The sequence below is a fragment of the Panthera uncia genome, chromosome D2 (genome assembly GCF_023721935.1).
Source record: "Panthera uncia isolate 11264 chromosome D2, Puncia_PCG_1.0, whole genome shotgun sequence".
Lineage (NCBI taxonomy): Eukaryota > Metazoa > Chordata > Mammalia > Carnivora > Felidae > Panthera > Panthera uncia.
In genome coordinates, this window is record NC_064818.1 from 28,421,615 (window position 1) to 28,551,777 (window position 130,163).

General features: G+C 38.1%; 1 protein-coding gene and 1 pseudogene across 1 annotated transcript; both read left to right on the forward strand.

Moving 5' to 3' along the window:
• Nucleotides 1–24,093: 24,093 nt before the first annotated feature.
• LOC125932682 (methylcytosine dioxygenase TET1-like) lies at nt 24,094–113,410 on the forward strand. Its single transcript, XM_049645154.1, has 11 exons — nt 24,094–24,142; nt 60,200–62,519; nt 66,558–66,648; nt 67,202–67,295; nt 88,306–88,517; nt 93,468–93,618; nt 93,955–94,041; nt 97,709–97,798; nt 100,057–100,194; nt 102,799–103,147; nt 108,640–113,410. The coding sequence occupies exons 2-11, from the start codon at nt 60,245–60,247 to the stop codon at nt 109,653–109,655; spliced, it is 4,503 nt and encodes a 1,500-aa protein (XP_049501111.1). The 5' UTR covers nt 24,094–24,142; nt 60,200–60,244; the 3' UTR covers nt 109,656–113,410.
• Nucleotides 76,078–76,226, forward strand: LOC125933591 (uncharacterized; annotated as a pseudogene).
• Nucleotides 113,411–130,163: the final 16,753 nt, after the last annotated feature.

Here is a 130,163-nt window from a genome sequence, read left to right on the forward strand (position 1 = left end):
GAAACAGGCTCCAGGCTCCGAGCCATCAGCCCAGAGCCTGACGCGTATTTGCTCCACATCCTTGTCAACATTTGCTATTTTCTGTCTTTAATCACTTTGTTGGGAGTGCAGTGGTATCACTACATAGTATTTTCTTGATAACTAATGAAATTGAGCTACTTTTTAGTTGCTTCTTAGCCATTTAGATAGTCTTTGTCCATCTTTAAATTGGTTTTTCTGGGGCGCCTGGGTGGCTTGGTCGGTTAAGCGTCCGACTTCGGCTCAGGTCATGATCTCACGGTCTGTGAGTTCAAGCCCCGCGTCGGGCTCTGTGCTGACAGCTCAGAGCCTGGAGCCTGTTTCAGATTCTGTGTCTCCCTCTCTCTCTGCCCCTCCCCTGTTCATGCTCTGTCTCTCTCTGTCTCAAAAATAAATAAAAGTTTAAAAAAAAAATTAAAAAAAAATAAATTGGTTTTTCTGCCTTTTCATTATTGGTTTATAAGAGTTTATTATGCCTTTTTAAAGTTTATTTAAGAGTTTATTATGTTGAAAAAAATTTTTTTAAATTTATTCATTTATTTTGAAAGAGAGAGTGTGCACAAAAGTGGGGGAGGGGCAGAGAGAAGGAGAGACAGAGTCCCAAGCAGGCTCTGCACCATGAGTCAGAGCCCCTTGGGGGGCTCAAATTCATGAACGATGAGATCATGACCTGAGCAGAGATCAAGAGTTGGAGGATTTAACCTACTGCGCCACCCAGGCAGCCCCATTATGTTTTATTGATAAAAAAATTTTTTTGGGGGGCGCCTGGGTGGCGCAGTCGGTTAAGCGTCGGACTTCAGCCAGGTCACGATCTCGCGGTCCGTGAGTTCGAGCCCCGCGTCAGGCTCTAGGCTGATGGCTCGGAGCCTGGAGCCTGTTTCCGATTCTGTGTCTCCCTCTCTCTCTGCCCCTCCCCCGTTCATGCTCTGTCTCTCTCTGTCCCAAAAATAAATAAAAAACGTTGAAAAAAAATAAAAAAAAAATTTTTTTTTAATTTTTGAAATATTTTTATTTTTAGGAGAGTGCAATCAGGGGAGGTGCAGAGAGAGGAGAACAGAGGCTCTGAAGCAGGCTCTGCACTGACAGACTGACAGCAGTCAGCCCGATGTGGGGCTCGAATTCACAAACAAACCGAGTTTGTATCAGACGCTCAACCCACTGAGCCACCCGGGCACCCCTATCATGCTTTTTAGTGAATGGAAAATTTTAACTTCAATGTTCAACTTACCAATGCTTTCTTTCCTTTATGTCCTGTTTAAGAAAATTTTGTCTATTTGGGGCTCCTGGGTGGCTCAGTCGGTTAAGCACCTGTCTCTTGATTTTGGCTCAGGAAACGAACTCATAGTTTGTGCATTCGAGCCCCACCTCAGTCTCAGTGCTAACAGCGCGGAGCCTGCTTGGGATTCTCTCTCCCTTTCTGCCCCTCCCCTCCTCAAAAATAAATAAATAAATTTTAAAAAGTCACTTTTTTAAACTTTTCACATTTAGATGTAAAGTATATCGGGAATTGACTTCTGCGTATGGTATAAGGAGTCAAGATGGATAATTATTTTTTTTAAGTTATTCTTTAAAAAATTTTTTTAAATGTTTGTTTATTTTTGAGAGAGAGAGAGAGAGAGAGAGAGAGAGAGAGTGAGTGTGCCTGAGCACTGGTAGGAGGGGCAGAGAGAGAGGGAGACAAAGAATCCTAAGCAGGCTCCAGGCTCTGAGCTGTCAGCACAGAGCCTGATACAGGGTTTGAACTCTTGAACTTGGAGATCATGACCTGAGCTGAAGTCAGATGCTTAATCGACTGAGCCACCCAGGCACCCCGATAATTTTTTTTAATGTTTATTTATTGTGATGAAGAGAGAGGGAGAGAGAGAATCTCAAGCAGTCTCCACACTAGCAGTGTAGAACCTGATGTTGAGGTCTATCTCATGAACCCATGAGATCATTACCTGAGCCAAAATCAAGAGTCTACGTTTAACCAACTGAGGCACCCACGTGCCCTAAACAAATGTACATTTTAAAAACAGAATTGTTAAAAAAATTTTTTTGTCTAAAATATACTTAGCATGTGCCATTTCCCAAAAAGCTAGCTACTATTGCTTTTTTTTGGTCATAGATCACATTTTTGTCTCCCACAAAGAATTGTTTTTATTTGTCAACAAGGTGGTTAGATAGTCTCCGCAGAGATATCTTTTGGCTGAAATATAAAATGTTATTTTTCTGCCAAATTTAGTTCAGGTTACTGTCTGAACAGTCCAAAATGCAAATAATTTAAACCACTAACTTTATAATTCATAGGCATCTAGGATTTTACTCTTGGCTGGTGATACCTCTGTGTATTTGTAATTTAGCATTTTATGACCTACGCATTACCCTGTTTGTTTGATAATGTTACAAGTAAGGAAAAAAAAAAAGAAAGGGGGTACTTTTTAGAGGCAGAGAGTAGGTGTTTGGCCAGACTACACTTTTGCAAATAATTTTTAGTGTGTACAAAAACAAAAGTAAACAAAACACAGCTGTTTGTTGATATGTTTCTGAGCGTGGGGTATTGAATTATATATCTGTATCCTAATGGTCGGGGTATAGTACATCACACATTTAATTAACATTAATTAAATCAACAAGCAGTTGTTGATTTATTTGGCTGCCAAATTGAAATAATCTCTTGTATTTACTCTAGTTAATGATTTTTTCCCAAAGTATTGAAGGGTTATTATATGTTTGGTCAGATTAAATAGCAGTATACTAGAAAACACTGTAAAATGTGCTGTTACCATGCTATCTTCTTAGCTAATGCATATTCTCTCTGGACGAATAACAATACCCCCATAAGTTATACTTGCAAAGCTAAAAGTCCAGTAGTATTGTATGATACAAATTGAGCCACTGACTGTCCGCTATTTTGTGAATAGTGTGGTAACAGTCTGGTTCCAGAGCTATCATTTCAGAATTGGCTGACATATTTGTTTTATTTTATTTTTTTCATTCTAGTGGGAGTGAGGTGGGACAAGCCTCTCCTGGCTACTGCTTTTTTAGTATTTATAAACAGTCGGAACTCATTTTCGTTTATGTTGTATACGGCATATGGAACAAATTTTTGCTACTAACTCCTTCAATTGAGGGCAGATGTTGTATGTCCTTAAATATGCCTTTAAGGAATCTCTTTGGATCACTACTGAGGCTTTGGTAGCATATCCAGGACAGAGCTGACTGTAGGGAAAAAACCCTTTGGTGTCTAGGATCCTTGCATGTGTAAACCCCAACTATGTCAACAAAACCATGGTGACCCTGACTGATTCTGACCTCAGGTGTTAGTTTCTAGAATCTTGTCAATATGGTTCAAATCTTACCTGCCATTTTGTGTATATCATCTTAACCAAGAAGGAAAGTGTGTGGAACTGGAGAACACCTTCATTTAGTGTCGGCATTATCCACATTATACTATTATATGATAGTGAGCACCATAGTATGGTACATGTTCACTTTACTACAGAACTTAACTCCATAGTTCCTTTTGTTGGTCAGACTCTTGGTTTTCATGTTCCAAAATGGTATTTCAAGAGTTCATGATTTCAAAGCTGCAACAGTCATTCTCTTTATAAAGTAGCCAGTCATTGTTACACTTTGATGCATGTGGTACTTGTGTTACCAGGAGAGAGGCGAGCTCTTCTCTTTTTGCATTATTATCATATTAAAATAATACAACTAGCAAGTGAATCAAACTAATCAAAGTAATTCAGATTATTAATCTGATAATGAGATTCAGTACTCAAGTCATGAGTATCCAGAAAGCTTGGCTAATTATCATTAGCTCTTCAGTTGACTATGAAGGAAACAAAAGAGAACTCTTGCTTTTCTTCCACTTTAATTATGTTCCATTAATACTCAGTCACAGGGGCACCTGGCTGGCTCAGTCAGAAGAGCATGTGACTCTTGATCTCCGGTTGTGAGTTTGAGCCCCATGTTGGGTGTGGAGATTATTTAAAAAATAATAAATAAACTAAAAAAAATTATTGAGTCACAGTTCTTAAAAGAAAGTCATAGAGGTGCCTGGGTAGCTCAGTCGGTTAAGTGTCTGGCTCTTGGTTTCAGCTCAGGTCATGATCCCACAGTTCCTGAGTTAAAGCTCCATATCTGGCTCTACACTGTCAGTGTGGAGCCTGCTTGGAATTCTCTCTCTCTCTCTCTCTCTCTCTCTCTCTCTCCCCCTCCCCCACTCAGATTCTTCTCTCTCTCTCTTTCTCACATAAACTTAAAAAAAAGTCAGTGTTCCCCTACAGAGAGAAAAGTGATTAGAAGTGAGATGTTTAAATTACTTTAAAGCCCAAGCCTGGGATTTAGCAGGTACTGGCACATAATAATTGCTCAATAAATGTTTGGTGAACAAATGATTCAGTTAATAAATGAAAGAATGAAATCTTATAAAAAATGTAAGACTTTGAAACAAACGGGAGACACCTGGGCGGCTCACTTGGTTGCGGGTCCATCTCTTGATTTCAGCTAGGGTCATGATTACAGGGTCATGGGATCCAGCCCCATGTGAGACTCCATGCTGAGCATGGAACCTTTTGGGGATTCTCTCTGTCTCTCTCTCTCTCCCCACCCCCCACCTCTCTCCCTCTCTCTCCTTCCCTCCCTCTCTCCCTCTCTGTCTCCCCCTCTGCTCATGCACACCCTCTCTCTAAAATTAAAAAAATAAAAATGTTAAGACTTCAGTGTATCTCTGACATAGCAATGTATCTTTTTATTTTTTTAATTTATTTTATTTTTAAAAAGATTTTTTTTATTAACTAATCTCTACACCCAACGTGGGGCTGGATCTTACAACCCCAAGATCAAGAGTTGCTTGACACATATAGATAGGTACATATAGGGTATAATGATGATTTGTAATGTGCTTTTTAAACATTTTATTTTTTAAAGTTTATTTGTTTTTGGTAGAGACCGAGCATAAGTGGAGGAGGGGGGAGAGAGAGAGAGAGAGAGAGAGAGGGAGAGAGAATCTGAAGCAGGCTCCAGTATCTGAGCTCTCAGCACAGAGCCCGATGGGGGGCTCCAACTCATGAACCATGAAATCATGACCTGAGCTCAAGTTAGATGCTTAACCAACTGAGCCATCTAGTCACCCCTGCAGTGTGCTTTTGAAAAAGATACATTGGGGGCGCCTGGCTGTCTCAATCCGTTGAGTGTCTGACTTTTGATTTTGGCACAGGGCAAGCATGCTCTCATGGTTCCTGAGTTCGAGCCCCAAGTGTTGGCTCTGTGCTGACAGCAGGGAATCTGCTTGGGATTCTCTCTCAAACTCTCTGCCTCCCCCTCCCCACTCTCTCTCTCTTTCAAAATAAATAAACATGTTTAAAAAAAGCGGGGGGGGGTCGCCTGGGTGGTTCAGTTGGTTAAGCCTCCAACTTTGGCTCAGGTCATGATCTCTAAGTTCACGAGTTCGACCCTGCATCAGGTTTTTTGCTCTCAGTGCAGAGACCACTTTGGATCCTCTGTCCCCATCTCTCTCTGCCTCTCCCTCACTTGTATGCTGTCTCTTTGTCTCAAAAATAAATATTGGGGCACCTGGGTGGCTCAGTTGGTTAAGCTTCCGACATAAGATCAGGTCATGATCTCAAGTTTTGTGGCTTCGAGCCCTGCATTGGGCTCTGTGCTAACAGCTCAGAGCCTGGAGCCTGCTTCAGATTCTGTGTCTCCCTCTCTCTGCCCCTCCCCTGCTCACACTGTCTCTCTCTCTCTCTCTTTATAAAAATAAAACATTTAAAAAAATTAAAAATAAATACATAAATAAATATTACCAAAGAAACCCTGTTAACTAAAAAAACCCAAAAAACTTTTTAATTAAAAAAAAAGGAAGTTTAGGAGCAAGAAAAAAAGAACTATAATTCTACCAGAGGTAACCCCCATACGTATATTGGTTTATGGCATATATATAAAAAATTGAGTATTTTTTCTGCATTAAAAACACATAGTTGAAGTCAAATCAGGTAAATGTGTTTCTTCTCCTTTTTTCACATTTTCCCTTGTAATTAAAATTTTGTAAAGACTTAGAAACTGTGAAAAATAAACTTAACCCTACTAAATTATTTTCCATTGGCGGATGCTTCAATTTCTTACAGTTTTTTGTATGGTAGTGAACTTTTTTCAGGATAAATCTTGTTTTCTATTTCAGATTTTTCCTTGATACTGGAATCATTAGTCCTTTATTTCAAGCTAAAAGTATTAGCGTAACGAAAATACTTAGTATTTTTCTAATGTTAATGCTTAATGGTTTCCAAATCTTTACCGTTTTTAGAAACCTGAGGTTTGTATTTACAGTAAAGGTATTTTTTGGAAAGTCAGGTTTATTTCCTTCTCCCAAAAATGAGAGACTGAAGTTTCTGTTACATTGTTTTTTGGTTAACACATCTTATTTGCTTTCTCAAAGATGGTGATTGAGGTAGCATTTCAGCATTTCTAACTAATGACTGGATACTATCCAGATCAGATTAGATACTTGGTAAATTTTTAGCATTTACAGAAACACCAAAAATTTTAAATTGCTATCATTATGTTAGTTCTTTAGTCCTACTAAAATTTACACATGTATTTTGGTTGCTAGACAAGAATTCCTAAGACCAATTTGATCCCAGTTTATTTTTTAATTTTTTAACGTTTATTTATTTTTGAGAAAGAGCGTGCTAGCTGGGGAGGGGCAGAGAGAGAGGGAGACACAGAACCTGAAGCAGTCTCTAGGCTCTGAGCTGTCAGCATAGAGCCTGACTCAGGACTCAAACCCACAAACTTTGAGATCATGAACCTGAGTTGAAGTTGGAAGCTTAACCGACTGAGGCACCCAGGCACCGCTGATCCCGGTTTAAATGATCCCAACACTCATACAATATTTCAGTAATCATAAAAATAGAATTTCTGCATTAGAGGCTTTTTAATCAGGATGGGCTTCAGTGTTCTGTGATCCCATTCCCTCAAAATTATATGCTGTAATCAAAAAGAATGAAATCTTGCCATTCACAACTACATGGATGGAACTAGAGGGTATTATGCTAAGTGAAATTAGTCAGAGACACATATCATAGGACTTCACTCAGATGAGGTCTTTAGGATACAAAACAGATGAACATAAGGGAAGGGAAGCAAAAACAATATAAAAACAGGGAGGGGGACAAAAACATAAGAGACTCTTAAATATGGAGAACAAACAGGGTTACTGGAGGGGTTGTGGGGGGGGTATGGTCTAAATGGGTAAGAGGCATTAAGGAATCTACTGAAATTGTTGAGCACTATATTGCTAACTAACTTGGATGTAAATTAAAAAAATAAATTAAGTAAAACTTAAATTTTTATGCCATATATATATATATTTCAGTATAGTTAACATACAGTGTTATATTAGTTTACAGTATATTATTTTTATATGCATTTTTCTGGAGAGATTGTCCGTGACTTTTATTAGATTTCATAGAACTGTGCAATTATGTCTCTCACTTCCCAAAAGTAAAACAGGTAAGAGAATCATACCACTCTTTTACAAATTTGAAGGAATGAAATTGACAACTATTCCTACAGATAAGGAAAAACCAGTTATACTGAGTTTTGATTATTCCCCACATGGTCATCAGTATGAGAATGGATTTATTCATAACATTGTGACAGACCTGTGACTTGAGGAGCAGAAGTGATGTCTATAAAAGGCCTGGCAGTGTGCCTGCTAAACACTAGGTGCCTAAACGTGGTGGTCACTACATCCTTGAAGAGATTTGTGTATTCATTTCATTACTTTCAGCCATTTCCCTCTCGCCACTTGATTCATGTTATTTAGAGCAAAGCAACTGAAGTACTCAGAAGTAGTCAGTACACACTGTTTTGCAGTATCTGCAAAAGCATTTTCTTTGGAGGATTAAGGTGCCTTATGAATGAATTGGTTTCACTGTTCCCATGTGATATAGAATTATAGTTGTGGTTTCCAGTGAGATGATGACGGTACAGTTTTTTTCTTTGTATAATGAGAGGGTTTTGGTGTTTGCTGTATTCTAGACACTTACACTACAGTTTATTTTCATATCAGATTATTTATTTATTTATTTATTTATCTATCTATTTACTTATTTATTTATGGGAGAATGCAAGCAGGGGAGGGGCAGAGAGAGGGGGATAAAGGATCCAAAGCAGGCTCTGAGCTGACAGCATCGAGCCCCATGTGGTGCTTTGTGGTGCTTGAACCATGACCCGTGAGATCATGACCTGAGCAGAAGTTGGACGTTCAACCAAATGAGCCACCCAGGTGCCCTTTTCATATAGATTTCATATGCAATATCATTTTGTGGTGAATTTTACGTTAAAGAGCAAACATAGGATCAAGACAGGAAGAAGTGGGAAGATAAGGCAATGGAAGTCCACAGTTTATGCAAGGAATGAAATTTGGGCAGAGTTGATACTGTTTAGATTTAGAAAGCCATGTGTGTGTGTGTGTGTGTGTGTGTAAGTAAATTGTTTAGAAGTTAATACAAAACTGCAGGGAGATTGTCCTAGGTAATATAGAAATTCAAATGCCTTTATTCACCTAATTCCATTTTCTTTCTTTCTTTTTTTCTTTTACTTTTTTTTTTTGAGAGTGAGCGAATGAGAGAGAGAGAGAGAGACAGAGAGAGAGAGAAAATGTGAGTGGGGGAGGGGCAGAGAGAGAGGGAGACAGAATCTGAAGTAGCCTCCAGGCTCTGAGCTGTCAGCACAGAGCCAGATGCAGGGCTCAAAACTACAAGCCGTGAGATCATGACCTGAACTGAAGCCAATAGCTCAACCAACAGGCGCCCCCACCTAATTATATTTTCAAGTGCATTATGAGATGTTAAAACAAACAAAAATTTAAAAGCCAGGAAAACAAAACAATAGTGTTTAACTTTTATCTTTTTTAAAGAACTAACAACTAGGGAACTCTATCTTCATTGCTAATTGGGTACATAAGATTTTAACAAAATTTAAACTTCTTTGACTTGAAACAGGAAACTGGCAAAGGAAAGGAAGAAGATAGAAATTAACGTTTATTGAGGGTCTACTATGGGCCAGACACTGCTAAACATCTTAATGTTACCATAATTGATCCTGACAGTGATCGGTGAAGTTTAAGTGTTTGGACTCTGATTTTGCAGACTGGTAAATAGAAACCCACTTTAAAAATTGTGTTTAATTCCCCATGGCTAGCAAGTAGTAGAGGCACTTTTTTCACTGTGATAAAGGAGAATTAAAGAATTAATCTCTTCTTTTTAAAAAAATTGAGATAGAGTTCACATAATCAAATTTACTCTTTTAAAAGTGCACAAGTTAGTGTTCTATAATGTATTTGCAAGGTTGTGCAGCCATCACCACAATCTAATTCTAGAACATTTTCATTATTCTGAAAGAAACCCTGTGCCACTCAGCAGTCATCCATTCTCCCCTCCCCCAGCTCCTGGCAACCACTAATCTGCTTTTTGTCACTGGATTTGCCTGTTCTGGACATTTCATGTAAATGGAATCATACAGTATTTGGTCTTTTGTGTCTGGCTTCTTTCACTTAGCATAATGCTTTCACAGTTTATCCATGTTGTACCATATACCAGTACTCTGTTCCCTTTTATAGCTAAATAATATTTCACTGTATGAATAAACCACATTCTGTATGCACATTCATCAGTTGTTGGACTTTTAGGTTGTTTCCACTTTTTGCCTATTATAAGTAATACTGCTCTGAACATTTGTGTACAGGTTTTTCTGTAGACATGTGTTTTCAGTTACTTTGTGCATATTCCTAGAAGTGGAATTGCTGAGTCAAATGGTAACTGTTTAAGGAATTACCAAACTGATTTCCAAAATAGACCATTTTGGATTCCAAGCAGCAATGTATGAGGATTCTAATTTTTCCACATCTTCACCAACACTTGTTATTATCTTTTTGATTATTCCAATTTTTAATGTTTACTTATTTATTATTTATTTTTGAGAGACGAAAGAGAGAGCACGAATGGGGGAGGGGCAGAGAGAGAGAGAGAGAGAGAGAAAGAGAAAGAGGATCCAAAGCAGGCTCCACCCTGAGAGTAGAGAGATTGATATGGGGCTTGAACTCACAAACTGTGAGATCATGACCCGAGATGAAGTTGGGTGCTTTAACCAACTCAGCCACCTGTGAATTTTTGATTATTGCTATCTTAGTGAATGTGAAGTGATTATCTCATGATGGTTTTGATTTGCATTTCTCCAATGATTAATGATGTCAAGCATCTTTTCATGTGTTTATTGACCATTTGTATATCTTCCATGAATACTTTGCAATTCTGTCTTAGTCCTTAGACCTTTTGGATTGCTATAACAAAATACTACAGACTGGGTCATTTATGAATAACACAAATTTATTGCTTAAAGTTCTGGAGGTTGGGAAATCCAAGATCAAGGTGACAGAATGATAAAATTCTGGTGAAGGCCCTCTTCATAGTTCATAGCTGGTGCATTTTCACTGTGTTCTTATATGGTAGAGTAAGCTAGGAGATCTCTCTGGAGCTTCTTTTATAAGGCACTAGTCCCTTCTTTAAGGTTCCACTCTTATGACTGAAGCATTTCCCAAAGGCCCATCTTTTTTTTTTTTTCCTTAATGTTTATTTATTTTTGAGAGAGACAGAAAGAGCATAGGAGGTGCAGAGAGAAAGAGACACAGAATCCAAGGCAGACTCCAGGCTCTGAGCTGTCAGCACAGAGCCTGCGATGGGGCTGGAACTCAGGGACCACCAAATCATGACCTGAGCGTTAATCTTTTTTTTTTTGAAACATCACTGAGTTGATTGAAGAGGCCAGGATTTTTTTTCCTGCCCTTCATGTCCCTCCCTATGCTGTGTTTGGCATTGGGTAGCCACCAAACAAATGTCGGTTGAGTTGAATGATAGTGAACATAGATGTGGAACTGGTATGCAGTAAGCATTTATCTGAAGGGGTTAATAACAGCTATCATGTTTTGAGTACTTACTTAGTGCCCAATACTGTATTAACTACTGACATACTCATTGTCTCATTTAATCCTTACAACAATTCTATCAAGTATACGTTCTTCCCCCAGTGTATAAGGTAAGACACTGAAGGGGTGCCTGGGTGGCTCAGTTGGTTAGAAGTCTGACTCTTGATTTTGGCTCAGGTCATGATCTCCCAGTTCGTGGGTTCCAGCCCCACTTTGGGCTCTGCTCTGACAGGACAGAGCCTGCTTGGGATTCTCTCTCCATCTCTCTCCCCCTCCACCACACAGTCTCTCTCTCTCTCTCTAAAAATAAATAAGTAAGCTTTAAAAGTTTTTGAAAAATAAAGACACTGATGCTTAGACAGGCCAAGCAACTTGTCTAAGACCACACAGTTGATCTGGGATTTGAAAGAACCCTTGGCTTGGATGGTATGTGCTCATTTTAACCACCATGTTCTCAAGTGAAGGCAACAAGCAGGAGGTGAAGAAGCCAGAGGATGTGGAGGAGGGGAACCTAGAGGCAGACTGGTTGTGAATAGTCATGCTAAGGGCATTGATGCTATCTTTCAGACTTGTGAAACTTTGAAATAGATGTTGTTTAAGAGTCTTATAGGTTCATTTTGCAAAATTATAATACTTTCTTTGTTTTTAAGTTTATTTGTTTTGAGAGACAGAGTGTGAGTAGGGGAGAGAGAATCCCAAGCAGGCTCTGTGCTGTCAGCATGGGACTTGAAATCACTGTGAGAGCATGACCTGAGATGAAACCAAGAGTCGGACGCTCAACCAACTGAGCCACCCAGGCGCCCCCAAAACTATAATTCTTTTTTGACATGAATCAAATATTGAAACTCTTTGAGTTTGCCAATTCCACTGATTCTATATTTTACTTCCAAGGTTACATTTCTCTTTAGCCAGCTTTTTACCTCTTTCTCTCAAATTTTATATTTTTACTTAAAATATTTTTACCCTTCCTGGACTCATTCCCCTCTGAATCTTGGTATGGTAATTCTACACTCTCCTATGCCTTCTATCAGATGTTTTTATATTTTGTGCACCTTTTCTAATTGTCTTTAGCGGGACGGTTTTTCCAAACTATCAATTCTATTATCAATGACAGTGAAAGTTTTATATTCTTTTTATTTTTATTTATTTATTTTTAATGTTTATTTATTTTTGAGACAGAGCATGAACAGGGGAGGGGCAGAGAGAGAGGGAGACACAGAATCTGAAACAGGCTCCAGGCTCTGAGCTGTCAGCACAGAGCCCAACGCGGGGCTTGAACTCACGGACCATAAGATCATGACCTGAGCCAAAGTCGGACGCTTAACCGACTGAGCCACCTAGGCGCCCCTTTATATTCTTTTTAAATTAATAAATGTAAGATTATGTTATGATGGAATGGTGGAATTAGAATGCCCCAAGTCTAGCAGAAATCTTATTGATACTAGATTTATCTGGGAGAGGTTCTGATGTCCCCAAACAGTGTGTTCTTAAATATCTTCAGTTTTTATATTAAATTAACGTTAATTGCTCATTACTGTTTTTTGAATGCCAATATAGGTAACATACGGTGTTATAAATTAGTTTCAAGTGTACAATATGGTGATTCAACAATTCTATACATTACTCAGGGCTCATCATATATATATATATATATATATATATATAAATATATGTATATATATATATATGTATATATACATATACATATACATATATGTACATATATATATTTTTTAATGTTTATTTATCGTTGAGGAAGAGAGACAGAGCATGAACAGGGGAGGGGCAGAGAGAGAGAGAGAGAGAGGGAGCACAGAATCTGAAGCAGGCTCAGGCTCTGAGCTATCAGCACAGAGCCCAACACGGGGCTCGAATCCACAAACTGTGAGATCATGACCCGAGATGAAGTTGGAGGCTTAACCGACTGAGCCACCCAGGCGCCCCAGGGCTCATCATATTAAGTGTACTCTTAATCCCCTTTACTTATTTCACCCATCCCCCTACCCACCTCCTCTCTCATCATCTGTTTGTTCCTAAGAGTTAAGAGTCTTTTTTTGTTTAGTCTTTTTTTTTTTTTTTTACTTCGTTCATTTGTTTCATTTCTTAAATCCCACATATGAGTGAAATCGTATGGTCAGATAAGTCTGACTGACTTATCTCATTTAGCATTACACTCTCTAGATCCATCCTTGTTGCAAATGGCAAGATTCCGTTAATTTTTATGGCTGAATAATATTCCACTGTGTATATATAGCACATCTTCTTTTATCTGTTCATCTCCCAATGGGCACTTGGGTTGCTTCCATAATTTGGGTATTACGAACAATGCTGCAATAAAAATTGGGATGCATGTATCCTTTCACATTAGTGTTTTCATATTCTTTGGGTAAATAGCCAGTAGTGGAATTACTGGATCACATAGTAGTTCTAGTTTTAATTTTATTTATTTATTTATTTATTTATTTATTTATTTATTTTAACGTTTATTTATTTTTGAGACAGAGAGAGACTGAGCATGAATGGGGGAGGGTCAGAGAGAGGGAGACACAGAATCCGAAACAGGCTCCAGGCTCCGAGCTGTCAGCACAGAGCCCGACGCGGGGCTTGAACTCACGGACCGAGAGATCATGACCTGAGCCGAAGTCGGCCGTTCAACCGACTGAGCCACCCAGGCGCCCCTAGTTTTAATTTTTTGAGGAACTTCCATACCTTGGCTACACCAGTTTGCATTCCCACCAACACTGCCCGAGGGTTCCTTTTTTTCCACATCCTTGCCAACACTTGTTTCTTTACTTTTTTTTATTACATTGTTTTTCATATGCAGTTTTCTTAACTAATGACAGTCATGGTTCTTGGCTGCTGTAATGGAACCGCCTGAAAGCCAAGCACCATATCACATGCTTTTCATAGTCATTTCAACATTTAAACCTAATGTCAGCATTGTCCTTCACTGAGTCTATGGGAGGTTGACTTGCTTAAGGTCCCATATTTAAAAAAATTTTTTTTTCCTTTTTGGAAAAGATAGAGCATGAGTGGGGGAGGGGGCAGAGGGAGAGAGAGTGAGACTCTTAAGGAGGCTCCCAACTTGGGGCTCCATCCCATGTCCCTGGGATCATGACCTGAACCGAAATGAAGAGTCAGATGCTCAATCAACTGAGTCACCCAGGTACCCCAAGGTTCCATATTTAATAGTATAGTTGGGACTTGGACCCACCAGGGACATACTGATCTTATTTAAGATAATATTTTGATATTGTATAATATCATATTTTAAGGTTGGGGCTCCTGGGTGGCTCAGGTTATGATCTTGCAGTCAGTGAGTTTGAGCCCCTCAAATATTTTGATATTTATATATCTCTCTCTCTCTCCCCTGCTCACATTCTGTCTCTCAAAAATAAACATTAAAAAAAAATTAAAAATATATTTAAGATGTATAGGCCAGGAGGAAATAAAACTTCTCTCTCTCTCTCTCTCTCTTTCTTTTTTTAAGATTTTATTTTTAAGTAATCTCTATAGCCAACATGGGGCTCAAACTCACAATCCTGAGATTAAGAGTCATACATTCCACTGACTGAGCCAGCCAGGTGCCCCAAAACTTTCTTTTCAAGACATCTACAGTAATTTTCTTTTATTACATGCATAGTTAGTGATTAAGAGAATTGGTGGGTATAGCAATCCTTAATCCCCCCAAACCCACTAACACTTCATTTATTATGATGAAGCAAAAAGTAACCCTATAAAATATGGCTTTATGTTCATAAAGTTAAAATTTTAATTACAGCATCAGTGAATGCAGTTTGACTCATTCTCAAATGATGCAGTTTAAAGAGTTAATGATGGGCATTCACAATTTATAAATAATAGTAAAACATTAAGAACCATTTATTTTTTTTTAAACAAGAGGCAATTGAATAAGTATTCGGGAGTCAGGTAAATCAAACACATTTTGGGGGAAATTGCATTTTTTAAAGTAGTCACTAAGAGTGAGTATCTATGGGAGCCCCTGGCTGGCTTAGTTGGTAAAGCATGCAACTTGATCTCTGGGTTGTGAATTTGAGCCCCATATTGGGCATAGAGATTATTTAAAAATAAATCTTTAAAAAAAAAGAAAAAAGTATCTATGGAAACACTATTATAATCATTTATGCAAAAACATTCCTAACAAAGATATGCAAGTTTTTTTTATTTAAATCTGCACATTTAGCACAGCTACAAGCTTGAGCTCTATACCTGTTGATTTCTAAGGTGAACTGTGATGAAAATAACCTTTTTGTTCTTTTGTTACGGCAAGTATATCTTCTCTGGACTTCACAAAGTATTTCTAAAGGGCTTTATATTGCAAAAGTTCAAAAGGATCACCTTCAAACACAGAAGTGGTGCCAAGTTAGAAGAACTGAGGACCTAGTAAGAAGTAGGAAGAACCTTGAGGACATTTTATTTTATTTTATTTGTCTTATTTATTTATTTATTTATTTATTTATTTTTGAGAGAGAGAGAGAGATTTAGAGAGAGAAGTGGGGTTCTCCTGAAGCAGGGTTCTTGTTGACCCAAAGTGGGGCTTGAGCTCACCTGACGTGCAATTCGAACTCAGGTACCGCGAGATTATGACCTGAGCCGAAATCAGATGTTTAACCAACTGAGCCACCCAGGTGCCCTATTTATTATGTTACATAAGAACTAATGTGTCCATTGAATAAGTATTTGGCTGTCAGGAAAACCAGACTTTGGGAAAAATTAATTTTAGGCATTCTACTATTATAAAAATATTACAGGCTCAATGGCAAGTTTTTTGGTTTTATTTATTTTTTGGTTCTCCTTGAAAAAAGTGGTAATTCCTGTCTTCTCTCAACCTGAGCTAAGTTCCATGAAAAAGAATTATTCATTAAATCAGAAACACCAAAGGTATGAAGTGGCTCCAATATAGTTGCTATTCTCTGTTCCATTACCGGGATGAACAAAGGACACCCTTTACTCCAAACATCAAAAACATCTGTCCAGTAGTTGCCCTGCTGAAAGAATATAACTTATTTCTAGGCAGACAAATACATTTCTCCATAGATTGTGTGAAACTCTAGGAAATGAGTTCAAGGACTAAAGGAGTTACCCTTTCTTGAATAACTGATCTTGTCTCAACAAAAAATTTTGCATACGTTCATTTTCAAAATATACTTTTCTCTGATTAGGAGACTTAGTTATACAAGGGTGATTTCTAGTTGAAAAGTAAGGGTTTTCAAATCTAAGACAAACCAATCGCCCCTCCTTAGTTCTTCCTTTGAAAAAGTAGCTGTTATTTGTGATGATGAATTTATTTATTTTTTATTTTTTCCAATATATGAAATTTATTGTCAAATTGGTTTCCATACAACACCCAGTGCTCATCCCAAAAGGTGCACTCCTCAATACCCATCCCCCACCCCCCCCTCCCCCCCACCCCCCATCAACCCTCAGTTTGTTCTCAGTTTTTAACAGTCTCTTATGCTTTGGCTCTCTCCCACTCCAACCTCTTTTTTTTTTTTTTTCCTTCCCCTCCCCCATGGGTTTCTGTTAAGTTTCTCAGGATCCACATAAGAGTGAAACCATATGGTATCTGTCTTTCTCTGTATGGCTTATTTCACTTAGCATCACACTCTCTGTGATGATGAATTTAATAGGAGCATCATTGTTGGCTTTTGAAAGGACTAATTATGGAAAACGGTACAAAAAAAGTAACATTTCAAACTGGAAAAGTAGAGATTTAAAGGCTGATTACATCTATCCATGTGCCTCTTATATTCATTGTCCCCTTAGCTCCTTCACAGCCACGCTCCAGTGTGACTTTCCATAGCCATAGTGCTGCCAGTGTCCTTGCACATGCTGTGAACCTTCATCGGGGGCACATACATTTCTTCTCTCCCTTTAAATGTCACCAACTCCTGTTTATCCTCCTTAGGTTTCAGTGGAAATGTCACTTCCTCTGGGAAGACTTCTCTTTCATAGCTTTTCTGGGCTCATCCCCATTCTATACTGCATCATGATTGTCTGTTTGTGTCTCTCCTGAGATGTTAGGTTCTTTTTAAATTCTTTTTAACAATTATTTATTTTTGAGAGAAAGAGAGCATGCGTGGGAGAGGGGCAGAGAGAGAGGGAGACACAGATTTAGAAGCAGGCTCCAGGCTGTGAGCTGTCAGCACAGAACCTGACATGAGCCTCGAACTCATGAGAGGTGAGATCATGACCTGAGCTGAAGTTGGATGGTTAACTGACCCACTCAAGCGCCCCTTGAGATGTTAGGTTCTGAGGGCCAGGCCCAGCACCATTTCTGCATATTAGAAGTCCCCAACATTTATGAAGTCATCGTATGGGTTTTGATTATTTATTTTTTGTTATTATTATTAAGTTGTTTAAAGATTTAAATGGAAAGGTTCATTATAAAAAATGAATTAACAAGTTTCAAAGAAAATGTTTTTGGATGTGGAGTTTTTTAAGGTTGTTCAACAATTTTAAGTTAGATTTTGTTAAACTTAGGAGATAATTAGATCTAAACCTCAGGAAAGAAGTTGTGTGTACATAAAATGATTAGAGCTTCTCAGAGAAACTGAATTTTTATGATTTTGCTATTAGACTTGATGAGACAATAGGATTATCTAAAAACTGAGGGTTCAGTGCTATCTAGTGTCAGCTCTCTAGCACGTGGAGAAGGAGCCCAAAGATAGAGACCTTCCTTTTTTTTTCTTTTTTAAAGATATTATTGATATAAAATACACAGGACAGACTAGCAATAATAAGAAGCAAATTTCAATATATCATTCACAAAAAGGGACATTTTCTAACTATCAGCATCCTTTGTGATTTGTTTTTGACAAGCACCTATACATACTCTTTTTGGATTTCTGTGTCCAAATTATGGCTTTAGACTGTAATGGAGTAAGCTTGTCAATTTGAAGTTAGTACTAAGAATTGTTGAGAAACTAGGGAGAGGTGATATTTCAGCCCCATTAATCTCTGGCATTATCTCTGCTTCCCTCACTGACAACAGTTCTCCCTTGGCAATTATTGAAGACCATCCTTCACTTGTTCCTTAATTCTTATTTTTGAAGATCAGTTATTTATTTTTTATTTAAAAATTTTAAAAATGTTTATTTATTTTGAGAGAGAGTGATAGAGGGAGCAAGCAGGGGAGGGGCAGAGAGAGAGAGAGACAGAATCCCAAGCAGACTCCGCACCATCAGCAGAGAGCCCAATGTGGGACTCCAACACACTAACCGTGAGATCATGACCTGAGCTGAAATCAAGAGTCAGACGCTTAACTGACTGAGCCACCCAAGGGCCCCCAAAAGCAGTTACTTTTACCAGCACTAAGCAGGACTGTTAGAGGGAATGGGATAGACCCTATGTAGACCTGGCCCCTTAGAAGGAAAAAAGGGTCACTGCAGATAAGCCTCAGGGAAGGAAGTGGGGGACGGAAAGAAGCCAGGGAAGGCTGTGTGAGGAGATCAGCCACCTATACCCAGACTATTATTGTTTACCCAATCACCCAGGAAGATCTCCCATTAACCTAAGGTTTCTGTGTCTCACAAGAAATAAAACCAAGCTAACTTCAAGATCTCTGTAAGAATTGTGAACAATATGAGCCATCCTTTTCTTAATTCTTAATGATTGGAAATTTATAAAGTACGGTACTTAAAATATCTTTACCCAGGTATCACTACAAAAGCTATGACCCCCTCTCCCCCAACAATGTGTAAGAAAAGAAATATAGAAGGATTTTATGGGAGAGGGGAGTGGGGTAATACTGGAAGGATTTTGTGCTACAGAGGTGTCCAATTTGAGAAAGCATGATCACTCCTGAGATTAACCTAGAAGAAAATTCCTCCTAGGTGGTGTTTGTATGTCTAGTTTCTTGTGGATGCAGAATGGCTTATGCTTAGAAAGAGAAGTAGAATTTTAAAATTATTCATAAATTTATCTCTGAGGGCACAAGATTTGCTTTTTTAAAAGCACATTTAATGTAATATTCATTTAAATACCAGTCTTCTAGGAATATGAGCCACTACGAAGTATGTAGGATTTTGCATTTAAAAATTTTTTTAGGGGTGCCTGGGTGGCTCAGTTGGTTAAACATCTGACTTTGGCTCAGGTCATGATCTCACAGTCCGTGAGTTTGAGCCCCACATGAGGCACTGTGCTGACAGCTCAGAGCCTGGAGCCTGCTTTGTCTCTCCCTCTCTCTCTGCCCCTCTCCTGGCTTGTGCTCTCTCTCTCTCTCTCTCTCTCTCTCAAAAATAAACATTAAAAAAATTTAAAAATTTTTTAAATTAAATTAAATTCATTTATTTATTTTGAGAGAGAGGGGGAGAGAGAAAGTGCAAGCAGGGGAGAAGGGTAGAGGGAGAGAGAGAATCCCCAGCAGGTTCCACACTCAGAGTGCCTGATGTGGGGCTCCATTCCATGACCCTGGCATCATGACCTGAGTGGAAGGCAAGAGTCAGTCACTCAACCAAGAGAGTCCCCCAGGCCCCCTGCTCCCAGAGTGTGTAGTTTTGAAGATGTTTCAACCTTAAAGGTTATTTGGGGGATATTTACCAATGTCTATTGTTGGGTATTGAAAACGAAGAGGAGTTATAGACAAAGCAGTGTAGACAGTTAAACTTCAGCTCAAGTCAAGTTCTAACTTCCTGTGTAGTGTGAATTAAGCAATTTTATCTCTTTGAGCCTTAGTTTATCTATGAAATAATGTAGTCAGACTCAATTTTTTTCTCTGATGTTCTCTTTTAGTTCTACAATCATTCGATTTCAAAAAAAATTTTCAAGTTTATTTATTTATTTGGAGAGAGAGTGCACATGTGAGCCTTAGCAGGGGAGAGGGGTGCAGAGACAGAGAGGGAGAGAGGGAGAATTCCAGACAGGCTCCACACTGTCAGCGTGGAGCCTGATGCGGAGCCATGACTTGAGCTGAAATCAAGTGTCTGACACTTAACTGAGGTGCCCCTACAATCATGGGATTAAGAGAAAAGAGATTCTATTTTGTAATATTTGAAAGAACCTAGAAGTTACTACAAAATTAAGTACAACTCATGCAACTTAATAATCATGATTTCTTGTGAGAAAAACAAATAGACTTAAGTGACATAAGCAAGTTCTAAGTAAGTAAGACTGCAACACAGGGTTTCTTAGTTTCTGATCTGCCATTTTCCATCACAATCTAGTGGTGTGTACTTTGCCCTGAGTGATAAGAGAGTGGGAATGGCTTTCCTGACCTCCAATTTCTCAGCTAGCAATGTCTGATTATTTTCTCCATCAAAGCTCGCCATCACCTAAGCCTTGAGTCGAGAGACTGACAAATCACTAAGTATAGGATTTAGAGCAGATGGTCACAACCAATGCAGGTTACCAATATATTCTGTGTTCAAACAAGTGCAGATCTTCATGGTATAGTATCAGTTGGCTATTTTGAGTCAATGTGAGCTCTGGTCACTTTAATTAACCCTCATATTTAGCTGAGATGAGCTTTGGCTTTATTTATTAATTCATTTTGCAGAACACGGCACACAGACTTCCAATGTTTGCCTAGGTTGCCAAGTGCAGTGTTGTATGACTTCATGAGTATCCCATGCAGTGAAAATTCTGTCAGTGGGGCTTTAAAAAGGGGTCTGACTTCTCACTGATGTGGATTTTCGGTACACCTAACACTTGGAGCCTGATTTTGTTTTATTGAGATGAACATGGATCACATAGGTAATAGGTTGATTTTCAGCATATGATTTATTATATATCATGGCCAACTTCACTAAATATTGAGCAATCAAGCTGGGAAAATGTTGATACTTTTTAAAAATTATATTCAAGTATTCAAGGGGGAGAGGCTTTATTTGTAATTGAAATGCAAGGAACTTTACCCTTGCATGCACTGACAAGAATGTAAAATGGTATAGACACCATAGAAAGTTTGGTGACTCCTTGAATAATTAAAATTATCATATGATCCAAAATTATCACATGATCCAGCAATTCTACTCCTAGGTATATATTAAAAGAATAAAAAGCAGGGACTCAAATAGATACTCGTACCCATGTTCATAGCTGTATTTTTCACAATAGACAAAAAGTGGGAACAACCCAAATGTACATCAACAGAAGAACAGATAAACAAATTTGGTGTATATACACATAGTGAAATACTATTGAGCCTTAAAAAGGAATGAAATTCTGGGGTGCCTGGTTGGCTCAGTCACTTAAGCTCAGGTCATGATCTCACGGTTCATGGGTTGGAGCCCCACATCTGCTATCAGCACAGAACCCAATTCAGATCCTCTGTCCTTCCTCTGCTCATTCTCTCCCTTTCAAAAATAAATAAATGTTAAAAAAATATCTTTTTAAAAAGTGTTTATTTATTTTTGAGAGAGAGACAGAGTGTGAGGGGGGGAGGGTCAGAGAGAGACACTGAATCTGAAGCAGACTCCAGACTCTGAGCTGTCAGCACAGAGCCCGATGCAGGGCTCCAGCTCACAAACCCTGAGATCCTGACGTGAGCCAAAGTCGGGTGCTTAACCAACTGAGCCACCCAGGCGCCCCAAACTTAAAAAAATATCTTATTAAAAAAAAAAAAGGAATGAAATTGTGACAATCTTAGAACATGGATGAACCTTGAAAACATTACATGAAGTGAAGGCCAACTATTGTGTGATACCAGTTATATGATATACTAGAATAGGCAAATTTATAGAGACAGAAGGCAAAATAAAAGGTAGTAAGGGCTGAGAGAAGGTGAATGAGGACTTATTGTGGAATGGATATAGAGTTTCTGTTTGGGATAATCAAACAGAGCTGGAAATGGGGGGGGGGAATAGTTTCAGAACATTGTGAATGAATGTAATGCTACTAAATTTGTACACTTATCAATGGTAAAAATGGCAAATTTTATGTTATGTATATTTTATCATGCACACACACACAAACTTCAAAGAAAAAGAAATGTAGGGCCATTTTCAAATCTTGTTGTATTATGTCCTGTTTTCCTACCTGCTTCGTGGATGCCTCATTCACCACAGAGAGCTTCTTGGTGTGGGCACAGTGTGCTTGAAGTTGCCCCGAAAGATGTAGATAGGTCAGAATCCACTGGTTTTGCTACCAGGAGGCTTGCTTTTTACATTTGTTAAAAATTTGAGGGTGGGTAGGTGAGAGAGAGGTAGTTTAAAGTTGGAAAAGAGTGCATGTTGGACTTACCATCCTAACAAGAAAAGCGTGCTTTTGTGGCAAACCGAAAGGCTAGGAATCCAGGGTGATGAAATACAGGCCTTCCGGCCCTCGCTCTGTTCCTGATTTCTGGTTGTGGGAATCTGTTCTGAATCCAACTGCAAGTGGAAAACCCATCTTTGGCTGAGCAGCAAGGGAGGCCCTCCTGCCAATCCCCTAAATGTGTTGCTGAAACTTTGGCCCTGGGAGGATGGAGCTGAGGCTGTCTTCCCAAGATCTGTGCAGCTGTCAAGGTGGCTATGATGGGACTGTGACTGGCCTCTTCACTACATTTTGGCAGTGACCTTGAGACCTGCCAGCTCACAGCAGCTGTCTTGGTTCTTTCTCTCCTGCCACTGTTGCCTGGCCAGGGGGCTTAAGGGGAGGGAGCTGAACTCCTCTGGCTCTGCCACTCTCAGGGTCTGGCAAGTTCTGGCTCTGGTGCCCAGCTCTCCCAGTGCCTACCACCCACTGGGCACAGTGGCGGTCCAGGTGCGTGAGTGTGGGTGGCTGCCTGTGCCACCTCTGGCTTCGCTCCCAATTCCTGGGAAGTGGGTGGCCCCGACTGACCATCAGCCTGCTGCGCAGACAGGCTGCACGTGGGGACCCACTTGGCAGCTCCACCGGGAGATGCTCGGTGACAGCTGATGATCTTGGGAGACAGAGGAGCCAAAGGTGCCCCTTCTATCCCAAAGGTCTGAGCCCACCTTGGGACAGTAGGAATTTTTTCTGGGAAATGAAGGTCACCAGAAATGTGCAGAGCAAGAGAGAAGTCTTTTTTTTCTCCAGCCACTCAGAGTGGCAAGTATATTTTGTAAACTCCTCCCCTTCTCCTTGTCCTCATCCTGTCCTTTTCCTTTTAAGTGGCTTCATTAGTATTTTCTAATCCGCCTTTGTCATTGGACATTTATTGACAGAAATCAAATTGCTGTGTTTCTGGGCAAAGCGCCTGCTGCAAAGAGGTGTGGTTCCCGGGGAATGAGACACGCAGCCCAACAGCTGAGCCTACACTGTCCTCACATAACCTCCCTGCCTTAAATATCGCCAATATTTAGCCTTGCCTTATAAAGTAAAAATGCACAATACCTTCCAGAGTTTCAGCAAGCCCAAATGCCCCCCTCGGCTCAGTTATATCTCCTGTACGTTGGAGGCAGAACCGCGCACCCCTCCCCCCGCGCAGACCTGCCCTCGGAGCCGCCAAGAGGTTACTAATCAGGGAGCCTCCGCCATCGATCCGATGGCGGAGACCTGGGGGATTTGTGTGCATTGTTTTTGCTGAAGCCTCCTGTGATTTCGGCGCGACCAGATCCTCTGCAGCGCACTCCATGTCGCAGCTTGTGGCTGCCTGTGTCCTGTGGTGAGAGCGGAGCCGCACAGGAGATCCTTTGTCTAGGAAGGCTAGCAGAGAAGATCACTTTGGAGTTGCTAAGCTCTGCATTGCCATTGGCTGCACTCTTTGTGGGGCTGTTTTTGCAAAAGGCATGCCCAGCACGTCTACAGTGCTGGCAGGCCAGGGCTGCCTTTAAACACCATGATAATAATACCAAAAAGCAGTTTGCAGAACTGTTCCACTGTAGAGGCTTCCTCTGCAGAAGCAAGCAAGATGGCTACCTCGTGGGCTTCGCTGTGAAGAATGCAGAGGCTAATTAAGACAGACTTTAAGGGGAAAAAAGGGTATTTCCCTACTTCATCTTTATGCAAGGCTTTTTTTCAGTGACTTTTAAAGTATACATTTTACATAAGCTCTTTAGGTTCTGCCTAGCAAACATGTTGATGATTTTAAATGGTATAAGTAGTTTTCTAGAGAAATAGCCAAAAAATTTGGGGGGGTGGGAGCTAATTTTTTTTCTTAAACGGAGGCTCATTTTGCAATTTGATTTTTTTTAGGTTATAAAAGAAAACAAGAGGCCCCAGAGGGAAAAGAAGCCCAAAGTTTTAAAGGTAATCAGCTATTGATTAAATCATATTTAATTTTTTTTTCCATTTCATATAGTATTTTTCTGTCACTTAGGAGTAAATTTGCAGTACAGTGGATGTGAATTCTCCCGGATTTTCAGTAGATAAATGAATTTTCACTCAACTAAAGTGTTTTCTCTTTTCTTGATGTGCTGCATAATGTGCATATTAGCATCCTTTATTTTCAACCACACACAAGTCTCCAGAAGGAAAAGTTTATATGCAAAGTGTTGTGAATAAAATTTGTTTTTCCTCTGTAGATCCCTTTGTAGCATCTGCATTTGTGGTGTTGCACCAGTGTGTAAACTTAAGCTCTTAAGGAGAGAGACACTATTTGAAGTTGACAGCTATGATCCATTGTGATTTTAATAGACCTTCCATTAGATACTATTTTAAAATGTGTGGTTTTTCTTTCCAAAGGAAAAGGTCCTTAGAGGTTTTAGTTCAACTTAAAATGTGTAAGCCATTGAGATCAGCCAAATTGCTTAATCCCAAATTCTCACTGTATCATTTTTAATTTCGGGCTTCATAGAGCTGTAGGAATATGCATGGTTTCATTATTTTCAATAGTTTGCCTAATGAGTATTTAGTAGTAACCTAATTCAGCTATAAGCTAACAGTCTGTGTTATGAGCTTTGTACAGTATTTAGAAGGGTTAATTTAAAAGCATATGGCTTACTAAAAGTTCAAGGCTAGCTTTAGTTCAGTAAATGGGTGCTTATGGGTTAAAGGTTTCAAGTGGTATATTGCTATTTAAAATGTAACCAACCTGAGCAAGTAACCTTTTTAAATCATAAAGACATATTAAGCAATAAAACTTAACTGGTCTTTAAAATTATATTATGTATATATAATTAAAAATATTCTAAACCTAATCTTAGCTTTTCTTTTGCAAATAAAGTTTTAGCACTCAAAGAGGAACAACATGTTGAGCTATGGATGTGGCAAATTTTTATCTCATTTGCTTCCCCAGTTGTGTGCCTTGAAAATGTTATTACCATGGAGAACCAAACCTTGCATTGCTTTCAAATTTGTCTGACCACCTTGAGTTTCTGTTTCCTGTGTGTATATGGCATTGCCATGTACATTTTCATCAACCAACAAGTATTTGTTTAATATTTACCACACAGTCATCAGTGTTCTAGGCACCGTGAAATGAATGAAATTGCTTGGCACAAATTCTCATTGGGCCTGGACAAATAGAATACTGGTTATTTTCAGGGTAAATTAACCCCTCCTGTTTTTCTTCTGCATGTTGATTCGCTCACCCCCTCTCACTTCCTTCCCTTCCTCTAACTATAGAATTAATATCATCAAAAGCCCTGATTATATTTCTTCATCTCTTCTTACACTTTCTGGGTTGGGTGTATCCATCTTAGGTGTTTTGTCTTCAAATCTTCAAGTGAGAAATTGTTTTAGTGCTGTTGTTAAAATGGCTCTCAAATTTGCAGGGGGTGGAATGAGGGTATAGGAGAAAGAGGTCAATTACATGGACACACTAATATAGACTAAGCTTGGTAGCTAAAGCATCATCTGCCTTTGCTAAGAAGTAGAATCGGGCTTTGGAAATACTATTTAATTCTATGTTTATTTTGTTAGTCTGTGGGTGTCTTGTCACCTGAAATAAATTTCAGAAGTAAATATACTGTGTGTTGCTTTTTTGAATCATGGCAATGGACTCTGACTTATTTTAAAATAAATGCCTGTGGGTGGCTGAATTTCATGGGCCACGGAAAGCAGAACTGAATTGTTGCTCACTTTCCTCTATCTATCAATTGTTGTACAAGAGTAGGGAAATGCCCTTAAAGGAAAACATAATAATTTCCCCCTGATGTTGGCATTTTAAAATGTTTTCTTCAGTTTTCTGTTGGCTGTAATGTATTTTGTTCTCCAAAGAAAGCTTTGTTTCTTCGCTCCACAGTAGAAATGCTAAAATGCTGTCAGATTTTCGTTTGATATGGGTAAAATAAGTAGGATATGGTACAACCCTGAAGGAGATGTTAGGAAAACTGAATCCATACTTGGGGAGGGAGGGAGGGGGAAGAGCACAACCTTCAGTTTAAAGTTTTGTAGGTGAGGACTTAGGGTTCCAGCAGGCTGCTACCTGGGAGAGTGGTGACGGGAGTCTACAGGTTACAACTTGGTCTCCTTTTGTAATTGGCTCTTTGCATTTGGCATTGTGCCAGAGATCCAGTCTGCTTGCTTTGACTCTGGCCTCTTAGATCTTCAGATCTCCTGGGTCCCCTGCTCTTTGTCAGGGTAGATGCTGCAGGCATCCCCGCTGATCTTCACTTTCATTATCTGTGGAGAAGCAGTTGGATAGGTGAAGAGTCTGATTAAGGAAATTGGGTGCAGACTTGAAGCTTGTCCATCCTACTCTGAACTTGCCAACTAAATATTGAATCCAGTTGTGGGGCTGAAATTGCCTGGTATGTCTCATACCTCTAATTTTTAAGCAATCTACTATCTATGTCGATAACATATTTATTCTATTGTAGTTCATAATTTAAAACTGTAGATGTGACCTCCAATCCCTGCCGAGAGAGATAATTTCCTCTAACTGAAATAAATGACAGTTTCTGTCCAAAGCACTCATGGCCGGAATGGGTATCAGATGATGGGGGGGGGGGGGGGGGGGGCTTGGCACAGATGCTTGCCCCCACTGGTTCTGGAGGACAGGTTCCAACTGAAACCCTATTGATTATCACTAGAGTTGCTGTGATATATACATGGCAGCTTATTGGCTGTGCTGTAATTGTCTCCTTGACTCTTGAGCAAGCTAAACGTATGAAGTAATTTCAGTGATTGATTCATAATATTGCACTTGTGAATGGCATGACTTGGAGCTCTGTTTGGTAGAAACATTTACATGAATAATCTCAACTTGGTGTGTCAGAGTAAAAGGATATATTCCCTTAAATTTTCTTAAGAGAAAATCAATTTTAAAGTAATATCACTTTGGTTAGGTTACCAATCATTGTCCCTGGGAAAAAAATCAGATCGCACAGTTATTTGGGGGTAGTGAGGGGGAATTTAAAAAGGGAATTGTTTAAGAACTATAAGTAAGATTAAAGAAAAAACTAGGGATGTCAAAGCATCCCAGGGTTAGTGACAGCAGAGAGTTCTCACCACCCATAGGCCTGGAGAGACCAGCGTGTGGGAGCAGGTATCCAGGCATAAAGCATGACTGGAGTGGAAGAGATGGCGCAGGGCTTTGTTGTGGATTTGGTAAAGGGATGTTTCTGCAGAAATAAAATTCTTTGGGTTGGGAGGTAGGGGGGTTGGAAATAAATACCCTGCCCTCCAGTTTCTTGCTGCTTTCATTGGCGGATCCAATCAGAAGCCAAAAGGGAAGGGAGCATACGGATAAAATATGTCCCAGTGAACCTCCTGTGGCATGTGAGAGGGTGTATAAGATGGAGTATGGGCCTAGAGGGGCAAACAGAACATATTCAGCATCAATAGTGACCATAGGGACAGTATAGTAGGGTCAAAAATAGTACTAGAGCCATTATTACATAAGAGAGTAACATTAGGCAAAGCTGGGTGAAGTGTATATAAGCAACCCCATACAGTGTTTGCAACTTACTGTAAATCTAAAATCATTCAGAATAAAAAGTATGGGCATCCCTGAGCATGGGCCACATTTATACCTTCTGTAATTAGACACACTCTTTCTAGGCCAATAAGGGATATTTTCTAGCTATTTGATTACAAAATATCATCAAAGTAGTATTTGGAAGAACTGAGTGAACAAATTTAAAGAAATGTCAGTGGATATTAAACCAGGAAACTGTCTACAGATTATTTAGAAAAGAAAAAATGAAAGCTAAGTGATCTTCCTGCTAGCTTCTACACTGGCAGGCCCTACTCTTCACTGTTTCCTTCCTTCCTTGATGATGCTGATAAAGGAAAAGAACAAGTGGGGGGGGGGCGGGTGGGGGGGACATAAGACATGTATCTCACTAGGAGAGAAGAAGATACTCACATATAGCTACTCTTAGGTCTTTAGGAATTATGTTTTAAAAGGAGAATAAATAATAAATCATATTCATACATGGTCTTGATTTGCAAGACATAGTGACATTCAAAATATCTAGTACCGTCATTGTCTGGCACATAGTAAATGCTCAGTAAGTTCAGTTTCCTGAACAACATCATTTATATCCAATAAATATTTTCTTAGCATTTACTAAATGCTGGGACTACAATGGTGCACAAGACCAAAATTATTTCTGCCCTCATAGAGGTTAACTATTACTTAGGGAAGGCAGGCAAAAAAACAAAACAAAACAAAATTAAAGACAAATGAAAAAATTACAAATTGTACATGCTTTGAATGAAACAAACAAACAAAATGCCAAGCTAGGGAAATTTACTTCATTTGTAAATTGTTACCTATACTAGTGCTGAAAAAAGTACCAAATTTGATATCATTGAGTTACCTTGTTTATTTTTAAAACCCATTAAGCTAGGAGACAAGGAAGATAACAACGTTACTAAAACATTTTCTCTGCACACTTATCTACAACTTTGTTTCAGTTAGTAAAAAAAAAATCTTAGTAAACTTTTCTTAACTGTGGTTATAATGTAACATTCTATGATTTATAGTAACATGTTGCAAATTTAAGTGATAGATCACATGCGGAGCTTGACCATTGTTCAGGAAAAAAAGCATGCCATTTTGATAGTCTTTCATAGTCTTGTGCAATGAATCCCGGTCTTCTGAATATAATAGAGCAGTGCGGAAAAAATTCAGAGTGGGTGATGACAGTATCCGCAAAGCAATACTAGCTTTAAAAAATCCGTATAAATTATAAGAAGATAATCTCAGATACAGGACAGTCATATAAATTTAATTATTTAGTTTAATGATTCAACACATGGTCCTTATTTTCCTCATTATGTCATAAACTGGCAAAAATTGTCAAAGATGTGTGCTCATCCAACAGTGTTTATTCACATGATCAAAGGCACACATGGGGCTTCTGGTTTGCATACCCAGAAATTGTAATATAGCATTTTGCCCAGAGATGATCAGACTGATTTCAGGGCTGGGTTCTCACTAAGCCAAGCTCACACACAGTCAAATCATTCATTTATTATTGGAGCACGTACATTTCCAGTGACTCAAGGCCCATGTTCATTCTGCAATTTCTAGGAATGATCCCAAAGAATCAGTGAATAAAAGCCAAGTGGGGTGAATGGGCTTGAAGAAAATTTCATTCAAGCTACCAGGAAAAAAAAAAAATCTGTTGAATTCTTCCTAGCTAAGAAAAGAATATATACCTTGTTTCTTGAATGTTTATGCTCATTTGATACTGTGTTTGTGTTTTGATAGTGCTGGACTAGAATGTATTCTGAAGAGTCAGATAAAAAGAGCTAAATAAAAAATATTAAATTTTTGTTGAAACGTTACTAGTATTGTAATTAATTTTCAAGTGTAATTAATTTAATGCCCAAAATATGTTCTAAAAATGTTTATTTAAAGATTTGATGATAAGATTTACCTGCCACAGTGGCCTAAGCAAGAGAATAAAGATTATAGAATCTTTTTTTGACTTGTTCTGATGATTTATTGTGGTTATTTTTTTAGTTTTTAAATTTTTTAAGCTTTATTTTTATTTATTTTGAAAGGGAGATAGAGAACAAGTGGGGGGGACGGGGCGGGGGACAAAAATCCCAAGTCGGCTCCCCACTGCCAACACAGCTCAATGGGGGGCTCCTACTCAGGAACCGCGAGATCATGACCTGAGCCAAAGTCAAGAGTTGGACACTTACCTGACTGAGCCACCCAGGCACCCCTGATTTATTGTTTTAAAGGCTGACTCTGAATCCTTTTTGAACTAAAAGCAGGACTTTCTGCATGTGACAGATTTTAAGAGAAGAGATGCTGTAGTTTTATCATCTATTTTTAAAAATTACTGATGTCATATGAATTTGATTAAAACACATGTTCTTTTCATGGTTCTAAGGAACCAGATGTTAAACAATAAACTTATTATAGGGACCAGGTTATTTTAAATAACTAAATTGTTTAAGTATTATATATTGTGTTTATTTAATTTTAAATATAGTACACACCTAAACATACCCACATAAGATCATAGGATTGTTGTAGAGTTAAATTAATTATTTAATACATGTAAAGTGGTGGGGCGCCTGGGTGACTCAGTCAGTTAAATGTCTGACTTTGGCTCAGGTCATGATCTCGTGGTTCCTGGGTTTGAGCCCCGTATTGGGCTCCGTGCTGACAGCTCAGAGCCTGGAGCCTGCTTTGGATTCTGTGTCTCCCTCTCTCTCTGCCCCTCCCCTGCTCATTCTCTGTCACTCTCTGTCTCTCAAAAATAAATAAACGTTAAAAAAATTTTTTTAATACATGTAAAGTGGTTAAGACAGCATGGCATATAGTAATTTATCAGTATATTATTAGATCTGAAGGTGTAATGTATGTTACTAAAATTACTGAGTCTTTCAGAAAATGTGTACTTTCTTAGCAGCATATTCACTTCATTCTTTTATTAAACCTGGGCACCTGGGTACTTGGGTGACTCAGTTGGTTAAGGTCCAACTTCAGCTCGGGTCATGATCTCATGGTTTGTGAGTTCGAGCCCTGCATCAGATTTGTTGGTGTTGGGCATAGATCCTGCTTTGGATCATCTGTCTCCCTCTCTCTCTGCCCCTACCTTCCCCCTCAAAAATAAATAAATATTTACAAAATTATAAAAAGAAATATATAAACTTATATCCCAGAAAGCCTTTTCTTTCCTTGTAAAAATGTAATTTCTGCTTTTTATCATGAGGAATATCAGAAATAAGACTTTATTTGTTTATTTATTTATTTTTAAATGTTTATTTATTTTTGAGAGAGAGTGCAAGTGGGAGAGGGGCAGAGAGAGGGGGGGAACAGAGGATCTGCAGAGTGCTCATGCTGACAGCAGACAGCCGGATGTGGGGATGGAACCCACAAACCACAAGATCATAAACTGGGCTGAAGTCCGATGCTTAATCCACTGAGCCACCCAGGTGCTCCAGAAATAAGAGTTTAAACCTTGAAAGCACTAAATTTCTCTTTCCCCCTTTATTTATAAATATATTATAGAATCAAGTATTCTATTAATAAAGCTAGAATATCATCAGTATGAAAAATAATCTCACACTTGATGATTAGTTTGAATTATAGAACTCAGGTACAGGGGCACCTGGGTGGCTCAGTTTGTTGAGCATCTGAGACTTGGTTTTGGCTCAGGTCATGATCTCCCTGCTTAGTGGGTTCCAGCCCTGCAACGGGCTCTGTACTGGCAGCAGGGAGCCTGCTTGGGATTCTTTCTCTCTGCCTCTCACTCTCTGCCCCTTCCCCACTTGTGCTGTCTCTGTCTCTTTCAAAATAAATAAACAAACTTAAAAAAACACAACTCGGGTACAAAGACAAAGGTAGATGGATATGAAGACATCTGAAGCAGAACATAAGTGTTAGTGATGTTTCCAGGTTATGTATCTTTTAAGCCTGTTTTCTTACAGATAAGAGTCACATAATAAAGTTCTCACTAAATTATCAAAAAAAATATCTTAACTATCTGAAAGTATTTTTTCTTAGAAAGCAATGTTTTCACTTAATATCCTATGTATTCATTCTACTTTAGAAAAAGACAAAGTTATCTAATTTTCAATTTTTGAAATAAGCTTAAAATTACTTTAGACAAAATAGGAAAAAACATATCGAAATTTTCTGAGTATTTAAATGTTGATATCATAAACATTTAGTGCTTTTGATTACTTTTCATTTTTGAACATACAGTTACAGTTCATGTTTGAACTGTGTATCTCCTGAATCAGCGGCACCCAAAGGAAGGTACGTGACCTTTAATGTCACATAGCCCTGAGTTAAGCTCTGCATCTTCTTCTTCTATTTACTATATGACCTAAGAAAAAATTTTTTCTTAGTGTTTTTATTTATTTTTGAGAGACAGAGCAAAAGCTGGGATGAGCTAGAGAGAGAAATTTTAAGTGAACTCTCTGAGACACATTTTCATTATTTGTAGAAGGGGAGCAGTAACTAATCTACAGGATTATTTGGCAGCTTGCATAATTTTTAATTTTCTTAATTTATCCCATATGTAGTTGATCTTCCATAAATGATAGCTTTCACCATCATTATTGTTTTTGTTATGAGAACAATCATAACTTTTAGGCTTAGAGCAGCAGTTAACTTTGTGGTCTCCAGAATATCTTAGTGTAATACCTTGTGCCTATAATTCAATAAATGTTAGTTTCATGAATGATCAAATTAATACATATCATGGCCTAAGTTTAGTCAGTTAAGTTGGAACTGTTAGATGTTACTATAGTGACATCTCAGTGTATAAGAGAAACTGTGTTGTCTCAAATCATCCGTCCAGGTCTGAATAGTCTGTGTTAATGAATTGCTATGGAAATCAGAATACATATCTAATACATTTAGTTTAATTTGATTAATTTTTGTCTAATTTTTATTTGAAAAAAAGACTAAGCCTACAAAAAAGTTGAAAGAAAAATACATTGAACATCTGTATTATTTTATATACTTAAAATATATATATATATATATATATATATTTTTTTTTTTTTTTGCTGGAGCATGTGACATTTTACTTGTAAATACTTCAGCATACCTCTCCTAAGAAAAGAATATTCTTCAATGTAACCACAATACAATGATCACACTAAATAAATTTAATATTGATTCAGTCTAATCTAAGATACTGTCCATCTAAAAATCTTTTCAATTATCCTCCCTCCTCCCCCCCAACAATCCTTTCTAGCTGTATTCCTCCTGATTTAACAATCAGTCCTCGATCACGTCTTGCATTTGATTATGTCTCTCTGGTCTTCCTACCATTGTGTGTATGTGTATTCTTTCTTGACTGATGACTTTTAACACTACTTGTCTTTTCTTACATTCTTATAAAATGTTTCGGTTTGACTGTCAAGAAATCTGGGTAACAGGGGCGCCTGGGTGGCTCAGTCGGTTAAGCGTCCGACTTCGGCTCAGGTCATGATCTCACAGTCCGTGAGTTCAAGCCCCGCGTCGGGCTCTGTGCCGACAGCTCAGAGCCTGGAGCCTGCTTCGGATTCTGTGTCTCCCTCTCTCTCTGACCCTCCCCCGTTCATGCTCTGTCTCAAAAATAAATAAATATTAAAAAAAAAAAAAAGAAATCTGGGTAACAGGCAGTAAATTTCAGGTTTTCAGTAGATTGTCCAATCCAGATGTAGCTGTTGGAGAGCGTCCAGTGATTCCTGGATTGGATCTTAAATTTCTGATAAGAGGTTAGCACATTGAAAAAAAAAATAAGTGTAAATTCAGAGATTAACTTTATCTTCTCCATCTACACTGGAGGCAAGGAATGGACAAGAAAGGGATACCTGGAATATTGGTGCACTGAAATAAAGAAATGAAAAAAAAATGAAGTAAAAGTAGTTATAGAGCCATGGGGAAGCACTTACAAAAGTATTATTGACTTGAAGTAAGGGTTTTGATGAATCTTATAAAAATCTGAAGTTTATTTGATTAAGATAAATAAAAACTATTTCAAAATGTTAATTTTATCACTCTACCCATGAAGTCTAGTTTATCCCCTCACTTAATGGATGGTGTAAGATAACTGCACTGCAGGTTAGAACATTTCATCAGAAATTTAACCCAGCTGTCCAGGGTTTATTTAAAGCCTGATATTTGATCACTTCACTAAAATAAGTTAGGACCATCAGAAAGCTGAGTTACTTGGTGCACATTTCCTAAGGTCCTATGCATTATGATACATAATACAGTTGTATAGGGCCTGACAGGCTAATGTCTGCTCAATATAATCCATGAAGAAGAAGTTACATGCTGCCCACGGTCACAGAAAGACAATGTAAGCAATGTTTTCCAATTTGACTTTTCAGTCAGAAACTCAATCAAATTCATAGGTCAAGCAGTATCATGTGCTCCACTTTGAAATGAGAAAGCCTCTGGTCTTCCCACTTCTTTCTTGTGGACTTTATTAAAATTTTAAAAATTTTAGAGGGCACCTGGGTGCCTCAGTTGGTTAAGCAGCTGACTTCGGCTCAAGTAATGATCTCTCAGTTTGTGGGTTTGAGCCCTGAGTCAGACTCTGTCTTCCTCTCACCCTGCCCTTCCCCCACTCACTCCCTGTCTCTCTTTCAAAAATAAATAAAACATTTAAAAAAAAATTTTTTTTATTTCAAGCAACAGAAAAGCTATGGGTAGTTCAAAGTATTCCCATACACCCCTCACCAAGTTTCCCCAAATGTTAATGTTTTATCTTGTTTGCTTTCTCTCTCCACATACATGGATTTCCCCCTGAATTCTTTGAGAGTACATTTCAGACATACTAAAATGTGAACTTCTTACAAACAAGGACCTCTTCTTATATAATGGTAGTACAAAGATCAAAATCAGTAAACTAACATGGATATGATACTCTCCTTATCTAATCTACTGATCAAATTTCACCAATTGTCTTTAACGTAGTGTATATCAAAAGATAATCTCAGATCATGCATTGCATTCAGTTGTTTTTTCTTTAGTCTTGCAAATCCGATGTTTCCAAGGAATATGGGTCAGTTATTCTTGTAGATGTCACTTAATTTGGATTTATTCAATGTTTGCTCATGATTAGATTCAGGTTCTGCATTTTTAACGAGAAAGCCACAGAAGCGAGTTTGTGTTCTTCTCTGTGGATCATATCTTGAGGCACGTGATGCCAATCTGTTCCATTACTATGATCCTAACATTGATCACTTAGTTAAGGTGATATCTGCCAGGTAATACTATACTCTTAGCTTTTGTAATTATCTTTTGTGGAGATACTTTAGTACTACTTTTCATTGATTTTTAGCATCCGTTAATGCTTTCTGTCTGGATGAAATATTATGCACTCCATTTTTAACCTAAACATTCGATTTTATATTTTGTTACTTTTAAGGCACTTTGACTTTGGGGGGGGGCATAAAACAGTTGAATTTAAAAGATTTTAAGTTTTAAAGATTAAATGAATAAAACTTTTAGTTAAGAACGAAAAATGCCCCTGGCTCCAGTTAATGTCCTATTGCACTGTGTAGGCAAATGGTTTATTTTGGTTGAGAATGTAGTTGGACTCAGGCCACGTAGTGGTAAAATGTGGGCATAGTCTCTGGGATGTTGAGAAAAAGCAGATATCTGGATGATGAGGCTAAGTAGGCATAGAATTCGAAGGGAATGTGACTTAGACTTCATTCCTTCTTTATCTTGCCCTTTCCGCCACTTATCTTCCCCACAACCCTATCTTACCAAGAACTTAATACAAAGGAAAGGCGTCTAGCTCAAATGGAGACAAAGTAAAATAGAAGATAACCAATCAGTGATAACCTACTCCCTCAATCTAGGACCAAGGAGCTTTGAAGAAAAGAAAAAGAATATTTATTTATTTATGAACCAGATAAGAAACAAATTACATTAAACATCCTTCAGGATATATATAAGAAACAAAACTCAGAAAATTACCTCTGAGTGAAGTTAATAGGTTATGATAATAGCAAAATTACACTTCAGTCCTGTGTACAGCTAATGATCTGGTGGAAACATCAAAGTATAGTCAAAATTATGTTAAATAAGAAAATGCAAAGATCAGTATGATTTAAAAGAAAATCCAGTGAACTCATTTTAAAATAGTTTTAAACTATAAAAGAAGAACAAACTTGAAAGAAATTAAAACAGATATCTGGAAAGCCCAAAGTTGTCCTATATACTCATCGTCCTTCCCTTCTTTTAACCCCCTTACCCTCACATCTGAGAGGTACATACACTTAACAGTTTTGTGAGTATTTTCCACATGTAGTCTGTAGACATACAAGTGTATCCATAGTCACATATATGTCATGTATATACAGATGTATCAGCTTGTTCATTTTTATATTGGTATTTTTGAAATACACCTTTATGTGCGTTGAAATACTCAGGTCTTACATATATTTTTCAGGCAGCTTTTTTTTTTTTAATTTTAATGTTTATTTTTGAGAGAGAGAGAGAGAGACAGAGACAGAGAGAGAGAGAGGCAGTGAGAGGGGGAGACACAGAATCTGAAATGGGTTCCAGACTCTGAGCTGTCAGCACAGAGCCCGACATGGACCTCAAACTCACGAGCCATGAGATCATGACCTGATCCAAAGTCAGCCACTTAATGGACTGAACCACCCACGCGCCCCCTTTTCAAGCAGTTTTGATGAGTGCATAGAAAGATACCAATCATTTCTATTTCCTTGTGCAAGCTCCCTTGTGCCTCTTCCTAGTCAATATTACACCACCCGCCCCAGCCCCACCAAGCCACTACTGATCTGTTTTCTGTTATCATAGTTTAGTTTTTTTTTTTTGTATATGGAATTATATAGAATAAGTTGGCTTCTTTCACTCAGGACTGGGTAGGTAGGTAAATTTGAACATCCTTAGTTGTTGTTTTTTTTTTCAACAGCTTTATTAAGATATAATTCAAGGGTTTTATTGGTGGACATGTATTTTCAATTCTTTAATAGGAGTTGAATTGCTGAGTCATGGGAGGTATATGTTTAGTATTTTAAGAATCTGCCACGGGCACCTGGGTGGCTCAGTCAGTTAAGCATCCAACTCTTGATTTTGGCTCAGGTCATGATCCTCATGGTTCATGCAGTCAAGCCCTGTAAACTTTAAAAAATGCGGCAATTTTCTAAAGTGAATGTATCATTTTATACTTCCACTGTAATTATGAGAATTCCAGTTGCTCCACATCTTAACCAACATTTGGTTTAGGAATTTTTTCACTTAATCCTACTAATGATAGCTATTCTTGTTAACCCATCATATGGCTCTATGATAATTATCTTTATTTATTTTTGAAAAATAACTCTATATTACTTTCAAATAACATTATTAATTACGTTAATAATTTTGGAAGAAAACCTTATCATCCAGGAGAATTAATTGACTTCTAGTTTTCCATCATTATAGTTAGTATTAAAATATACATACTTAACTAAGCACAGATATTTAAAGGTATATAATCCATGCATCTGTCTTATAATATTGAATATGTAATAACAGTATGAAGAGTAGAGTCAAGGGACCCCTGAGTTGCACAGACATTTTAGCATCTGACTCTTGATTTTGGTTCAGGTCATGGTCTCATGGTTTGGGAGCTCGAGCCATGCATCTGGCTCTATGCTGAGCCCAGAGCCTACTTGAGATTCTGTGACCCTCTCTGCCCCTTCCCCACTCACTCTCTGTCTAAAAATAAAAAAATAGGGTGCCTGGGTGACTCAGTCGGTTAAGTGTCCAACTTTGTCTCAGGTCATGATCTCATGGTTTGTGGATTTGAGGCCCATGTCGGTCTCTGTGCTGACAGCTCAGAGCCTGAAGCCTGCTTCAGATTCTGTGTCTCCCTCTCTCTCTGCCCCTCCCCCACTCATGTTCTGTCTCTGTCTCTCAAAAATGAATAAACGTTAAAAAATTTTTTCATAAAAAGAAATGAAGAACATACAGAAGAGGAAATGAAGTTCAGGATATTTGGTGATAGTGTACAAAATTTTGCTCACAGTTGGTCTAAACATTTCAAATTTCTAGTTAAGATAGATGGTATCCCATAATAATGACAGTACTTGGAAATAAGAGCACCTAAATAATATCAATGATGTTTATGATGTCATGGAAAATGAAAGAATTGTAGGGGCGCCTGGGTGGCTCAGTTGGTTAAGGGTCCAACTTTGGCTCAAGCCATGATCTCACGGTCTGTGAGTTCGAGCCCCACATCGGGCTCTGTGCTGACAGCTCAGAGCCCGGAGCCTGCTTCGGATTCTGTGTCTCCCCCTCTCTCTGACGTTCCCCCGCTCATGCTCTATCTCTCTGTGTCTCTCAAAAATAAATAAACGTTTAAAAAAAAAAAAGAAGGGGCGCCTGGGTGGCTCAGTCGGTTGAGTGTCCGACTTCGGCTCAGGTCACGATCTTGCGGTATGTGAGTTCGAGCCCCGCGTCGGGCTCTGTGCTGACAGCTCAGAGCCTGGAGCCCGTTTCAGATTCTGTGTCTCCCTCTCTCTGACCCTCCCCTGTTCATGCTCTGTCTCTACCTGTCTCAAAAATAAAACGTTAAAAAAAATTAAAAAAAAGAAAAAGAAAATGAAAGAATTGTCTGGAAGTTTAAAATAAATGAAAGAACTTACTAAAGAGTCAACATCACAAAAGAAGAACTATAAATATTTTCAAGAAATAGTTTTCAAATGGTCAACCTCTACAATAATTTGAACATGTGAATCAAGATTCTGTTTTCATTTTTGTTTTATATGAATTTGGAAAGGTAAAACAACAAGATTAGGAAATATGGGAAGTTGGAGTTAAAATGGGACACATGGCACTTTGAAAATAAATTGATACTATCTTCCTGGAGAGCAGTTTGGCTAGAGTCTTAAAAGTATGCTTTAGTCTTTAAGAGAGATATAACTATATTTTTTAAGTGAAAAAAATAGGTTACAAAATGACATATGGTATAGATCTCGTTTTTGTTTTAAAAATACAGTGCATCAAATATAATATATTTATATACATAAAAAAGGATCTGGCAGACTACAATTTAGTTTTGCCTGAGTAAATGATTGGGAGTCTTTCTTCTGGTTTTCTTTAATGTGCCAGTTTTTTTTCTTCCTGTAATAAGAATGTAATAAAATCAAAGAAATTTTGATTAAAATAAAAAATGTAAGCCCTACCATTGTGATTAAAGAGAAGCAACTAGTACGCTGAATATTGTAAAAACTACTCCTTCTGTGTAAAATTCCAATAGAGGCCTTGAGGGTGGAGAAGTCTTGGGTAGAGGAGAATGGGCTGGCTCTTGGTTATGACAAGTAAATATTTTTGAGTTTTTATTTGGATATCATTTCTAATTTATAACACTATTGCAAAAATAGTGGCACCTGGGTGGCTCAAGGTGTCCGACTCTTGATTTCAGCTCAGGTCATGCTATCACGGTTCATGAGTTCAAGCCCCAAGTCGAGCTCTGCGCTGACAGCACGGAGCCTGCTGGGGATTCTCTGTCTCCCTCTCTCTGCCTCTCCCTCTCCCTTAAAAATAAATAAGTAAACATTAAAAATAAAGAATACTGTAAAAATAGCACAAAGAACTTACCCAACATCCCCAAATGATCTTTAAAATTTTTATTTTAATTCCAGTATAGTTAACATATGGTGTTATATTACAGTCAGTTGTACAGTATTGTGATTCAGCAGTTCTATACATCACCCAGTGCTCATCATGTTATGTGTACTCTTTAATCCCCATCACTTATTTAATTCATCCCCCCCCAACCTCTCCACTGATAACCATCAGTTTGTTCTTTTTAAGAGTCTGTTTCTTGGTTTCTCTCTTTTCACCTGTGCTCATTTGTTTTATTTCTTAAATTCCAAGTGTGTGGAAATCATGTGGTATTTGTCTTTCTCTGACGGCCTTATTTCACATAGTATTATACACACTAGCTCTATCCATGTTGTTGCAAATGATGAGATTTCATTCTTCTATATGGCTGAATACTATTCCATTGTATGTATTTGTGTGTGTGTAATATCTTCTTTATCCATTCATAAATCGATGGACACTTATGCAGCTTCCGTAATTTGGCTATTGAAAATAATGGTGCTATAAATATAGGGGTAAATGTATATCTTTCATTTAGTGTTTTTGTATTTTTTTGGTAAATATCCAATAATACAATTGCTGGAATAGAGTAGTTCTCTTTTTAACTTATGTTTTCCACATTGGGTGCACCAGTTTACATTCCCACCAACAGTGCATGAGGTTTCCTTTTTCTCCACATCCTCACCAACACCTATTGTTTCTTGTGTTGTTGATTTTTGCCATTCTGACAGATGTGAGGTGATATGATTTGAAATTCCCTGATGATGAGTGATGTTGAGCAACATCCCCAAATGTTAATGTCTCACATCTCATGGATCAAAACTAGGACATTAACATTGACACAATACTATTTACTGTTCTAAAGACCTAATTCAAATTTTGCCAGTTTCCCTACTACTGTCCTTTTGTTGGGGGTGCAGGGTTCAATTAAGAACTCTCATCATCAGTGGTGCCTGGGTGGCTCAATCAGTTGAGCATCCAATGCTTGATTTCTACTGAGGTCATGATCCCAGGGTTGTGGGATTGAGCACTGCCTTGGGCTCTGCACTGGCATGGAACGTGCTTAAGATTCTTTCTCTCTCGAGGTGCCTGGGTGGCTCAGTTGGTTAAGTGTCCGACTTCGGCTCAGGTCATGATCTTGCCATTCGTGGGTTCAAGGCCTGCGTTGTGCTCTGTGCTGACAGCACCAAGCCTGGAGCCTGCTTGGGATTCTGTGTCCCCTTCTCTGCCTCTCCCCCACTTATGCTCTGTCTCTCTCAAAAATAAGTAATAAACATTAAAAAAAAAAAAAACCCAACCTCATCACATTTAGTTGGCACATCTCTTTAGTCTTCAGACTGCTATAGTTCTCAGTGTTTTAAAGTCTTTCGTGGCATTGGCACTTTTAAAGAATCCTGGCCAGTTATTTATTTTTTTAAGTTTAGTTATTTATTTTGAGAGAGAGACAGATTCAGCAGGGGGAGGAACAGAGAGAGAGGAGAGAAAGAGAGTGAGATAACCCCACACAGACTCCTCACCTTCAGTATGGAGCCTGATGCAGTCATGAACTGTGAGATCATGAGCTGAGCTGAAACCAAATCACTCAACTGACTTAGCCACCCAGGTGCCCTCTTCGTAAGTTATTTTGTAGAATGTCCCTCAAGTTGGGTTGTTTAATGCTCTTTCATGATTAAATTTAGGATATGCATTTTTGGCAAGAATCAACAGAAGCAGCGGGCCTTTCTCAGTGTATGATATCAGGTCTCATGTCTGAGTTAACTTTGATTTCTTGGCTTAGGTGTCTGCCAGGATTCTTCTCTATGAAATTACTGTTTCCCTTTGTAATTAAAAAGTATCTTGGAGACCCTGGGTGGTTAAGCATCGGATTTCAGCTCAGGTTATGATCCCCGTATCAGGCTCTGTGTTGAGAGCGCAGAGCCTGCTTGAGAATCTCTCTCCCTCTCCCTGTGTCTTTCCCCTGTTCACACTCTCTCAAAACATAAATAAATAGGGGCGGGAGTTCGAGCCCTACATCAGGCTGTCTTCAGTCATCTCAAGAGTGTGCTTTGGATCCTCTGTCCCCATCTCTATCTGCCCTTCCCCCACTGGTTCTCTAAACAAACAAATAAACTTTTAAAAATAAATAAATAAATAAATAAATAAACTTAAAAATATTTAAAAATTATTTTGTGTGTGTGTTGGCAGGGTCGGGGGGGGGGCGGGTGGCGCTGCATGTCTCATTCAGTTAAGGGTCCAAGTCTTGATCTCAATGTCATGAGTTCTACCCCTGGTTTGGGCTCCATAGTGGGAGTGGACCTTAAAAGTATCCTGTGTGATGGGGCGCCTGGGTGGCTCAGTCGGTTAAGCGTCCGACTTCGGCTCAGGTCACGATCTCGCGGTCCGTGAGTTCGAGCCCCGCGTCGGGCTCTGTGCTGACAGCTCAGAGCCTGGAGCCTGTTTCGGATTCTGTGTCTCCCTCTCTCTCTGACCCTCCCCCGTTCATGCTCTGTCTCTCTCTGTCTCAAAAATAAATAAATGTTAAAAAAAAAAAAAGAAAAAAAAAAGTATCCTATGTGGAGGTACTTGGACACTCTGAAAATATCCTGCTTTCCTTCATAATTTTACCCACTGATTTTATTTAGTACTCATACATGATTCTTGCTCCCAAGAATTATTAACGTGGTGCTTACCAAATGGTCATTTTCTGTTTCTACCATTCCTCTCCATCTGTTAATGGAAATTTTACTGTAAGAAAGCACTGTCCCTCTTCTCCCACTTATTTATTCGATTATTTATCTCAGTATGGACTCAGAGCTACTTATTTTATTCTGTGGGCTGTACTCCATCACAAATCGGTAATTAAAGGGTTAAGGAAGACTTGCTCTGTCAGGTTCCAAGCATAAAAATAAGATTGATAAGTATGGAGTAGGAAGAAACCGCATACTATACTGTTGAGAGGTAGTTCTTGTTACTTTTGGTACTTAAGCAAATACTGATGAATCACTTAATAGAGGTATTGTGCCTACCATAAGGAGGTGGATTCCATGCCCTTGAAGGTCTCTTCTAACCTTGAGATCCTCTCATCTGCTTAAGCAGAAAACACAGATGGTCACTTCATAACTTACTTAACTACTAAGCTTGTGTGGTAAGGGTTTTATATCAGCGCATGTTTAGCCTCTGGTGTATCTGTCGCATAATTGGTAAAACCCAGCGGGCACCCCAGGCAAAGGGTAAGGGGTATGGAACTGCAGTGTATGTGATGTAAACGCCAGACCTGATAGTTTCCATCACTTTCGTGTAGCTGGCTTCTTATTTCTTAGAACTAAACATAATAATGAGTAAGTTTATAGCTCAAGGTGACTTTTTCTTGGGTTGTGTAAAGGGGATTATTGCATTTGCTGGTGTAGTTGTGTTGTTTTCTAGAGCCAACTGCTTTGCTTTTAATTTTCTGCCTGATCTTTTCCACACTTCCTCCTTAGAATTTCAGCCTTGGTTTATACTTCCCCAGACATTTTCCATCTTTTGAAATGAATTCTCTACCTGTCTTTATTTCCACAGTTTCTGAAATATTATACAAAAAAAAAATATATATTGAACTTTATTTGAATTTTTTCAAATTTATTTTTTCCCCAGCTTTACTGGGACATACTCTACATATAACACCATGTGAGTCTAAGGTGTACAACATGCTTATTTGGTATATATATCTATTGTGAAATGATTGCCATACTTTTGTGTTCATTTAGAATGTTATTGAAATTTTCTCCCTTGCATTGGTTTGTAGCATTGGCTGTAAATTTATTACTGGCCCCAACTTGACTCTTTTCTGTGTTTTTCAATTCGTTGTTAGAGTTAGTAGGTCTTAGGATGTTATTTGTGTCTCTCCTAGCCAAGTTCTGCTCACCCCTGGCAAGGCTCCTTTGTTTACCATATTTAATCCAGCTTTTAGCTCCACTGATTGCTCTTTCCCGAGCTGATTTGTTTGAATCAGTTTTGCAAGTATAATACCAAGAGGCCTTGTAGGAATTGCTTCATTATTAATGTCCAAATGTATAACAACATCTGCTAAGGCTCCGTCATGCCTGGAGCCTCATGTTCTCAACAGTTCTGTTAGTTTCTATGGCTGTCATATCATTTGTTAGCAAGCATCTGAATGGCTTAAGAACAGGCCACAAAAGTTCTCCTGGCAGCTTTCCAGTGAGGAACAGAATAGAGGTATTTTAGGGTCAGGTTGTAGCTTTGAAATTCATAAAAGGTGAGAAAAATTCAGTGGCAACAGAAAGTCAATGTTCACAGACTAGGAGACATTTTTTTTCTGGTGTTCTTTTTGTTTATTTTCATTAAAAGCCTTATGCTCAGCTATGTCAGTCTCTACAACTGTCCTCAGTGGTATGGTTTTAAGGTGTGCGATTTTCTGTTTTATTGTATCACACCAGTCTTTTGGGAACTGTGGGATTCTGAATTGTGCCCCTTTCTGATTCTTGTTTCCCTTTTTCTTCATTGGATTTATATTCCAGGATGTTTAAGGTGTTTATGAAGATTTAAAAAGCAATATAGTCCCAGATTTGAATTTGTCTGTTTATAACTGTCAAAGAAATACATAAGATGATGAGGGAAAATACAGTGGCCTCTGCATAGGTAGTAATTACATAACTTCAGTGAAGTTTTTTGTAATGGCTTCATTTTTATCAGTGGCTTTTTTTGGTGGTGGGGGGGGGGAAGTGACTGAGAGGCAGAGAGGTGGGGGAGGGAGAGAAAGAGAGAAACGGGGCTCCCGTTCACCTGGTTCGGGACTTGAACTCGAACTGTGAGATCATCACCTGAGCTGAAGTCAGATGCTTAAACCACTGAGCCCCACAGGTGCCCTCTGTGGCAGTTTGTTTGCACTATGAAATACATGAAACGATGATATGTGCTGGTGTTTTATTCCAAATGATGTGAATCCAAGCAGGTTACATTCTAGACACTTATTAAAAGTATCTTTGGGGCACCTGGTTGGCTCAGGCAGTTAAGCGTCTGACTTCGGCTCAAGTCGTGATCTCATGGTTTGTGGTTTCAAGCCCCGTGTCGGGTTCTGTTGTGACAGCTTGGAGCCTGGAGCCTGCTTTGGCTTCTGTGTCTCCCTCTCCCTCAGCCCCTCACTCGCTCTTGTCTGTCAGTCTCTATCTCTCTCAAAAATAAATAAACATTTTTTAAAAATTAAAAAAAGAAAGTATCTTTTTCATGGGGCACCTGGCTGGCTCAGTTAGAGGAGCATGCAACTCTTGATCGTGAGTTCAAGCCTCCCTCCCCCATGGTAGAAAGTGTCTTTTTCTTTATTGTATTTTATTTTTTAATGTTTATTTATTTTTGGGAGAGAGAAATGGAGCGTGAGTTTGTTTCTCCTGAGCCACCCAGGAGCCTTTCGTTTTCTTTAATTGTAAATTTATTTCTTGTGGAAAATTTACTTCTCCCATCTTACCCAGATGTACCTAGTGTTAACAATTGTCTTATATGATAAATGTCCTATGACCATACTAACATTTATTGTTTTATAAAAATTAGACTGTGCCATGTTGCTTCTTTGCACCTTGGTTCTTTTCATATCAATTTACTGTGTGCTCCTTTTTGGATCAGTTTAAGTAGATATCCATTATCATTTTAATAAATTGAGAAATATGGAGTTAATAATATTTAAAGACATGACAGGAATCAGTAGTAAATGTAAAAGAGAGTCTGTCTTTTAAATTTATAGAGGAAAAGAGAATAAAAAGAAAAATAACCCATTTAGCAAAAAACCTACCAGCACCCAACACTTATTATTACAGTGTGTCTATAAAATATAACCACCATCTAAAAGACATGCTTCAGATTAGGTAAATAAAATGAAGTCTAAATTAAGTGATATACTACGCACAAGGGACACTTCAAAAGAAAAGAGAGTTCAAACTCATAGGAGGGGCAAAAATATTTCAGAGAAATATAAACAAAAGTAGAATATGCTTTGATGCATACATTTAAATTTTTGGTAACCACTGCCATTTCTTTATTTATTTATTGCACCCATTTGTGCAAGCAGGGGAGGGGCAGAGAAAAAGGGAGAGGGAATCCCAAGCAGGCTCCACCCCGTCAGCAGAGAGCCAGTGGCAGGGCTCCCATCTCAGGAAACTAGTTCAAGAGTCAGATGCTTAATGGAGCTACCAGGCTCCCTGCCATCTATAAATTTGAAACTGAACCAAGAGTAACAAGTTTCTCATGTCTAGATATTATGAATTATTATTGTTTGTCAGTCTGACATTTTTAAATTGATTACATTGTTTTACATTTAAAATTATTACTAAGGGTTTTCCAGCTTTATTGAAGTATAACTGGTAAATTTGGATATTTAAAGTGTGTAATGTGGTGATTTGATTTATGTATAGCACCATGGAAGAATTCCCCCATCAAAGTAACACATATGTTACTTCACAGATTTAACTTTAATTTTTCTTTTTAGTGAGAACATTTGAATTCTACTCCTTTAGCAAATTTAATTATATAGTACAGTGTTATTAACTATAGTCCCCATGTTATACATTGGATCCACAGCCTTTATTCATCTTATAACTGAAAACTTGTACCCTTTTTACCAACCTCTCCCTATTTGCTCCACTCCCGGCCGCCACCCCCCCACCCCCCCCCCCGCCGTCTCTGGCAATCACTTTTTTTTTTTTTTACTGTTTCTTTGAGTTTGTCTTTTTAAAATTTTAGATTTCATGTGTAAGTGTTTCCATGCAATATTTGTCTTTCTCTGACATATTTCGTTTACCATAATGCCTCTGAGGGTCATCCATATTGTTTCAAATGACAGGATTTCCTCCTCCATTTTAAAGACTGAATAAGGGACACCTGGGTAGCTCAGTTGGTTGATCGTCTAACTCTTGATCGCAGCTCTGGTCATGATCTCATGGTTCTTGGGACTGATCCCTGTGTTAGGCTCTACAACTGACAGTGTGGAGGCTGCTTGGATTCTCTCTCTCTCTCTCTCTCTCTCTCTCTCAAAATAAATTTTTAAAAAGAAAGCAAACAAAGGCTGAATAATCTATTCCAATATGTGTGCATGCGCACACACACACACACACACACACACACACATATACACATGTTTTCTTTACCCATTTATCTGTCCCCATTCATTTGTCTGGAGACACTTCAGTTAACCCAATTCCTTACCTTGACAATTGTGAATAATGCTGCTACCTCATTAAGGTAATATCACATTTTGCTTTTGATTTACATTTCTGTGATAATTAATCATGATTAGCACCTTTTCAAGTACCTGTCGGCCATATGCATTTTAGTCTTTGGAAAAATACCTATTTAGATCCTTAACATTTATTTATTATTAATGGAATGAAACCTCTGTTTATAGAAAATTAATTAATACTGGAATTTGGCAGATGTACTTTTCTGGTTTTTCAGTTTTGTATGCATTTATAATTTAAAAAATATAAAAGGAACAGATACTAGTTGAAAAAAATTTTAAATAGCAAAGTGCTAAGTGTTACAATTCCCATTTTCTTTCTCCTGTCCTTTCCATCTCTTTTATTTCACATCAATAACCTCAGGACTAGTTTTTTGTGTATCTCTTCAGATGTTTTATTTTATTATTTATTTTTTTAAATACTTATGTGTTTAAGAGAGAGAGAGAGAGAGCAGGGGAGGGGCAGAGATAGGGAATCCCAAGCAGGCTCCAGGCTGTAACCCAGGAACCTACGAACAGAGAGATCACGTCCTGAGCCGAAATCATGAGTTGATGCATAACCAACTGAGCCACCCAGGTGCCCCCTATTAATTTGTTTTTTATTTTTTTTTAAGATTTTATTATGATTAATCTATACACCTAATGTGGTGCTTGAATTCACATCCCTAAAATCAAGAGTTGAGTGTTCTCCCCACTTAGCCAGCTTGGTGCCCCCTCTTCGGTTGTTTTTAAATTTTTTTAATGTTTATTTATTTTTGACAGAGAGAGAGAGAGAGAGAGAGAGAGAGAGAGCATGAGCGGGGGAGGGACAGAGAGAGGGAGACACAGGATCAGAAGCAGGCTCCAGGCTCTGAGCTGTCAGCACAGAGCCTGACGCATGGTTCGAACTCACAGAACACGAGATCATGACCTGAGCCGAAGTCGGACGCTCAACCGACTGAGCCATCCAGGCGCCCCAAATTATTACTTCTAATAAAAAGAGAAAGATAGGGCAAAAATTTCCATCATTGTACTTATTTTATGGAAATAAAAGAAGGAAAAAAGGAGTAAACCCATGATGGTAACTTGTATTGGTTTGTAGTAGCTCCTAGCTTCATGACTTTGCCTGTAAGTGCTTACCTGGGTTTCTCTTCTTGCCAAGATTGAGTCATGCATTAAAAGGGGAATTAGGGGCGCCTGGGTGGCTCAGTCGGTTGAGTGGCCGACTTCGACTCAGGTCATGATCTCGCGGTTTGTGAGTTCGAGCCCCGTGTCGGGCTCTGTGCCGACAGCTCAGAGCCTGGCTCCTGTTTCAGATTCTGTGTCTCCCTCTCTCTGACCCTCCCCCGTTCATGCTTTGTCTCTCTCTGTCTCAAAAATAAATAAACGTTAAAAAAATTTTAGAAAAAAAAAGGGGGGAATTAGATAGAAGAAAACTGGAGCTCTGGTTGTGGGGAAAGGTGTTATATACAGACTGGTGGTGGATGAGAAAGGAGTCAGTCTAGTGATGCTATGTCCTGGGGACTGTTTTGTGGGAGACAAGAAAAGACTAGAACAAGTTTATATAAAATAACTTCCTAACCAATCCTGCTACTTAAGGTGTCTGGTTTCAGAAGCAGCACTTTCTGAAAACAAGTATTTGAAAAATTGACATTTAGAAAAGAAGAACTATCCCTTTATTCTAAAATAATATTTACAAATGAATACAAGCTAAATTGGAAAGTCTCCCCAGATTAAAGCATCCTGTGTTTTTCTTCTAAGTTCATTCGTGTACTTATTCATTATGTATTTATGTTTTATAAGTTTATTTAGTTTTGAGACAGAGAGTAAGCAGGGGAGGGGCAGAGAGAGAGGGACACAGAAGATCTGGAGCAGGCTTCGCACTGGCCACACAGAGCCCAATGTGGGCCACAAACTCGAGAACCATGAGATCCTGACCAGAGCTGGAAGTGGACAGTCAACCAACTGAGCCACCCACGTACCTCTCATTCATATTTTATTCAGATAATCATCCAGCTTTTTAAATAAAAAATTTACACAGAAAACAAGTTAAGAGAATATGGCCGTGAACACCACCAATAACTGAGTTTTTGTATGTGTACAAACCATCGGAAAGTTGTAGGTAATCATCTTTAAAGTTAAGTCATACCATACAATCATACATTATTACAATACCCTAATACTATCTAATACCAAGTGTATACTTAGATCTTCCCATTTGTCCCCTAAATAAAACACAGTAAATAAATTATTTATTTGTTTTTGATATGTATTTCTTTTTGGGAGCGTGCAAGTGGGGGAGGGGCAGAGAGAGGGAGACAGAAGATCCAAAGTGGGCTCCGTGCTGAGAGGCTGACAACATTGAGCCCAATGTGGGGCTTGAACCCCGAACCGTAAGATGATGACCTGAGCCCAAGTCGAACGCTCAGTAGACTAAGCCACCCAGGTGCCCCAAAATAAAACACATTTTTGAGCCTAGAAGACAAATCACCAAGATCTGTACTCTGGGGACTAAAGTCCAGGATGAAGAGACAGCATTGCAAACAAATAAGTAGGTACAATCAATTGATAATGATAAATGGCCATGCAGAGATAGTAAAGGAAGGAGTGTTCGGTTTATCTGAGTGGGGGCAGGTGGGGAGGGGGATGGTTAAGAAATGCTTGATTTTTTACCAGATGGGGGATTGTCAAAAATAGTTGATTTCTACAGATACCTTTCTTCTAATTCTAGGTGGGGTTTTTTGGGGGGCAAAATGGATGGGGGAGGGTTGAATGATTAAGGGGCATTCTACTATAAAACTGCTACTTGAGAAAAGACTGGGCTGCCTAAAATAGCCAAGGGGAAGCAAACTTGGGGGTGGGGCTGGTCTGAGGATACTGCCAGTGCAAGATACATTGTGTAAAATTTGGCCAAGGCTAGGATCTTGGAGGCCTTTCTTGTACTGAAAAATGTGAATTTTGCTCTGGTGGTTAGTGGTTCCCAGGTTCCCTTACCATGCTCTGTTTGAATCTTTCTAGAGTTTCCACCTTCAGAATAAAGGAACTGTGCAGGGGCTAGTTTAGAATCTCGTTTTCTAAAAACCCCAGGGTGATGTTGTTGTTTAGCCAGGTGCTTGTGGAATGTGGCCTAAAGCCATGAGATTTGCATGTAAACCGATTTCCTTAAATAACTGCATATCTAATACTTGAAATATGGGTGGTACAACTAAGAAACTGACTTCATAATTTTAATTAAGTTTAATTGATTTAAAAGCTAAAAGTGAATTAAAGTGAAATATTTTTATTACCATACAAGTTTGTTTTGGGGTTACATTTTACTTTAACCATTGAAAATTTGGCAATGAATTAATTTGCGTCATGTGTAACATGCACTGAATTTCTTAGACTTAATATACAAACACTAAAATATCTCCACTAATTTTTATATTCATACATGTTGTAATAATAGTTTTTATATGATGACTTCAATCGAAATATATTAAAATTTGTTTCACCTGTTCCTTTTACTTTTAAGAAATATACCTCCTTGGGCGCCTGGGTGACTCAGTCAGTTAAGCATCTATCTACTGATTTCCTCTCAGGTCATAATCTCACGGTTCGTGGGATCAAATCCCGGGTTGGGCTCCACAATGGCAGCTTGGAGCCTGCTTAGGATCCACTTCCTCCCTTTCTTTCTTCACTCAATAAATAAATAAACTTAAAAAAAGAAAGGAAGAAAGAAAGAAAGAAAGAAAGAAAGAAAGAAAGAAAGACACCTCCTAAAAATTTTAAGATGATTTCGGAGCCCATATTGTATTTTCATTGGAAAGTGCTTCCTTAGAACTACAGTATATAAAAGTATCAACCTGCTACATACTGGAAACTAATCCCATTGCTGAGGTTAATCCACTAAGGGTAGTGGTGAAAGACTAGATTCTGAAAGTGTTTGTTACCTAACCTTCATTTGAGTGTAATATCCGCAAGATCTGGTACCTCTTGGGTTAACTCTCCCATTAACCATGCCTCCAGCATATTGCAGGTACTCTTGTAAACATTTGTAGAATGAATGCACTGAGCCAAAAGCAGTAGGAATGAAGAACACAGGATGAAAGGAAGAGGTTTTAACAAGACTGTGAATTCATTGTCTGAATTTGGGTTTTGAATGCAGGAGGCTTCTGACAAGACTCATGGGTTATTATGCTAGGTGGGTTTTGGAGTTAAAGCAGGGTGAGAATAGAGATAACTCATTAACTTTTAGATGTGGTTGGGTTTCAGTTGCCTGGTGAGGATGCCCAGTTGGCATCTGAGTTTGTAGTTTAGAGGAAAGATCTTGTTTTGCCATAAGCAAAACATCAGCAAGCAGGTGTAAACTGAAGGCCTATATGTAGATAAATGGGGAGACGTGAGAGAAGGCAAAAGGGAACAACATCACTTATAAGTGGGCAGGAAAGGGGCACCTGGTTGGCTCAGTCAGTTGAGTGTCTGACTTCGGCTCAGGTTATGATCTCACGGTTTGCAGAGATCACTTCAAATCCTCTGCGCCACCCCCCCGCCCTCCGCCCCTCCCCGACTCACGCAAGCATGGTCTCTCTAAAAACGAAACATTAAAAAAATGAAAACTTATAAGTAGGCAGAAAAGCCAGCAAAGGAGACTGAAATGACGTGTGGAGAATTGAAGGGAGAATCTTAAAGAATTGAGCAACAGTATCAAAAGATATTCTGGCACTGAAATGAATTTGGTAATTGGGACTGCACTGGTGAGTCTTGGGCAGTTTTAGTGAGGTGGTGGCTGCAGAAGCCTAATTATATTGTAGGCTGAAGAGTGCGCTATAGTCCAGAATCGCAGATAGTTATTTGAAGGCCATTTTTTTTTTTTTTGTAAAAATGGTGCAGTGAGATAGGGTGAGAGCTCAATCCTTCTCTAGGTTTTTTGGTTTTTTTTTTTTTTTTAAGTTAGAAAAGACTTGAGTTTGTTATGGCCTGTGGGGAAGGAGCTAGAAGGGAAAGATATACAGATCTTGATACTTTGGCTCCAGAATGGTCTCTGATTTTTCTGTTAGGAATGTGTAAATACCTGTGCATATCATCACCAGCTAAGTGCTGAATAAATACTCAGTATTCTTGGAGCTTATATTCTTAGAAAGCCTAGACAGAAGTAGACACTTTTTCTTTTCTTCAAGGGGAAACATTGAGGGAGGGCCCAATGTCACAAGGAAGATCCAAGGCCACATGAGCCATATTGGAAAGAACTGAAAGTTGAAGAAACCTTTGTCGTTACTTTGTGGGATCTTGAATTAAACTAGTTATCTGATGGCCTCCTGGATGGGGTTAGGTGAGGCAAAGTCCTTGGATTTATCTTTGATCATTCCAGGGAGGAGCATTCCAAGCAAAATGACTTGATAGGGGATAAACCCTAGTGAAAAACAGGATTTGTCATGGGACATGTCTCCCGAAATCTTGAGGAGCATTTAAATGCCCTGAAAAGAAAAGAGAAAAACAAGGTATTTGGAACCTACTTTGTATGCCGAGCTTTGACAGTATGAGTGCATATAAACTGCATTGTGATAGGGGCGCCTGGGTGGCTCAGTTGGCTGAGCGTCAGACTTTGGCTCAGGTCATGATCTCACAGCTCGTGAGTTCGAGCCCCGCATCGGGCTCTGTGCTGACAGCTCAGAGCCTGGAGCCTGCCTCTGCTTCTGCTTCTGTGTCTCCCTCTTTCTCTGCCCCTAAACCACTTGCATTCTGTCGCCGTCTCTCTCAAAAATAAATAAACATTAAAAAAATTTTAAACTGCATTGTGATTGACTCCTGTCTGATTGAATTAAGTAAGCTACCATTTTTTTGTGTGTTCTTTTAATTGTTTTTTAAAAATTAATGTGGCACTACATATTGGGGTATTACTTAATACCAGTACATTTTCACCGAACCTTGTAATTAGATGAAACTGATAATTTTGAGCAAAAAGTTAGGAAAAGGTAAAGCAAATCAGGGTTATTCAGAAGTAAGGAGGGATATAGTCCAAGGAACATTTGGAGAGAAAAGAGACAATGGCCTCTGACCATATCCTCAAGAGTTGGATTGTAAATTGGATTCTAATTTCACCCAAGTTTACTTCATCACTCGATATAGAGTGCATATATAGAATTTGCACAAAAGGTGATAATATTTTGAATAGCAATGCTGTATATGCTGTTACAACTCAAAACAGGTGAATGAAAGTAGGCTAGTGGGTCCAGAAAAACAAGAATTCACACAATCTGGGAAAAGAAAGTATCACAGGAATTGTGTTGTTCTTTTAAGTGTTAAGCATCTATCATAATCTTAGTTCAGTAAACATTACTAAATATTAGTAACTAATCGAATTCATCATAAATGTTAATTATTACTTAAAGAGCAGTGCCTTGAGTTTAAACACTAAGGTCTTGTGAGAGACAGGCACCTTGATTGATTCTGGCTCTGAGAGTATTCATTTGAGTTTGGATTGTTACTTAAGCTTTTTAAACTTCTATGAGAAAAATGGAGATATTAATACACTTAGTAGGAGAAGCTCATAAATGAGATAGTTCCAATACAGTGTTAATTTTGATGACTAGCCAGCAGTCAATGCTCAACGCATAATAACCACTAATAAATATTCTTTTTTCTTAATTGTGGACTTGACACTGGAATTAGTAGGTTTTGCTATATATTGAAGGACATATATGTAGCAAAGAAAGAACTACCTAATAGATATCCTTCCCCTAAATAGTTCGTTTCCGCACGTAATAAGGTCTAACAATGTATGTAAATACATAGTTTCATTTAATCCTCAAAATAAACTTGTTCAGTGAATGCTGTTACTCATCCTGATTTTTCTTAAGAAAACTGAGGCTTGAGCACCTGGGTGGCTCAGTTGGTTAAGCATCCGACTCCATCTCAGCTCAGGTCTTGATCTCGCAATTATGAATTCAAGCCCCACAATGGGTTCCACGCTGGGTGTGAAGCCTACTTAAAAAATTAAAAAATAATCATGTAAAAATTCTTTTAAGGAAAAAAAAAAAGGAAACTGAGGCTCAAAGAGGCTCCATAGAGCAAGGCTTACTCTAGGCCACATGTTTTATAAGGATGGAACCAGGGAAAGTAGCCAAAGTCTGTCTGATTCCAATAAAGCCCATATTCCGACAAGTACTTGAAAGAAGGTACACAAAATATAAAGAATAAAATACACTGGATAAGAGTTGGTTTTTAACTTTAAGCATGGGTAAGATTGTTCATGAAAAGTCTGAAGAACAAAAGGACAACGGGTTTCTCTTTGGAATCCTCCAAGTTGTAGGCTCGGGGGGACACACCTACAGCCTGGGGACAGAGGCACATAAGTGTGGAGCTCCAAGGAGACCTAGATTTTAGAATTTCAGTTGAGACTCTCCTTGGAGGTCTAAAAAGAGTAGGTTAAGGAATGATAGAATTTGGCGATCGAGGACTCACGTCTAATCTTGGGGTAGCCATTTAAGATATTTGAATGTCCAGGGAATTTGATAGGATGATAGCTTCAGAAGATTTGGGGTCTGAATGGTTTTAGTCTTTTTGACTTGGAGTAAATTGTACTGGCTCACAGCTTCAGAGGAGGAGGTCAGGAACAAGGGCACCTGGGACCAGAGAGGTTGAGTTCTTACCTCAGTTTTGTATACATTTGGAGCCAATCTACAATTTACATGTTTCTGTATTAAACAGTAGTTGTCCCTCCCTCTAATGACATGATTCCCCTCCTCTGCCCCACCCCCACGTAAAGGATTTACTTTGGATTCTGAGACCCTGTGGCCAAATAAGGGTGGGGTTTTTGTTGGGGATTGGAGTAAAAACTTTAGAATAGAAAAGAAGTCTGTATCTGGTGGATTGAATTGGAAAAGGAACTTTCCAAGTCTCTGCAATGGCTTCTATTTGGCCCAGGTGTGGAAGAACCATAATTCATTCTGGCACCAAGGTAGGACCAATGGGGACCAGTGGGGACCAGTGGGGGCATGTGCAAACTCAGTCCCTTAGACCCCACCCTCTCCTGCCTTTCTCTGAATTTTGGACATCTCACAGGGTGGCTGTAGGCAAACTGGAGAAACAGGATAGAGGCAATGCTCAAATATTAGGGCTACGACACTTGGTGGCTAGGTGTCCTTTTTTTATGCCTAAAAAAGGAAAAGAGCTAGACAATTTTTACTGTCATAGCAAAATAAGGTAACTATTTTGCAGGTCTACTTTGAAGGAGGATTTTTTTGTGTATGTGTGTTAAATGTTTATTTTCACTTTGGTGAATGACTGGTTAATCTTTCCTTTTGATTTAAATTTGGGTTTGTTCACAAGCAGTTGTGCAGAGCAGGGGCTGACCTCCATGCTTCTGTGGGAATGTAGGAGGTAAAATACAGTATCCAGCATGATTGCATCATCTGAAAGTCAACATTAATGGAACCACCAGTGGGCCTCCTGAATTTTTTCTCCAAACACTTAATTTTTAGGTTGAGAACATAAGTCCTGAGGGTGTTGCTTCTGATTAGGTATAAGCACTTTGTGGGATGCTCCTTTTCTTCTGCGTGTTATTTTTTTTTAATTTTTATTTTTTCCTCAAAGGGGATAAAGGTTATCTTGGTTGGGGGGAAAAGGTGGAAAAAATCGTAGAAATTACAATGGGGCTACATTCCATAAACAAACACACTATATTTGTGAAATTTAAATTTCATTTCCCTAAGTTTATTAGGGGAAAAAAAAGCTTTAAAAGACTCCTGGGATGGGGGGGAGGGCGGGCGGTAAAACGAAACAAAACAAAAACAAAAGGCACGTTGAAGCACTGATCTGCCTATAGTAAAGGTCAGAGTCTTGTGGACCATGTCTCTGTACATGCTTTGAAAGATGTTTTCATGTCATCTGCGCACCTGTTTCTTGATACAGCATGTATGGAATGTGAGTGTTGGGAGAGGCTACAGTCAGATTCTGTTCAAAGGGCATAGTCACTTCAGAATCAAATACCACTTTGCTCAATGCCATTTGAGCTCATTCAAGAATGGGTGTAAGAGTATCACTATGATAGGAATGTGGAGAAATAAGAGAACAGAGGGGGCTCAGCAACTCTTGGGCTCAGATCTGATCTAAGGTGTTCAACATTCCTGTTGGTTTGGGATGGGTGAGAGGGGCCCAGAGCAACTTCTATTCTTGTGACTAGCGCGCAAAGGAGAAAGCTGTGAGACTTTGAATTACTCACTATCCCTTAAATGGTAGCCTTGGGTGGTAGAGGAGGAAGAGACAAAACACAAGTGGGCAGGTGGCATGAGTTTGGGTCCCCAGAGTGCATATAGTAAGTTAGGGAATAAAACAGCCATCATTTCAGTATTCACTCCCTTTGGAGAGTTGGCTTCTCATTAGAGAAGGTAGATGTTAACAAATGTTTTGAGGCACAAAATGGATATTTGGAAATTCACTGTGCCTAAGTAGATTAAATGTCAAGGAAGTCTTCATTAAAAAAGAAAAATTCAGGTGCGCCTGGGTGACTCAGTTAAGCGTGCGACTCTTGTTTCTGCTCAAGTCACTATCTCGTAGTTCCTGGATTAGAGCCATGCAACGGGCTCCGCACTGGAGCCTCCTTGGGATTTTCTCTCTCTCTCTCTCTCTCTCTCTCTCTCTCTCTGTCTCTCTCCCTCTCCCTCTCCCTCTCCCTCTCCCTCTCCCTCTCCCTCTCTCTGCCCCTCTCCTGCTCGCTCTCTCTCAAAATAAAAATAAATAAACTTAAAAGAAAAATTCATAATGTAGTTACTGGAGCTTGTTGCACCAGCAGTTTCTGTTGGTGCACTCAGTGGTATGATGAAATCAGTTCCTTCCAGCTCTGGGATTGTGCGCCTTTCTTCCTAACACCCTCTCGGGTGTCATGCTGATCATTTACAGTCCACCATGGTGGAGGTGTGCACACCATGAAAATTGGCCCACACTGCAAAAGTGTTTCCTCCCTCTCATTTCCCAATCTGATTGTCAAACATTTACCAGTATTCTACTGAGTACAGTTTCTATACGACACAAGTAGACAATTGTGCATAGCCTTCCTGAAATATTTTTTTTATATTTTATTTTTTTTCATCAATCTCTCCACGGAACGTGGGGCTCGAACTCAGAACCCTGAGACTGAGTCGCACACTCTAATCACTGAGCCAGCTAGGTATTCCTGAAATATTTTAATATATAAACTTACTATATGTTTATGTATATATAATATAAAATACATATATACTCCACACCCTTTATGCTTTAATTTGTAATTTGATACTACATAAACTTTGAGCTTTTTTCACTTACTGTATGCTAGAAATCTTTTCATAGGAAGCTTAATCAATTTTGGTTTACATTTAGTTATTTATTTTTTAATGTTTATTTTTTAGAGAGAGAGACACACATACACACAGTGGGAGTGGGGGAGGGGCAGAGAGAGAGGGAGACACAAAATCCGAAGCAGGCTCCAGGCTTCAAGCTGAGAGCATAGAACCTGATGCAGGTCTCAAACCCACGAAACATGAGATCATGACCTGAGCTGAAGTTCAACCACTTAACCAACTGGGGCACCCAAGTGCCCCAATTTTGGTTTAAATTTAAGGGAAATATATTTTAATGTTTATTTATTTTTGAGAGAGAGAGATCACCTGCGCTTGCACATGAGTAGGGGAGGGGCACACAGAGGGTGACAGAGGATCCAAAGCTGGCCCTGAGCTGACAGCAGACAGCCCGATGTTGGTTTTGATCCCAGGAACTGTCAGATCATGACCTGAGCCAGTCAGATGCTTAAGTGACTGAGCAACTCAGGTGCCCCTAAAGGAAATAAATTTTACAAATCAAAACTCTATTTAATTAGGACTTTTTTTAAATGTTTATTTTTGAGAGAGAAAGGCAGTGTGAGTGGGGAAGGGGTAGAGAGAGAGAAAGAAAGAGACAGAATGCAAGCAGGGGAGGGGCAGAGAGAGAGGTAGATACAGAATCCGAAACAGGCTCCAGGCTCTAAGCTGTCAGCACAGAGCCTGATGCGGGGCTCTAACCCATGAACCATGAGATCATGACCTGAGCTGAAGTATGACATTCAACTGAGCCACCCAGGTGCCCCAGCCACTTTTTTTTATTTAAAAAAATAAAAGCATTATGTGTACAGGTTCTATATCCTCTTTTTTGTTTGGTTGGGTTTTTTCTTTTTTTAAAAAAAATTTTTTTAACATTTATTTATTTTTGAGACAGATAGAGACAGAGCATGAGCAGGGGAGGGCCAGAGAGAGAGGGAGACACAGAATCCGAAACAGGCTCCAGGCTCTGAGCCATCAGCCCAGAGCCCGATGCGGGGCTCAAACTCACGGACCGCGAGATCATGACCTGAGCCGAAGTTGGACGCCCAACCGACTGAGCCACCCAGGCGCCCCTGGTTGGGTTTTTTCAACTGTCCAGTATATCCTGGACGTTTTTGCCTATTAACAATGGAATTTTTTTTTGAAGATTCTTTTTTTATTTTTTTATTTTTTTCATTGTTCATTTTTGAAAGAGTGAGAGCGAAAGAATGAGTGAAGGAGAGGCAGAGAGAGGGAAACATAGAATCCAAAGCAGGCTCCAGGCTGTCAGTTCAGAGCCCAACTCAGGCTTGAACCCATCAATCATGAGATTCACTTGAGTTGAAGTCAGACGCTTAACCGACTGAGCCACCCAGTCGCTCCTTAACTAAAGACCATTGCTGTCTTAAAAAAAAAAGTCCACTATCTCAGATTAATTTTTAATTAATCTTATTGAAATGTAATAAGGATACAGAAAATGTATGTATATATATGTGTGTATCATATATTTTGACAAACTGAACATAACCTGTGTAACTTGTGTACCCCGATCAAGAAATTAGAAGGGCGCCTGGGTGGCTCAGTCGGTTAAGCGGCCGACTTCGGCTCAGGTCATGATCTCGCGGTCTGTGAGTTTGAGCCCCGAGTCGGACTATGTGCTGACAGCTCAGAGCCTGGAGCCTGTTTCAGATTCTGTGTCTCCCTCTCTCTGACCCTCCCCTGTTCATGCTGTCTCAAAAATAAATAAAATGTTAAAAAAAAATTTTTTTAAAGAAATTAGATAGAATTTATTTCTACTAAGATTGTTTAGTGTTTAATTACACAATTGGATAATGCTTCAATATTTTATATTCTGAATGTAACTATAGCTATCCTGAACATTGATTCCATTTTTCAGCCAATACTCCTTGTTCGTCTATGGAGTCAGGTATATCATCTTCATTAAAGAGGAAGTCTCCTAAGTTTTGATACTTAACATTTTTTTCTCCCTGAGGCATTGAGTAGAATGTGCAGAGCCATATTAAAGATTAGGAGGTGGAGCTTGTCTTTGCATTTGCCCCTGACGACAGGAGGAAATGCCCTTAGTGTCTGAATTCCTGTGCTATAATTTTGGCTGAGCTGTTTCATGGTTTTAAATAACTGAGATTGGGGTGCCTGGGTGGCTCAGTCAGTTAAGCGTTTGGTTATTGATTTCAGCTCAGGTCTTGATGTCACAGGTTCATGAGTTCAAGCCCCATGTCGGGCTCTCCTGGTGGTGCAGAGCCTGCTTGGGATTCTCTGTCCCTCTGTTCTTCCCCTGCTCTCGCTGTCTCTCTAAATAAATAAATAAATAAGTAAACAAACAAACAAACAAGCTTAACAAATTTAAATGTTTATTCATTTATTTTGAGAGAGAGAGCATGAGCACGAACCCCGCTTTGGGTAAGCCCTGCTTCTCTCTCTCTCTCTCTCTCTCTCCCTCCCTTTCTGCTGCTCGCTCACTTGAACCCTCTTATGTCTCTGAAAAGAAAATTAAATTAGATAAAAAATTAAAAATTTTAAGAAGATAAAATATTTTTTAAAATAAATTATGGAACTTAGGGTAAACAGTGATTGCTTAGTGGGAAAAAGTTTCTCTTAGTGGTGATGAAAATGTTCTGGAATTAGACACGATTGTTGCATAACATTGTAAATATGCTAAAAAAACCACTGAATTGTAAGATTTTAAGTGGTAAAATAATTAATTTTGTAAGAGTAATATGTTACGGCAATATAATTACAATAACTGAAAACCAAAAATAATTCAAATGTCCATGTATAGTAGAATCAATACATTGTAGTCATCGTTTGACTGTCCAACAATAAGAATTAATGGACTTCAAGTATACTTAACAACATGGATGAATCACAAATACGATTTTGAGTGAAAGGAAGTCAGTTATTTAAAGTTTGGAAGTAAGCAAAAGAAATCTATGATAGATGTCAAAGCAATGGTTACCCTCAGGCAGTGAAATGATGACCAGATGGGAGTCTCTTGGCCTGGAATCTGGGCACATAGGTGTTCGTTTTGTGAAAATTCAATTAGTTATGTACTTATGATTTGCACATTTTTCTGCGTGTATTTTGTATTTCAAATAATAGATATTGCCCATTGAATGGTACCAACATAAAAATATTTAAAAATTAATTTGGAAAAATAATTAAGTATACCAAAATATTAATACACGTGGGTTATGATAGTTTGTACTTCGGTCTTTTTCTTTTTTCCTACTCACCCATTATTGCTATTTTATTGAACACATAAAAAAAGCAAAAATATTTTTTCAGGGCTTTACATTTAGTTTCTATTAAACTGTAAATTTCCCATGGCTCTTACTCATATGTTTGCATAGATAATATGAGATATCTCTGTGTTCATTTTGTAGGCAAATTTTGACAACAAACCAGTAAATGGCCCCAAGTCAGAATCCATGGAATACAGTAAATGCCATGGGGACCAACAGAGATTGGAATTAAACCCACCTCCCCTTGAAAATGTAACTAAAAATGAAGAAAGTATGACAGGTATTGAAGTGGAGAAGTGGACGCAAAATAAGAAATCACATTTAACCGATCATGTCAAAGGAGAATTTAAGGCAATTGTGACTGAAGCTGAAAAATTGAAAAACTCTGAAGATGACAAGAAGAAAGTCCTACTCACCGAGTTACCAGAACCTCAGAAATTGTTTGCACAAACTGTAAGAAATGGCATTAAAAATGTACACTATTTACCAACCGAGACCAACGTGTGTTTTAAAAAATTCAGTATTGAAGAATTTGGCAAGGCATTTGAAAACAACTCCTATAAATTCCTGAAAGACACTGCCAACCATAATGCCATGAGCTCCATTGCCACTAATGCGAGCTGTGATCATCTCAAGGGGAGAAGTAATGTTTCAGTCTTCCAGAAGCCCAGCTTTAACTGCAAGTCTATCCCAGATCCAGCAAATTTCAACCTAAATAGTCATACTAGTACACACAATGAAAGTGATCAACCCAAATCTCTAGAAAATATACCAAGTAAAGAATCAAAAGATGGATCTCCAGTTCAACCAAGTCTTCTATCCCTGATGAAAGATAGGAGATTAACATTGGAGCAAGTGGTGGCCATAGAAGCTCTGACCCAACTATCAGAAGCTCCATCCGAAAATTCTTCACCATCAAAGTCTGAGAAGGATGAAGATACAGAGCACAGAACAGCGAGTTTGCTTAATAGCTGTAAAGCTATCCTTTATTCGGTAAAAAAAGACCTTCAAGACCCAACCTTACAAGGGGAGCCAGAAAGCCTTCATCACTATCCATCTTTGGAAAAGCAAAGTTCATGCAGCACGGTGGTATTTAATGGCCAAAATATTTCCAAATCACACAACAACTCAGCTGCTAACCAAGCATCTACAAAGTCACAGGAATATTCAAAAGTCACAAATTCAGGATCTCTTTTCATACCAAATCCAAATTCGTCTAAAATTGACACCAATAAAAATGTTGCTCAAGCTAGAATTACCCTTGAGGGTTCTAAGAATTTGCATCAGTTGCCACCAACAAGTGATAAATTGGGGTATTGTAACCAGTCACTGGCCAGCAGTAAACAGATAGATTCAAAAGATGATCCATCGTGTCAAGATACAGTTCATAGTAAAATAGAGGAAGATGTTGCAACACAGTTAACACAACTTGCATCAATAATTAAATTCAATTATATAAAACAAGAGGACAAAAAGGTTGAAAGTACATCAACAAATCTTGTTGCATATAATGTGCAGCAAAAATGCAGTCAGGAGAAAATCACAGTACAACAGAAACCACCTTCCAGTGTACAAAACAATCATAGCTCATCATTAACAAAGCACAAGAACACGACACAGAAAAAGACAAAATCTACCCCATCAAGAGATCGGCGGAAAAAGAAGCCTGTAGTCCTAACTGGTCAAGATAATGACCAGAAAAAGAGGGAACAGCTGTCATATGAGTACAGTAAGTTACATGACATTTGGATAGCATCTAAATTTCAAAGATTTGGTCAATTCGGTCCACATGATTTTCCCATTCTGTTAGGAAAAATTCCTCCCCTAACCAAAGTATGGAAACCACTGACTCAAACGACTTCAGCATTAGAACACAAAAAATTATTTCCTCCACTCACTCAGATAAAATTTGAGCGATATTATCCCGAATTAGCACAGGAAAAAACCATGAAGGTTGAACCTTTGGATTCTCTCCCATTATTCCAGTTAAAAACAGAATCCAGTGGGCAGGCGTTTACAGAAAAAGTTTATAATTCTCAGGTACAGCCATCCGTGAATGTCAATCAGAAAGCTCATCCTTTACTCCAGGCCTCCTCTCCAACTAACCAGTGTGCTAATGTAATGGCTGGCGAAGACCAAACACCATTCCAGCAGGATGTTAAAGACCAAGTCATGCATCAGAGACTGCCGACATTGCCTGGTATCTCTCATGAGACCCCCCTACCAGACCCAGCACAAATTCTCAGGAATGTAAACGTAGTGTGTTCAGGTGGAATTACAGTGGTTTCTACCAAAAGTGAAGAGGATGTCTGTTCATCCAGTGTTGGAGCATCAGAATTTTCCCCAGTAGACAGTGCACAGAAAAGTTTTAATGATTATGCCATGAACTTCTTTACCAATCCTACAAAAAACCTGGTGTCCACAACGAAAGATTCTGATTTGCCAACCTGCAACTGTCTTGGTAAGTGTGGGGCCGAGTGTGTTATGTGTTTCTTCTTTGTTTACTTCCGTTAATTGCCTCCTCATGACCAAATCAAATTTTGGGTTGTCTTTCATATGTGGCATTTTTGCCCCATTCGTGTTCTAGCTGAAATGGACTAAATCTATGCCGATTTTTCTGTGGGACCTTTACTGATTATGCTCAAATAATTGGGAAGTTTAACGCATAATTTGGAAACTTTCTTAAGTGGAAAATTTGCTGATTTCTCTTGGCCAAATTTTATTGTGAATATGATAGGAATGAATTCCTTTAATACTTTATTATAGTTTATTCTTACTATATGGAAAAGAATTTCAACCTGTAAGCATTTGTTTCAAAACTATTTTTTATTGTGAAATATAAAACCTACACACAGAGAACATAAAATATATGTGCAACTTAACAAATAACTATAAAAAGTATGTGTGATTGCCACCCCATTAAAGAACTGGACCTGGTTTATTTCTTTTTCAATGCTTAGAGCTCTTCTGCTCTGCAATACAAAGGATGTCCTTACATATGAAACAAATCCATAATCTTAGCTGCTGAAGCATTTGAAAACCTTTTGAAATTCTAAAGTATTAAGTTGTTGTATAATATTGTTTTCCTGTTTAAAAAACAAATAGGTATGTGTAAATAGCTGAGCTGGAAAGTGATTTCTAACTAATACATATTTTGTGTCTTAGGAGTCATTGAAAGAGATCATTCAGGAACTAATAATTAGAATTTTTATCAGCCCTGAGAAAATCTTGCAGGACTAAAGATTCTTAGGCAGGCCTTATGAGAAATTTGCTCAGTATTTAAAACACACGAAAGCTTAATTTGAACCCTGTACTGATTAGTCATTGTTTATGGCCAGATTTCATGTAAGAGCTTATGTAAAAGAAGAATTAATTTACTCTAATGTAGCTGTTATAGAGAGATTAAATAGATTGGGTCATTCAAGTTTGTTACACTACTTGATGCCCTCATTATTTCAGCTTTTATACAGCTTATGAGGACAAAATTTGTGAAATAACCTGTTCTGAACTCAAATAGGTTTGATTATTAAAAGTCTTTAAAAAAAAAAAAAAGTCTTAAAATATAGCCCCAAATCACGAAGATTTAAGATTTGCCTTGAACAAGGGAAGTTTTTTTTGTCAGAAGTAGGTGGTTGGTTAGTACATTCCAGAATGGGTAAAGGATTGTTTGGAAGGATAAACTATATCATTCTGATTTTTTTTCAAAACCACAGTAGAAAAATTAGTGAAGTATATAGCCATGACTATTTGCTCTTGATTTTCTAAAGTACATTTGACATTTTGAAGTCAATCCTCTATTTCTCCGCTCATCATTCAACACCACTTAGACAGCCTGCCATGTGCCAGGTACCAGGGATAAGCTCTTCTTGGAAGGATCTCATAATCTGAAAAGGGGTGACAATGCTGAGTGGGGTCGAAACAGGAGAATGAATGAGAGGTTCTTGGACCAAGGACAGAAGAGTGTAATAATGATGATTCCTATTCCAGATCTTTTACTGCCAAGTCTGATACAGTACAATGGCCCTGACTTGTTATATTCACAACATCCCTACAAAGGGAAGGCTTATTAACTCCAGTTTACAAATGAGGAAACTAAGTCACAGGGAAGTTCACAGGTAGTGAATGACTAAACTGGATTTCAAAGACAGTCACAACTTGAGAGCCTACCTTCCTATTGTTTCAAAAATCTGAAGTAAAAAAGGGACGGTAATTTTTTTAATATCATTAGAAATGGAAAAAAAATCTGTAATTTAAAATGCCATTAAAATTTATATTTTAGTCTAATTTTACTGAGCTAGTATAATTTTACTGTGTGCATAATTTCAGTAGGATGATTGTCTAGTTTCAAAACTCTTTCCGTAGAGATAGTAACTAGTCACAGGGTAGGAGTTGAGACACAACTAAGCATTTAAAGTTTATTGAACATCGGCAGTACACCCGTAATTGTTTTATACATTGTCGCTTACATGTTTTCCTATAATCATTACATGCAAGATAATTGTGCTCATTGTGTAGAAATGGGAAGTGATGAAAAAACAAAAAGCAGACTCACTCAGAAATCATCCCAAGTGGGATGGTCGTATCTAAGAGTAAAAGATTTCCATGCAGGTGTTGTGTTCTAGCAAAGTATGAGTAATTAACCTCTTAATCACGCCTCCTCAAATTGAACACTATTGGCATTTTAGATAGGATAATTCTTTTTTTTTTTTTTTTTAATTTTTAAATTTACATCCAAGTTAGTTAGCATATAGTGCAACAATGACTTCAGGAGTAGATTCCTTAATGCCCCTTACCCATTTAGCCCATCCCCCACCCACAACCCCTCCAGCAACCCTCTGTTTGTTCTCCATATTTAAGAGTCTCTTATGTTTTGTCCCCCTCCCTGTTTTTATATATTCTTTTTGCTTCCTTTACCTTATGTTCATCTGTTTTGCATCTTGAAGTCCTCATAGGAGTGAAGTCATATATTTGTCTTTCTCTGCCTGACTCATTTCACTTAGCATAATACCCTCTAGTTCCATCCACATAGTTGCAAATGGCAAGATTTCATTCTTTTTGATTGCCGGGTAATACTCCATCGTATATATATACCACATCTTCTTTATCCACTCACCTATCAATGGACATTTGGGCTCTTTCCATACTTTGGCTATTGTTGATAGTGCTGCTATAAACATTGGGGTGCATGTGTCCCTTCGAAACAGCACACCTGTGTCCCTTGGATAAATGCCTAGTAGTGCAATGGCTGGGTTGTAGAGTAGTTCTATGTTTAAGTTTTTGAGGAAAGGATAATTCTTTATTGTAGGGGAACTGTCCTCTGCAACCTAGCCTGTTTAGTGGCATCCATGGCCTGTAACACACACACAAACACACACACACACACACACACACACACACACACACACACCCCTGCCCAGTTGTCACAACCAAGAAGGTTGGACAAATTTTCTACTCAAGAAAAATCGCCCCTGGTTAAGAACCACTGCTTTAGATCATCAGTAATAACTTACAATCTGTTCAATGTATCTTAGGAAGCCACAAAAGTAATCTTATGTTGTATCCGATGTCCAATCGTAATGACCTTTCAGTCAGTATAGATGCACCACAGCCAGAAATGCATTCCTGAGCGATTCCAGTTAGACATGATTCTGAGAGGCCAAGTTAAACATACTGTTTTTATGAAATATATAATTCACACCCATAAAATTTCAGGTAGGACAGAAATATGATGCAAATGTCTTCTTACAGTATAATATTCTAACGATAAATCCTCAGAGTTTTTCTATATGAATTAACATTATTACTGATTTCAATTTTGGTTAGTTTTAGAAAATTTGGATCTTTTAAAATATACTAAAAAATACTCTATATACTATATTTTTGCAACTTGCTTTTAAAAATATGAAATCTCAGGGTTTTCATTACTTAAATATTATTGTTTTGATAGTTTTTTTTTCCACTATATAAACATCCCACAATTTATTCAACCTATCATTTAATGACATGCTAAATGTGCTTCTCTCTTTTGATATTACAAATAATTGTGACAAGGAACATTCCTGCGTACATTTGCATTATAAATATATAATTAGGCAAGTGTATAGTATAATAAATTCTTAGCAGTACAGTTGCAGGGCTCGATTTTAATAGGATTGTAAGGCCAGGGTTTTAAGATGTATTGCTCTCATAACTTTTAATTGTGTACCTCAATTATTAATAGATTCCTTTTAAAGCAGGAGGTAGAAAAATAAATATGACCCACATCTTAAATTATTTTTCTCCTTTGATTCTTAGAGGAAGAATGAAATAGTCAGGAGCTGAAAGAAAGAAACAAGTGAAATTCTAGGGCTTATTGTCCTAGACATTAATTATTAAATCTTTCCAAAAGCTTGTCAAGATTCATTGTTCTGAATTGGAAAACAAATAATAAAACTATATCCTCCTTGCCCCTATGCAATTCTGTAAAGCTTTGGGTCTAATAATCTTATTCCTTCCACAGATCGAGTTATACAAAAAGACAAAGGCCCATATTATACACACCTTGGGGCAGGACCAAGTGTTGCTGCTATCAGGGAAATCATGGAGAATAGGTGAGGAAATATCCTTCCCTGTTAAAATCCTTCATTACTGTGGACCTGACTCAATGCAGAGAAATTATCTCTGGAACAAATGAGAAGTATATATATACCTTCAGGAGTGGAAGTTGGATGTTTCTTAGGGCCCAGGCAAAGAATAGTGTCCTGGTGTCCCTGCTGAGTCACTCATCACATGAGCCTTGGGGCCCTCAACAAGACACTCACAGAGCAAGGCTGTCTTTGTTAAATTCAGAAATACTTATTTTTATATTACTGTATAATTGTAGTGATAGTTCAGATTACCTCCATCAACACTGCATTCACATTCCTTATGCTTATCTTAGAGCCAGTCCATTTTTTAAAAGAGTGATCTGTAAGGATAAGTAAGCAGAATGGGATAACAATAAAAATATCTGCCACACAAAAATACATTTTTAACTAATGTAAATTATGAGGAGTGTTTGATTTCTGTACTTCTTTAAAGCTGTATCTTATGTACATTAAGATGTCAAAAGTGTATATCGCAATTAATTGCAATTATTTTCCCTTCACTGTGTTTTGTACTCAGGTATGGTCAAAAAGGAAACGCAATAAGGATAGAAATTGTAGTGTACACGGGAAAAGAAGGAAAAAGCTCTCATGGGTGTCCAATTGCTAAGTGGGTAAGTATTTTGTGCTTACACATTTTTCAAAACTAGATTTATTCCACATATAAAACCAGTCAATTTATTTTCCATGAATATGTGGACTAGAAAAGTATCCACCCTTATTATTCCCTGGGAAATAATCAGGAAGCTTTCTATCTTAGCCTGGACTTTTTATGTTAAATGAACAAAAGTTCCCAGTTATTACTTAGTGATCTTCAGCTCCCCAAGGTCACCACTTTTGTCAGTGTCTTATGTACTTTTAGAGATCTTTTAATGAATTTATAGTTAGGTAACATAAGTAAATGGTACTAAATTATACATACTGCTTTATATCTGTTATCTGTTTCTGTATTGAAATTATTTCCAAGTCATTATCCATAGGACACCACCTTAATGAGGATCATGTAATTTTGAAAGCAAAACTAAATTTTTTACAACATACTCCCAAAATTGTACCCATGACTACTTTGGTTTTCTAAACATGCAGAACTATAAGAAGAACTGAATTCAGCTTCTTTGGGAAGTTCTCAACTGTAAAACAAGTTCCTAGCCAAATATATATATTCAGTAGGACATTCACATCCACAAGGATATTAACCAGTTTATTTGGAATTTTTGACCATAGAATCATTAAAAAATTTTTTTAATGTTTATTTATTTTTGAGACAGAGACACAGAGCATGTCTGGGGGAGGGAGAGAGAGAGAGAGAGAGAGAGAGAGAGAGAGAGAGACATAGAGACATAGAATCCAAAGCAGGTTCCAGGCTCTGAGCTGTCAGCACAGAGCCCGACACGGGGCTCCAACCCACGAACTATGAGATCATGACCTGAACTGAAGTCAGACGCCCAACCAAGTGAGCCACCCAGGCGCCCCAATCGTAGAATCATTTTAGATCCCTGTGCCATCATTGGTTAATAATGATGACGATGTTGTTAAAAAAAAAAAAATTGATGTTGGTAATAATGGTAATAAAATAATAACAATAACAACTACCTTTTATTACACATCAGGTACTATGTTAAAAACTTGAATCCTCACAAAAGGACTCTGTTATGATTTTGAATAAGGTAAAAGTCAGTAACTTCATACTCCTTTTGGAGAAATTAAAGACATTAAATACAAAATAAAAGTAGGATTAAACCCAGGTATTCCTAAAGCAAGACAATTGCCACACCCATAGCTGCTCTAGTAGTAGACTATTTGTCTTGGTTACTTTTAAACCTTTGGAAGCAATTAAAAGCACAAGAGCTGCACACTGCACACTCTAGAATACTTTGTTTCTTTCTTTTCTTTTCTTTTTTTTCTTAGTGTTTCTTTTTGAGAGAGAGAGAGTGGGGGAAGGCCAGAGAGGCAGGATGACAGAGGATCTGAATAGGCCCTGTGCTTAGAGCATAGAACCCGATGAAGGGCTCAAACTCATGAACTGTGAGGTAATGACCTGAGCTTCCTTTAGACACTTACTCAATTGAGCTACCCAGGGGCCTCCAAAATACTGTTTCTTCAATCTATGTGGAGTTCCTGGTCTTGTCAAAATACAGATAAACTCAAAGATCTAGAATTTACCTTGTTTAGTTATCTTACAGTAAAGTGTCCAAATCCTTAGGTGTACGTACACATCAAGGTTATTCTTGTGTCTAATGCTATCCAGATGATGATATAATCATTTTAGCACGCCAGAAGAGCCCTCCCAGACAATAACACCACATAAAGGTAACTACTATTTTGACCTTTATCTCCTTAAAGGTCTTTTTGATGAACTCCATATACCTAGACTCATATAGTGTGTGCTCTTTTGTGTCTTTCTCCTTTCACTCAACATTTATAGAACATGAGTTTATTTAATGACTGGAGCTCCAACAGCCACTTTTGAAGCGCAGATTGACTTTCTAGGGTGAAGAAAGATAGGAGCATGAGTTCCTGATGATACCAGGAGCACTGCCAAACTAACTTCAGTCTTTCTTAAATCTGAATTTTTTTTAATGTTTATTTTTGAGAGAGGGAGAGAGAGAGAGGGAGAGAACATGAACAGGGGGGAGGGACAGAGAGAGGGAGACCGAGGATCCAAAGGAGGCTTTGCTCTACAAGCGCTGAGCCGGATGCGGGTCTTGAATTCATGAATTATGAGACCATGACCTGAGCTGAAATCAAGAGTCGGGCCCCTTAACCAACTGAGCCACCCAGGTGCCCCTTAAATCTGAATTTCTTTAACATGAGAGAGAATTTTTTTTAACGTATTAAAAACGTGTTGTTTGGGAGTTTTCTGTTATGTGAAATAGAATCAAGTTCCAAGATAATTTGCCTTCAATTTGTTACAATGTGGGTGAGTTTTAGAAGAGAAAAGAAACAGTTTCAGAAGGAGAAAAATAAGTGAAGAAACTGTGCTTCTTGAATACTTTCTATTGCCAGCCCCTGGGCTAGATATTAGGGAAGCAAACATGAATTAAGATCTACCAGTCATTTTGTAGATGGGAACAAACTGGCCAGGGTTCTTCCAGCCATCACACAGTTTCAGACTAGGCTTGCTAACTACATGTTTGCTGGGCCACCTCACCTCTCAAGAACTAAATAAAATCTCCTTAAAATGCTCCCCAACTAGTTTTGAACGACTGTTTCCTCATTCATGGATCAACCTCTTGTCCTAGCCATGCACTGATTTTCAGACTGTGTCAACTCAGCTGTGAAAGTACATCCTTTCTTCAGTCCCCATGTAACACCCATATGAGTCAATCTCTATGTGTAACAGTTTTGGTGAAGATATATCTAAACAGTAGCCAAAGTGATGTTTATTTTTATGTTTTAATCACTCTTGAAAAATACAGGCGATGCAAAACATTTTAAAGTAGGAAACAATATACAGATTGCCAATTTTTCTATTGGATTATTAGTCTTCTATTGATTTTATGGGAGCCCCTTTGAAAAATTGACATTTGTCATAAAGGTTGCAGATGTATTTCCACTGCTTGTCATTATTTTTAACGTTCAGAATGTTTAAATCAAATTTTAAATTTTGAACAAAATTTTGGAGATGAAAAAAATTTTAAGGTAAATATCTTTCATCTGTTCTTTGACTTTAGTGTATTGTGTCTTAATTAGAAAAATCTTTACCACTTGTAGCTTATAAGCTGATAAATCTTTCTGTCGTATTTTAATGATTTGATTTTTCTGCATTATTTTATCCATTTTTTGCATGTAGGATGTTAATAACAGCTTATATTTTTTCAGATGACTGTGCAGACATCCAACACCACTTATTTAATTGTCCATATTTCCTCCACTGATTTGTATTTGTTTATACTACTAGATTTTCTGTTGTTATCTCATTGCTATGGGTCTCCCAAATAAGCATCAAATTACTCTTACAATATATTTATGCTATATATTTGTATATACTATATATTTGTATATTATATACTATTTTTATATAGTACAAATAAAAATTTGTATATTATATACTATATATTTGTATATATACACAAATATATATACTTTACAATATATTTTAATATCTGGTAGAGGTAATTCCTTCTAATTTTCAGAAATCTCTTGACTATTCCTGTCTTGTTTATTTTTCCCCTAAGTTAATAATCAGTTTGTCTAGTTGCAAAAATAAAGTCCTATTGGTGTTATTGTAACCATACTGCACAGAGAATTTGGAGAATATACTTAGTCTTTCTGTCCTATACAGGATACCTTTCCATTGGCTAGGGTATTCTTTTGGCCTTCAGAGGTGCTTTAATTTTTTTCAAAGATTTAATTTTAAGTAAACTACACCCAACACGTAGAGAGTCCCCAAAGCCCCGAGATCAAGAATCACATACTCCACTGACAGAGCCAGCCAGGTGCCCCTCCTTCAGAAGTTTACTTCCCAGAGTTTATATATTTCTTCTTTTTTCTTTTTTGTTTTGTTTCTTATTTTTCAGTTTATTTTGCTTGTGATCTCAGATGTGCAATCATGTAATCTGTAGTGACAAATTTGTATTCTTTTCAAATTTTATACCATTTCTTTCACTTCATACAATTATTCAAACAGACTAACTCCAGTTTTATATTGCTTTAAATATGGCCTCCTTATCTTGTTTCTCTCTTTAGTGGGAACTTTCCAGGGCTTTCTCATGAACGGGTCATCAGGGAAAGCCTCTCTGGGGAGGGAACATTTAAGCTGAGAACTGAGAGACAAAAAGGAGCCAAGTATGCAAAGAATACTCCCAAGAATGCAGGGAAGAACATTCCTAAGCAGAGAAAACAGGGAAAAAAAAAAAAAAAAAGGTGATAGAAAAAAGTATATTCGTTAATAACCTCAGAGGAGTCTAGTCACTGAAGAAGTAGAGAATGGAACCGTGTGAGGGTAAAAAGGTTAGGCAGAAGCCAGGGCATGAATGGTTTTGTAGACCATAGTGGGCAATTTGGGTTTTAGTCCATGAACAACATGAAGTCTTTGAGGTATTTTAATTAGGGATATGTTATCTACCTGGTTTATGTTTTATAAAGAGCATTCTAAGGAATTAATTGGCAAATCTGTATTATCTGTTGCTGCTTACCAAGTACTCCAAAATTTAATAGCTTTGAACAAGGAACTTTTATTATCTCATAGAGCTCTTGTGGATCAAGTATCTGAGGGTAGGGGTGCTGGCTGGCTCAGTCAGCAGAGCATTTGACTCAGTCTCAGGGTCATGAGTTCAAGCCCCATGTTCAGCATGGAGCCTACTTAAAAGAAATTTTTTTTAAAAGAATTTGAGAGTAGCTTAGCAGAGTGCTTCTGGAAGAGGGACTCTCATGAAGTTGAAGTCATCTGCAAATTTGGAGAGTACAGAGTGGAGCTGGAAGGTTTACTTCCCAGGTCATTTGCAGGAGATTCGTTGATGGTTGTTTGCTAGAGGCCTCACTTTCTTATCATAGGACTTAGGTGTTTTCCCATGCCCTGCCATGGCCATAGTAAGTCAATCAACAGATAACAAGAAACAGCTAGAATGTCTTTTGGAGGGGGTGGCGGGGGGAAGCACAAGCAAGGGAGGGACAGAGAGGGGAGGTGCGAGAGAGAGAGAGAATCCCAAGCAGGCTCTGAGCTGACAGTGCAGAGCTCGATTGTGGGTCTCAGTCTCTTGTACAGTGAGATCTTGACCTGAGCTGAAATCAAGAGTTGGATACTTAACTGACTGAGTCACACAGACGTCCCAACAGTGTCTTTTAGGGTGTTAGCCTTGGAAGTTGCTACACAAGTGAACCCTATTCAGTGTAGGAAGGTTCTGTGCAAGTGTGTAAATACTAGGTGGTGGCAATCATTGGAGATGTCTTGGAGATGACTACAGCAATATTCTGTATCTCTTCTTCACTAAAAATATCATGTTAAAGACACTATATTGGCATTGTAAAATGTATCTATCTCAGCCTTATCCAATATAGTTAATATTTAATATAATCTAACATAGTCCTGTATTTTTGTAAGGAGGAAAAGAAGTCCTTTGTGAACTTTATTAACAAAATAATGCTGTTAAGTATTAACATTGTTCATTATGGAATATATCAACAGAAAAGTTCATAAAATATAAAGTACAGTTTACCTATAATTGTAAAGAAAACATTGATAAAGCAACTACCCAGGTCAGAATATCCTTTGATTCCTAGAAGCCCAAGAACTTCCCATCCTGACTTTTGTGGTAATAATTTTCTTGCTTTTCCTGCCCTCCCCCTACTCACATATTACTCATTCAGCACATTTGCTGAAACAAATAGCAGAGACTGGTTCCCAATACTTGGTATTGACAATTGACATGGGTTCATTAAATCTGTATCTGTTACATACTTCTGAATCCTTTACTTTCTTGCCTATTTAGTAGCAAAGGGTAAAAATATCCTTAGGACATGGCAGCTGGCTCTCCCTAGAGTGAGTCATCCAAAAGAAAGCAAGGTAGTTGGGTTAAGTGGTGGGATTCTAGATGATCCTTCCTTCCTACCTTCCAAACCTTCTCTTAAGCAATAATAATTACACTGATAGAATTTAGTGTATACCTCTTTTTTTTTTTTTTTTTTAATGAAGACAAAAATGAAATCTACCATTCAAAGATTTTGGTAGCATCATTCTGTTGCTATTATTGATTTAAGTCTTCAGGGGTTCTTAGGGACAAAAAAGAGTAGTTAGCATTTTCCATGAAGCAGCTATAGTAAAATTACTTTCTTATTTTCCCTTTTGCAATACTTATCTCAGAATAAAAGAACATTTCAATACATCGTGGTACATATCTGGCACTTTTCACAAATACAAAAGCAATCCAGAGATAAGGAATGAAGTAAAGCACGGTTGCTAAGCAACTTAATGAAAATTTGGTGTCTACTAATGAGAAGTCAAAAGTGTAATCTTGATAACAAAACCAAGAATTGATTTTGTATATCTGTGAAAAAGAAAAGCTAGGTCTCATAAAAGCTTGTATGTCCTAGAGAAATCAAAATATTAATCAAACTTTATTTTTTGCAAACTTTCCAAATTATCTTATTTAATATATTTATATGTTCATTGCTAGTGCCCAAAGCACTGCCCAGCACATAGTCAACACTGAAAAATTTTTGTTGAGTGAATGAACATAGAGCTTAAATAAGTCTTATAGAATATTGAATATTTTGAATTTGAATTGGTATCTTGGAATAGTATTGCCATGGTGTTCATTATTAGCTCTTTTCTGAGGCATGCAGAACTTGGAGTATGAGAATTAATAGTCTGATAAAATTGTCCATCTCAAATTTGAACTTTGATACGGGTCAAATAAAAAATTGAGAGAATTAGGTCTCCATAGTCTACATCCTTTTTTAGGACTTTAGAGCAGATTATTTTGAATGGCACTAGCGTTACTGAGTCTTACAGGGATGCTTTATGCAGGAATGAAGTAAAGGGATGGGGTAGAGGAAGACCAATCATTTTAAATGAAGGAATTCAGTAAACAGTTAACTAGTGGTTTGCATTGTTCCATTTTTACTCTTCGTCCTGTACAGTGTACATTTATCGTGTATTTGATATTCAACTTTAACCTAAATCAAACATTGTGATTTTTTATGTAAATTTTTTCACTCTATTTTTCCATGTACGTTTGTTCATAGTGGTTGAACTCTATCCTATTTTTATTGTGCTGCACTTGGCCTCCTTTTCTTGAAGGAGAGACTTATTGGTCCTCTTTTTAATGGTCACACAGAAAAATCCTAGCAGCAAATTCTAACCGGGCAGGACAGGTTTTTGAGCCTTTCTGACCTTGTTGTGCCCTTGCTCTTAACACTTTTCTTTGCCAGGTAGTCATTAACCCTCCCCCATAATTGTTAGCCTTTCGCAGATGTTTCTGACTCTGTTCTCTGCTGTCATGTCACTGTGAGTCTTGTCAAGGACTAGTTATCTTGTTACTCTGTAGATTTTGGTGGAAAGGATGGAGTCTCTTGGATACAGTAGGCTCTGTTAACTCCCTATGCTACTAACTCCATGAGCGCTTGCGCGTGTGCACGCACACGCTCTTAAGCCTCTGAGGTGGTGGGAGGAGTAGGGACAAGAATTCAAACAGTACGCTGCCCAGATGCCTCCAGTGCCTGATCAGTTCACGGAAGGAATCAGTTTATGGATTCTCCTCTATAGGATTGTTTTGTGGTCAGTAGAGCAGGTGTGGCAGTAAATATATACAAGTGAATACTTTATTGCCTGCTCTGGTCTGAGGTGAGAAGAGTTTTAGGGTAAGAAGAAAGCCAAGTATCCACAAGTTTTCAAACCATGTTGTCTGGATTTATATATGTATATAACCTTTGAATACTTTCCTTTCCCTGTTTGGTTCCTTTGTTCCAAGGTTCTGTCCTTGATGTCTTTGGGCTGTATCATGTTGCTGCATATTTCTGTCCCCAAATCAGGCACTTCTCTGAAATATTACTATGGTGTGTAATAAAGGGAGTATAATGTCCTGGGCTACTTGTTTGGTTTCTGTGATACCTTGATAATGTGAGAAGAATATTTATGCTTCCTTATTCAAAATTAGGCAGAAGCCAAGAAGTTGATGCTAACTCTCAGCTAATGTTGAACAGACATTTTTCACTGTCCTTGCCTTTTTTTGTTATAAAACATATTTTTCTTGAATTAAGACCACCATTAGAACTACTTTTATAGAGTTCGTTTATTAAGGAAACTTATTATTCAGATATAATATACACAAACGAAATTACACAAGTCTTCATATATAGCGCAGTTAAGCTTTACAAAGTGAACACTCCCATGTAACCACCAGCTAGATCAAGAACACACCCAATTATTACCAACACCCTAGAAGTCTCTCGCATGTACCCAGTCATTATCCCTAAAGGTTGAAGCTTATTTTATTATCATACATAGGTACTTTTAAATTGTCTTTACCAAAGGGTTGTGTTGTTTTTGTTTGATTGTTTGTATTTATTGGTTTTTATGGTTGGTCACCATTATTTTGTGCTGAAAATATTGCTCAATTTTTTCTCCCCTGTGACTATTAATATACTCAAAAATGATCTCGCCTTGGTAATAGACTCCATACATGATGCAGATATTACTCCTAGCTGTGATTCTAAACTAGTCCTTCTGTGGGCCCCAGGTCTTCAGTGGAGCTGGTGTAGAACCCTAATCACCTGACATCTTTACAACTGAGATTGTATTACAAGGACTGTTCTATTTGTTGTTGTTGTTGTTTTTCCTTAAGAAAAGTAATGTAGTCCTATATTTATGCAACTATTAAATTAAAATTCAAAACTAAATCAAGGTCAAGTATCCAAACTGAAACTTAAAACCCTATATAAAATTAAAATTAAGTTTTAAGTCACTTGGTCTTTTGGCTAAGATTAAGTATAGTATCTGTACCTATATTAAATGGGGTTTGGAGCAAGGAGATGGAATAGGAGCTTGCACCATCCACTCCACACATTGACCTGGTATTGAAGTACTTACAGGAACCATACTTTAAAAAAAAATTTTTTTTTAATATTTACTTATTTTGGGGAGAGTCAAGTGGAGGGGGGGGGCAGAGAGAGAGAGAGAAACACAGGATCCAAAGCGGGCTCTGTGCTGACAGGCTGACAGCAGTGAGCCCGATGTGGGGCTCGAACCCACGAAACACGAGATCATGACCTGATCCGAAGTTGGACACTCAACCGAATGAGCTACCCAGGTGCCCCCCCACTTTTATTTTAATTCCAGGTATAGTTAACATACAAGGTTATATTAGTTTGAGGTATACAATGCAGTGGTTAAAACATTCTGTACACTAGTCACTGTTCATCAAGTTAAGTATACTCTTAATCCCCTTCACCTGTTTCACTCATTCCCTGCCTACCTCCCCTCTGGTAAACATTAGTTCTCTATAGATAAGCACCTAGTTTGGGGGTTGTCTCCATTTTTTTCTTTGTTTTGTTTCTTAAATTCCATGTATGAGTGAAATCATAAAGATATTTGTCTTTCTCTGACTGACGTATTTCACTTAGCATTATACCTCTATCTAGCTCCATCCCTGTTATTGCAAATGGCAAGATTTAGTAATTTTTTTTTTATTTTTTAATGTTTGTTTATTTTTGAGAGAGAGAGAGACAGAGTGTGAGTGGGGGAGGGGCAGAGAGAGAGGGAGACACAGAATCCAAAGCAGGCTCCAGGCTCTGAGCTGCCAGCACAGAGTCCGACGTGGGGCTCAAACTCACAGAATGCTAGATCATGACCTGAGATGAAGTTGGATGCTTAACTGAATGATCCACCCAGGTGCCCAGTTTTTGTGTTTTTTTTTTAAGTTTTATTTATTTAAGTAATCTCTACACCCAATGTGGGGCCCAAACCCATGACCCCAAAGTTAAGAGTCACATACTCTTCTAACTGAGCCAGCCAAGCATCCCTTATTCTTTTTTTTAATGGTTGAATAATATTCCTCATCTTCTACACATCTGCTTTATCCATTCAATGGACATGTGGGGTGTTTTCATACTTTGGCTATTGTAAATAATGCTGCAATTAGGATAGGGCTGCACATATCTTTTTGAATTAGTGTTTTCATATTCTTGGGCTAAATACCCAATAGTAGTATTACTGGATCACATGGTAATTCTATTTTTAATTTTTTGAGGCCCCTCCATCCTGTTTTCCACAGTGGCTGCACTGTGTTCCCACAGTGTTCCCACCAACAGTGCATGAGGGTTTATTTTTCTCCACCTCCTTGCCAACACATATTATTTCTTGTGTTTTTGATTTTAGCCATTCTGACAGGGGTGAGGTGATATCCAGTTCTGGTTTTGATTTGTATTTCCCTGATGATGAGTGATGTTGAGCATCTTTTCATGTGTTTGTTGGCCTCTCTATGTCTTTGGAGAAATGTCTGTTCGTTTCTTCTGGTTTGGGGATGTTGAGTTGTATCATTTCTTTGTATATCTTGGATACTAACCCTATATTGGATATGTCATTTGCAAATATCTTCTCCCATTCAGTAGGTTGTCTTTTACTTTCGTTGATTGTTTCCTTTGCGTAAAAATTGATTACTTTCAAATTTAAAAATCGATCTTAAATTTACTTTCTGAGATAATGATGTTTAACAACCCTGGGCATACCCAAACTAAGTTTGGATGTTAAAACATTCAATTAAAAATGTTCGACACCTGCTGAAGCATGTTGGGCAGAGAAGTGACAGGGTTAATATTATTACGGCAAAAACTTTCTAAATTTCAAGAAAGGTTGATTAAATAAGCATGGGATTGGGGTGCCTGAGTGGCTCAGTCGGCTGAGTGATGCTTGATTTTGACTCAGGTCATGATCTTGAGGTTTGTGGGATTGAGCCTCTGGTTTAGCTCTGCACTGACAGCATAGAGCCTGTTTGGAATTCTCTCCCTTTTGTTGCCCATGTCTCTCTCAAAATAAATAAACATGTTTTAAAAAATAAGCATGGGATTGTTTTGGAGCAGAATCTTCTCAAGGGCATTTACTCTTAGTTGCATGCTGAAATGGAATTCTTCATGTATAGTTTGGATCCAATATTAGAAATTATAAAGAAAGCATCTGAGAACTTGCTTAATATTTAAAGATGCTAAAACAAACAAACAAACAAACAAACAAACAAACTCTTACAAATTCTTTGCTTAAAATAGTCCAGGGGCACCTGGGTGGCTCAGTGAGTTAAGCGTCTGACTTCGGGTCAGGCCATGATCTCATGGCTGGTGAGTTCAAGCCCCGTGTAGGGCTCTGTGATGATGACTCAGAGCCTGGAGCCTGCTTTGGATTCTGTGTCTTTCTCTCTCTCTCTCTGCCCCTCCCCCGCTTGTGCTGTCTCTTGCACATGCACGCACAGAAATGTTAAAAAAAAATTTTAAACACTTGAGTTAACAATAAATCTTTTAGTTATTGTTAATTTCTTAAAAATTGAATTATATTAAAAAATTGAATTATATATATATATATATCTAATAGTGTAATCTATTTCATCATTGTTAACCTAGTAACCAAAAATTGATACTATGAGTGAACTTACATTGTAATTAATTACGTTGGTTTCTTTTAAATGTTTATTAACCATTTGGGGTGCTTGGGTGTTTCAGTCAGTTTAGTGTCCAACTGTTGTTTTCAGCTCAGGTCATGATCCCAGTTTCTTTGAATTGAGCCCCAAGTCATGCCCCTCACTGAGCGCAGAGCCTGCTGGAGATTTTCTCTCCCTCTGCCCCTCTTACCTGCTCTCTTTCCCTAAAATTAAAAAAAAAAAAAAAAAAAAAAAAAAAAAGTTTTATTAACCATTTTTATTTCTTCCATGAATTCACTCTTCATAACCATGTGCTGTCAGCACAGAGTCCAATGCCGGGCTCGAACCCAAGAACTGTGAGATCATGACCTGAGCCAAAACCAAGAGTCAGATGCTTAACCAACTGAGCCACCCAGGCCCCCCAGTAGATTTTCTTTTAGTCATAGTGCTTGACTGTTATCTTTGTACAGAAGCTTGAAATTCTTACCTGGTCAAATCAATGTCATTTACTCTATACCTTCAGAGTTTTTTTCATCTGGCTGAGGAAGCCTGAGTCTTTACCGGGCTATTAGAAACATAGTGTCTCCCTGTACTTTCATAATTTTATGTATGGATCCCATAGTTAATTTGAATTTTTTTCAGTGATTTAAAATTCCATTTTCTATATGTTCATTTTGGTTGAAATTGTTCCTTGACCCATTTAGAGCAGACCATTGCTTGGCTGATAAAATGTGCTTTGCTATAGCTTTAAAGAAAAAATTGAAATTTAGAAGGACAATTTCCTCTCATTTTTTTTTAAACCTTTTTTATAAATACCTCATGTTCTCTGGTTTTTGGAAGTGGTGGGGATTAGACAGCTGCTTCAATAATTTTTTGTTGCCTATATAAATACACTATGACTAGAACTCAAATCTGCCTGCCCTAAGGGAAACCTCTCTAGGTCTTTGAGTTTCTTCTTTCTATGCCCCTAAGCATGTGAAAATACTGTTTACCTATACCTGCCTCCTTAGAAATTATAACAGTAATTTTGTTTCTCAGGACAGTCTTCTCTCCCCAGCAGTTTTCATACACTTAGTAATGAGTTGTCCTGAACCCACACACACACACACCACCAGAGAGTTCTTTAGAATATCCTAGGCTGTCACTCTTGATCCCAATCTTAAGAACTATCCATGGGGAATTTCTATAGGTTGTCCCATCTGGACCATGTTCTTGGAAAATCGTTAAGAATGTACTTTGCAGAGCTATTCGTAAAGAGGCTGTAGAGGCAGAATCATGTATAACCTAGGATGAGAGAATTCTATCACAGATTTGCTAGGAAATATTTTCCTAATGATCATCAGATTGCTCTATCTTCTTTCTTCACCCTTTCTCTGAGCGTGCTCTCCCAATGGTCAACCAATACCTAAACTGCCAAAGGAAATTCTGGGTCCTCGTAGATTTTCTTCAGCAGCTCAAACTTTTGGTTACCCTACATCTTCGGAGAAGCTGATGTGTGGCAAGAGTTTCCATCACACAGCTTTCCCCATCACTCCTCAGCAATTCATTCAGCCCGTCAAGTGTTCCTTATTGGGTGAGTTCATTCATGGCCGTGCCTCAAGCAGTCACCAGTGTGCTGTTACTATTGAAATGCTACCACTTGCCTGCTTGAGAAGAGCATATAGAAGGAGTAGGGAGGAGACCAAGAGTAATATTTGGAGATGAGGGTCCAGGAAGGGCTTTGGGAAGGTATTGACTCTTGAGCTGCATCTTATATACAGAGTGAACATCATCTTTATGTCAGAGATCTCAGAAATAGAGCCAACTATGAATAATAATTTAATAAAGGAGGTTTTATAAGTCACAGAAGCCATCTGGTATCTGGACAACTAGCAGAATTCTTCCTTAAATAACATCCTTGCCTCATGGGACTTATTTTCCAAAATTCTTAGAATGGTCTTTGTACTCTTTTCTGTGGTGGCAAACTTCTGTAGTTCTTTAAAAGGAGTCTCCTCCATAAAGCCTTCCCGCTCTCCAAACAGAGTTAGCCCTGCTTTGCACACTTAACTCATACAGACCCCTTACAAATGTCTACCTCCCCTACAATATCCCGATAGAAAAGTACGTGACTAATACTTTCCCCATTAATCGAAATGATACTGTATATTCAATTTTGCATTTGTCTGATTTCCTTTGCAGTGGTACTTAATCGGCTTCCCAGGTGATTACAATTTGCAGCATAATAATTAGACAAAATGACATCTTGCTAACCTGACAGTATTTTGGACTTGCAACTAATTGCTTTATCTAAGTTCACATACTTATTAATTTACATTAATTTATTTTAGATGTTACTAGGCCTTAGTATGCATTGAATATTCATTGTCCCACAGACTGAGTTAATCTCAGGATGGGAGATCTTTTATTTTACAAAATATATGTCCATTCTTCATTCCTCCGATTATGCAGACTTATTCTTTGCTCTTACATTGTTTCTGACAGTGGCCTGTTTTTTTGAATCCCTGGGTTTGGTACTTTCCAGAGATCTGCCTGTAGCTTATGTCTTGACCTATGATCTCACTGATTGAGTGGCTCTGTTTTGAAACTTGTCATCCATCCCTATGGACAATGAGCACAAGAATCCCAAGCTTGTATTGAGAATAAAATATACAATATGGAACTTTGGCCAACATCATAGGATTATTTTTAAACTTATGATTTTAAAATAATTTTAGACTTATTCAAAAACTGCAAGAATACTGCAGAATTTCCGTATACTCTACATTTTGCAAATGTAGTTTTCTACCAAATTAGCTTTGCTTTATTTTTCTCTCTCCCTCTCTCTCTTTATTCTCTATTTTTTCTTAATACTTTAAAAGTAATTTGTAAACATGATGCCCTTTTCCCCTAAATACATTGCTATGTTTTTCATAAAAATCAGGATGGTGCGTGGTGCCTGGCTGGCTCAGTTGGTAGAGCATGAGACTCTTGATCTCAGGGTTGTGAGTTTGAGCCCCATGAAGTCTTTAAAAAAAACAAACAAACCAGAATGTTGCCTTATATAACCACAATATAATTAAGAAAGTTTTACATAGCCACAGGACAATTATCAAAACTGATTTAATATTATTGTCTAATCTTTAGGTCTTATATCTAACTATCCTTTATGGAAAAAGACAACATATTTTTTCTTGGGTCTGAATTCAATCCAGGATCACTTATTTATATTTAGTTATTTACCACATCTTTTAACTTAAAAACTTTACAATGAAGTAACTTGTCACGTAATGTCCTAGTCACTTAAAGACTAGGACACAAAATGGATCAGAGATTCAAATGTCAGAGTTCAAGCTATGTAATCATTAGTCAAAACATAAAAACATAGTTGTAGGGGCACCGGGGTGGCTCAGTTGGTTAAGCATCCAACCTCAGCTCAGGTCATGATCTCACGGTTCCTGGGTTCAAGCCTTACATCAGGCTCTCTGCTGTCAGCATGGAGCCTGCTTCAGATCCTCTGTCTCCCCCTGCCCTCTCTCCCCTCTCCTGAGCACTCTCTCTCTCTCTTTCAAAAATAAACATTTAAAAAATTAACAACAACAATAACAACAAAAAACATAGCTGTAAATCTTTCAGCTTGGATTACACAATTTTTTTCTTAGATAAAACACCAAAAGCACAAGTGACAAGATAAATTGGACTTCATCAAAATTTAAAACTTTTGTGCTTCACACGACTATAAAGAAAGGTCAAAAAAACAATAAGAATAGAAGAAAATGTTTGCTAAGCAGATGTCTAATGAGCTTGTATAGAGACTATAAGAAAAGAACTCCTAAATATCAATAATAAATGAACAATCCAAACTAAAATGAACAATGTATTTGAACAGACCTTTTTCAAAGAAGATACACAGGTGACCAATAAGCACATGAAAATATGCTCAGCATCATGACTCAGCAGAAAAATGCAAATCAAAGCAAAATGAGATGCCACTTTACCCTAGAATGCCTATAATTTAAGGGCAAGCCATAACAAGAGTTGTCGAGGATATAGAAATTGGATCCATTTGTACATTCCTAGTGTAATTACAAAATAGATCTTGCACTTTGGAAAATAGTCTGATTGTTCCTTTCTTTCTTTCTTTATGTTTGTTTATTTAGTGGTGACTGGGTGGCTTGTATGACTCTTCATTTCCTCTCAGGTCATGATCTTACAGTTCATGAGATCAAGCCCTGCATTGGTCTCTGTGCTGACAAAGAGTAGCCTGCTTGGGTTTCTCTCTCTGCCTCTCCCGTGCCCCTCCCCACTCTCTCTCTCTCCCTCTCTCTCTCTCTCTCAACAAGGAAATAAATATTTAAAAAATAAATATATTTATTTTGACAGAGTGCACACACCCCCCGTGAGCTGTGGAGGGGCAGAGTGAGGGGGAGAGAGAATCCTAAGCAGGCTCCACACTATCATTGCAGGGCTTGGTCTCATGAAAACATGTCAACAGAAAAACTTGTTAAATAAATGTTAATCGTAACATCAATCATAACTGCAAAAGTGGAAACAGTCTAAATGACATGTCCATGCAATGGAATACTTATTTGGCAGTAAAAAGGAATAGAGTACCGACAAGTACTACATACATGAATGAACATAGGCTGAGCAAAAGAAGCCAGATACAAAAGGCCACGTGTTAGAGGATTCCATTTATATGAAATGTCCCAAATGAGCAAAGTCCATAGAGGTAGAAAATAGATTTGGGACCGAAGCAGACAGAGGAAAGAGAAAAAAGTGGCATGACTTCTAAGGGGTTGGGGAGAGGGTGAACGCTGAGTATACAGTAACCAATGAATTCTGTACTTTAAAAGGATGGACTTCATGGTATTTAAATTATTTTACATATATGACAAGTCGATCATATTTATGAAAACTAAAACGTTTTTCATTCAGTTTGTGGTGTGTTTTTAATTACACAAACATTTCCCACAGAAGTTTGTATGTACCATTTACCATCTAAAGTGACTGCCACATGACCACAGATTCAACAGCTTATAAATTAATAAATCCTTCCACTTTCTAAATGATACAATTCTCGAGAAAAGTTTTAAAATTGGGGATATTTATACTCATTTAAAATCTTTTGAAATGAGAGTTTTCATCTTAATAGTGTAACTGGTTTTTTTTGAAAGTTTTGTAAAATGCAACCACATTGGGCTTTTGTGGTTTTTAACCATTCATTCAACAAATATTTGAGCTGAAATTCTATGATCAGGAGCCAAGTGTGCAGTAATAAATCAAAGAGACATGAAATAGTGGCTAATATTAATTAGATCCTAGCTCTGTGCTGCTATACATGGGTTAAGAAACTTGCTAAAGTATCCTGAAGTAGTAAATGACCGCCTTTACAAGTTTTTGCTGTTAATTTTTTTTAATGTTTATTTTTTTTTGAGAGAGAGAGGGAGAGACAGAGTGCGAGCCACAGAGGGGCAGAGAGAGGGGAAGACGCAAAATCCAAAGCAGGTTCTTGGCTCCCAGCTGTCAGCACAGAGCCCGACGTTGGGCTCGATCCCACAGACAGTGATGTCATGACCTGAGCCGAAGTCCGGCCGCTTAACCGACTGAGCCACCCAGGTGCTCCAGCCTTTTCCAGTTTTTTGTTTTAATTTAGGTTAAGGTAGACTTCTTAATTAACTGTAGCATATGTGCAGAAGACTACAGAAATCCTAAGGTCACAGGATTTTTCTAAAGTGAGCACCTTTGTGTAATTGGCATCTGATATTACTAGCACCTCAAAAGCACTCTTGTCCCCTCTTATCCCCGATTAAAAGTAGCCGCTGTCCTGTCTTCTAACAGTATGGGTTTCTCTTGCCTGTTTCCAACTTCATCTTAATGCAGTCTTACAATAATTATTCTTTCGTCTTATCTTCCTTTATGCACCATTAGAGTTGTAAGGTTAATTCATGTTTTCTGTAACTGTAAGTCATTCTCATTCTCATTGCTCAGTAGTGTTCTGTTACCATAAATGTTGAAAATTTGTGGAGTTATATTCTTCTGGTGATTGACATTTGAGTTGTTTCCAATTTGGGATAATTATGAATATTGGTGAAATCTTTGGGAAATATAAGAATACACTTTTATTTGCTGTACATCTAGAAGTGGAATTGCTAAATTGCAGGGGTGGGGAGGGTGGGGTGTGCATATGTGCAGCTTTGGTTGAGAGGAACACACAGTTTTCCAAAGTGGTTATCTCTTTATAGTCACATGACTAACATACAACTCTTCCAGTCGCTCCACATTCTTAGCAATACTCGATATTTTCTTTTTCACTGTAGACATTCTAATGGGTGTTTAGTGCCTTTTTTTTTTTTTAAGACCTCTTTCCACTTTTTTTATACTATGTTTAAAAAAACATAAAATTTACCATCTTACCCACTTAACCACAGTGTATAATTCTTTAGCATTAATATATATTCAGATTTTTGTGGCATAAATCTCCAGAACATTTTCATCTTTCAAATCTGAAACTTTATGCCCATTAAATAACTCCCAATTATCCCATTATCACAGCCACTGGTATCCACCATTCCCCTTTTATGTTTTATGAATTTGATTACTTTAGGTACCTCCTATAACTGGAATCATATAGATTTGCTTTTTTGTGACTGACTTATTTCACTTAACATTGTATCATTAAAGTTCATCCATGTTGTATGCAGCATGTAATAGGATTCGCTTCCTTTTTAAGTCTGGATATTATATAGATATGCCACGTTTTGTTTATCCATTCATCTGTCAGTGGACATTTGAATTGCTTCCACCACTTGGCTATTATGAATAGTGGTGCTATGAACACGCAAATAACTGTTTTAGGCCTTGCTTTCAGTTCTTTCGGATGTAAGCTCCAGAGTGGAATTGTTGGATCACATGGCAGTTCTATTTTTAGTTTTTTGAGGAACTTCCAGACTGTTTTCTATAGCAGTTTTCACTATTTTATCATCACACCAACATATGTGGTGCCTTAAAATTTTCTTACTTTGCTACATGACGAGTAATGTGGAGCATATTTTCATATGCTCATCATCTGTTTGATATTCTCTTGTGTCGAGCCTGTTCAAATCTTTGGCTGGTTTTCTATTGTGTTTTTATTACTCACTTGGAGAAATGTCCTTATATACTTTGGGTAAAAATACTTTATCAATTATGTGTATTATAAATATTTCTCCCACTGTATTGCTTGCCTGTATGCCTTCTTAATCTCTTGCTAGTTAATGTTTTTCATGAACAGATGTACTTAATTATAATATAATCCAAGTTCTCTTTTTTTTTTAAGATTTTATTTTTACATAATCTCTACGCCTAACATGGGGCTCAAATTTACAACCCTGAGATCAAGAGTTCCATGCGCTACTACCTGAGCCAGCCAAGTGCCTGTACAATCCACCTTCTTAATATTTTTCTTTATAGTTATTAAATGTGGTAATCTATTCTAAATTGGTTTTACCTGCTTCAAGGTCATGAAGATGTTTTCTTTCAAAAACGTGTTGTTTTAACTTTCATATTTATATCAACAATATAACTCAAGCTACTTATGTGCAGTAAGGGTCAAGATTCATAATCTGGTAAATCACTTTGCCTTCATTCATTTTCTTGGCCCTTTTTCATCTTTTGCATTTCCATTTGAATTTTGGCACAAGATTGTCAACTTCCACCCAAAACAAAATAAACTCTGATAAGATTTTGCTTGGGATCCCATCACATCTGGAAATCCATTTGGGGAAAATTGGCATCATTATAATAGTGTCTATTCCATGAACATGGTAGTTCTGCATTTATTGAGATCACCTTTAATTTCTTTTAATGTTTTATAGTTTTTATAGACTTACACAGGTATAATACTTGTCTTCCTCCATTTAGACTGCTATGAGAAAATACCAGACTGAGTAGCTTCTATACAACAGAAATATATTTCTCCCAGTTCTGGAGTGTGGAAGTCTCAATCAGGATGCCAGCATGGGTGGAGGGGGGGCTGGGGGGTGGGGGGAGTCCTCTTCTCTTTGTGTTGTCATATGTATGAAGGTGTTAGGGAGTTCTGTGGTGTCTATTTATAAGAACACTAATCTCACTCATGAGAGCTTCCCCCATGTGACTTAATTACCTCCCAAAGGCCTTACCTTGTAATACCACCACAACTGGGATTCAAGATTTAATATATGGATTTTTGGTGGTCACAAATCTTCATACCATGGCAATACTTAAGCAGCATATTGAACCTAGATCTGAATTTAGAGACTCGTTATGCTTAATTTTCTGATGTTCACTGAATGACATTTGGAGAATCTGAGAAAAGCACAGATAACCATGAATAAATAGCGTTTTAGCATTTCCCATACAAAGACTAGATAAATGTAACTTTGTTCTTTGCTTGAAAACTTGAAAATTATCTGGTATAATTTTGTTTAATACATTATATATCATTTTGTATTTGAGATTATTTGAAAGCAAATGTATTCTTATTTGGCTGTAAAAGGACATATAAGTATAGAAAAAAATTTTAATATAAATAATTGTGTTTAGGGGGAAGGTCCTAAAGCCAACTCTACTCAAGGGATGCCTTGGTAGCAATGATTGTTAACCATCTGGAGTGACAGAAGAAAGTGATATTGGGTAACTAACATCTTAAGAAGTTTCATCTCAAGTTTATGTAATATTATTATAGCAACAGAAATGGGATAATAATTTTGCTGTTCGTTACTCCATTTTGGTCACAGGGGTGGGCACCTTTATCATTTACTGATTATGTGCTGATTAATGTGGTCAGTGTCTCTGCTGTGTAAATTTGTGATTTATGGAGGGAGTTTTAAACAGAATTGGTTGGTTTTATGTCTTGTCAACATTTTTATGTAATGTTTTGGTGTGCACTAGGACCACTGGGCTATATTTTAAATACTTCTGAGACCTTTATAGCACCCCATGGGTACGATACAGTGTAAGAAAAATCAATAATTATTCAAAGTTAATTGTATTTTGCATTTACCGTATCAACTGAACCACCTTAATCTTATGATAATATGGGTATGCTAGATCCTTGTGATAGCATGGAAAGGTCACAGGAATTTTAGGAGCATTGCTTTATATATTAATTATTCTGTCAAATAAAACCATTCACCCAAGTGCTGAAGTCCATTTTTAATATTGAGGGTCCCTGGTTATTTGCATCTGGCTAGATTTGTCCCGTTGTGGCATTTGTGTAAGAGCAAAACAGTTAGGCTCTTTTCCAGGGAATCCTCTGTTGTCTATTTTGCAATACTGTATCGACAGCGAAAGAAACCACAGATTGCTTTCGTCTCCTTTCACAAGTAATAACCACATACCACAGACTCCTGTTCTGCCTGTTGTTTGTTAGTCAAGTAACCTGGGTTACTCTGAGTTGTGTAGAGGCAACTAGTCTAAAAACTAAATAGGCTTCAACCTTTTAAGAAATAGTCACGTTTAAAAAGACCTGAAATGCAATAATACAGAGCTTTAAAACCAATATCCATTGCACTCAAGTTTAGGTTTCTTGTTTTCTATAAACAAATGCACTCTGCTTTTCCAGGTTTTAAGAAGAGGCAGCGATGAAGAAAAAGTTCTCTGTTTGGTTCGGCAGCGCACAGGCCACCATTGTCCAACAGCTGTGATGGTGGTCCTCATCATGGTGTGGGACGGCATCCCTCTCCCCATGGCCGACAGACTGTATACAGAGCTCACTGAAAATCTGAAGTCCTACAATGGTCATCCCACAGACCGAAGATGCACGCTCAATGAAAAGTAATCAAATTTAGTTATTACTGCTTTCCTGTTCAGACCTCTATTATGTAATATTACATTGTTAGTTAACTACCAATGACGTGTATTATATGGGAGAACATAAATTTAGGTATTCTAAAACTAAAAATAATGAAGTGGGGTTTTTTTGTTTTTGTTTTTTCTTTAATAGAAATTTGGTTTCATAGTGAGTTGAGACCCTTTTAGGGTATTCTCCTTTGGTTTCATAGTGAGTTGAGACCCTTTTAGGATATTCTCCTTTGGTTTCATAGTGAGTTGAGACCCTTTTAGGATATTCTCCTTTACTCATTTATTTATTTTTTAGTAATCTCTACACCCAACGTGGGGCTCAAGCTCACAATCAAGAGTCTCATGCTCCACCGATTGAGCCCGCCAGTCACCCCATCCTCTTTCTTTTATAATATAATTAATCATACCTATTTTTCTTTTCTGTCTGCATTTTAAGTGGCATTAAAGAACATTTTTCTTTCTTGCAAGTTATATAGTAGTCCACCCATGGTTTCTTTTAGTTCTTGTTGAAATTGTAAATTTTAAAAACCTGAATTTGTGACGTATTTAAAATTTATGCCAGTTGGGGCACCTGGGTGGCTCAGTCTGTTAAGCATCTGACCTCAGCTCAAGTCATGAACTCATGGTTCGTGGGTTCGGGCCCCACTTCAGGCTCTGCGCTAACAGTGCAGAACCAGTTTGGGATTCTCTATGGCTCTCGTTCTCTGCCCTGCCCCCACTCACATGCAAGTGCTCACTCTCTCAAAATATATAAATAAACTTGAAAATTTATGCTAGTCAACCATGGGAGGAGGAGATCTATTTCTATCATTTTTTCCATTTAAGCCAACTCCAGTTACTAGAGAGTATTTAAAGAAATGTCATTACATGGGGCGCCTGGGTGGCTCACTCGGTTGGGCGTCCAACTTCGGCTCAGGTCATGATCTCGCGGTGAGTTCGAGCCCCGCGTCGGGCTCTGTGCTGACAGCTCAGAGCCTGGAGCCTGTTTTGGATTCTATGTCTCCCTCTCTCTCTGACCCTCCCCCGTTCATGCTCTGTCTCTCTGTGTCTCAAAAATAAATAACGTTAAAAAAAAAAAAAGAAATGTCATTATACAAAATATAAACAAAAACATACAACATCCCCTCTGTAATCTCTACACCCAATGTGGGGCTTGATCTTGGCTTGTGAGTTGGAGCCTACTTAAAAAAAATAAAGAAAAATTAAGAAAAATTCTTATTGACAGAATAGATGCAAGAATATTTCAATGAACTCTTATCATATATACCCCTCACATAGATTTCATTATTGTTAACAATTTGTAAAATTTGCTTTTTTACACATGCACACAACCTACTTGGGGTGCCTGGGTGGCTCAGTTGGTAGAGTGACCGACTTCGGCTCAGGTCATGATCTCACCGTTCATGAGTTCGAGCCCCGCATTGGGCTCTGTGCTGACAGCTCAGAGCCTGGAGCCTGCTTCGGATTCTGTGTCTTCCCTCCCTCTCTGCCCCTCCCCTGCTCACGCACTGTCTGTCTCTCAAAGAATAAATAACAACAACAACAAAAAAAACTACTATTATTAGTGCTATTTTTATTTTTTAAATTTTTTCTTTCTGGATTATTTGTCAGTTAGTTGCAGGCTTGATACCTTTTGCCTGTAAATACTACTCAAGAGTATATTCTAAGAATGACAAAATTCTCTTACATAATTCCTGTACAATAATCAAAAACAGGAAGACTTGGGGCACCTGGGTGGCTCAGTTGGATAAGTGTCTGACTCTTCCTTTCAGCTCAGTTCATGATCTCGCTGGTTTGTAGATTCTAGCCCCGCGATGGACTGTGCACTGACTGTGAAGGGTCTGCTTGGGATACTCTCTCCCTCTCTCTCTGACTTGAGCTCTTTTTCTCAAAAATAAAACATGAACTTTTTTTTTTTAAATCTCATGCCTTGTCTTTCATTGTATTGATATTTTTGAAGTCCTATTTTTTTAAATTTTATTATTACTTATTTACTTATTTATTTTTTAATTTACATCCAAGTTACTTAGCATATAGTGCAACAATGATTTCAAAAGTAGATTCCTTCTTTTTTTTTTTTTTTTTTTTTTTTTTAATTTTTATTTTTGGGACAGAGAGAGACATAGCATGAACGGGGGAGGGGCAGAGAGAGAGGGAGACACAGAATCGGAAACAGGCTCCAGGCTCCGAGCCATCAGCCCAGAGCCCGACGCGGGGCTCGAACCCACGGACCGTGAGATCGTGACCTGGCTGAAGTCGGACGCTTAACCGACTGCGCCACCCAGGCGCCCCTTTCTTTTTTTTTTTTTTTTTTTTTTTTTATTTTTTTTATTTTTTTTATTTTTTATTTTTGGGACAGAGAGAGACATAGCATGAACGGGGGAGGAGCAGAGAGAGAGGGAGAAAAGTAGATTCCTTAATGCCCCTCACCCATTTAGCCCATCTCCCCTCCAGCAAACCTCTATTTGTTCTCCATATTTAAGAGTCTCTTATGTTTTTGTCCCCTTCCCTGTTTTTATATTATTTTGCTTCCCTTCCCTTATGTTCATCTGTTTTGTATCTTAAAGTCCTCATATGAGTGAAATCATATAATATCTTTCTTTCTCTGACTGACTAATTTCACGTAGCATAATACCCTCTAATTCCATCCGTGTAGTTGCAAATGACAAAATTTCGTGCTTTTTGATTGCCAAGTAATACTCCTTTGTGTATATATACCATATCTTCTTTATCCATTCATCCATCGATGGACATTTGGGCTCTTTCCATACTTGGCTATTGTTGATAGTGCTGCTGTAAACACTGGGGTGCATGTGTCTCTTCAAAACAGCACACCTGTATCCTTTGGATAAATACCTATAGTAGTGCAATTGCTGGATTGTAGAGTAGTTCTATGTTTAAGTTTTTGAGGAACCTCCATCCTGTTTTCCAGAGTGGCTGCACCAGTTTGCATTCCCACCAGCAATGCAAAAGAGATCCTCTTTCTCCGCATCCTCGCCAACATCTGTTGTTGCCTGAGTTGTTAATGTTAGCCATTCTGACTGGGGTGAGGTGATATCTCATGGTGGTTTTGATTTGTATTTTCCCCTGGTGATGAGTGATGTTGAGCATTTTTTCATGTCACTTGGTCATCTGGATGTCTTCTTGGAGAAGTGTCTATCCATGTCTTTTGCCCATTTCTTCACTGGATTATTTCTTTTTTGGTTGATTTTTTATAAGTTTTTCATAGATTTGGGATACTAACCCTTTATGTGATATGTTGTTTGCAAATATCTTCCCCCATTCTGTCGGTTGCCTTTTAGTTTTCCTGATTGTTTCCTTTGCTGTGCAGAAGCCTTTTATTTTGAGGAGGTCCCAATAGCACATTTTTGCTTTGGTCCTAATTTTATAGACAATTGCTCAGTTTGAGTTTGATTGTTGCTTGCTAATGTAATTCAATTGAGAAATTATTGGCAGGACTATCATATTTAGTCCATAAGATAAGGACCTACTTTCATTTCATTTGCCCTATTATCAGTGATATTGACTTTGCAAAAGCTCTTGTAGGTCTCACGAACTTCTACATTTCCTGTGTTTTTAATTGTTTAAATAACTGTCAGCTTTCAGTGAAACTACAATTTTCTTTCATTTCCATGTGTCATTTCAATGACATAAATGTGTTATTTGTTTTTCTATTTGGCAACGTTAATGTCCTTCTGTAATTTCAAGTTTAATCCCATTTGCATACCCTTTTTCTTCCTTTTCAAGTTGTTGTAACATTTTGTCATTTTACAATATATCTTCCATCTTGGTAAGAAGATTTAGGGGTACTTAGACAATTCCTCCCCTTCGCGGTATCTTAAATGATACTTTTTGTATACTTTCTTATCATATTCAGTGTTACCTTACATATTAGGCATTTTCCTGATCTTCACAATTTAAAAATACTAATAATAGTTTCAAACTTTACATTTCTATATTCTTTTTATTTACTTTTTAAAATATGGGTTTTTGTTTGTATCTTTAATCATTACGAAAGAACTATGCACATACTGTTCAAGTTTTGAGGATTATGCAATTAGAAACCAAAGAGTGCTTTTTACCTCCTTGGTTTCATATCTTTGTATGAATATTGTAATCATTGTCATCCTTACTATTGGGTCTGTTAGGACCTCAGAAATGCCCCCAATGTGATAAAATAACCAAATTACTTTCAGTTCAATTTTTTCATTTATAACCTTAATGAAGACTTTTTAATGTTTTTTTTTTTATATTTTATTTATTTTTTTGAGAGAGAGAATGCGAGTGGAGGAAGGGCAGAGAAGAGGGGACAGAGGATCTGAAGCAGGTACTGCACTGACAGACTGACAGCAGTGAGCCCGACATGGGGCTTGAACTCACAAACTGCAAGATAATGACCTTAGCCGAAATCAAGAGTCCAATGCTTAACCAACTGAGCCACCCAGGCGCCCTAATAAAGACCTTCATTAAAATTGAGAGTGATCTCACATGCAAAATATCTTATCCACTGTCAATCCTCAGAGAATTATATCAATGTCAGTTTATAGATGAAGGAGCTAAGGTCCAAAGAGCTAATGAGATACTCTAATTTTCACATCTGATAGGGAACAGATCCAGGATTAAAATCTAGATTCTTTATTTCCTCTCCTTGGACACATCCATATGTATATTTCTGTATAGTTTATTGCTATTTATTTGGATTTCCAATCATGAGCAAACATTTTAGTTAAAAATTGGCCTATATTCAAGGGCATTTAGCTTTGGGTTGTCAACACTACTTAAGGTAAAATCAGTAATAAAATAGATGTGTTAAAATCAATTCATTAGTCATCTATACTTCTAAAATTATAGGAATCTGAAATGTTCTTTCTGAGGTATTGGCCCGCTTTATCAGTTCATTCCCTTGCAATTATCATCTTACAGTCGTACCTGTACATGTCAAGGAATTGATCCAGAGACTTGTGGAGCTTCCTTCTCTTTTGGTTGTTCCTGGAGTATGTATTTCAATGGATGTAAATTTGGTAGAAGCCCAAGCCCTAGAAGATTTAGAATTGATCCAAGCTCTCCCTTACACGTAAGTGCCCTTTTTTACTTTTAAATTTCACAATGAGTTTATAAGTACACTCCTTAAAATGTTTTTTAAATAGTAAAACAATTAAATATTTTAGAAGTAGTGGAAAAAACAGTAAGAATATATATATGTAAATAGTTTAAAATTCTCAATAAATTAGGTAAAGTCTTCATCTCTGAGCCCAAATTACCACTGTCCCTGGCTCCCTCCTCCTTCTCCCCAAACCCCAGAGACAATAATTGTTCAAAGAACCTAGAATTTTATACCCAGCCAAAGTAGGAAAAATAAATAAAACCATTTGCCAACATTTCAAAGACTCAGAAAGTTTACTACCCACAGAACTACTATGAAAGAATTACTAAAGGACGTAATCCAGAAAGAAGATATATGAAACCGGAACCAATCTGTCCGGGACACGAGGCCATGGTGAGCAAAGAAATTAGTCAACCTTACTGTTAAGTTTAAATAAGTTGAGTACTTACATTTTTTTAAATTAAAATAACAACCGATAAGTATAATTCCATACTCTTACCAGCTCAAGGGTGGGTAGGCACTGGGAGGGGGTGGGGCACCTACAGGAACTAAATGTGGTGATGTTTTATGCTTTGTTTGGAGTGGAGATGATTTAGATACCAATTAACTCTAAGATCAGTGTTTTTCAAACTTTGAGCTGTGACCAAGAATAAAAAACATTTTATATTATAAACTGCTATACAATAGATATATGCAAGTAAATAATTAAAACAAAACCTTCAGTAAATAATACTTCATCTTATATGTTAGAGAAGATATTAAAATATTAAAAACTTAATATCTAATTTAATTATAGCGAAGGATCACTGGTATTCACTACAATACTTTTTATAAAATTTCATTGTTCTTTGTTAGATGTGACTTACTCAATTGACTTCATAGCCCTCTACTGAGTCATGACCCACAGCTTGGAAAACACTGCTCTAGAATTTGTCAGAAAAACATATATTTAAGAAAGCATATGTTTAAAATTTTTTTAGATGAATTTAAATAGAATTTTTGCATTTTAAAGTAGTGTGGGGAAAAAATCTTTCTAAGGAAGACAACCTATACATAAATCAGCAAAAGGATTTTTAAAAGTCATTAGAATACAAGATAAATAGGAAACACAAAATACAACAGCAGGAATGATTCTCAATTATACCCATAATAAGGTGAATATATCATCTTTCCAAGAACCTCAGAATTAATAATGATCCCTTTAAAGAGGTAAGTGGAATTACTTAACATTTTTTAGACTTCCTGTCTGTTGCAATAAAACATGTAAATAATTTTAGTGAGAGAACTATCATTTGCAGATAAAATACCTTAGAAGAAATCTAATAAGTATGTTAGGGGCACCTGGCTGGCTCAGTCTCAAGAGTGTGCAACTCTAGATCTTAGGGTCATGAGTTGAAGCCCCATTGGGTGTAGAGCTTACATTTAAAAATCAAAGAAGTGTATTAGACCTCTAGGGAGAAAACGATAAAATTTACTAAAGGCTATACCTGATCATGGAAAGGTGCTATGTTCAAACATAAGAACACTTGATAATGTGATGTCCATTCTCCCTTAAAATTAATCAGTTTTTTTTTTTACAAATATCTTATGATGAAACTGCCTGTGTATAAATACATCAGAGTATTGACATGAGTGTTACATTTTTATTCTACAACATAATAATATTATATGAATCATGATCTTTTTCTATGGTCTTTATAAATAATGAGTAATATCTATATAGTGCTTATAATACAGGAAGAAGCATTTCTCATTCCAGGAACTGACAGAAGGCCAGTATGAAGCTCAGCAGGCAAGAGAGAGTAAGGTGAATGCAGTGGCCTTATATGTCAAACATTTTGGAAGATCATTGAGGGGTTTTAATGAGAATAGTGGTACGATTACCCTTGTCTTTCAAAGGGATCTCTTTAGCTGCTCTTTGAATAATGTATTAAAATTGTTGAAGAGTGTGTTTAGCAAGTTGAGCTAGCTTTAAGAATAAATAGTCCAAGTGCACCTGGGTGGCTCAGTCAGTTAAGCTTCCAACTTTGGGCTGAGGTCATGGTCTTGGCGGTTTGTGAGTTCAATCCCCACATCAGGCTCTGTGCTGACAGCTCAGAGCCTGGAGTTGGCTTCGGATTCCGTGTCTCCCTCTCTTTCTGCCCCTCTCCCTTTCACACTCTCTTTCTCTCTCTCTCTCAGAAATAAATAAACATTAAAAAAAAAAAAAAAAAAAGAATAGTCCAGAGAAGGGATAATAGTAACTTGGAATTGGTTGTGACAGAGGACAAGTGGATAGTGGTAGTCTGGAAAGGTTTTCATAATCAGATGGTAGTGCTATTTCTTGACATAAGGTTTCAAAAAGGCAGATTATGAATTCAGTTTGGAACCACTGGGTGAGAGATTTCTATGGTAAATCCAAGTGGGGATGTCAGGTCAATAATAACAATCTGAAGCTCAAGTGTGATTTCTTGTCCAGATAGTAATTATAACCACAGATGTGGATATGACAGTCCTAGAGATCAGGTTTAGGATGAAAAGAGAAGAGGAATATAGGCTTGAGCCCTGACATGTTAGGACCTGATATGAAGAAACCTCTATATCTGACAAACACATTTGTTCTAATGAGACAGAGTGTCAAGATCCTTACATTATGAATAATGAGACTTACATTTGTAATGGTCACCTATATAAGCTTTATTTAATTTCTGTGGGCCTAATTTATTTCAACATTTCCACACAATAAATATTTCTTGATGACCATATACTCAGTCTAACTTCTGATACTCTTTGTGAATTCATTATCTACCAGTAGTAAAACACAATTGCTCCACTTAATATTTCAGGTGTTACAAAACATAATCAAAATATTTTCAATAGGTACTTAAATCACAATTGTAAAGTTTTCTTCAAATAAATTAAATAATTAATGGGTGAGTATAGTCAGGAAGTTTTTTAAAGGAGGGTCCTGACTTTCCTGACGATATTTATTAAGCTATATTAAGTTTCACATACGTAAGAAAACAGATGAAAGGAACAGAGTAATTTAGATATATGCCAAATAGATAAATTTCTTTTTCAGTGAAAGAATCAACCTAAATCAGTAGGAAACAAAAAAGGTTATTACCACTGATGCTTTTCAGTTGCTCAAATTGGGGTTTGTTAAAGGCACCCAAGAATTAACTTCCTGCGGCAGGTGGGTGGCTCAGTCGTTTACGTGTCTGACTCTTGATTGCAGCTCAGGTCATCATCTCAGGGTCCTGAGTTCAAAACCCACATTGGGCTCCATGCTGGTTGTGGAGCCTACTTTAAAAAAAGAAAAGAAAAAGAATTAACTTCCTATGTCTATACTGTGTGTGGCTTTGGCTTTTATAATCCGATACGTATCCACATGAAGATCTTTCTGTGTTCTTGGCATCCATCAAATCTGAAATGAAGCAGAAGCCTTGAGCCTCCTTAATTCTTCCTTTCATCCTTGCTCTCAGTTTCCCTTCCATAGTCTTCCTTGGATGTGATTGATCATTTATCAAGTCTTTGATTTGATTTAGAATACAATCCTCTCTGAAAATTATCACAGTGCTCTTTCAACTATTGTTTCCAAAGTCTCCTTTTGTGTTGGATACCTCATACTGTCATCAGCAACATTTTTAATGGAGACTCTTGTTAAAGACTGTTCTCCTTTGAAAAGTCTTCCATGTTTCTTCCATCGGTAGCAATCCAGATTCTTGATATGGTGTCAAGGCTCCTTACAGTCCTACTTGATTTAAGTACCCGGTACTGCTAAATAAATATAAAATACGGTTCTTGTATTTATATTTAGCAACGTGAGCAGGTTTACACCTTATCTCTAACACCATTTACATTTCTAACTCACTTACAACATAGTTAAACCATAACAATGACTAAGGCTTTCGATTTTATGAAAAAACAACCCAGTTTATTTTCTGTGGTATCTCTTTTATTAGGGTAAGTATGAATTGTGCATCAACCACACATCAGCAATGATTTATCACTCTTTTTCACACACCTAAAACTTGTATGTCATTATGAAACAACTTTTATGGACTGTCTTTTCCTATAGGAAAAAAACCTTGAAGATAATTTACAGAGTTTGGCTACACGATTAGCTCCAATTTATAAGCAGTATGCTCCAGTTGCTTACCAAAACCAGGTATGTTTGGGGACCAGATGCAGTACTCTTGAACATGGTTATCTATCTTTATAGAACAACTTCAAAAATTATCTAGCCTGGGGGTGCCTAGCTGGCTCAGATGGCGGAACATGTGGCTCTTGATCTCAGGGTTGTGAGTTCAAGCCCCACATTGGGTGTAGAGATTACTGTAAAGAAAAATTTTTTCTATTTTTTTAATTTAAAAAAATGTATATTTATCTGTCTTTAAAAACTTCCTGTTATGACAGTTGAATTAAATTAAAATTCCAGAGTGACAGAATTCTGGTTATTTCTAGAACTATAATTTATAAAAGCAGAAATGCATGATTGATTCTACACAAGAAAATTCCATCAGTCCAGTATACTGAATATATTAATAGAACAAATGACAAAAACCACATAATCTCTCTGTATAAAGACATTTGACAAAAGCTAACACTTTCATGATTAAAACAGTCATCAAAATAGAAATAGAAGTGAATTGGCTCAACCTGATACAGGACATCTATAACAACCCACAGCTAATATCATAATCATGATAAAAGACTAAAACATTTTTGCTTTATATGTGGAACAAGGCAAGAATATCTACTCTCACCATTTCTATTAAACACTTTGCTGAAGGTTCTATTAAGGACAACTGAAAGAAATTCAAAATTTTTAAATTTTGTGCTTCAAAGGACATCATCCACAAATTAAAGGAGGAGCACCTGGGTGGCTAAGCTAGTTGAATGTCTGACTCTTGATATTGGCTTAGGTCACGATCTCCCAGTTTGTGGTTCGAGCCCCATGTTGGGCTCTGTGCTACAGGCATGGAGCTTGCTTGGGATTCTCTCTCTCCCTTTCTCTCTCTGCCTCTCTCCCAATCATTCTCTCTCTCTGTCTCTCTCTCTCTCTCTCTCTCTCTCTCCCTTCCTCTCTCTCTCCCTTCCTCTCTCTCTCTCCCTCTCTCTCAAAATAAATAAATTAAAAAAAAATAAAAGAAATGAGGGTTGAGGGAAGCAGGGAGTTGATCAGAGGGTACAAACTTCCAGCTAGCTATAAGATAAATACAATTTGGGCATCTATTGCACAGCATTGAGGCTATAATTTAATTAACAATACTATATTATATACTTACAAGTTTTTAAGAGATCTTCAATTATCACTACACACACAAAATAAACCTCATAGTGTTAAGGGATTGAGATGTTACCTAACCTTCCTGTGGCAATCCTTTTGCAATACACACGTGTGCAGTCATCACAAGGTGGAAAATACGTGTAAATATCTTTTAAAAGTTTATCTTTGACAGAGTCTGCAAGACTGGGGGAGGTGCAGAGAGAGGATCCAAAGTGTGCTCTGCACTGACAGCAGAGAGCCCAATGCAGGGCTCAAACTCAGGAACTGAGAGAGAGAGTTGGGGAGGGGCAGAGAGAGTGAGGGAGACACAGAATCCAAAGCAAGCTCCAGGCTCCAAGCTGTCAGCACAGAGCCCTACGCGGGGCTTGAACCCACAAACCGCGAGATCATGCCCTGAGCCAAAGTTAGATGCTTAACTGACTGAGCCACCCAGGCACCATAGAATTTCATTCCATTTTAAGGCTCAATAGCATTTCATTGTGTGTATTTACCCAGGCACCTCAATATCTTTTTATCTTAAACATAACCAGAGACCTATGGTCTATATTTCTTAAATCTTTATTTGTATTGTCATAAATAACATCCTTTCTGTTAAATTCAACTTTTCATTTTAAAAAGAGTTATAGGGACACATGGGTGGTTCAGTCGCTTAAGCGTCTGACTCTTGACCTCAGGGTCTTAAGTTGGAGCCCTGCCTGAAGCCTACTTTAAAAAATTAATAATAATAACAATAAAATAAAATAGTTATAAATTCATTTTTTATACTGGTTTATGAATACATGTATATTTATAGACCTTGAGGACTCTTCCCACATAATTAATGCACTATGTTAGTCTCTCTTCCTAATGGAATAAATTAGGCTTGCTCTGCTTGTTTATTCACCAGCAGCAGGTATTTTTATCATCCTACCATCAGTCACAGCCAGGGATTTGCATTTTCCTTTGTGTACTATCAGACTCTTCCTCCTGAATGTTTCTGAGCTACACATCCACTACTTTAACGCACTATGGTCATAAATATCTGAAATTGCAATGTGTCATTAGTTTAAGAGCCTGGTCAGGAAGTGACTTTTATTCTTTACTGAAGGTGATTCTTTCTGTCTCTCACAACTGTGTGTCATACATTTCTTTTTTAGGTAGAATATGAACATGTTGCCCGAGAATGTCGGCTTGGCAGCAAAGAGGGTCGTCCTTTCTCTGGGGTCACTGCTTGCCTAGACTTCTGTGCCCATCCCCACAGGGACATTCACAACATGAATAATGGAAGCACTGTGGTATGTACATAGATGGCTTTTGATTCTAAAAGCTCCATCTCTGTGTGGTTAGGCTGGATATGATTACTGTTAAAAATTTTATTTTAGGGGCCCCAGCCTGACTCCGTCAGAGGAGCACATGACTCTTGTTCTCAATATCATGGGTTCCAGCCCCACGTTGGGTGCAGAGATGAATTAAATTTTAAAAATCATATTTTATGTTCTGTCTCACATAGTATATACATCAATAGCATTTATGTTATTGTCCAAGTCCTTCCACAAAGTTACAGAACTGGCCTTAAATATTTTTTGAAGGTCTTGAATCTTGTATTTAATTGTGGTGTGTTTGCTAGCAGGTAGGAGCACTCTTGTATGCTCTCAAACTGATAGGTAGGAAGTTAAGCAATTTATCGGTTCTCTTTTTTTGCCTTCTGTGTACCAAAGGGTTTTTGTGATGGAATTATCCTGAATGTATCGTTTTCTTGTTCATGTTTGTTCTTAATACCAGTATGTATGTATAAAGTTCCATTAATTTTCCAGAATTATCAGAAATATTTGCATTTCAGTGCTCATACTTATGTTTACAGCCATGAAAAGAATTATACGCCCATAGCGTGAAGTCAATTAAGAAACACTTAAATTAGGTAAAAGACCCTGAGAAAAATCACACAGTTGTCTTTTTTAAATGAAATGGATTTGGTTCAAGTCATTATTTCCTCACCTAGTAAAATAAGAGATTAATATGGAGTGATTTCCTCTGTTTTTGCATGACACCAGTCTGGTTGGCCCCATATAAGATAGACATAGCTACAGTCCCTTACACTGTGACTAGAAGGACACAATCTAATCCGTCAAAAGGCAGCCTTCCCTCCTTGTTTAGCCAGTGAAGTCTATGACTGATAGAATTAAGGAGCCAAAAAAAATTTTTTTTTTTTTTTTGCATTATCATTCCTCTCCACTGTCGTTGACTATAGTCTTTGAGACAAATGTTATTTTCAAAGTTGAAATAGTAGAAATCTGTCCAGGTGAATCGTGGCCACAGTGTGGTTCGTTGTCACTGCTTGGCTACTCACTTTACTTGAATTGCTTCATGACACAATATCCATGATCAGGGTGAATTAGTTTCAGTCAAACTGGATTTTGGTTCGTCTTCTTCTTGTGCTTCTCTTGTGTATCATTCAGTGTGGCCTCTTCTCCTCTGCTGTCATTGCTCATGCAATGAGGCTTGTACCTAGAACTTGCCCTGACTCCAAAGTTCTGCATTTCTGAAACCCTGGAATCTTGACCTTCAGCTACCAACTCACTTGCCTCCCTGTCTGCTGCCTCAGTCTTTCTAATTATGCTCCTTGTATCTTGTCTCCTCGGCCCCTTCTTAGTGTCCCTGTGAACAAATAAACCGCTTAAACATTTATTGATGCAAGAGTCTAATTTTTAACATGATTACTTTAAATTATTCACAAATTACACCCAAGAGACTTTAGTATTTCAAGTCTTGCCGGTAAACATGACTATAGATACTGAGAAAATAAAACTAAGTTTATCTTTCTTTACCATCTGTATTCATCAAGTTCTGTCAACCTTACAATCTGGAAATTTTTCATAAGTAATTCCCCTCTACCCAATGAATGTGTCATTATTTAAATAGTTAAGAAATATGGTAATATATAGGCTAAAATAATATCTTAATAGTTAATATTTAGTATGAAAGCTGTGGACAGTCCAGTAAACATTCCTTAACTTGGACAATGGAGTAAGATGAAATATAACAAAAAGACCTAGTATTTAAAATATTACAGGAGTGCCTGGCTGACTCAGCCAGTAGAGCATGCAACTGTTGATCTCTTTGTCATGAGTTCAAGCCCACATTGGGGATAGAGTTTACTTGTGTGGTTTTGTTTTGTTTTGTTTTGTTTTCAGTTTTATGTATTCACTTTGAGAGGGAGAGAGTGCAAATGGGCAAGGGGCAGAGAAAGAAAGAGAGAGAGAATACCAAGCAGGCTCGGCACTGTCAGGGCAAAGCCCCATGTGGGGCTTGAACTCATGAACCATGCGATCGTGACCTGAGCCAAAGTCGCAGCCACCCAGGCACCCCAACAGAGTTTACTTTTTAAAAATATTATACTCTCAAAAATAAAGAAATAAACATTTAAAAAAATTTTAAACAAGCACCTCAGTGGCTCAGTTTAGTGTCTGACTCTTGGTTTTCGCTCAGGTCATGAGCTCACGATCCATGGGTTCAAGCCCCACATCAGGCTCTGTGCTGATGGCGCAGAGCCTACCTACGATACGGTCTCTCTGCCCTTCCCCTGCTCTCTCTCTCTCTGTCTCTTTCTCTCTCTCAAAAATAAACAAACATTATAAATATTATAAAATACATAAACATGCATAATATGTACTTATAAGATCAACTCAAAAGTATGCTGGTCTGCTTACAGATAATTGATAAATTACTAGAATTGAAGAATGTTGAGTGGCTTGATGTATATTAGTTGTGCAAAATTAATATACCAGCAGGAACCAATGGAACATAGAATGGGAACATAGATCCCTTTCACAGTGGCAACAATTAGAAGGTAGAAATAACTCTGAATGTGCAGGACCTATTTCATGTTTTCTTTCTGTCAGGTTTGTACTTTAACACGAGAGGATAATCGCTCCTTGGGGGTTATTCCTCAAGATGAGCAGCTGCATGTGCTACCGCTCTACAAACTCTCAGACACAGATGAGTTTGGCTCTAGTGAAGGAATGGAAGCCAAGATCAAATCTGGGGCCATCGAGGTGCTCACACCCCGCCGTAAAAAAAGAACACGTTTCACTCAGCCTGTTCCTCGTTCTGGGAAGAAAAGGGCAGCGATGATGACAGAAGTTCTTGCACATAAGATAAGAGCTGTGGAGAAGAAATTCATTCCTCGAATCAAGCGGAAGAATAACTCGACCACAAACAATAGCAAGGCTTCATCGCTGTCGCTTTTAGGTGAGGCCTATGGATGCTGCTGAGTCTCTGTGCACAACTCCCACTAGCCAAAGTGTTGGGACTTTCCCTTGCACCCCACTTCCCCTGTCATTTATCCTTGCTGCTCTCTTAGGAATGAGGCATTGTGAAAACAAAACACAGCAAAAAACAACTTTAGATCAGATGTTAATTCAATTAGGTAATTATTCTTAAATCTCACTTGTTTCTAATACATGTTGCTTTAGAGTTCAAAATAAGACACTGAATCCATACATGTACACAATTTCTACATACTTTCCAAAACTAAAAGTCAACAAAAAAGCGACCCATCAGTATTTCTTGGTATTTTTTCTATTTATGCTTTAAGAAAACAAACAGAAACCTGTTTTTCTTGTTTGGTCCCATCTACTTTGAAGCCCTACTCCTTCTTGGAACATGGGAAATGACATCACTTCCTTGAAGTCTTCCTTGGTCACATTTAGCATCAAATACAAGTAATCCAGTCAACAAATATTACTGAGTACCACTTTGTGCTGTTCTGGGTGTTGGAAAGTTAGCAGTGAAAGAGGAGAGAGAGCTCTGTGAGAGAATTCTATTTGGATATAGTTGTCAGAAAGCTATTTGTTGAGAATGGAGTATTTGAGTAAAGTCCTTAGGCCAATGAGAACCCTTAGTGTTTTTATTGGGAGAAATAGCATTCTACGCAGAGGAAATGGCAAACGTAAAGATCAGGGGACAAGAGGTTACCTTGAATACTTTATGCAAGCAAAGAGGCCAGTGTGGCTGAAGCAGAGCATGAAATGGGGAGAGGAGTAAGAAATAGATTGGAGAGGGAAGAGGGGTGTTGGAGCGTTTCATCTCAGGCTTTGTTGACTGCTGTAAAGATATCAGCATTTAGTGAGTGAAAGGAAGGCTACTGGAGATTTCAGAATAAAGAGGGGCTGGGGCACCTGGCTCGCTCATTTGGTGGAGCATTTTACTATTGATCTTGGGGTTGTAAGTTCAAGCCCACGTTGGGTGTGAGATTACTTAAAAGTAAAGTCTTAAAAAAAAACATAGAGATGGTGTATGATGTGACTCAAACTTAAAATTCTGCTTACTGGGTTGAACTAGAAACCAGTAGACAGAACAGAAAAGTAGGGTAACGGTAAAGAGGCTACATCCTAACAGCTCAAGAAAAAGGTGATGGAGCTTGAACCAGACTGGCTAATGAGGACATGAGAGATGCCAGGTTCTGGATCTGTTTTCAAGGTAGAGTCAACAGGATTTCTGAAAAATCTGGATTGTGGAAAAAAAAAAGTCTCACTGTTTACCCTGGTGTTATTGGTCTGGAGTGACTGGAAAGATGGGGAAATCACCAAGAATCATGAGAAATGGGAAAGAACAAATTTGGAAACATACAGAGGGAGATCAGAAGCTCACTTCTGGACCTGTCAAGTTTAAGACACCTGTCAGACAACCGTTAGGTAAACAGTTGAATAAGAGTGTAGTTCAAAGAAAAGATTTTGGCTGGAGGTATAACTTAGGAAGTCAGCTGCATAGAGATAGAATTTCAAAGCCTGAGAGTAAATGAAATCACAGAGAACTAAAGGAGGTAGAAGGAGAAGTCCTGGGAATTCCCAATTTGTACAGGCTTCAGAGATGAACACAGTCTTGGAAGGTCTGGTGAGGTATTAATGGAACTCTAAGAGTATATGCAGTGTTTCAAGGAGGGAGTGATCAAGCATGTCAAGTGAGATGAAAACAAGTTTCACTCTGAGTTTTACAGGCGGTGGGAGGTCCTGCTTGAGCATTATTGAAGTAGATTGCTGGCAAAATGGGAGAGAAATGGAGAGATTCTTGTGCTTGGTTATAAAGGGAATCAGTTGAATGCAGTGAAGTTTTAAAGGTTGAGAGGTTTTTTTCTTAAATGGAAAAATGTTTTAAAGGTATAGAGTGAGTGAATTATTTAATGAATCTCACTTCCCTCAATAATAAATTGCAGAACTCACATCATATTATCTTATCAATTACTTCATCAGTATGTCATTAAACAATAAGTAATTTTTATAACCGCAATACCTAAAACAAACAAATCAAATATTGTTTTCATACCAATCAATGTTCAAATTGCTCCGTTTGGGGTGCCTTTGTGACTCGGTAGGAGAACCACCTGACTCTTGATCTCAGGGTCGTGAGTTCAAGCCCCACATAGGGAGGGCATGGTGCCTACTTCAAAACAAAACCAAAAAAATGCTCCATTTTTCTCCTAAATGATTTTTCTTTTGTTTTTCATTTTGTTTTGTTTAAAAAAAATTTTTTTTAATGTTTTTATTTTTGAGACAGAGAGAGGCAGAGCATGAGCAGGGGAGGGGCAGAGAGAGAGGGAGACACAGAATCTGAAGCAGGCTCCAGGCTCTGAGCTGTCAGCACAGAGCCTGACACGGGGCTCGAACTCACGGGCTGTGAGATCATGACCTGAGCCGAAGCTGGATGCTTAACCGACTGAGCCACCCAGGCGCCCCACATTTTGTTTTGTTTAAATTATTATCCAAACAAGGTCACACATTATAGTTATTTGATATGTCTCCTAAACCTTTCTTATTTAAGCTTGCTTTTCCAATTTTTCCTTTCTCTTTTTTTCATATAGCGAAAACCATTGTCCTGTGGAGACAAATTCAGCTTCCACTTTAAAAACACTATTTAAAGACCACTGTCCAATTTGAACACTCTCGTTTCTTCACATCAGGAAATATATAGTGTCCAGTGATATCTCTTTTTTATGATGTTAAGACTGATCCATGGTCCAGGTGTTGTCAATGGGAATCACTGATCATAACATTCCCTATGAACTTTTTACCCATTTTAGAAACACTTAATATCATATTCTATATATATATATTTATATACATATATATATATATATATATTTTTTTTTTTTTTAGTATTTGTTTATTGTTGAGAGACAGAGAGAGACAGAGCACGAGCAGGAGAGGAGCAGAGAGAGAGGGGACACAGAATCCGAATCAGGCTCCAGGCTCTGAGCTGTCAGCACAGAGCCTGACGCAGGGTTCAAACCCATGAACCATGTGATCATGACCTGAACCGAAGTCGGGCGCTTAACCGACTGAGCCACCCAGGTGCCCTCATATTCTATATTCTTTATTACATGAGCAGCAACAAAGTCCACCATTCTTCCATTTGGTGGTTGATCTTCTTTTACAAAGAAATATTGCCCTTACCAATAACTTGTTAATGCTGAGATATGGTTCATGTAGGGAAATTAGAATAAATGCTTGGCTATTTGCCTTTATTCACCGGTTTTTAGAATACAAGTTAGTTCCTAAGCAATTTCCAGTGTGTTCAGTTTTTTTTAATTTAGTATCTTTTGGATCTCAAAATTTTTTAATTTTTGTTATTTTATTACTAGTATTTTTATTATTATTTATAGTTCATATTTCAGTGCATATTAAATAGGGTTTTTATTCCTAACTAAATATGAAAAATCTTCAATTCTTTAAAAATCTTCAAATTGAAACCAAAAAATCCTCAAATTGTTCCATCTTTGATCAGTAGAAACCCATCATGCTGGCTTCTGAATTTTTTTGTCATGACCTCGATTGCCTTTGATAGTTTCCTTAGCTTCCAACACGATGTTCCAGGCTTGTTTTATATAACACTGCCCCATATATAAATTCAGCCATCTCTCCAAGGAGCCCGAGGGAACAAAATACACCATGAATTTGTTTTTTTTTTTTTTTAATTTTTTTTTCAACGTTTTTTATTTATTTTTGGGACAGAGAGAGACAGAGCATGAACGGGGGAGGGGCAGAGAGAGAGGGAGACACAGAATCGGAAACAGGCTCCAGGCTCTGAGCCATCAGCCCAGAGCCTGACGCGGGGCTCGAACTCACAGACCGCGAGATCGTGACCTGGCTGAAGTCGGACGCTTAACCGACTGCGCCACCCAGGCGCCCCAATACACCATGAATTTGTATTCAACTTTACTCAACTATAGAATTACGGGGTATTCCTTAACTTGTTTGATTTTTTTTTTCATATTTACAACAAGAGTTTGCTTATTTATTTTTTGTAAGATGAGAGAAATGACAGAGCAGGCATTTATACAAGGCTAAGAAAAATTTAATAGGGAGATAATGAAGAGGCAAGCTGGGGAGAATTAGAATAAGTTTTTTTGAATATAGCTCCATTTTACAGACACTTATTTTGGATTTATTTTAAGAGTCACATACCTGATTCCATACTGCCTGTAAACAGCATTTCTACCAACTTTATCTTCGTGTCATTCCCCAGTAGCATCTTTACATGCTATGGTTTTTTTTTTAATTTTTTTTTTAACGTTTATTTATTTTTGAGACAGATAGAGACAGAGCATGAACGGGGGAGGGGCAGAGAGAGGGAGACACAGAATCTGAAACAGGCTCCAGGCTCTGACCGTCAGCACAGAGCCCAACGCGGGGCTCGAACTCATGGACTGCGAGATCATGACCTGAGCCGAAGTCGGCCGCTTAACCAACCGAGCCACCCAGATGCCCGTACTGCTATGTTTTTAATACTATATACCTTGATGGGGCGCCTGGGTGGCTCAGTTGGTAAAGTGGCCAATTCTTGATTTCAGCTTAGGTCATGATCTTGTGCACACATGCACTCTCTCTTTCTGTCTCCTTCTCAAAATAAATAAACTTAAAAAAAATAATAATAATAATAATAATACATACCCTGTGGGTAGTGCTCTGCACAATATTAGGCTTATAACCCCGTGTCTTTTTGTAATCTTAACCCATAAGCACTATTCTTTTAGTGTATTATTTATTTATTTTGAGAGAGAATGGCATCACGAACAGAGTGGGAGAGAGAGGGAGAGGGAGACAGTGAATCCCAAACAGGCTCATGCTGTTGTCACAGAAAGCAACAGGGGGCTTGAACTCACAAATTGTGAGATGGTACCTGAGCCAAAAGCAAGAGTTAGACACTGAACTGACTGAGCCACCTAGGTGCCTCTTCAACTAAAACTTCTTCTGTGACTTCCTTTGCCTAGTAATTAACTTTGCCAGTTATGATGTTATCATGACCCAGAAATATTTATAAACTATTACTTATTTTTACTTTTTTGAAAATGAGATCATGCAATAATCTCTTTGGGTAGAAATATTGCTCTGAATCGTCATGTTATTACCTGTGTTGTATTCCAATGTATGATTTCAATATTTACCTTATAGCCAATTAGGTTGTTTCTAATTTCTTAGTATTTTAATCACTGGGCATCCTTCTGGCTAAATGTGTGCCTAGGGAAGCATTCTTTAAGGAAATTTGTTGGTTGGAAAAGCATACCAAACTACATGCGATTTTTAAAGCATGCTCGTATGTTTGTCTTAAAGTAAATAGAACAAAACTGACCAACACTGCCATCATCAATGTTTTGTCATGTATTTCTCTTTAAAATACTCCTTAAAGACAACTACCTAAAGTAGTTTGTACTTATCTTCGCATTTGGTGTCCTTTTCTCTGTTTAGGGAATAAAACCGAAGCCTTGCACCTTGAAATAAAAAATGAAACTGAACCCCATTTTATCTTCAAAGGTTCGGACAACACTAAAACCTACTCATTGACCCCATCCATTCCTCACACATGGAAAGAGGCTAACATACCTCCAAGTCTCTCCTGGTCCCCTAAGACTGTGTCGGCCACAACAGCTCCTTTTAAGAACGATGTGTCGTCAGTTTCGTACGGGTTTTCAGAAAGAAGTAGCAATCCTCACTGCACAATGCCTTCTGCGAGACACGGTGGTGCTAATGCAGCTGCGGGGGAAGGCGCTGGAATTGCACAGCCTGGTGAAGTGGTTCCTCTTCCCACCTTGTCTACTCCCATGCCAGATTCCTTGGTTTATTCTGAGCCTCCCACTGGCCCATCTGAACAGCTATCTTCTAATCATCCAAACCAGCAACCCCCATTCACCGCCTCTCCTCATGACCTTGCGTCCTCTCTGGTGGAAGAAGATGAGCCACACTCTGAAGCAGATGAGCCTCTCTCAGATGATCCCCTCTCAGATGACCCCCTGTCACCTGCTGAGGAGAAATTGCCCCACATTGATGAGTACTGGTCAGACAGTGAGCACATCTTCTTGGATGCCAACATTGGTGGGGTGGCTATCGCGCCTGCTCATGGCTCCGTTTTGATCGAGTGTGCCCGGCGAGAGCTTCACGCAACGACTCCTGTCGAACACCCAAACCGGAATCATCCCACACGCCTCTCCCTTGTCTTCTACCAGCACAAAAACCTGAATAAGCCCCAACATGGTTTTGAACTAAACAAAATGAAGTTTGAGGCTAAAGAAGCTAAGAATAAGAAAACTAAGGCCTCAGAGCAGAAAGACCAGGCAGCTAATGAGGGTCCTGAACTGTCCCCTGAAGTTAATGAATTGAACCAAATTCCTTCTCATAAAGCATTAACATTAACCCATGACAATATTGTCACAGTGTCCCCCTATGCTCTCACACATGTTGCAGGGCCCTATAACCATTGGGTCTGAAAGCTTTTCTCCCCTTCTTAATGCCTTTGCTAGTTTTGTGTATTTTTTCAAGGTGCTGTTAAAAGAAAGTCATGTTGTCGTTTACTTATATCTTCATCTCACCCATTTGAAGGCTGAGGTAAAACAAAAAAAAAACAAAAATGGGGTGGGTATTTCTTAACTGTGACTATATTTTGACAATTGGTAGAAGGTGCACATTTTAAGCAAAAATAAAAGTTTTATAGTTTTCAATACATAAAGAAATGTTTTGGTTAGGTGTTAACCTTGATAGAATCACTCAGTTTGGTGCTTTAAATTAAGTCTGTTTACTATGAAACAAGAGTCATTTTTAGAGGATTTTAACAGGTTCATGTGCTATGATGTAAAATCAAGACACAGTGTTAACTCTACACAGCTCCTGGTGCTTACCCACATCAACAGTTAAAAATAAGCTGCATTATTTTTTCATGGTGCCATTGTTCCAACATCTTCCAATCATTGCTAGAAAATCGGCATATTCCTTTGAAATAAACCAATGAAATGTTTTCTCTCAAAATATCTCTCCTGTATAAAATAATTCATTATTGTTAATAATGGTTGGAGGCTGTTCATAAATTGTAAATATATATTTTAAAAGCACTTTCTATTTTTAAAAGTAACTTGAAATAGTATAGTATAAGAATCCTATTGTCTATTGTTTATGCATATTTGCATACAAGAGAAATCATTTATTGCTGTGTAGAGTTCCATCTTGTTAACTGCAATATGTATTCTAATCATGTATATGGTTTGTTGTGTTCTTTTTTTTTTAATGTGTCCTCATGCAAATATTAGCTACTTATAAAATAGTTAGAACATGCAAAAATTGTTCATTTTCTCTAAAATCGGAATTAGGAAGCGTATCACCGATATCGATTAACGCTTTATTTGGAGCTGAGTAAGAGTGCTCTCTTCTGATTTATCAAGCAACAGTGGCCCCAATTTACTTTCCCTCCAGCTTTCTCAGTATAATCATGAAAGGTTTTTCCAAAAGGAGATGAAACATAGTAGGAATCAGTAGAGTCAAATGCTTCTAAAGTTTCAAGGTGTTCAAATATAAAAATAAAGTAGCAAAAACCCTACCCATCCCAACTGCCTTATTTGTTCTTAAAATCATTCTGGTACAGAATAAGAATAAAATTCCCGTAGGAATCTTTTAAAAATAAATTCCCTGTCATCATCACATATCCACACATCCGAAACAGTAGGAATGGTATTGCCCATTAATACTAATCCAAAGTAGTTGATTTAAGCACATTCGTTCTAGGAAAATGAAAACTCATCTTCTCTGATAATTGCCTATGTTCTAGGTAACAGGAAAATAGGCATTCCATTTATGTTAGCCCTCCCATTATATATTCCCATTATTTTATTGGCTCATTTTATAACAAAACAAAAAGGATTGCCCGAGCAAAATGTTTAGAACAAGAAATTTCAATGAAATACTTGATTCTGTTAAAATGCAGAGGTGCTATAACATTCAAAGTGTCAGATTCCTTGGGAGTGTGGAAAACCTAATTAATGGTGCTTCTCCCTTGGAAATGCCATAGGAAGCCCACAACTGCTAACACTCAACAATTTTGGTGCAAAAGCAAACAGTTCCAGCAAGCTCTCTAAAAAAAACTCATTGTAACTTATATTAAAATAATATATGGTGCAAAGTATCAGTTTCAAGCTTTTGACTAATACAAGTAAAGGAATATGAAGGGATTGTATATAACAAATATCCATTGGTAGACCATCATCTTGTACAAGTAGATTTCTGCTTCTTGAATATGTAAAATAGGGTGATTCATTGACTTGTTTTAGTATTTTGTGTGCCTTAGATTTCCGTTTTAAAACATGTATATTTTTGTGAGCCTAAGGTCTCTTATACATATAAGTATATAAATAAGTGATTGTTTATTGTTTCTGCTGCTTCAATAAGATATTTACTAGTATTAGACTATCAGGAATACGCCCTTGTGATATTTCATTTTAGATATTAGGCCTTAGCTCCCACTAGAAATTATTTCATCACCAGATTTAATGGATCAAGTTTTAACACCCTTTATCCATCCATCCATCCATCTTCTTACCATTCAACACTTACTAAATGTCTGCAGAATTTAAATGTTAGCTTTTGATTTTCTTTGAATCGCCTCCCATGACAAAGTAAACTTGAAGAATTTAAATCCTAAAAGATGTTTTTATCCATGGTTTTCAAAGAAACAGCAAGTTTCCTTCAAAAGAATCCATTATAATATATCTGCAGAAATTCCCATCAGGGTCACTAACTGAATAAGTTTCTTAACAACTGAACTTGAAGCTCCAGTGTTGACTTAGGGGAATATTGAAAATTGTGAAGTTGGCTGCAGTTGCCCCAAAAACATATATGAAAATATCCCTTCTCAACTAAAATGTTTTCCATTCCTTATTATAATTCACACCATCAATAGCCTGCCTCAACCGATAACCCCATGGTGCGAACCACACGTGATCCCTACTTTGTTGGACGTTACTTCATAAGTTTAAATTAGCAGTTTACCATCCCTTTGTCTGCCCTGTGATTTTTTTTTTTAACTCCTGCTTATTCAATGTTCTACAGCATTGTGATTGTATGCTAGCAACACTGCTTTTAGACTGCTTTTATGAAGCAAGGAAATAAATTTGTTTGAAATGACATTTTCACTCAGAAAACTGGTCATCTAACATTATTTCTACACCTCTTATGTTTTACTGTCACGATCACCTTTTGCTTCCCCTCTCTTACAGCACTCAAATTAAGTTTTTGAATCTTCTGCCTTTGTTCATGGTATGATAATTGAATTCATTGATACATGATCCCGGTGTTAACCCAACCTGTCCATAATATGTTACAAACTTACTAACTGCAATGAACTGCCTATTTTAGAATCCTACAATATATCACTCTGCCCTTCAGACTCCCATTTCTAATGGCTCTCAGGCCATGGTTGGAAAAAAATGTTTTCTTCTGCTTATCAGCCTCACCTGTATCTTCCAATCCATCTACAAAGTACCAAGTACATCATGTCATAGACCTAATTGAAACATATTATTGGAAAGTGAGGCTAGCTGAAAATGTATAGCTGTAGGTAAATTTTTGCAATATGTTAGCAAAATGTTTGCAGCTTACCCTTCTAACATCTTTGTTATGCAATCTGCATGTGAAATAATTTAATTTGTTAAATATAGAATTTCAACTAGATGAAATCCGTAAGCAATTTGCTTAAGACATAACCCCAGTACATACTTAATTGAATGCATACCCTTGTGTAAATGAGATAACAATTCATACGAAGTAACCTACTTTCTAATGTTATTGCTTCAGTGGATTTGAATGGACCATCATTTATTCCACAATAGCATGTATGAAAATAACCCCAAACTACTTAAGTTTATTCTTTAAGACAAATTCTATTCAGATTTTTTTATCTGGGACAAAGTTTTGACATTGCATGACAACTTCCACCTATAGCGAGCACAGGACTTCCTTTGAATGTGCTGAGTAAATCAGTAGCTGTATGTGACTTTTAATAATATATAGCTACCTTCTATTTCACAACTTCTTGCTGCATGGAAATTTCTTTTTAGTCTAGATTTAGTACAACTGTGAGTTTTGATCTTCTGTACAATTTTATGACAAGAATTGTGAAGTAATATGGTAGTGGCCTCTCATAGCCCTGGAAGACACCTTAGAAGTCCTATAGTTAAATCACTGGGGCCTAAAGAGCAGATGTTAATGTCAGTGTATAACTTATGTTTATAAATAGAATTTAAACCATCAAATGAAGGCCACTTTGTTGTGCGTAGGAGGATTTTAGGAAACAAACTTGATTTCCTCACCCAGGGAGTATTGTATCACTGGGAAATAACCTTATTGCAGTACATGTGAAAGATAAAAATGGCCTTTTATTTTTTCTATTGCTTTTTTTGTTTTGTTTGTTTTTTTTATTTATTTATTTTTTTGTTTGTTTTCCTGAGGGCTTCAGGAAAATAAGTCAAGTGAAATTGGATCAAGATTCCCCTGTGTGGGAAATCTAGCTGACTTTTACCTATGAAGTTGTCCTGTTAACTAATCCAACAAAATGTGGCAATAGTCTTATTTGCTATTTCAATAAAAAATATATATATATCAAGTACTTACACGGTACAGGCTTTTATTTCCCCTGGAACAATTATTAGGCATATATAAGGAGTTATGAAAAATTGAATGACTAAAAGAATTGGAGAAAGTATATCCAGTGTATATATATATACTACCTAGCCATGGTTGTACAGTCTAGTCACACCTCCTGCCAAGTTGGCCTCACAAGTAAATCCTAGCATAGTTAATTTTGAAGTGATTGTCTACCTGTATTAGAATACTGTTTTATTGTGCACAGTTCCTAAACTTGCCCATAAGTGTATTGAACTTGTAACTTCAATGTCAACCGTAAGGTACACTCAACCAAGTGATGATAATGAGTGCCCTGATTCCTGAAGAGTCTGGACTTATCTAAATCAAAATTGTGCTCCATTTTGAGCTTTCTTCTAACAGGTTGAGAAAATGATGCCACTTATGGCTCTGGAATGCAATTCAGAAAGAATCAGCATGTCTATCAGAAGCTGGATTCATGTATTTTCTTAGAATGTATTAAGATTTATTGGCGGGTTTGTGTTGTTGTTTCTTTGTTTTCTTTTCTCATGTATAAAAGAGTGTCTAAGTTCTTCTTTTAATTTTGGAAATGATAAAACTGGCTTTTATGCAAGACATCACTCTTTTTGTCTTGAACTCTACAAACTTCAATTCTCTTTATTCCAGTACATCTAGGTGACTTTGTTTCAATCCCCTTGTCTTCTGGGCACCTGATCAAATACCACTGTTTACTTCGAAAGGCATGTATTTTATTCCTTCAAGTAATCCAAAGGTATTCCTCATTTTGCCACTCCTAATTTTCACTTCTCCTTTAAGGGCCCCACAATGTGTTTCTCTTTTGATAGTATGCAATATTTAATATTTCTAGCTTTAGAAGTCAAACACTTGTCTCAGCTTTGTTGGCCATACTTTTCCCATTCCTACTGTGATACCATGATCCCGCCGGGATCACAAGTTTTTCTTGTTTGTTCAGCCATACATGTCCCCTATAACTGAAGCAAAACTTAGTCTAAGGTAGGAATGTTATTATCAGATTTTAAACACATTACATCTGATTTAACCGATTTATGTTTGTGCGCAACTTGCGAAACTCCTGTTGAATAGTTTAACCTAGTTTTCCTAAAATAGAAATTTTGTCCCCAGCAGCTGTTATGAAAGGCATTCTCTCTTGTCTTGTTCATCAGAAAAAAATCTTGCAGCTGTCAGAAACATGTTCACTTTTGGAGAGACAGTATTAAGAAGTAGTTTCCTTCTTCATTTGGCTAGGTATAGACTTGCCATCTTTGACCAGAAACTGTGCTTGTTATTTTTCTTTTTTCATTTCACTGACGCTATGATGTTACTAGTGTACTTTCATTCTTTTTACAGTTTTTATCCTTTCCTCTGATTTTCTTTAAATTAAAATTCTCTTGCTTCCTCTCCCTGTTCTGCCTCCATTCCCCATGTTCCCTACACATACACACATGGTTCATTTCAAGAATAGCAGTAATCTTGGTCAAGGTGTCTTTTCCTGTCTTCTAAAATCATGTTTCACAAATCCTTTGTGGAATAATACCAAAAAGAATCAAAATATTTTATTTAGCCATTTTTGGGTAGAGGCAAATTCAGTTTTTAGGATTAGATAGTGGTCATGCGCCCATTGTTCTCTTTAACAATCCCAACAATGTTTGTCTCTTAACTTGTTTATTAGTGCTTGAGTGTTTTGCAAAAAAAATTGTATAAGAAGTTAAATATTCTAGCACTATTTCTGCATAGCTTTGCTATTTCTGTACACTATTATAAGTTGTCTGACCAGTGACTTTGAATTAATAACAGGTCTGATTTATAGAGTAGATATATATTTTTTTCGCACGTTTTATCTCCTGGCCCAGTTTTGTGGATGATATCTACTTTCTAATGTAAATTTACCCCTTTGGAAATTGGGTTTTGACAATAATAGGAAATATTCTAAAATCTGGGTGAGAAAGGTCAAAAATGAACTGAAAGTAACTTGAGGAATTCTTAAAGATGGGATAAATCAGTTATCAGGAGTTCTTAGTATAATAGGGGGGATTTAAGGGGCAGAGAGGAGGGAGATTTGTGCCCCTATTCACAATCTGCTGGTTCACTCGACCAGCCCAGCCAAAAATTCATTAATAGCTCTCCTCCCCACCGTATAAGTTTTATGTGAAAAATAGCTCAAAATGAGGAACCATTTTGAATGCAAATATGGTAGTAAGAAAATTATAATCCCTGTATTTTATAATGTTTTAGGTTATCAAACTGCTTTACAATGTGCTCATTTTTTCTCCCCAACACTGAGGGTTGGACAGATGTCCAAATGTTCCCGTCTTACTGGTGGTGAACCTGCTGATTGGCAAGAGTGGCAAATGGCTTGCTCCAAGTCATACACCAAGTCAATCCATCTGAGACTAAACCATTTCATATCTGCAGACTGCTAAGTGCATTTCTGCATCAGGGCGTCTGGGTGCCTCAGTCAGTTAAGTGTCTGACTTTGGCTTAGGGCGTGATCTCACAGTTCACGAGTTCCAGCCCCACATCGGGGTCCAGGCTGGTGGTGTGGAGCCTGCTTGGGATTCTCTCTGCCCCTTCCCTGTGTGCCCACTCTCCCTCTCAAAAATAAATAAATGCATTTCGGCATCATAAACAATGACTTAGTATTAGTGGGTAGAAATTTTGTCAGACCAGATCTAAGAACAATGTAAACCCTATTTAACATATGCAAAACATGTTTCTGACGTATTTTGTTTCCACTATTTATTTAGACAGTGATTTTTTAATGCATACTTTGGAAGGTCTCCCTAAATTCCCAGAACTTTTGCATTAGGGCTTAGATTAATGAAGTTTCAGTTTTTCCCCTGTAAATAAACCTTTTAATAAGGAATGTCCCTGTGCTACGAAAACAAAGGGAAACCTCAATAATAATTGTTTAAAAAATACTACTTTTAAAAAGACTAAGATCAGCAGTTCATAATCAAAGTTTAATGTATTTGTTATATTGAAGTGCAGGTTTCTAGAAGGGAATGTGCTCAGTAAACTGACTATTTTAGTTTTCAGGTACTCATAGTAAAAATGTAAAGTTGTTGACATCTCTAAGAGATCGTACTGTCTCCCACTTATTTAAATTTGTTTCATTTTGTTTTTCCTTCCTCTTTGTTTCCAGCCATGTAAAGTCTCTAGTCAAAGTTTAAACATACCTTTGCCCAGAGAGTTAAGAAAAATAACGAGATGTATTTGTAAAGTTTTTAGTAAGTTCTTTATAAAAATAAAGAGGTAGGATATTTTGCCTATTCCATCAGTACATTATGGGTTGCTAATGAAAAACCCAAACTTCCCTAAATAGTCAAAATAAATTCCACTTTTGGTGATTTGATTCAGTAACTGCCTATCCTCACTAATTAATGCCTGTTTGTGATATTCTAAAATGGCTGACAACATAGGACCTTACAAAAACAGCTCTTAAAAAAAAGCAAAACAAAGATTAAATATTTTTTATTACTATGTATGGTCATTTTTTTTAAACTTCTATAACAGATAACATTGTGATAGGTGCTTTAAGAGAAATATTTTTCCAGAAACGGTTTTATAGTAATGGGGGGGGGGGGAGGGCAGCTTTTGCATTGTTACCTATGGGTGGATGGTCATCTTTGAGTTACTAAGAAATCATGAAGTGTTCCCTGAAGAGAAATTTGTAAAGCTACTTGGCAGAAGGAAAAGCATTACTTTCTAGTTTCTTCATTTTCTCTTGTGTTATATGATGACCTACCAAGTAGATTCACGTGCATATCAATACTTTGGTTCAAAGGAGAAGAATGAGTGCTTCTCAATAGTGGGAGCGAAATATTCACAGATACTTCATCATGGGGAAATAGAGTAGTACTGACCTTTCAATAACGAAGTATCAATTTCACAAGTTAATATTCCTGTCTCTAGGTGACTTTTCCTCCTCTAAGGGTATATTTACTATTTATTTTGTACCTTTGATTTTTTGCTTAGGGGGATTTATTTTTACCTATTGCAGTCCTACTGTATTAAATATCCCATACAATGAAATAAGTTAATAAGAAAAAGATTTTAAAATTCTACAAAATCTGGTTTTGGTTCTTAACATATGGGAGAAACCGTTTAAAGAAAAAGCACTTCACCATGCAGAAGGGAAAGAAATAATCTTAATTGTGATGATTACAGTTCAACATGTAGTGCTCTGCATACAAGGGAACACTTATTAGCAGTACTTGAAGACTTGTGAGTTGGAATTGCATGTTACTTGAAAGAACCTAATTAAGCTAAATTTTGGTGCACAGCAGTTGTACATGATTTCATGTTTATGTAGCAAAATGCATTGAAATGTACTAGTATTGAAACATACATGTAAAGATAGTTGTGGAAATTGTCTATTATATTTTCCTTGTGTGTCTCATTTATTTAGAGCATAAAGTTTCTTTTTTATTAAGTGTTCTAACTGAATAAGGCTAAATGAATACTGTAATTGAAATTATATTTTAAATCTTTGTCATGAGTTTTTAAAAAAACTATTGCAAATTGTATCATTCCTGATTACACGGAACTTTGTGGGTGGTTTTAAATAAATTTTATACTTCTATTTTGCACCTGGTAGTCTAATTTTTCTTTCCTCTTCAAAATAATATTTTAAAATTTTAATATCAAATAAAAACCACACATTTTTAACTATATAAGGCTATAAGATTTAATATTTAGAGATGTTCAAATGATGAATTTTGCTCAATGTAAATCAAGATGGCTACACGTATGGAATAATTATATGCCCAAAACTTTGCATTTTATATAAATCCTTTAACTCCCACAGTGATGCTATTAAGTAAGGACTCTTATTAACCCCATTTTACAGATCAATTCTGAAGCTTTAAGTGGCTAAGATCATACCCCTGGTGGGGCGCCTGGGTGGCTCAGTCGGTTAAGCGTCCGACCTCAGCTCGGGTCATAATCTCACACTCCATGAATTCGAGCCCTGCGCACAGGCCCTGTGCTGACAGCTCAGAGCCTGGAGACTGCTTTGGATTCTGTGTCTCTGTCTCTCTCTACCCCTCTCCTGCTCTCTCTCTCTCTCTCTCTCAAAAATAAACATTAAAAATTTATTTTATTTTTTAAAATTTACATCCAAGTTAGTTAGCATACAGTGCAACAATGATTTTGGGGGTAAATTCCTTAATGCCCCTACTCATTTAGCTCCCCCCCCCACAATCCCTCCAGTAGGGATTGTTCTCCATATTTAAGAATCTCTTACGTTTCATCCCACTCCCTGTTTTTATATTATTTTTGCTTCCCTTCCCTTGTGTTCATCTATTCTGTGTCTTAAAATCCTCATATGAGTGAAGCCGAGTAACACTCCATTGTATATACATACCAAATCTTCTTTATCCGTTCATCCATTGATGGACATTTGGGCTCTTTCCATACTTTGGCTATTGTTGATAGTGCTGCTATAAACATTGGGGTGCATGTGTCCCTTCAAAACAGCATATCCCTTGAATAAATACCCGGTAGTGCAATTGCTGGGTTGTAGGGTAGTTCTATTTTTTATCCAATTTTTCATAGTGATAAACATTAAAACTCTGTATTAAAGGGAATGCACTTAATTAAAGACATTTTTGGGGTGCATGGCTGGCTCAGTCAGAAGAGCATGTAACTCTTGATCTCAGGATCATGAGTTCCAGCCCCATACTGGGTGTAGAGATTACTTAAATTAAAAAACAAACAAAAAACAAAAAACAAAAAAAAAACTTAAAAGAAAGACTTTTTTTCATAGTTAAGACATTCCATTGGTACAAAATTCAAGAAGTACAAAAGATATTAAAGGAGGAAAAAAGTAATGAACTTCCCACTGATGTGAAATGTTGAGGTCCAGGGGCAAACAGTCAAGAAAGAGTTCTTGAGACATCTCCGGTGCAAAAAGCGTGGTTTTATTAAAGCACAGGGACAGGATCCGTGGGCAGAAAGAACTGCACTGAGGTTGTGAGGAGTGGCTGATTATATTCCTTCAAGTTGGGAGGGGGTTCGGGATAGCTTAAGACTCTAAGGAATTTGGAATCAAGGTTTTCAGGTCACTGAGTGGTTCACTATTGTTAGGAAAAGGTCATTTACTACTGTCTAGTAAAACATTAGTCATGAGACCCTTCAGGTGTATATCAGTGGGCCATATGCTTGGAGGATGCTTGCTAACCTGTATCTTGGAGGGTAGAAATAAAGGAAGTTTCCAAAGGGGTTTTTATATGTTACAGACTTACAGGGGTGCCTGGGTGGCTCCATTGGTTGGACCCATGATTTCGGCTCAGGTCATGGTCTCGCAGTTCTTGTGACTGAGCCCCCAGTTGGGCTCTGTGCTGACAGCGTGGAGCCTGCTTGGGATTCTCTCTCTCCCTCTCTTTCTGCCTTTCTCCCACTCACACACATGTGCAGGAGCTCTCTCTCTCTCTCTAAATACATGAGCATTAAAAGAAAAAAAAAAAAAAAGACAAGATCCTGGAGGTTGGGCTAATGTCAAGCTAAGTTCCCTTTTGCCTTTAGCAAAGTATTAACATCAGGGGAGTTGAGTTTCTTGAGGAAGGTCACTCTGCCTGTCTCAAGAACCTGTCAATGGGCTGTGAATGTAAGGAAGTTTAATTATTTTTCTTTTGCCTTTTTTCTCTAATCACTACCTCTGTTGTCCAATGTTTGTACTAAAGATGCTCCTGGCTACCACTAACAGTGGCTTAAACAATAAACAGTGCATTTTCTGACTTAACAAGAGATCCAGAGATAAATGATTTCGGGCTAATAAACTCAGCAATTCAATGATACCAGAGTTCCTGATCTGCAATTCTCTTAGGTTTCCTTCATGGTCTCAAGATTGCTGCGACAACTCAAAGAGTCAGGACATTTCCCAACTTTACCTAAAAATCCTAAAGAGGAGTTTACCCTCTAGTCTCTTCCTAATCAGTAACAAAACTCAGAAGCCCCTAATAGACTACTTTTGTTTCATTGGCCAATATTTTGTCACATAGACATGCCTAAAACAATCACTAGCAGGGAGAATAAGTACCATAATTGGCTTATGCCAATCAATATTTACCTCTTGGGGCTGAAGAAATCCTTTTCTCCTGAAGTCACATCTGAGCAAAATGTGGGCTCTGTCAGCAAAGGAAGAAATAGGGGAGAATGGCTTTTCGGTAAGCATCCAATCAGTCTGCCAAGCGTAGCCTCACATTTCGTCTTCCCAAAAGGCCACCATACTTAGCTGTTTCTTGTGTCTACCCAGAGGCTGTGCACATATGCAAACGAAATAAACATCTGCTTCTCTTTTTTAAATCTAACAGCCCAGATAAATGTATATAGAACTACTTATTTTTTTATTTTTTCATTATTAAAAAATTTTTTTTTAATGTTTATTATTTTTGAGAGAGAGAGAGAGAGAGAGCAAGCAAGGGAGGGGCAGAGAGAGAGGGAGACACAGAATCGGAAGCAGGTTCCAGGCTCTGAGCTGTCAGCACAGAGCCCCACGTGGGGCTCGAACTCACAGACCACGAAACCACAAGAGCTGAAGTCGGCCACCTAGGCGCCCCTATGTTTTAATAATTTTTTTAAGTGTTTATTTATTTTTGAGAGAGAGAGTGTGTGCGTGCATGTGTGAATGAGAGAGGGGCAGAGCGAGAAGCTGACAGAGGATCCAAAGCAGGCTTTGGGGCTGAGAGTTGAGAGCCCAATGCAAGGCTCCAGCTCACAAAATGTGTGATCATGATCTGAGCCAAAGTCAGACACTCAGCCTTCTGAGCCACCCAGGTGGCCCTTCTTTTTTTATTTTGTAATACCTGTATGGTATATTTCTTTGTATGGACAAATCATGTCTTATTTAACTAGTTCTTATTGATAGACATATAAGTTTTCCCAGTCTTTTGAATGTATATTTTAAATTAAATTAAATTAAATTTTATTATTATTGTTTAAGTAAGCCTCATGAACAGCTTGGAGCCTAATGTGGGGCTTGAACTCACAACCCTGAGATCAAGACCTGAGCTGAGATCAAGAATTGGAAGGGGGCGCCTGGGTGGCTCAGTGGGTTAAGTGTATGACTTGGTTTTTGGATCAGGTCATGATCTCACAGGTTTGTGTGTTTCAGCTGAGATGACAGGCTCAGCGCAGAGCCTGCTTGGGATTCTGTACCTCTCTCTGCTCCTCCCTTGCTCCCTCTCTCTCTCTCTTCTCTCTCAAAAATAAATAAATAAACTTAAAAAAAAAAGGGCCGGGTGCTTGTGGCACCTGGCTGGCTCAATCAGTTAAGCATCACTTGGTTTTGGCTCAGATCATGTCATGGTCTCATGTTTGTGGGATTGAGCCCCGAGCCTGGCTCTGGACTAATGGTGCAGAGCCTACTTGTGATTCTCCCCTCCCCCCCCCCGCCTCTGCCCCTCCTCCATTCACCCCCCCATCTCAAAATAAATACATAAACATTTTTTTTAACGTTTATTTATTTTTGAGACAGAGAGAGACAGAGCATGAACGGGGGAGGGTCAGAGAGAGGGAGACACACAATCTGAAACAGGCTCTGAGCTGTCAGCATAGAGCCCGACGTGGGGCTCGAATTCACAGACCGCAAGATCATGACCTGAGCCGAAGTCAGCCGCTTAAACGACTGAACAACCCAGGCACCCCCATAAACATCTAAAAACAAACAAAAAAAGAGTTGGATGCTTACCTGACTGAGCCACCTATGTACCCTGGAATGTATATTTTTATTTAAAAAATTTTTTTTAATGTTTTATTTATTTTTGAGAAAGAGAGAGAGACAGAGTATGAGCTGGGCAGGGTTAGAGAGAGAGGGAGACAGAATCCACAAAACAGACTCCAGGCTCTGAGCTGTCAACACAGAGACTGACGCGGGGCTCGAACCCGTGAACCACGAGATCATGACCTGAGCCTAAGTCGAACGCCCAACCGACTGAGCCACCCAGGCGCCCCGAATGTATATTTTTAAATATTTATGATAGATATTCCCCAATCGTCTTCTGGAAGTACAGCACCTTTTTGCTAGCCCATCGTCAGTGGAACAATACATTTTTTTTTTTTTTTTAATTATGGTAAGTGAGGGGCACCTGGCTGGCTCAGATGGAGAAGCATGTGACTCTTGATCTTGGGGTCATTAGTTCAAACCCCATATTGGGTGTAGCAATTACTTAAATTAAAAAAAAATACTTTAAAAAATGTCAAACTAAATAAGTAGATGATAGTAGATAGGGAGAGAGAGAGAGAGAGAGAGAGAGAGATGATAGGTAAGAATATGGTAAAAGGTACATAACACCATGAACACATAAACCATATGTACATTTTCTTTGAGATACCCCAGCCAATGCCAGAAAAAGCAAGACTGGCTATATTCCACAGCTACTCTCCCTGCAGCTACCCACACCAGCTAACCACAGGAAACCAGAGACCCCATCTCCACCTACTGGTCTTCACTTCCAACCATAGTTTAATCTGTACTGCCAGATGGCCGACTCTCTTAGAAGTGCCTCTCAGAACTAAATGCCACATGCATCACATTCTGCTTTGTTTTGGCCATCACTCAAAGTGTAAGCTCTGCTGGTCAGCTATCACCTAACAAGTGGTCGTCCACACACTGCTCTGTAACTCTGTAATACATCTTCTAATCTAACCATGGAGTCCCCCACCTTCCTTTCCATCCCGCCAAGGAGTCCTCTGGAATTCGCCCTCTGTGATTAGCAATTTTTCCTGTGACTTTGCCTCAACTTCTTTTTATTCATTTTTTTAAGTAAATTCTACACCCAATGTGGGGCTCAAACTTAGGACCCCAAGACCAAGAGTTGCATGCTGTAGCAACTGAGCCAGCCAGGCACCCCTAGTCATCTTTTTATAAGGCATGCTCTATTCTTGAGGTGTCTGGCTGGCTCAGTAGACGCAGTGTGCAACTCTTGATCTTGGGGTTGTGAGTTCAAGGTCCGTGTTAGGTGTAGAGATTATTTAAAAATAAAATCTATTTTTTTATGTTTATTTATTTATTTTGAGAGCGAGAAAACAAGCAAGGGAGGAGCAGAGAGAGAGAGAGAATCCCAAACAGGCTCCACACTGAAGTGTGGAGCCTGACATGGGGCTCAATCCCACAAACAATGAGTGCACAACCGGAGCCAAAATCAAGAGTCCGACTTCTGACCCAGTGAGCCACCTAGACACCCCAAAATGAAATCAATCAATCAATCAATCAATCAATGCAAGGTGCAAGAAGCTCCTGGGTGGCTCAGTCGGTTAAGTGTCCCGACTCTTGATTTCAGTTTAGGTCAAGATCACAAGGTTGTGAGATCAAGCTCCCCACCAGGCTCCAAGCTAGGCATAGAGCTTGCTTAAGATTCCCGTTCTCTCCCTCTCCCTCTACCCCTCCTCTACTCTTTCTCTCTCTCTCTCTCAAAAAAAAAAAAAAAAAAAAAGCATGTTCTATTACCTTGCAGAAAATGAAATCTGGTTTTCCCCTGAGGGCAACATGAGGCTAGAGCCTCATAACTGGAGAAGCTTATATCTCACACTGCACAAACCTCTGAATGGGGGTAAATGTAAGAGATGTTCTTCTTGTTCCAATGTGCTCTCCCTTTAAATATTCACATCAGGGCACCTCAGTGGCTCAGTCGTTCTCCCCCACTTGGACACGCAGGTGTGCCCACACACACTCTCTCTCTCAAAATAAATTAATAAACTTTCTTTTTAAAAAGATTATTTATTTATTGGGGGAGGGTGGGGAGGGCCAGAGAGAGAGAGAGAGAGAGAGAGAGAGAGAACATCAAGCAGGCTCCACACTGTTATCACAGAACCCATGCAGGTCTCGAGCTCAGGAAGTATGAGATCACGACCAGAGCCAAAAGCAAGAGTTGGATGCTTAACCAACGGAGTCACCCAGGCACTCCAATAAATAAACTTAAAAAAAAAAGAAATTAATAAAAATAGAAACAAATAAATAAATAATTTTAAAAATTGAAAAATCTCGGGGCACTTGGGTGGCTCAGTCGGTTAAGCCTCCGACTTCGGCTCAGGTCATGATCTCGCGGTCTGTGAGTTCGAGCCCCGCATCGGGCTCTGTGCTGACAGCTCAGAGCCTGGAGCCTGTTTCGGATTCTGTGTCTCCCTCTCTCTCAGACCCTCCCCCATTCATGCTCTGTCGCTCTCTTTCTCAAAAATAAGTAAACGTTAAAAAAAAATTTGAAAAATCTCACATCATTTAGCTCTGCCACGCCTCCCATTCTCTATTACCTTCCTGAACACTCCTCCTCATTCATTGGTGACTTTGCTGTTGGCATGCATTATTCCTCCCTGCCCTGAGTTTTACTACCATTCTGGGTAATTTCATTGAACAAATAGATACCTCATCCCAACACCTTCACATCTCGGTTCCTTGATTTTATCTGGGCACCTTCTCTCCCACGTCACCAGAGCCTCCTTTCTCCAGTCATGGAATGGAACATATCATCACTTCCAAAATCATCAGCTCATATATCTCACATCATGACCTCAACCTCCTATCTGTTCTGTTTGTCCTACCCGCTGTTTCCACAAGTCTCTTTCTACCTCACTGGAGACTCCATTGATCCCTCTTCCTATGCAATCTTTCCCTGATTGCATTTCCTGAGTTCAATCATTTTCTTGCCAACACTTTATTTACTCTTTCTAATCAGCCCTTTCTGGCAGTTTAAGGAAAAATATTTGGCCAAAGATCAATGAAAATCCCTTCTCCTTGCCAGGCACCAAATTTATTACCAGGCTATTTTATAAAACTGTGAATGAAAAGTTCAGAACTTCAGGAGGTAGACATTATTCAAAAGCATTTTTCTGCCAAGAGTTTTTATTTTCTTTAAAACATTTTTATTTTTATTTATTTTTGAGAGAGAGACAGTGAGAGAGCGTGAGCACAGGAAGGGCAGAGGGAGAGGGAGAGAGACACTCCCAAGCAGACTCCACACCCAGCACAAAGCCCGACTCGGGGCTCGATCTCATGAAGCCTGAGATCATAACCTAAGCCAAAATCAAGAGTCTGAAGCTTAACTGACTGAGCCACCCAGGCACCCCTAAAACATTTTTTAAAGTTTTACTTATGATCAAACCCTAAGTCAGGCTTTGTGGTGAGCATGGAGCCTGCTTAAGATTCTTTCTTGGGGTGCCTAGGTGGCTCTGTCAGTTAAGCATCCAACTTTGGTACAGGTCATGATCTCATGATTCCTGGGTTCGAGCCCTGGGTTGGGCTCTGTGATGACAACTCAGAGCCTGGAGCCTGCTTCAGATTCTGTATCTCCCTCTCTCTCTGCCCCTCCCTTCTCGTGCTCTGTCTCTCTATCTGTCTCTCAAAAATAAACATAAAAAAAAAAAGGATCCTTTCTCTCTCTCCCTCCCTCGCTCTCTCTTAAAAAACAAACAGGGGCGCCTGGGTGGCTCAGTCAATTGAGCGTCCGACTTCAGCTCAGGTCATGATCTCGTGGTTCGTGAGTTCAAGCCCTGCGTCTGGCTGTACTGACAGCTCGGAGCCTGGAGCCTGCCTCTGATTCTGTGTCTCCCTCTCTCCGCCCATTCCCCGCTCATGCTCTGTCCCTCTCTATCTCTCAAAAATGAATAAACGTTAAATTAAAAAAAAATGTTTAAAAAAATCAAATAAACATGGGAATGCAAACTGGTGCAGCCACTCTGGAAAACAGTATGGAGTTTCCTCAAAAACTTAAAAATAGAACTACCCTAGGAGCCAGCAATTGCACTAGTAGGTATTTATCCAAGGGATACAGGTGTGCTGTTTCGAAGGGGCACATGCACCCTTATGTTCATAGCAGCACTATTGACAATAGCCAAAGTATGGAAAGAAAGGGAAACCAAAAAGAATATAAAAACAGAGAGGGGGGGGGAAAACATGAAAAACTCTTAAATATAGAGAACAAACTAGGGTTACTGGAGAGGTTGTGGAGGGAGATGGGCTAAATGGGTAAGTAGATTCCTTAGTGGAAGGAATCTACTTCTGAAATCATTGTGGCACTATGTGGTAACTAACTTGGATGTAAATTAAAAAATAAATGAATTTTTAAAAATCCAAAAACAAACAAACAAAAACCAACAAAACACACAAAGATTTAATCCCTCTCTGTGTACTCTGTCTCAACTAGCCTTTTCAGGGACTTCAATTCTTCAAGAGAGAGTTATTTGTTCATTCCCTTTGACTTCAATCTCAATATTGGATCCTCCCTAGCAGTATTCAAATACATCCTAGTCTCTGGCATCATAAAGCGAATAAGAAACTGCTCTTCAGCCCCACAACCCCCTCCTAGCACCACATCCCTCTGCTAACACCACCATTTCTGTCTTCTTTCTTCTTCCAGTCACAGTCATTTTAAAAAAATTAGTATTTACATAAGATCCTTTCATTCTCCTACATCAAGGGTCACATCTAAGCATCTAGAATTTATAAGCACTCCAAAGATCTGTTGAAATGTAAAATCCAGTTTAAAAAAGTATTAGCTCGGGGCGCCTGGGTGGCTCAGTCGGTTGAGTGTCCGACTTCAGCTCAGGTCATGATCTCACAGCTTGTGGGTTCGAGCCCCGCATTGGGCTTTGAGCCAACGGCTCAGAGCCTGAAGCCTGTTTCAGATTCTGTGTCTCCCCTTCTCTCTGCCCGTACCCTACTCGTGCTCTGTCTCTCTCCGTCTCTCAAAAATGAATAAACGTTAAAAAAATTAAAAAAAAAAAAGTATTAGCTCGGGGTGTCTGACCCTTTTTTCCTTTTAATTAAAAAAAATTTTTTAATGTTTATTTGTTTTTAAGAGAAAGAGAGAGCATGGGGGAAGAGCAGAGAGGGAGGGAGACACAGAATCCGAAGCAGGCTCCAGGCTCTGAACTGTCAGCACAGAACCTGACATGGGGCTCGAACCCACAAACCATGAGATCATGACCTCAGCCAATGTCGGATATTTAACCAACTGAGCCACCCAAGGCACCCCCAATTTTTTTAATGTTTATTTTTATATTTGAGAGAGAGACTGAGCGCAAGTGGGACAGGGACAGAGAGAGAGAGACAGAATCTGAAGCTGGCTCTAGGCTTGAGCTGTCAGCACAGAGCTTGACACAAGGCTCAGAATCATGAACCATGAGTTCATGACCAAGGCCGAAGTTGGACGCTTAACTGAGCCACCCAGGCACCCCCCCCCCTTTTTTTAAGAGAGAGAGAGAGAGGGTCATAGAGCAGTGCAGAGAGAGAGAATCCCAAACTGGCTTCTTGCTCAGCATGGAGCCCAATGTAGGACTCAATCCCACACCCCTGGGATCATGACCTGAGCCAAAATCAAGAGTCTGACACCCAAGTGACTTAGCCACCCAGGTGTCCCTAAGTGTCAGATTCTTAATTTCAGCTCTGGTCAAATCTCAAGGTTCCTGAGTTTGAGCCCCAAGTAGGGCTCTGCACTGACAGCTTGGAGCCTGCTTGAGATTCTCTCTCTCCCTCTGTTCTGCTCCTGCTAGTACTCCCTCTCTCTTTCTCTCTCTCAAAATACATAAATAAACTTTATTAAAAAATAAAAGTAAAATATTAGCTCAATATAATGTGGAAGGAAAACTGCAAAAACCAAAACTTGAATTACTTTTATTATTATTATTAAAAAAATTTTTTAGATTTATTTATTCTTTTTTTTTTAATTTTTTTTTAAGTTTATTTATTTTTGACAGAGACAGAGTGCGAGCATGAGCTGGGGAGGTGCAGAGAGAGAGAGGGAGACACAGAATCCAAAGTAGGCTCCAGGCTCCAAGCTCCAAGCTGTCAGCACAGAGCCTGATGCGGGACTTGAACTCATGAACTGTGAGATCATGATCTGGGCCGAAGTCAGACACTTAACCGACTGAGCCACCCAGGCGCCCCTAGATTTATTTATTCTTGAGAGAGAGACAGAGACAGAGCATGAGCGGGGGAGAGTCAGAGAGAAGGAGGCACAGAATCTGAAGCAGGCTCCAGGCTCTGAGCTCTCAGCACAGTGCCCGATAAGGGGCTTGATCTCACAAACTGTGAGATTATGACTTGAGCTCGAAGTCTAACGCTTAACCGACTGAGCCACCCAGGTGCCCCTTATTATTATTATTTGAGAGAGAGAGAGAGAGAGAGAGAGAGAGAGAATCCTAAGGAGGGTCCATGTTCGGCTCAGAGCCTGACTGCGGCTCTATCCCGTGACCCAAGCCAAAATCAAGTGTTGGCTACTCAACCAGGTGAGTCATCCAAGTGTGCTGAATTACTTCTAAGCAAATTAAAAACTTCATTAAATTTCCGGTACGCTTTTCATAAAAATTCTATTTCACTGAAAACCTGCAGGTTGGATTTTTCTCACTTGTTAAGAATTCCTATAGAGAATAAGCTGGTGGTTGCCATAGGAAAGGTGGGTGAGGTTGATGGGTGAAATACATAAAGGAGATTAAGAGGTACAGCCTTCCAGGCACCTGGCTGGCTCAGTCAGTGGAACATGTGACTCTTGATCTCGTGGTCTTGAGTTTGAACCCCACGTTGGGTATAGAAATTTAAAAAATAAATTAAAAAAAAAAAAAAGAGGTACAGGCTCCCAGTTACAAAATAAATCATGAAGGTGAAAAGTACAGCATACGGGGGCAACTGGGTTGTTCAGCTGGTTAAGCTTCCAATCCTTGATTGCCATTCAGGTCATGATCTCATAGTTCACGAGTTCCAGTGCTGCATGGGGCTCTGTGCAGACTGTGTGGAGCCTGCCTGGGATTCTCTCTCTCTTTTTCTCTCTCTCTCCCTGTCTCTCTCTGACTCTTCCCTGCTCTCGCACACACACACACACACACTCCCTCTGTCTCTCTCTCAAAATAAATAAACTTAATAAAATTATATATATATATAAAAGAAAATTACAGCATAGAGAATATAGTCAATAATATTGTAATAACATTGTAGGCTGACTGATGGTGTAAATGCTTATTGCGGTGAGCGTTCGGTAATGTATAGAATTGTTGAATTTGTATGGTGTACACCTGAAAATAATATCACATTGTATGTTACTTGTACTTCAATTAAAAAAAAGAAGAAAAGGTATTCCATATATGCATAAATACTAAACAAAAATGTTAGCTGAGTATAAAATAAGACTCACTTGTGGCAAAATATTTCCATAAGCAAAAACATAAAAATGTTTTTAAAATGTATATTAAGTATATAGTGGGATATTTGAGTGCATTTAAAAATGTTTACATGTTGGGGCACCTGGGTGGCTCCGTGGGTGAGTGTGTGATTCTTGATTTCGGCCGAGGTCATGATCCCAGGGTGATGGGATTGAGCCCACGCTCAGCATGGATCCCGCTTGGGA

What these genes read in the sequence shown, in the direction of transcription:
- LOC125932682 (XM_049645154.1), top strand. Translation starts at nt 60,245, where the DNA reads ATGGAATACAGTAAATGCCATGGGGACCAACAGAGATTGGAATTAAAC. An exon ending in GGTGTCCAATTGCTAAGTGG is followed by an intron (nt 67,296 to 88,305) that starts GTAAGTATTTTG and finishes CTGCTTTTCCAG; the next exon opens with GTTTTAAGAAGAGGCAGCGA. An exon ending in GTCCGGGACACGAGGCCATG is followed by an intron (nt 94,042 to 97,708) that starts GTGAGCAAAGAA and finishes CTTTTCCTATAG; the next exon opens with GAAAAAAACCTTGAAGATAA.